This window comes from Eulemur rufifrons, chromosome 18 (assembly GCF_041146395.1).
Source record: "Eulemur rufifrons isolate Redbay chromosome 18, OSU_ERuf_1, whole genome shotgun sequence".
NCBI classification, from domain to species: Eukaryota; Metazoa; Chordata; class Mammalia; order Primates; family Lemuridae; genus Eulemur; species Eulemur rufifrons.
Window position 1 is genome coordinate 67398626 of NC_091000.1, and position 112874 is coordinate 67511499.

Sequence of the window (112874 nt, forward strand, 5' to 3'; positions counted from 1 at the left end):
TTATAATTACTGTTATCAATAAACAGCATTTGTATGAAATACAGTACCACATAGCTTGCAAAGCACTTCACTTTTTATTACATCATTTCATAGATAATTCATTACTGTTTTACTCTCCAAGCCTATCTCAATACTTAGAAGAGATGACATATTTTTCCCTAAATAATGCACTTAAAGGTATTTAAACAGAACCAGCTGGGCATAGTGGCACAAACCTGTAGTCCCAGCTACTCAGGAGGCTGAGGCAGGAGGATCTCTGGAGGCTGGGAGTTTAAGGCTGCAGTGAGCTATGATTGCAACATTGCACTCCAGCCTGGGCAATAGAGTGAGGCCCTGTCTCTAAAAACTAATGATGATTTTGAAAAAACGCTAACACCATGTTAGAATAGAGCTAAATAGTGGTTTCTTCACAATTATTAAGTAATCCATTCTCTTTATAATAGAGCAAACATACAGCTCATTTAAAATTAAGATTTTTTTTTTTAGAGATCGGATCTCACTATGTTACCCAGGCTGGATTTGAACCCCTGGGCTCAAGCAATTCTCTCACCTCAGCCTCCTAAGTAGCTGGGACTACAGTCATGCACCACCATGCCCGGTTGAGATAAGATTTTTAAAAATTGAATTTATACCTAACCTTTCAGGAACATCTTTATTAGAGAGTTCGTTGATACTCTCTAGTGACATAGGCCGATGGCCAAGTCTCCCCTCAGACCCTATGATGCACAGAAATGGAAGAGGAGGAACAAAGAGGAACCTCAGAAAAACTCAAGTATCAAAAGAGAAATGTAGCAAATATTCTGCTTCCCTCGGCACAAGGCACCCTGTGATTAGCATGGCAGCCGTGGAGGTCATGTTTGTGAGGAGCAGAGACATCATTAAATGGCTTTTGCTTTACCAGTGAATAATTTCATCTGCTTTTACTTCCCCTAAATTGGAGCTTAACTTTAAAGTTCTCTCTTCCTCAACAAAGTGTGAACCTAACACACCAACTACAAAAGCACTTCCAAAGCTTTGACTATTGCCACCCACAGCAACCAAGGAAAGAAGCTCCAGTGTGAATAGGAGATTGGGGCCACCTAACCTTCCTTTTGGGATAAGGTTAGTGTCAGAGTATAATTTTTAAAAAGTTAAAGACATGACTCTCACACAAATATAGAATGAACATGCTTCAAAAAGGTATGTTACTCATTAATGAAAGAACTCACAGAATTGGAAAGCTGATGCAAAGGGAATTGGAAAGACTGTTTACAGGCTCTGAAAGAAAGAATGCTGGAATGAGATGGTTAGCTTAGACATAAAACTGGTCACTGGCCGCAGGGCAATGAAACCATAATCTTGTGGTTATCTTTTCTAAAGGAGAGAAGTTATGTTACATCTCTACTAGAAAAAAAGTCATTTCTACCTTATAAATCTACAAGTTAACATCTAATTTCACAGAATCTGGGCCCTTACCAATAGTCAACAGTAACTGAAACAAAGGTACAACGCCCCGGCCAGTGCTCGAATGTGACAATAAAAGGACATGGTCATCCTTTTATTTTATATCCAAGTTTGGGGTATTTTTAAACACTTGGAATACAGAAAAGAGTAAATAAAATAATTGTTTAGCACATGATTATAAAGCTCTAACCTTTTTAACCTGTTAATGGCAACAATTTATACATTCCAATTTTCTCTGAGATTTATCTGTTTATTGGTGTGTTTGTTTAATTGCTATTTATTTTTGCAACAAGTAAAGAGACTCCAAGACTGTGTTGCTCTCCCAGGAGAAAACGCTCTTTGTGGAAATATCTGCTCTCCCTTCCTCCGCTATTAACTGGTGTCTTCAGGGAGGACAAGCCCTACTAGGAGTGCAAAGTTCAGAACATTCAGACCTTTCCCTAAGCTGGTCGGCCAAACTGAAGGAAGTCGATCTTTAAGAAAAATTAGGGAAATAAACCTTCAGAAAAATAGGCCAGGCCAAAAACACAAAATACCCTTGAGAGGAATAGTTAGAAGTTCGTTTGACTTCTTCAAGGAATTTGCCTATAGAGGTTTACTTCACTAGGGACGCTGCTTAAGAAAAGGCAAAGCAGACGTGGGGCAGCCCGCGTGATCGGAGCGCCCCGTGACGCAGTGATCCTGCCCCGCTGGCATCTGTAGCTGTAGAGTCAGGGGTAGTTAGGGCATGACACGGGAAGTCCCATGGTGTGACACGGCGAGGGGTCCGTCCCCTGCCCAGACTCTGCCCAGACACCAAACGCTGACGGCGCAGGGAGAAGCAAGCAGGAGCGAACACACCAGGGCCGAACGTGGCACTGAAATGAAACAGCGAGAGCCAGGTGTGCACTGTCCCGCCAGTCCCGCTCCCTAACGAGATGGCAGCTGTGACGTCTTACAGGGACACAGGTAGGGAAGCAAAGGTGACCACAGAAATCAGTAAATGAAAACTTGGTATTCTGTGACTACTTCATATCCAGGCTGGTTTGGAATCCTACATCAGAAACCACCGATATCAATCCATGCCAACATTGGCAGCCAGGTGGCCCAGATACACGTCAGAGCCCCTGTGGGGGCCGTGGAGACTGGGGATCCCCATCCCACGGACACCGGAGACCTCCGATTCCCAGGGCACTGAGGGCGGCCCTGTGGGAACAAAGGCCTGCTGTGGCCAAGTCTTCAGATGTTTTAAGCCAGAATCTCCTAGTTTAACTTTGACTCAAATTTTGTAAATGTTGGTGGTAGGCAAACAAAACGCTTTGTGACCTCTGCATTTACGGTTCCCTTTCAAACCCACGTCCAGCATCACCAGACCTCTGTAAAGATCCCTCTTCCCCGTTCCCAGATGCCTCCCCCCTAGGTTCTGCCTTGCTTCTTTGCTTGGAAGACCCTCTGCCAAACTTTTGATTCAGTCTCTCCTAAGATTTGCCTTTCAAATCATCTTTCATGGGTTGGCCCACTGCAGTGTTTAGACGCGTGACGTTCCACCTTTATGTCTGACCTTGACATCGAGAGGATATGCCCCAATTTGGGCCTGGCACACCTACGACTGCTTGTGTGAGGAGAGACTCTGAGCTAAGGGAGGGGTGTGTGTGCGATTAGTAATGAGAATGCCAGACTGAATCGAGAAAAAGGGATTTGACCCAATATGTAGGTTGGGATACGAATAGCACGGAACGTGACAAATCTAGACTATTTCCTTCGTCCCATGGCTTAATAATTACCAGCAGTTATTCTCAACCTTGGCTGCCCATTACAATTACTTAGGAATTGTAACATACAAATGCTTGGGCACCACCCCCAAAGATCCTGATGCAATTTGTCTGGATTAATTGCAATTTGGCGTCAGTACTTTTTTCCCAAGTTTTCCAGTGATTTTAATGTGCAGCAGGGTTACAAACCACTGAGTGAGGGAAAGACGGCAGACCACCTGGGTCAGAAGGTGGACTTACACCCAGAGTTACTGAGCTCCATGCCGGCTTTAGCACCCAGTGGCCCTGTGACCTTGGCCAGCATCTCGGCCTGCAGTGTCTAAGGCTGCCTCAGTCATGTAGGACGCAGAAGCAAACGCCTGTTTCTTGAGGCTGTGTGACAGTTCGGTGAGGCACTGTTTGTAAAGTGCTTGGCGACAATGGAGTAATGATGGCCATTTTTATTATCCACAGGTGTAAGGAAGAGTTTCACGACCGTTCATTATTTAACAATATTTTCAATAATCTTGTTATTTTAAAATAACATTGTAAGCTCTCATATTAAAAATCCTACTGAATTTGTCATATGTTAATATATATACACACATATATACATACATACATATAGACATATACATCTAAATTAACTTAGTAAAATGTGTATCCATTTCAAAATATTATTTCAATAAATCATTTTGATGATAACATAGAAATTACAGTAGAAGAAGGTCTTTGAGATCCCTGGGCAGAACAGTGTCATATATTTATTTAATACAGTTGCTGCCTCAGCCTGCATTTTTAGGCCTGACATCAGCTGTTTGGAACCAGCAGCACCCAGTCTCCTTAGGCCTGGTTAGAACGTCCCCTCCCCTCGTCCTCGTGGTGGTTGCCATCAGCCTGCTCCTATGAAGCCTTCCTCATCCCACTGACTCAAACCCAGCACAGCCCACAACTGCTGACCTTGACAGAACCTACCAGTAAGCCCAGAGTCCCATAAATAAGTTCCCATCCTGCACATGTTTTCTTTAGAGCAGCCAATCCATGGCGCCTGCTGGAAAGCCCACGGGGTAGCTGCTGGCGTGGAAAGCCTGGTAGGTCTCACGCAGAGATTAGGATATATAGAAGTAAGAAAGTTTATTTTATCTTCCTAGAGGAGAGAGAGAATGAGTGAGAGAGGAAAGAGAGGGGGAGCAGGGAGACGGCGAGGCATCCCATGGCATCCCAACGAAAGAAGGGGGTGCCAGCCCGGAGGCCAAGCAGATTGCTGATTTTAAGGGGGACAAAGAGAAAAAAATAGTGCTGGTGTCAGTTGATAACAAAAGTGGCAGCAGGGTGTCAAAGCCCAGGAGTGGTTTCCTGCCTTTCCGTGGAGAGGGGTTATCACAGGAGACGTGACTCTGCACTTGAGATCCGGTTGAGGCTGTAGCTCGTTCTCCTGGTACTTACTCAGGAACTCTGTAAAAGCAGAGTCTCAAAAAAAAAAAAAAAAAAAAAAACGATTTACCTCTCTCTTCCGTCTGTCCAGCTCTTTTCAGAAGTTGTGCAAAACAGAACTCTTCACGGGGTGCCTGTTAGTGAGAGAACTCATAGGATCGCAACTAGGAAATTACGGGATTAGTATTTTCCTGTTATTTTTGCAAGGCCGCCCCTTTCAATAGCCAGGCTGATATTCCTGAACGGTAACTCTGACTGTAGGGGAAGGCAAGGCTTTCTTAATATTAAAGTCACAGCAAATTCCAACAGGAACAATCACTCCAACAAGAGAAATCAGTAGAATGTTATGCGTCACGGCAACGTTTCATCAACCGGTACTTTTCCTGTTTTCCCCACCAGAAAACACAAGATAAGTGTTACCTTACTCCTGTAAGGGTGCAAGTTAACCATTGTCAGAAAAATAGGACAAGTGATCCCTGTTCTGTCAAGCACTTGGTGTTTTAATAGAAATTCAGAAGGAAAAGCACAGGTATGAAGACAATGCACGGAGAAGACAGAGACACCAGGACGGAGACAGGGAGCCTGGGAACACATCTGACACTGAAAACCAGATTCTATATTCTTGACCCTTAGCAAGGCACCCGTGGCACAGACAGCACTCACTAATACTGGCGCTGAGTCAGAACCACAGCTGGCTGGAGGAAACGTCAAGGGTCAGAGGCACATTATTGCCACCACTCAGAGGCACAGTAGAGTTGCAGGAACTTTTTCAAGTCTTCCCATACCCCACTGCAGCGGTGCCCTCCGGGCCACATCACCCTTCATTTGCATCTTAAACGGATAATTATGTGCCTATTGAATTCAAGCATTCTGAAATCTCTGTCCCACTCCATTTCTATCTAATCCATTTTCTGCAAAGCTGAAAATTACAAGAGCAGGGTGTGTGTGTGTGTGTGTGTGTGTGTGTGTTGCAGTAGCTGGGGAGAAGTACTAGGAATAGATCTTCCAGTGGTTCTAAAACACTGGAATCATTTGGGGAAATTTTTTAAATCCCCTTTCCCTGGCTCGCTGGACTCACACCAAGTAATCAGAATCTCCAGGTGGGGCAGGCACCTGTATTATTTAAAAGTCCCTTGGTGATGCGGATGTAGGTGGTAGGATGCCAGGATTGCAAACCATTGCGGTCTCTCTCCCATTCATCTAACTCTTTCTTTTGTATCACCACCAGCACTATAGAAGCATGCCTGCCTCCCATATTTTAAAGCTCCTCCTTTGACAAGAGTTGAGAAGCAGGGCCATTGATTGAGTTCCCTTAAGTTCACCATGGTACAGATTATGTTCTTCTTGCCGCTTATTTTAATATAATAGAGCAGCCAAGTGAAAAAAGTACTCTAAAAGTAAACTGGATTGGCCTAAAGTGAGTCATGCCTTCCCCCGCCCGGTTATGTAGTACTTTGATGTGCTGTGATCAGGTGCCCGCATCTCACCTCTCCCAAGAGGCTGTAAACTCCCTGAGGCAGGATCCCATCTGCCACCTGCATCCTCCCCTGCACTTTGCACCATGCCATGCGCACAGTCGTTGTTCTAGGACCTTCTGGTTTTTCTAGGGTCTCTTACTCCCATTGAATAACAACATTTAAAAACCTTTTTTAAAATTCAATATGCTTTCCCGCTGCCTCTGAGTGCATTTTTGTTCACATTTCTAATATAATCCTGAGATAACTACCTTCTCCTCGCACCCCTCTTGGGGTTTTTGCCACACCCTACTTGATAAGCTGCCTCGCCACAACGTTCCTGCTTGGTTTGGTTTCCACGGAAGCCTGTCTCGCGGGAGAGAAGTGCATCTGCTGAAGAACCCTAAAGGCCGGCTGCCTCCGCGTGTGCAGAGGTCGCCAAGGGAGGTGGAGAGGGAGCTGGGGAAGAGTTGCACCAACGCCAATGGCAAAGCACCCCATGCCCGTCCGCTCCTGTGCCTGCAGGGAGAGACGTTTGCAAAACCCAGCTCAAGGCAGAGGCAAATGAATAGGGCTGTCTTGTCGAACAAAGTGAAGCGCACCAATTTAGTACACTCCTGTCCCAGGCCACTCACTCTTCAGGAGTGAGGCGGGGGTGGGGGCGTGGACGGCGACCGTGCCAGGCCTTGGTGCAGCATGAGAGAAGGCTGCCCCAGGCGAGGCAGGTGGGGGCCTTACTCAGGAGTGCGGGCCGGGTGCAATCCCCAGCCATGCCCACCAGGGGTCACAGCGATTCCATACAAGGCTGTTCTTGCCATACGGCTACCGGTCTTCAGAGACGCAGGAGAGGTTCAGAGAATCCAGGAATTTGGGTACATTGAAAAACAAGCTACAGTGAGGGGAGCGGCCATGTGAGCAGAGCCTGCCAGCCCCGCTGGATGTGCTCACCATTCAGGAGGAGCTACACGTTAAGATGCAGGGCCACAGGGGTGCTTCACGTTACTACACGGGAACAGGGATTGGCTGCAAACTTCTCCATAAGCCACTCCCGTTACACAAAGATACTCTCCCTCTCTCCTCCGGTGCATGACTCATGGAGCTCCCACCTAGCTCTACACAGCAATGTGCAACATGCTGAGAGATCGAAGTTAAATAATGCTGGAAGTACCTGGAGTTTCTCTCCAGGAACTCAAAATCTAAGCGTGGAGGTAGTTCTACAACCAAAGATGGCAGTGGTTGTGGGACTGCTCAGCTATTGGGGTGGACTATCTATCTGAGTGAGTCTTCCTGGGCCAAAACAATGGCTTTGAGCAATACTGTCTACTCTCAAACAAGGATCCACAAGGGGTGCTCCCAATTTGGGAAAGTATCCTAAAAGGAAGAACACGTGCCTTTAGGTGATGTCAAGATTCCCAGGCTGCACCTGACACAGGGCTTGTGCTGGTCTCCCAGAGTGGCTGCTGCTCTCCCCACAGTATTCCAGGGCTCCACCCAGCAAGCCCGGACTTGGCACCAATGAGTGAAGCCTCACTGTCTAAGCCCCATGTACCCTTTAAGGCCAGAGCACCTTAGCACGTCAGGAGGCAAAAAGTTTAGAAATCAAAACTCAATTCATTATGCACCATAGTGGCCAACTAACTGGAATGGGCTTCCGATAGTTTCCAAATCTGTACCCCGCATTCCAAGCCCCGACACTAGATGTTAATGAAATTGACTAGGCTTCACTTTGACCCCACCCTATGCTTACTCATTCAGCTGCCTTTTCTGCACTCCTGTTCCGATGGTAACCGTGACCGTTTGTTGGGTTTACTATATGCCAGCTCTTTATTAATTTCATTTATCTATTACCCTCTCATTACTTATCTCACTGTTGAGGAGATGTCGCCATGGTGAGGCTTAAACACATCTGTATCAAGATTGACTACGATACACTTAGGGGTTCTCAGCAAGCCATCAAGGGCCACCTCATCTGTCCCTGAGATACAGTAAGTACAAAGAGTGGTTGGGTATCCATCCCTCTTCTTTCTCCCAAAACTGTGTGTTTTATGGGTGAAGAAAAGTTGCAACATTTGGGTTAGGGGAAGGACACCTTAAAGGTGTTTCTTTTATTGTCATGAACCTGCCTGCCCAACATACTCATGAAGGCTTCCCGTCTAGCACCGTGGGGTGGGGATGAAAGGAAAGTTTGGGGAGTGACCTTCAGTGGCGCTATTCAAATGTCCTGAAATCCAACTGCGAACACGTGTCTTGTAGGAGTCAGCTACAGGGTGGGGCTGCACACATGGGAGAATAGACTGTGTTGGAACCGTTCCTGCCCAACGTTCTGACCACCTAAGTGTCCAGGAAGAGTTGCACTTACTAATTTAGTGGAAGTCTGCCCTTCACCAAATCACCCCAGTGGTGATAACTGGAGCAAAAAAAGAACAAGAAAATAATGATAAAGATAATATCAGATGGCTTTCATTTGGCCAGTCGTACTTATCGAGGGCCTATTCTGTGTCAGGCACTGGGTAGGTACTAGCGGGGGGCAGAACTGTCACTTCTGGTGAGAGGTAAGGGTGCAGAAAGTCGAGGACGGTACAGCAGGAACATGCTGAAGACTGCCGAGGCAAAGCACGAGCAGAACCAGGGTAAAAGGAAGAAGGGGCTTGGAGAAGCTGCAACTCCACTGACAATGGTGCCTCTGTCACCCATGAGTGTGCCCCTGTGGCCCGGGGAAATGGAGACAGTGGGGTAATTACAACACGGTATGGCAAGTGCTATGCATAGAGGAACAGGGCGGTGTTGAAGGACAAAGAAGAGAAGTTTCTTCTTCATCCTCAGGGAAAAGATCGCAAGAAAGGCACTAACTTTGCATTTAACAGTGACTGCCCCCGATGGCCATGTGGGACCCCGAGAGGCAGATGAGGCTTGCTCAGACGGTTGCCTGGGCACCACGGGCAGCACCACGGGATCCATCAGTGGCGCAGAGATCCTCAGGTGAATGCAAACCTACTGCTTCAAACCCTTACTGAATTTGCTCTTGGTCTTCCAGGAAAGAAGGATTCACAGGCAACGAGCATAGTTTAAAGAGGAAAATGTGCATGCAAACATGGCCAGAAAAGTATTTAACTCCCAGGTCTCTGCCGCCACCTTTCAATGACCTGAAAAGGAATCTCCTGCTCCTTAATTACAGCACTTTGGAGACCATGGGGCTTTCTGAAATAATCAGTTCACGTGGTTGGAACCAGGACCCTTCCTCGGGATGAAAGTGTAATTTAAAGCACGGGGAACAGGAAGGGGGGGCTAGGAAAGTGACGCCCCCACCCCGCCCCACCCAGCAGCTCTGTTGCACTCACTGCTGCCACCACCAAAGAGTTCCAGTGGGGAAAGCCACCAGCTCCCTACAGAGAAAACTCAGAGGGGACTGTGATGACCAGTTTGCTATTCAGATTTAAGTAACATGTAAAACTGTACTCAAGAGCCTCAAAGGAGAAAAAATAAATGAAAATCATTTAAAAATCTGAGAACAACTGTGGGAAAACAATGAATTCGTAACTCTAGCGAAATTTACACACACACAAAAAATGGTGTCTGGAAACATATAGGTAAAATAAATAAAACCGGTGTGTCTATGCCAAGAATGTTTATTGCAGATAAGCAATAACATAGCCGCCTACATAAAACAGTCAACAGAAAAGCTTAAAGGCTGGGTGCTGTGGCTCAGGCCTGTAATCCTAGCACTCTGGGAGGCCAAGGCAGAAGGATCACTCGAGGTCAGGAGTTCAAGACCAGCCTGAACAAAAGTGAGACTCTGTCTTTCCTAAAACTAGAAAAACTTAGCTGGGCATGGTGGCGCATGCCTGTAGTCCCAGCTCCTGGGGAGGCTGAGGCAGGAGGATCACTTGAGCCCAGGAGTTTGAGGTTGCTGTGAGCTAGGCTGACGCCACGGCACTCTAGCCCGGGCAACAGAGAGACTCTGTCTATAAAGAAAAGAAAAAGAAAAGAAAAGCTTAAGACTAGTTCTGTCAGATTTCCCACACAATTTGGAGATTTGGTAGTCCCTTGGCGGTGGCAGCTTAATTCCAACCATCACATGCTGTTCTCTCCGTGTGCATGTTCGCCTCTGTCCAAATTTCTCCTTTCTATAAGGACACCAGTCATATTGGATTAGGGGCCCACCTTACTTCCCTATGACCTCATTCTAACTTCGCTAATTACATTTGCCATGACCCCATTCCCAAATAAGGTCACATTCTGAGGTCATGGGGGTTAGAACTTCACTGTGTGAATTTGGGGGAACATGATGCAACCCATGACACAGCCCAGCTTGATATGGACGTTAGGATCTGGATTCAGCCCCAGCCAGCATGCGCGGCACATCAGTGGGTCTCCCTTCAAGGCGCTGAGGAAAACAGAGGCAGGATAAAAGAGCAAAGCACACCGCTCTCCAGCGCACACGTGAGGACGGATGAAGGGACGGTGTTGCCCACTTGATTTCAGATGCAACAGTAGGGGGGTACAATATGGTGGATGGCACAAAGGAGTCATCGTTAGCATCACCGTCATGGTCATCATCAAAATCACAGCCAATGAGTGCTGAGCACCTATGTAAGTGCGCTATTTTACGTGACTTGACACAGCTATTCCTCTACTTGGACCAATGGGGTTGGTATGACTATCAGTGTCATTTCATAAATGAGGAAACTGAGGCTCAGAAAGATAGTTTTGTCTAAGCTCCCAGCAATGCATGGCGTGACCCAGAGTTCCAATCCAAGCCTGTCTGATTCTAAAGTCTTTGCTCAGCTCTCTGCTTGTGCTGACTCCCACTGAGGGAAAGGGCTGCCTGGATCTCTGGAAGAAGAGCTAAGGTTGAGTGCAGGGCACACTGGGATTGATTGAGGATGTCTTCCAAGGACAAAAGTGTGGAGAGTCGGGGTATGTGTGCTGTGTATGTGTCACCCAGTGGAAAGAGCTCCAAACAGGTACTCCAGAGAGCGGGGTTCTAGGCCCAGCTCTGCCCAGTCTATGGGCTACAGGTGCCACTCATCTTTCCGTGTATCGATGGCCTCACCCAGGAAACAAAAAAGATAAGATGATTTAAAATTTTCCTTCTTGCCCTAAAATTCTATGGTTTCTATAAAGAAAATAATTGAATTACTCCTCCTCTCTACTGAGGAACAATTTATAAATGTGTAAGTTTACATGTATGTGCATATTTATACATAAATTAAGAGATTCTTATAGAAAAAATACAGATATTTCTATCTGAACAGGATTACCTAGAGAGATTGCAGGATCTGTTTCCCAAAAGATGCTTAAGTTTGTCAGAGAAATACCTGTCTGGCTGTTAGCGAGAGCCCACTGGATGACGAGCATTCAGAATCATGAGGCTGGTGGGCGTTCTCGGGTAGGAGCCCCGGGGCTCCCATCAGTATCCCAGGAGCACATGAGAATGAGTCTGCCATGATTCATTGTTCAGCTTGGGGATGGGTGAGCTTAGGTGGGAGGCCATTTACATTCATCGGAACCACTGGACTGTGTTCTTCAAGCGCACAGGGGTGCTGGAAGGATTAATGACTGTCTGGCAATGTAACATTTGTAAAGCATTTTGTAATCCTTGAAGAAAAGACTCCGGATACACGTAAGATCACTGGCAGCCTGAAACAACATTGTCTCTCTCTCTCTCCTTCAGAACCTGCCAATAAACTCTCTCTTTATACAAATCCTGTCGTGCTACTGTGAAAGAATTTCAAAGAAAAGCCATGGGAACTTCTTCCACCCTTTCCCTCTGTGATTCACCATCATTCTCAAAACAAATGCGTTTTTATGTCTGAAGTGTTTGGAGCTTGAGGACTTTAGGCAGGATTTGATCATACTTTCCATTTGGAAGTTGGCTGCTACACTACTCGGCAAGCACCCTTTGATACAAAACTCACCAGGAGAAAAGGGCAAAGTTGCTTCCTTCTCCCTCCCACACGCTCTGCTCTGCCCTAAGAGCTGCTCCCCTAGCCCCCGCACCCACAGGGAAATCTAGGCCAGGTATAAACTGAGAGGGCGGGAGCTGGGAAATGGGGGTGGAGGCAGCTTTGCCCCTGACTCTGAGTAGTTAGGGGCACACCTTGACAGGACCTGCCCTAATAAACATCAAGGCATATTATAGCCCCTCGGTCATTAAAACAGTGTGTATTGACAAAGGAATATCATGTAGAATCATCAAAACAACTTCAGCAAGGAAGAACAGAGTTAGAGGACTCACTGTACCTGATTTCAAGACTTATTATAAATCTACAACAATGAAGACACTGTAGTTTTAGCGTAAAGATAGGCGAATTGATGAATAGAATAGATTTCAGAAATAGATTCACATATGTAAGGTTAATTGATTTTTGACAATAGTACCAGGGAAGTTCAATAGGGAAAGAATAATCTTTCCAACAAATGGTGCTAGAACCATTAGATACTCACGTGCAAAAGAATCAACCTCGACCTTTACCTGATACCATATACAAAAATTAACTAGACATGGATCATAGGCCTAAATGTAAGAATTAAAACTATAAAATTTCTAGAAGAAAATAGAAGAGAAAAATCCTATTGACCTTTGTTTTAGCAAATATTTCTTAAATACAAAACAAAAAGTATAAAGTATAAAAAAAAACAAAATTTGACCTTATCAAAGTTAAAATTTTTGCCCTTCAAAAGTAAATGAATATGAAAATTTAAAAAAGATAGAAATTGTGAGAAAACACAAAATACATATGTAACAAAGAACTTGCATCCAGCTTATATAAAGAACTTTCACAACTCAACAATAAGATGTCAAATAAACTAATAAGAAAATAGTACCCAAAAGATTTGAACAGACACATCAAAGTAGACAGAGTGATGGCAAACAAGCATATAAAAGGATGTTCACTATCCAATGTCATTAGGCAAGTGCATATTAAAACTACAATAAGATGCCACCATACTCCCACTAGAATGAATAAAACTAAGAAGACTGACAAATGTCCATGAATGTTCATAGCAACGTTATTTGTAATAATAGCTAAAACTGAAAACAAATGTTCAATAGGTGGATGGATAAACAGTGGTCCAGTATCCCTGTGATGACTGCTATTCTACACAATAAAAAGAACTACACTATTGACACATGTAAAAACATGGCTGAATCTCAGAGTCATAATGCTCAGTGAAAGAAGGCAGACAAAAGAGGGTACACGCTATATTATTCCATTTATATAAAATTTTAGAAAATGCAAACTCATTTCTCGTGACAAAGTAGATCAGCAGTTCCCTGGGGAGGGGGATTCCCAAGGGGCACGAGGAGACTTTGGGGGGTGACACCTATGTTCGTTATCCTGATTGCGGCCATGCTTTCACAGGCGTTTACATATATCAAAAATCATCAAACTGTACATTTTAAATATGTGCAGTTCGTTGTATATCCATGTAATACAGTCTTGTAAAGTGCTGTCTGGATCCAGTTTGGAGGCCCTGGCTAGAGCTGCTGATCTAGTGCACACCCAACAGCCTTCCTTATCAGGCGCTCACATTCTAGGCCACTATCCACCTGCCCTAATCTCCCCAGGGCCGAGAACGAATCAGGGATAGCGGCTATGTCCCACTGCCTGCCTGCTCCTTCCTGCAGAAACCACGATAAGGGCGTTTGACCACAGTACCCGCCTCCCTCCCTGCCTTCTTACCCAGCCCTGCACTTTCGCCTCTGGGTGGCCCTGCGCTGGCCTGTGTCCTCCCAGGGAACCCGGAGCACACCAACCTGTGACACTCTCTCCAGTTCTTTCCCCCTGATCCCCTCTGGCCTCCCCATACCTCGCCCAAGGTAATGTGGTCAAAACAGCCAATTGCATTTCCGTAAAGCTGCTTAACACATTGACTGCCACACAAAAAACCCAGAAACTTTTCCTCGGGGCCACAGTTTTTTATTATGAAAATGGAATAAAAAATAAAAACTTCGAATGTAATTTAAAGGTAAACATAAATAGAAAAATGAAATTTATTGATTTCTATTCATTTAATCCACATTTTTGGAATTAAATTGACAATATTAATTGTAACAATAAGAACACCAACAAGATTTTATCTACGGTTCACGCGCCCCAGGGTCAAAACCAGAGTGAATTGAGGTCAAAACCAGAGTGAGCTAAATACAACTCTCAAGGCAGTTAATGTGTTAAAAACAAAAGCACGGTGGCCCTCGCGATCTGCGGGTTCCACATCCGCAGCTTCCACCAACCTCGGATCAAAAATATTCGAAAAATAAAATGCAGCAATACAACAATAATAATACAAATAAAAAATACAGTATAATGACTCTTTACATAGCATTAAATTGCATTAGGTATTATGAACACTCTAAAGGTGACTTAAAGATATGTGAGGACGTGCCTGGGTTATAGGCAAATACCTGACATTTTATATTGGGCACTTGAGCATGCTCGGATTTTGCTGTCCTGGAGGTCCTGGAACTCATCCCTTCTAAATATGAAGGGATGACATAGAACAGAAAGGAAATGCAAAGATAATTTGAATCCACCCCCATGATCTTACCGAGGAGAAAGAAGAGGGGTGGAGAAAGCTCTGGTCATGCCCCGGGTCGGGGCAGGTGGCAGCGTGGAGGCACCTTCCATGTCTGGGAGAGAGCCTGGTCACCCACTCAGTCTCTGAGCTTCATGGAATGAAAGGAAGAACTGGTGAGGAAACCTGGCATCTCGGGAGCAGAAAGCGTCCCTTTGTAAGGAAGATGGCAGCAGCAAAACCCAGGGCTCACAGGATAGAATGGGTGTTCCCCTTCCAACCAGCCTAAACGGTGCTGGTGGCCAACAGCAGAATCAAAGTGGAGGCCGGCAAGGGGCCTGGGGTGCAGACAGCAACCAGGGAGCCGCCGGGACAAGCCTAGCAGGGCCCATCTGACCAGAGGAGCCTTTTCCCTTAGGGGAGATGTGGGCAGCCGGTTATCTCGGTCTTGGCAGGCAAAGGACAGCAAAGGCGTGGGTGTGAGCAGAGCTGCCAGTGACTCGCCACATACCTACCGTGGTGGGGACACAGAAGGCCCCTCTCATCCCTCCCACTCCCAACAGCAGTTCAGAACAGTCCCCTTTGTTGTTCCCAACACCCTGGCTCCGTGTGGTCGCCCACTGACCTCTGCAGCTGCCCAGCACTCCTCGGCATGGAGGATCACACGGCCCAGAGTCCCCCGGGACCTTCTGCCCAGCACTCCTCCTCGTGGAGGATCACACGGCCCAGAGTCCCCGGGGACCTTCTGTCCAGCACTCCTCGGCGTGGAGGATCACACGGCCCAGAGTCCCCGGGGATCTTCTGTCCAGCACTCCTCGGCGTGGAGGATCACACGGCCCAGAGTCCCCGGGGACCTTCTGTCCAGCACTCCTCCTCGTGGAGGATCACACGGTCTAGAGTCCCCTGGGACCTTCTGCCCAGCACTACTCCTCGTGGAGGATCAAACGGCCTAGAGTCCCCCGGGACCTTCTGCCCAGCAGGGCTTCGAAACTGCAGCTCACCCAGAGGCGGAGCAGGGCTGCTCTGTTTACACTTCCCGACCTAACTGTGCCTATCAGACTGTGACACAGGCCCTGGAGGGTCCGTACTCATTCCCCTAAAAATCAATTCTTCAAAAACCAGTGCACCAAATGACCAAATTCACTAAAGGGCTGATTCACTGAAGCTGGTTATCTGAGTCGTTAACGTTGACCGAGACTCATAAATTACTGATTTGAGGCCCTGCAAGCCAAGGCCAGTGTTCCTTGCCGGGTTCTGGCCAAAGCCGTAAAGTATTATAGTAAACAGAGATTCTGCCCTGGGCATCCACTCATTCTCCCCTACAGCTCTGCTGAAAGCAGGTGGATAGAATGGGCTACCTTACTGGGGACCTGGGTCCCCACCGTTGCTCTCTTGGCCTCTGGCGCAGGAGCTGTGGCCTCGCAAGTGACTCTGATCTCATGTGCAGCAGCCTCACAGGTGTGTGGGTTGGAGGTCCAGGCCGCTGTAACCCAGGGGTGAGTGGACAGAAAGCCTCCTTGTGCACTGTAGCCTGAGGAGATCCGGGCCACCTGCTATTCTTGACAGATAAGCCCCAGGAGGTACAGGCTTATCAGCTAAAATGAGGGCAGCTTCCCCAGCTGCCTCTGGCCTTTTATGATTCCCATGCCTCCACGCCATTACACCGTCCCAATATTGCAACTGATAAGCCTGTATATAATTTAAATGATAATTTTGAAATATGCCTTTATCTGCACTGGAAATATATTCTGCAGATTTTCTCATGGTCCGCTTGGAACACTGCCCCTTTCCCTTGGAAATTAGAAGGGATTTTTGTCACTCGGAGCCACCACATCTAGATTTGACCAATGTAAAGTTAGCTGGCTTTCTGCAGCCAGAGCTGAGACGGATTCTCTTTCAATCCAACTCAGGCTGCAGACCCTCAGTGAGGATGTGCTGGTACGGTCTATAACACCTCCTTTAAGGCTTCTGCAGAGACTTCTAGAATCCGGTTTACTGACTTCTTTCATGGCAAGTCATTTGTTATTCAGCATTTCCCCAGACTTTTCACAACCTATCCTAGTACCAGCATGTTATTAATTCAGGGATCCATTCTGCTCGAGAGTTGCCTAGGCTGTTTCTTTTCCCTCCTGTTCCCTATGGTTGCTGCCTCCCAGCCTTACCTCCACGGTGCTACTGAAAGCTGTCACCTGAGAGGAGGCCACCTGCTTTCCTGTAGCAGCCCCTGGGTTTCTGGGTTGGAGGGCAAAGCTGCTGGCAACAGAGGGGTGAGTGAGCACAAAGCCCCCATTGGCACTCTAGCCTGGGGAAAGGCTAACCCGGGCTCCTCTAGCCTCAGAAAAGGGAGAGCTGACTCTGCATTTAAAAGCTGTGTCATCAAAAATAGCTTGTCTCTGATCTCACCTACAGATTTCTTAACAGCAGGAAAAGAATGAACTTGGCAGTGTACTGGAACCAGATGAGAGTGCCCACAACTTAAAAGTGATGAGGAAAATACAGGGCCTGTTGCTGGGTCAACATCTCTGTTATTCCTCATTTTATCCATTAAGGTGCTTTTCCAGAAAACCTTTCCAAGCAGTAAGAAACCTTTTTATGTTTCTCTACGAAAGCCCACAAAGGAACAAGAGCATCCCTGGTAACCTACTTCCATCCTGGTAAATTGGACCGTTGAAAACCTGTTCAACTTGGAGATGAAAGTATCGCAAAGACCTGCCATTTGCCTAACCCTTTTATTAGTGTTCTGAGAGATCTAGAGTGGAAGAGCAGAGTTCAAGGACAAATAGAGTCGATATTGGTATTGAAAATTGGACTTCATTCATTAAGCTTCATTCCCACCTCAAGGATTGAGGTCAGTCCCTATGTTGAACTTTGTCAACAACCAGGACTCAGGGTTAAGTAAATGCTCTTTCACAGATGCCTGGGGAAAAAAATATCAAAACAAGGACCGATACGAGTCTAATTTTCCCCAGACCACCCCAGTCTTGGGATAACCAAGGACTTGGATGACAGTACCGCTAGGGTTTGTCCCCAGCAGCCATCCAGAGCTCCCAGCCTCAGATGGGGACCCCAGATGTTTCTCCTTTTAGCTACTTTTCTCTTTCACTTTTCAGGGGTTCTATTATCATCCCTTATGCCCAGGTCTTACTGGGCCTCTGCTATCCCTGAAAGTCAAGAATTCTCTTAAGTTATTCCAGATCTTCCAGCCAATGAGTGTCCGGCTGGCCTGTGAGTAGCCCCTTGGTTGAACACCCTAGTGGCTCAAGCCTCCCTTCAAGTTTTCAGCTTGGACGCAAAAAGACAAGACAAACCCCCGAGAGTGGTCTCTACACATGGGTTACACACTTACGGATTCAACCAACGGTGGATAGAAAATATTCAGGGAAAAAAAGTTTCCCAAAGTTGCAAAAAAGCACAACCCGACTTTGCTGCATGCTGAATAGTACACTGAATCCACGTGAATGAAGGGATGGGTAGATGTTGTATTAGGTGTTGTAAGTAAGCTAGAGATGATTTAAAATATACAAGAGGATTGTGTACATTATGTGCAAATACTATGTCATTTTATGCTGCAGATTTTGGCATCCATGGGGGTGGAAGGGGGGATATTGAGGGACGACTGTCATGGGAAAAGTGTAAGCAGGTCATTAAAGGCTTTACTATAGAGAAGTAGGTTGAGGTTAGGGACTGAGTCAATTGCAGACAACTCTAATCTGGAGTTTAGATTGGATGGAGCTGATATCATAGTCCAAGGCCAAGGGCAGTCTGAGCTCAGAGGGGACCGGGCTCAAGAAGAGGGAAGGAGAGAGGTTCCTACTGGGTGGCCAGCGCATGGTCTGAAAGGCACAGGTGTCCGAACCCAGCGTCTGGCATTCCCTGCTCTCATGGGCTTTAGGTACTCTAGCCTGTGTGCTCACTGCCTTCAACATTCCTAATGTTCTCAGTATGCGCTAATATTTCAAACGCCTAAATCCATCTGCTTAGAAACATCCAGCATGTTTCTTAAAACCGTTCCTCTGGAACACAGACTGGTTTTCTAAGCAAGAGGGCTTGTCCTCCAGTGCTTACTAACTCACGGCAAGTGACAGCCCCAGAGATCAGGACGCTGCATTTTTCAGAACATTTTTGGTTATGGCTGACAAGAACCCCACAGAGAATAGCTTAAGCTGTTCCTTAGGAATTTAGCTATTTGTTGTAAATTATTTATTAAATAGTTAAGAATGTATGGAAGGTACTAGAATGCATCCTGTGATCCGAGGAAGGGTCGGCCAGCAAACTGTGAGGAGAACAGGGATGTGCTTGGGTCTTAGGGACACCCAGAGTCAGCGCTGGATGCCCCCGGGGCCCCTCACCTCCATCTGCACCTTCCTTCCGAAGCCTCTGCTCTCCCCGCCTGCGGGCAGCTTTCTCCACACGGACTGTAGGGCCCGCCCCTGGGCAGGAAATTTGTTTTTGCCCAGAGTCAGTGAAACTGGACGTGCTTCTTGAGGCCAGAGATCAATAGGTCCAGACACAGCCTGTTGATGATCAATAGGTCCAGACACAGCCTGTTGAACAAACAAACTGTTCCCTATGGCAATAGCCAAGGGCCTGGGGTCTTGTACGCAAGCCAAGGCGTCTCATTGTCCTGCAGGCAGCGATGAGATCAAGAGGTTGAGATGCAAACATTCACCTCCCTTGAGCAATTGCCCAGAACAAATGGAACAGGTTACCTCAAGGCATCAAAGAAAGTCATGTACCAGGAAGTAGCTGCGGGGCAGAAAGTATAAAAATAAAACGACTGGTGCTGTCGGCACTGCAGTCTTGTACCGTCTTCGTGTGTCTGTGTGTTTCTGTGTTCATCCCCCGTTCTGTAATCGGGCCACAACACGGACACAGGGAGGCCAGCCCCGAGCCCACATTTTACTGCTCTGACCTCCAGAAAGAAACCCTGTGTTTCACTGGCAATTCAAGATACCCTCAGGAGGACTCTGGAGGCTCAGTGTGGCAGTGTGCCTGCCTGAACACTCACCCTGGCCACTGTGCCCACCTGTAACACCTGCTCACTGGGGGCAGGGGAGAGCACCCCGGAAAGCGGCAGCTCCCCAGAGAACTACGGGGCTGGAGCTGGGAGCAGCCACGGTTAGGAGGAGGGAAGAAGCCAGGTATCCCGTAATCTGGAAGTCCAGTGCAGGTTTGGAAATCCTTCCTCTTCACCTGCAATAGCCCATTTTCCCTCAAGTCTCATTTCAGGTAACACCTCCAGAAAACTTTCTTTGACCCCAGTCTGGATTAGGTGCCCACGTGCTCCTGAGCACCCAGCACATACATCCATCTCTGCACCGTGTTTCTCATCAACCCCTCCCCAGATGTGCCGTCCTGTGAATGTAACCGTGGCCACGCATGTTGGCCTTTCTAATACACATGGCAGGCTTTCAATAAATAGATCGAATAACGCATCAAAGAAACATCAAAAAATAAGAGATAATATTGTGGTGACAGGAAAGAGGCTATAGACCTCCAAAGTCTGAAGCAGCTGTCATGTCACTGGGAGCAGAAGACAAGGCTCTTGGGAAGGTCCCGAGGCCGCACCCTATGCCAGCTCAGAGAAACCAGCATATTCTCAGGGTCATCATGAAAGGGCTGCATTTGTTCAGTTTTTGCTGTTTCAAGCTGGAAATGTATATATTTTTTAAAGATTTTCATTTAAAAAGTTGAAAAAATTTATTTGATCTCTATAAATATGCATTTCCTTGATTTCTGTGAAACTATGCTTTCCTGATTCTCTTTATTTTGAATGTGAGACTGCAACGGGCATTTATCACATGCCACTTCTGAGACAGGGGTGGTGGCAGGTGCCAACACTCTAAAGGTATTCACAGCCTGCAGAGACCAGTGGTCAAATCAGAACCACACTGGACCCCTGGGAGCAGAAGAGAGAGAGAGATCTTGGTCAGGCTGGCAGGTCTGGAATCTTCCAGAAACAACATTGTTGTTTTGGGTTTTCTTGGTTGCAGCATAGAATCTGACTCTGGACAACCCAAGCAGAATGGGACCATATTCTAAAGAATCTATGACTATGGACTCAGGAAAGACAGGAGTCAGCAGAAGGAGGGATCCATCCAGCAAGGACTTACAGGTCGTCCAGCCAGAGCTTCAGAGCTGGGGGAATGAGCAACCAGCATGTCTTGTCTTTCCTTGTGTCACTTCAGTCACATTTCCAAATCCTGAGGATAGGATCCTGGGGTCCAGGCCAAGTCACACGGCTTCCCTGGGCCAGGAGTGGGCAGAGCCTGTAGCTGACACACGCACCCTCCTGCATACCATGGCAGAGAGAAAATGTCCCCTAAAGAATAAGGAGGAAGAGACACTGATAATAAAACAAGAAATGACCAGTAAGGTGGAAATTAGCTAAGTGAGGAGGAAGGGAAAAGCCTTGCAATTTTATAGAGATGTATTTCCTTGCCGGATTGGAGCAAAGGGCTAGTGTCAGAGAGTCACAAAACTGAGCAAGAACAGTAGGCAGAGGCCAGCACAAAGAACTTTCTGGGTCAAGCCACAGTCTGCACTACATCCGGACAGCCTGGAGAACCACTGGAGGCAGGGAAGGGACATGATGAGATTTGCATCTTTAAAAGATCTCTGAGAGATGGAACTGGCTGGGGGGGAGGCAGATCTGCAAGACTGACATTATCCCTTCATTCATTTATTCAGCACTCATTTAACGATCACCTGTAATGTGCAGGTGTTGGGAATACAGCACTTAATCCCTCTCTTTAAGGACTCACAGTCCAGGAGAGGTAAATTAACAGGAATCCAGGACGGTACGATTTCTGTGCTGTGATATAAAACAGAGTAAGAGAACTAAGCTAAATTTCCTCTTTTACTGTTAGACTTGGGTGGAAAAATATTAGTGATGATTTTTTAAAATATTATGGTATTCCTAAAGTCATTCTCCTGTGATCCACAAACTACATTTTCAATTCTCCTACATCTTCAGTTTTCACACTGTGAAGACATGAAATTATCAAAAAAACTCTTCCTCCACAATTTTAAATAAGTATTAATTTTTTTAAATTAATAAGTATTAATTTTTTAATTAATTTTTAATTAATTTTTTTAAATTAATAAGTACATTAAATAAGTATTAATATATTTATATTCACAGGTGCATATGTATCACACTGCCAAATGCCAAGGACCTGAGGGCAGTTTGCAAATAGCTGTAATAAACGATAAATTGATGAAACTATAAGTCGACAGAAAGGCAAGCAGAGGCACAAACCCCGATGGTTCCTATGACTGCCACATACCCTGACACCAGAGCAGCCCTGGGAGTGCATCCTATGTGGGAAATCTGGAATCTCCCCCGGGGCCCCACCCCTATGTATTCACAAACACACACACATCCCTGCAGGTTTGCAAGATATGGTGATGCCGAACTCCTCCTGGGAAATACACTGAGAAAATCCCTCTTAAACCCTGAGCTGTGTTGTGAAGAGCAGAGTGCACAGGGGAGGGGAGAGCCCTTCTCGCTGCCCCAGGATTCAGGAGGGTACGTGCTCTTGGCCAGTGGCTTGCTGCCGTCCAGCTGCAGGTCTCATTTCGATGGCAACCACTAGCGCATCTATGTTTCCCTGCTGCCTTGACAGTTAACTTTGTGTGTCAACTTGGCCAGGGCATAGTGCTAGATATGTGGTCCAATGGTATTTTGTGACTTTTTTTTTTAATGAGATTAACATTTAGATCAGTAGATATTGAATAAACAGATGACCTCCATAATGTGGGCGGGCTTCGTCAGATCAGTTGATGATCTTAATAAACAAAGACTGGCCTGCCCTGAGTTTCCAGCTTGCCTGCCCACCCTGCAGACTTTGGACTTGCCAAGCCTCCACAATTTTGCGAGCCAATTCCTCAAACCTCTCTCTCCCTCCCTCCCTCCTCTCCCTCTTTCTAGCTCCCCATCCTGTCGGTTCCGTTTCTCCAGGGAACCCTGACCACTAACGCACTTGGCTTACCTTCAGCAGTGTCGCCCAGACGTCCTGCCCCCAAGACCTGCAGTTAGCCCCGACTGCCTCGATTCCCGTGGTTTCTGGAACCTGAAGGCTAGGTTCTTGAAAGTGAGGATAAATTCCTTACAGGGCAGATTTTTTAAAAGGAAAGAGCTTACAGAGTTTCTTTTTGTTTGTTTTTGGTTTTTTGTCAAAATAGAGCAATAGGAGGGAATCTGCAGGCCTCCTTTGGAAAGAGGAGAACAGGGTTTAAAACTTTTTTCCAGTAGACTATGTAGGTGTATTCACACTGTCGTCACTAGGTGGCAGCAGAGGGACCTCCGTGACACGCAACCATTGGCTTTGGAAGGATGGCGGGAGGGGAGACAGCCGAATAACAGACTGTATTTTGGTATGGGTGAGTGTGGTGCTTTTCTTCTTGGCATCAAATATGTCAAACCACCATAGTATCTATCAGTATCAAAAATAAGTACCCCACAATGTAGAACTGGTTTTTTTTTGAGACAGTGTCTCGCTCTGTTGCCCAGGCTGGAGTGCAGTGGTGTGACCACAGCTCACTGCAGCACAGAACTCCTGGGCTCAAGCCATCCTCCTGCCTCAGCCTCCAGAGTAGCTGGGATGACGGGGACATGCCACCGTGCCCAGCTAATTTTTAATTTTTTGTAGAGAGGGGGATCTCACTATGTTGCCCAGGCTTGTCTGGAACTCCTGGGCTCAAGCAATCCTCCCCCCTCAGCCTCTCAAAGTGCTGGGCTTACAGGCATGAGCCACCTAGAATTGGTTTTAATACATTATTACCAATATGTGGACAGGCATTGGGGTACGGAGGCCCGGGAAGAACAGGGGAATTTGCTAGAACCCAAACACATTGTGTCCCTCTTTTGTAGCATTTCCTTGGTGTTCCTGAATGGCACTGATCACTCAGTTTTAAAGCTGAATGGTGAATGGGCACTTTCCTAGCTTCACTGTCTCAGGCACCCCTAGGCATGGATTAGGGCTCTGGACTAATCACTTCTCCCGACTCAGCGAAGAAGTCTTGTTCTCCAAGAAGTCTTACTAAAAGAATGGATGTGGAAACAACACGATTTGACTCTATTCCCTGTGACTGGAAGTGAATGGATCAACCCCCAGTGAGGGACACTGTTAGAGGTGTTTCTGGGATGGGGAAGGACGAATACTGAATTAGAAGACCACCAAAGTCCCTTCTAAGTCTGGACGCCATTACTCTTAAGCACATGGCAGTGGCAACACACCAGCGCTCCACGTGCCTCCCTCCCTGCGAGGGGCTACAGGCCGCAGGGCAGGTTCGGTTCAAGCAGCGGCTACAGTTTATTCGGCTCAGGCTTGGGCTACAGGAGCTGCTCCACCGGCCCCCCTGTCTCCAGTCTCCACCCCCGTGTGTGCCCTTCCTCCGCAGCATTTACCGCCACCGTCATTCTACATTAATTTGGGTGCTTACTGCATCAACGTCTACCTCCCATCCTTCGCCGGCGGCTGCAGAGGACGGGACGGGTCTGGCCGCGCTGAGCTCCGTGTCCGCAGGGCTCGCACACAGCAGGAGCTCAGTCACGGAATGAGCCACTGCCGCCTGCCTGCGCCCGGCTCGTCCCTTTTCCGGGATGGAAGTCGGTGTCCTCTGCCCACTTCTCAGTCCTGGCTTTCTGCAGCTACACTTCATGCTCACTTCTTTGCACTTATGCTGTTTGAAGTTCGCTCAGTTTGTTAAATCTTTAGGTTACATCCTTTGCCGAACTTGGGAAGTCTCAGGCATTATTTTTTCAAGTGATTTTCAGGGGCAGCCCTGGCTCACACCTGTAATCCTGGCACTTTGGGAGGCCGAGGTGGGAGAACTGCTTGAGGCCGGGAGTTTGAGACCAGCCTGGGTAACGTAGGGAGAGTCTGTCTCTACAAAATAATTTTTAAAAAAAGATTAGCCGGGCACAGGTGGTGAGTCCCAGCTACTTGGGAGGCTGAGGCGGAGGATCGCTTGAGCCCAGGAGTTCAAGGTTACAGTGAGCTATGATGACGCCACTGCACTCCAGCCTGGCTGAGAGAGCAAGACCCTGTCTCAAAAAAGGAAAATGTTTTTTAGCACTACACTCTTTCTCCTCTCCTCTATAACTCCAGTGACACAAATATTAGAACTTTTATCATTGTCACACAGATCCCTGAGGCTCTATTAGGTTTTTTTTCAAGCTAAGGAATGAACCTGGAGGCATCCAATATCACATCAGAGAGAAATCAGTGGGCTGAAAACAGGCACTGTGTGTGGAAAATACTCCAGGCATCTAACCCTGCCTCATACCACTGCTGCAAGAAACACACCTCAAAATTCCTCAGATTAATCCTCAGCAACGTCTCCTGATGCTTTGAGAGAGAACAGCTGCAACCCCACATATAATACACAACCAGGTTGTTGAACAAGTGCAAAGGCAACAGAAAGTTACTTTAACAAGAGAGATAAAAAAAACATTCCACAAAGATATGCTTACATGACTTAAATAATACCCCAGCAGACTAAGAGATAAATGAAAACCAGAACCTCAGTAAAGGTTCCAATGTCCATGTTTCCTTACTGTGTTGAAGGGGGCCCTTAAATCTCCTGGAAAGCATATATAAACTGCGGACATGAGAATACATGCATTTTCCTTAGAAAATGCACCATAACGTTGAAGATTTTATTTATTAGATTCTGATTCTATCATTCTAAATAGGTTGAGAATTACTGGCATAATATAAAAATAGTTATATTGAGCACTGAAACTAATTTAAAACATAGTATTGGCTTAAAATAATTATCATAGACATAGATACTAATTCAATTCAAAAGACAAAAACTATTTAAAATATTTAAATAATGAAAAATTAATAATAATTATTTGGTAAATTATACATATGCCTTATGTACTTTCCTACAATTATGGTATATTTCAAAACAGAAAAGATGCTTTTAAGAAAACTATATATCCAGACAGAAAGAGAAATCTGAACTTGTAACCCCTCAATAAATTAAAAGACTAGAAATTTTAGGAGGATTGGGGAAATAAAAGCATGATAAATGTGTTGTTGGATATAGGAATACATTTAAAATGTGGTTTTATTCTTGATTTTCAGGAATAAAACTCTCCTTTTCAAGAGTTTTAAAGGAGAATTTAAAATTATAGTTACTATTTATGAACTAAAAGAGGACACCACATTCAAAACATACGGAATGTGGTCAAAACTGTACTAAGAAGGGAATTTCTGTATTTAAATACTTTCATAATTATTTTTAATGCTTTTTTTTTTTTTGAGACAGAGTCTCATTCTGTCACCTGAGCAAGTGCTATGGCATCAGCCTAGCTCACAGCAGCCTCAACCTCCTGGGCTCAAGTGATCCTCCTGCCTCAGCATCCCGAGTAGCTGGGACTATAGGCGCATGCCACCACACTCCACTAATTTTTTCTGTTTTTTTAGTTTCCTGGCTAATTTTTTATTTTTTAGTAGATACAGGCTCTCATTCTTGCTCAGGCCGGTTTTGAACTCCTGAGCTCAAGCGATCCTCCTGCCTTGGCCTCCCAGAGTGCTAGGATTACAGGCATGAGCCACCATGCCTGGCCAGCTCATTAATTTTTTTTTAAAAAATCAACACAAAAGGTTAGGAAAAACAAAACAAACAAAAATCTTCAAGGAAAGCAGAAGAAGAAAAATTTAAATGGCCAAAGTAGAGGTTAATGAATTAGAAAACATAAAATTTGTATAACTGACAAAATATACCAAAAGACTAGTTATTTGCTTAGGAAGGAGGAAATGGAGGAGGGAAAAGCTAACACGGGAAAAATATAAATTGAAACTATGATGTTGAAAGGCAAGTTGATTTTTAAAATAATATGTATTCTTCTATACTAATACAGTTAGAAATACTAAGGAAAACGATTTTTTTGGGAAAATAAATAGTGAGAATGTAAAATCACCAAAAAAAAAAGAAAAAAGAATCAGAAAACCTGACAAGACTTAACTGAGAGAAAAATAAAAAGAGAGAGATGAAATGTTTATTTTATGTGTGTGTGCGTGTACACACACATATCCCACTTCATACACATTAGGATGGCTACCATCAAAAAAAAAAAGAAAAGCAGTGTTGGCAAGGATGTGGAGAAATTGGAACCTTTGTGCACTGTTGGTAGGAATTTAAGTGGTATATCCACTAAGGAAAACATTATGATGAGTATTCAAAAAATTAAAAATAGATTTGCCATATGATTCAGCAATTCCACTTTTGAGTGTATACTCCCAAAATTGAAAGCCACCAATCAAAGACTTATTTATACACCTATGCTCACAGCAGCATTTTTCACAAAGCCAAATGGTGGAGGCAACTCAAGTGTCCATCAACGGATGAATGGATAAAAAGACATAAGTAATATATACATATAATGGAATATTATTCAGCCTTAAAAAGGAAGGAAATTCTGACACGTCACAATATAAATGAACCTTGAAGACATTATGCTAAGTGAAACAAGCCAGTCACAAAAGGGTACTGTATGACTCTGATTATATGAAGTACCTAGAAAAGTCAAGTTCATGGAAACAGAAAATAGAATGTTAGTTTTATATTAAGAAATATATTAGTCTTATGCAAAGCATCAGTAAAAAATAAAATCCTTCCAGGTACAGTGTCTCATGCCTGTAGTCCCAGCTACTTGGGAGGCTGAGGCAGGAGGGTCACTTGCCCCAGGAGTTGGAGGTTGCAGTGAGCTATGATCACACCATTGCACTCCAGCCTAGGGCAAGAGAGCTAGACCCTGTCTCAAAATAAATAAATAAATAAATAATAAAATAAAATCCTTTCATTAATACCAAGAAAGTATTCAATAAAATCCATCACCCATTCTTGTTGAAAACTGTTCAAAAATTAGAACCAGAATGATAATCCATTAATATGAAGAAGATTCTCTCTCCTAAACTAAAAGCCAACATCATACTTAGAATCTTAAAGGACATCCTCTATAACAATTACTATTTTATATTTTGGAAATTGTAGCCAATATAAGAAAATATGAAAGAGAAGTAAAAGTTATATTAATACCAGGGAAAGCAAAGCATGTATCATTACTTGGGGACAACATAATTATACTTCCAATGACCTAAACATATATTCTACAGTTTACAGAGTACCTTTCTTTCTCTCCATCTTCACTGCTCCCACCTTGATTCAAGCCCATCTCTTACCTGGACATTTACCTCTCCTAATTACTCTTTCTCTCCTTGATCCTTTTTTTTTTTTTTTTTTTTTTTTTTGGTCGCCCTGGCTAGAGTGCCGTGGCATCATCATAGCTCACAGCAATCTCAAACTCCTGGGCTTAAGCAATCCTCCTTCCTCAGCCTCCCGAGTAGCTGGGACTACAGGCATGTGCCACCATGCCTGGCTAATTTTGCTCAGGCTAGTTTTGAACTCCTGACCTCAAGCGATCCTCCTGCCTCAGCCTCCCAGAGTACTGGGATTACAGGTGTGAGCCACCACCGTGCCCAGCCTCCTTGATCCATTTTTAAACGCCGCAGCCAATTTGGTCTTTTTAAGGCATCTTTCTGCAGGGAAGTTTTCCAGGTGGCCTTGAATCAACCCAGTTCTTCCCCCTTTCTCATATGTAGTTCTCAAGAACAACTGTAAAATGTGCTGGGAATACAACGTCCTGAGACGGAGAGCGGCTGGAACAGCCTGGGCTCTATTCCAGTCCCGCTTGGGATGTCCTTCAGTGCATCAGCCCAGCAATCCCCATTGCCCCGGGGTATGAGACACAGGACAGGCTGCTTTCCAGGGTCCCTCAGCCGCAGTGCAAGTGGGGCACTTTCAGACGAGGCTCCACCTGCCCCCCTCAGCTTTTCCGAGCTTTGGGAGAATGGCTCAGAATGAATTTTAGGTTTCTGCGGTCCCTCACTGCCTATCTGTAAGTAAGAAACCTGCATCATGTACCTTGTTGCCTGTGCAGGTGTTCTGTCTCGCCAGACTGAGCTGATAACCAGTGGACAGTGGACATGCTTCCTGCTGTCTGCTTTAAATTCCTAATAACGTCTCTTTATTCTTAGAATAACATCTAAACTCTGAATATAACCTACAAGGTTTTAAATGAGCTGGCCATTTTCCACATAAAATTTAAGACCTAAAGATATTTATTTGTCTACCTACTATCTTTTGCCTCCCTCCACTAGAATGTGAGCGCCATGAAAGCAAGACCTTTATGTGCCTGGTTCACCCCATCTCCTGGGGCCTGGGGCAGCCTGGTGCATGGTCACTGCTCAGTAAACACCTCCTGAAGACATAAGGGAATGAACTCCAACTCTGAGCACCTGTAATTTATCAAAGAAAGTAAGTAGTTTTCTGTGGAAAATTTCATGGAGAAAGGTTTGGTTACAGCACTCAATAGCAGAAAATGTCAACGAAAATTTTCAAAATTTCAATGAAACCAATAAAAAGGAATAAAATTATTCAGAATACAATGTAATATTTTTAAAATTGGGATTGAGATGAGTAATTAGTACTTGAGTGCAAAAAGGTGTGACAGCAGCAGCAAAGTTGATCCTGGCCTTCAAAAATTAATGAAGCTGAGTACAAAGTTTAAGAAACCGGTTGGTCCGAGTGCAGTGGTGTTTACAACTAATTGACCACAACCAGTTACAGATTCCTTTGTTCCTTCTCCACTCCCACTGCTCCACTTGACCAGCCTAAAAAAAAAAAAAAAAAAAAAAGAAAGAAACCACTGCCTAGAGATCCACAGTTAAGCAAATTAACCCCAAACACATCAAAAAGGTGTGTGACTTTAGGTGAATCCACTGTTACTCTCAGATAAGAAGGAATTTACTGCCTTTCAGTCTTCAGCATCAGTGACAGAAAAGATGAAACAACCTGTGGATCATCTCACCTTACTCTTTCTCTTTTAACGTGTGCTCTCACTCTGTGCATATTCCCTTGGGTGTCTGATATAGTGGAATTCTATAGAAGACATAGGTAACCTTAAAGCTCTCTACAGTCTATGGATTTCTGAAAGAAAATCAATAGTGCATGCTACTGATCTAAAATCTTGCTGTTTGCTGTGCGGTATGGGTTTTGGCTCATCAAAGAAAGTAGATAAGATATCTAAGATATCTTCTGAAGGTCGAGCATCTTCCGCACTCCCCACATATCCAGCATGCCTAAGGCCTTCCCTGGCCATTCCAGTCCACAGTGGCAGCTCCCAAATCCAGCTCTTTTGAGTCTGCCTGCCCAAATAGCTCCTTACTGTTTGTTGAGCCAAATACTAAGCACACTGCTTTATTAACAGAAATTTATTCAGGCTCATAATGTACCAGGCACTTGGGGCCGCAGAGTGGCACGGCGAGTGGGTTCATTGCCTAAGGGTGCCTATGCAAAGGGACAGGTGGGCGTTGAAGTACAGCAAGTCCAGTTTGCCAAGCCAGGTTCTGGCCAAGCCTTGTGCTCATGTGTCCAGCTGGGTCACCCTTCCTAACTCATATAAAAATGTGCCATGTGGATTAGTGTCACTGTGGACCCTCTTTTAGAGGACAAAAAACAAAACAATTCAACTCTCCTGAAGACCTGCAAAACAAGGAAGTGGTCTCCCCTCTCATACCAAACTTTGATTCTTTTAATTGAAAAAAGATGGAAATTGGAGGTCAAGAGACTGGCCTAAAGTGTTTTTATTTCCAATCAAATGCAATACTGAAAAAAAAAAAATCCAGATAATGCCCACATTGCTTCTGGCCGTCTGCCTGAAGTGGGCACTCTTCAAGCTGCCTGCATAATGCCTCTGCTTAAACAACACTCAGTGGTCAAGGGAGCACCGTGTTTTTCAGCTGAGTCTCTTCAGCGTGGTGAGACGTTTTCCAAAGCAAGGAGATACTCACATTCTTTTGACTTACCCTGGGACAAAAATTATGAGCCTGTGGCATAGCAGTCATAACTCTCTTAACTCAATTGATTCAATGAAGGAGAATTACTCTCTAGTATTATTTTTCTAACAGAAAATGGAAAGCTAGTTCATACAACTTGGAAACCAGGAGAGAGTTATTCCAGAAAACTTGCAGAAATTACCTATTCTTCTCACTTTTAATACAACATATATCTTATCTTCTGGAAAAGGGATGCACAGATATTTGGAGAACCTTGGTTAACACATTAAGTGCCATGAGAGTTATATTTAACTCATTCTATTTTTGACCCTGGGGCTGTGTGAAGCATATATAAAATCTTACTTGTTGATGTTCTTATTGTTACAATTAATATTGACAATTTAATTCTAAAAATGTGGATTAAATGAATAGAAGTCAATAAATTTCATTTTTCTATTTATGTTTACCTTGAAATTGTACTCAAAGTTTTTATTCTATTTTCATAATAAAACACTGTGGCCCCAAGGAAAAGTTTCTGGGGTTTTTTGTGTATGACAGTCAAAGTGTTAAAAACAATCAACAACTGGGTATATACCCAAAAGAACTGAAAGCAGAAGATATCTAGAGTAGTCAAATTCTTGGAAATAGAAAAGAGAATGATGGTTGCCAGGGGCTGGGGGGGAGACAAAATGGGAAGTTATTGTTTAATGGGGATAGAATTTTAGTTTTGCAAGATGAAAAGAATTTTGGAGACTGGACGTGCAACAATGTGAATTTGCTTAACATTACTGACTGAATACTTAAAAAATGGTTAAGATGATACATTTTATGCTATGTATTTTGTACCACAATTTTTAAAAGTAGCCAACAATAATTAAAGCCCATTAACTACATCCGTTTCCTGTAAGAAAATAAATATATCTAAATATTAATATCCTGTGATCTTAGACCTTACTATATCTTCCTGAGAGCTTTTCCATCACATCTCTCCAGTCTGTAATCTTTTTCCATTAGTATGAAACTCATTTACCTAAATTCAATTTAACATAGATTAATTTATTTGAATTAAAATAATAATATAAGCTATTTTATTTTAGACATAATATTTGCATTTTCCAAATTAAAAAAAAGTATTGCTTGCCTCAAACTTGGCATGTTTTAATACTAATCCCTGCTACTGGCTCTGTTGAAGCATGTGAATAATCAACAGAGAGAACACTGTGGTTATGAGTTTGAGCTTCCCAATCAGACAAGAGAATGAAATCGAGGGCATCCAACTGGGGGCAAAAGAGGTCAAACTATCACTCTTTGCTGATGATATTATCTTATATCTTGAAAGCCCCAAGGACTCTGCCATGAGACTACTAGAATTGATAAATTCAGCAAAGTTTCAGGTTACAAAATCAATGTACACAAATCAGTAGCATTCCTATATACCAACAATAGTCTAACTGAGAACCAAATTAAAAACTCAATACCCTCAAAACCCAATAGCAACGGAAAATAAAATACCTAGGAATATATTTAACTAAGGAGGAGAAAGTCCTATACAGGGAGAATTACAAAACACTGAGGAAGGAAACAGCACAGTATGTAAATAGGTGGAAAACCATACCATGCTCATAGGTCGGCAGAATCAACATTGTTAAAATGTCTATACTACCCAAAGTGATCTACAGATTCAATGCAATCCGTATTAAAATACCAACATTCTGCCAAGGGGAAAAATAAATATTAAAAAAAAAAAAAGAAAAGAAAAGAAAATACCAACATCATTTTTCGTAGATCTACAAAAAATAATTCTATGCTTCATATGACACCAGACAAGACCCTGTAGCACAAAAGCAACTTAAACAAAAAGAACAAATTGGGAGGCATCAATTTACTGGACTTCAAACTACACTACAAGGCTATAGTAATTAAAACAGCGTGGTACTGGCACAAGAACAGAGACATAGACCAATGGAACAGAACTGAGGACCCAGATATAAAACCATTCTCATATGGCCATCTGATCTTTGACAAAGCAGACAAAAACATACACTGGGGAAAAGAACCCTTATTCAATAAATGGTGCCAGGAAAATTGGATAGTCAGATGTAGAAGACTGAAACAGGATCCACACCTTTCACCTCTCACAAAAATCAACTCGTGGTAGATAACAGACTTAAACTTAAGGCATGAAACTATAAGAATTCTAGAAGAGAATAATGGAAAAACTCTTATAGACATTGGCCTAGGAAAAGAATTTATGAAGAAGACCCCAAAGGCAATCACAACAACAACAAAAATAAATAAATGGGACCTGAAAAAGTTAAAAAAGCTTCTGCACAGCCAGGGAAACTATGACAAGAGCAAACAGAAAACCTATAGAATGGGAGAAAATGTTCGCATGTTACACATCCGATAAAGGGCTGATAACTAGAATCTATATAGAATTCATGAAAATCAGCAAGAAAAAAATCAAACAATCCCATTAAACAGTGGGCAAAGAACATGAACAGAAACTTTTCAAAAAGAAGACTAAGGCCAGAAAACATATGAAAAAATGCTCAACATCTCTAATCATCAGGGAAATGCAAATCAAAACCACAATGAGATATCCCTTAACTGCAGCGAGAATGGCTTTTATCAAAAAGTCCCAAAACAACATATGCTGGTGTGGATGCGGAAAGATAGGCACACTCATACACTGCTGGTGGGACTGAAAACTAGTACAACCTCTGTGGAAAGTAATATGGGGATATCTCAAAGAGCTAAAAGTAGAACTACCACTTCATCCAGCAATCCTATTACTAGGCATCTACCCCAAGGAAAAAAAGACATTCTATAAAAAAGACATCTGCACTAGAATGTTTATAGCAGCATATTGCAATTCATAATTGCAAAGATGTGGAAACATCCCAAGTGCCCATCAATACATGAGTGGATTAATAAAATGTGGTGTATGTGTACCATGGAGTTCTACTCAGCCACAAAAAACAGTGGTGATCTAGCACCTCTTGTATTATCCTGGATAGAGCTGGAGCCCATACTACTAAGTGAAGCATCACAAGAATGGAAAAACAAGCACCGCTTGAACTCACCATCAAATTGGTATTAATTGATTAACATGTATGTGCACATATAGTAATAGTATTCATCTAGTGTCGGGCAGGTGAGAGGCGGTGGAAGGGATGAGTATATTCACACCTAATGGGTGTGGTGCGCACCCTCTGGGGGATGGACATGCTTGAAGCTCTTACAAGGGGCGGGCAAAGGCAATACATGTAACCTAAACATTTGTACCCCCATAATATTCTGAAATAAAAAAATTAATTAATTATTTTAAACAAAAAGAGTTTGAGCTTCCAAATCAGCCAGCCACTTGATAACTCAAACTCTGGCAAGCTATTCAGACTCTCTGTGCTTCAAGTTTTTGATTTGTAAAATAACAAAAATAATTTTACGTATCCCTGACATAATTTTGGATAATACACGTGGCACACTGTAGCTTATTGATGTTACTGAGCTTGTTACCGAATTTAAGAGTTACTGAACTTTTACTGGTGGTGGTGGTGTTACAGCAGAGACGTGGGCCCCGGTCCCTCCCTCCCTGTTGTGTGACTTCCTAGAACCAGTTCTGCTGAGACTCACTGTCCCTTCTTAGTATAGCCGCGGGCGGAAACCCGCGCTGGGCGACGGTGCTCCGGCTGCCGCAGGCTCGCAGAGTCGGGTGTTAGCGCCAGACCGCCGCCCTCCTGTGCGCCTCGGGCGCTCCAAAGGCCAGAGGAGCTGCCAGCGCCTCCAGCTCCAAGTTTGCCCCCGCGCGGCCTGGGACCAAAGCGCGCCTCAGCGTTCAGCCCCGCCCCCGCCCCCGGGTCTGCCCAACCTCGCTCCGCCCCCGCCCCCGCCCCCGGGTCTGCCCGACCTCGCTCTGGCCCCGCCCCCGCCCCGGCCGGCCCGCTCCCGGGTCTGCCCGACCTCGCTCCGCCCCCGCCCCCGGGTCTGCCCGACCTCGCTCTGGCCCCGCCCCCGACCCGACCGGCCCGCTCCCGGGTCTGCCCGACCTCGCTCCGCCCCCGTCCCCGCCCCGGCCCCCACCCCCGGGTCTGCCCGAACTCGCTCCGCCCCCGTCCCCGCCCCGGCCCCCGCCCCCGGGTCTGTCCGACCTCTCTTCGTCCCCGCCCCCGGGTCTGCCCGACCTCGCTCTGGCCCCGCCCCCGCCCCGACCGGCCCGCTCCCGGGTCTGCCCGACCTCGCTCCGCCCCCGTCCCCGCCCCGGCCCCCACCCCCGGGTCTGCCCGACCTCGCTCCGCCCCCGTCGCTGCCCCGGCCCCCGCCCCCGGGTCTGTCCGACCTCTCTTCGCCCCGCTCCCGGGTCTGCCCGACCTCGCTCCGCCCCCGTCCCCGCCCCGGCCCCGCCCCGGGCCCCGCCCCCGCCCCCGCCCCGGCCCCCGCCCCCCGCCCCCGGGTCTGTCCGACCTCGCTCCGCCCCCGCCCCCGGGTCTGCCCGACCTCGCTTCGCCCCCGCCCCGGGGTCTGCCAGACCTCGCTCCGGCCCCTTGGCCATGGCGCAATTGGTGGCCGGACTGGCTCGGCGCTGGTGTCCGAGGTAAGCTTGAAGCCCGGGCCGGCCGGCCCCAGGTCACCCGCAGGACGCCGCTATCCAGGTGAGGGTCGCCGCCCATGGGAGCTGTCTCTCGGTTGTCTTCTCTGAGTGAGAACAGGATTTGACTTTCATGCTTTTCCAGCCAGAGAGGGCTGAAGTGTGACCTCACACGCGCGCCCTCCTCGTCCGCTGGGCCTGGAGTGGTCAAGATGGCGCGTCCGGTAGGCCAGGGCCCCGGTTCTCGGTTCTCGGCCCGCGCGTCCTCCGGGCAACAGCCCGCCTCCGCGCGCGGTGCGCTGGGCCCCACGGCCAGGCTCCTGGCGCGTGAGCCGCCGCGGCGCAAGGTGCTGTCGCGGGAGCCCGGCCTGCGCGCCCCTCCCCGTGTGCTTCCGAGGGGCACAGCGTCGCTTGCTGCTGTGGGGTAGAGCGTCTGAGCACACTGCGCTTGTTTGCTGAGCGCTGTGGAAACACAAGCCGTTGTCGCCAGTGGGAGCTTAAACTGCTTTTCAGAGCATAGGCTGTAATGTTAAGTGAAATGGCAGGGTACAGTCACAACTAGGAAACGACCCAAACTGAATCTGCATAGGGAACAAAACCGGAACACGGTGGTTGCCTTGGAGTGATGGAATTATGAGTGATTTTTCTCGCCTTTATGTCTTTTCTTAAATGATCATGTTTTTGCAATTTGTATTTTAAATTCACACTTTATTTTAAAAATAATAAGTTTGCACCACATTTTGTGGAAACTAGCACATTTAGGCGTTCTGTGGACATTTAAATATTTTCTTTTCCACTAGGAATTTGTCATGTAGAATGCAGTTTTCGCCCTTTTCCAAAAAAAAAAAAAAACCCAAAACTGATATAAAACTTACTGTAGACTGATTCTATTGAAGCATGCACCAATATTCCAAGGTTTGAAGCTAAAGTTCATTGTACCACTTGCAAGTTACATAATTCCAGGGGATGTGATACATTTGTTAGATTTGGGCTTTATTTGTGGCCTCACTCTGTCGCCCAGGCTGTGTGCAGTGACACAATCATAGCTGACTGCCTGGAACTCCTGGACTCAAGCCATCCTCCTGCCTCAGCCTCACCAGTTGCTGGGGTTACAGGCCTGAGCCACCTCACTGGGCTATAGGTTTGTGTTTTATTTGTAACTGTATTATTTTAATCATCTTTGATGCCATTAACTTTATTAGGCAGGGTCATCATTGTGAACATCCATTTTTTTGCTTGTGGCCTCAATACTGTGCATTGAAGGTTATCACCCCATCCCCACTTACTGTGTGTGCTTAAAAACTTGAGTTTTGGCTGGTGAGGTGGCTCACGCCTGTAATCCTAGCACTCTGGGAGGCGGAAGCAGGAGTTTCATTGGAGCCCAGGAGTTTGAGGCTGCAGTGAACTATGCCGAAGACACTGCACTCCAGCCTGGGCAACAGAGCAAGACTCTGTCTCAAACAAAACAGAAACCTTGCTTTTCACTTGTCGGTGCTTGCTGTTTCTGCTCTGCTCCTGGCCGGCTGGTTAAACATCTTCCATGAGGGTTGGGTAATTCTAGGTGAGGATGGGGTATATAACCTGCTGAGCCCAGCTTCAGTGACTACCTTCCACCACAGGTGGATTCCCTCCCAGCTGGATAAGAAGGCTGTAGCTCTCTGGAATGCCAGCATCTGCTCATCTGTCCTTTGGAACTTTTCTTGCTGCTTCTTCCATTATCCCCTCCTTCCACCTGTGTGGATGTTGGGACACATGTTTTGTGAGCAGAGAGGCAAGAATTGACCTGACATATAACAAAGTTTATACTTTGTTAATCAATGAGTGCAGAGGCTGTTCCAGGCTCTTGGGACAACTGATGAAATTCCATGTACTTTACCTGTAGGGACCACCCCTGGGCAGGAAATTGCTTTTTGCCCAGAGTCAGTGAAACTGGACGTGCTTCTTGAGGCCAGAGATCAATAGGTCCGGACACGGCCTGTTGAACAAACAAACCGTTCTCTATGACAGATAGCCAAGGGCCTGGGGTCTTGCACGCAAGCCAAGGTGTCTCATTGTCCTGCATGTGGTGATGAGATCAAGAGGTTGAGATGCAAACATTCACCTCCTTTGAGCAATCGCCCAGAACGAATGGAACAGGTTACCTCAAGACATCAAAGAAAGTCACGTACCAGCAAGTAGCTGCGGGGCAGAAAGTATAAAAATAAAATGACTGGTGCTGTCGGCACTGCAGTCTTGTACCGTCTTTGTGTTGCTATGTGTTTCTTTATGTCTGTGTGTTCCTTTACGTGTTCATCCCCCATTCTGTAATCGGGCTGCAACATTACCCATTGGTCTCTTGCCCTCCTCTATTTTGCATGCTCTTCATTTACGTCTTGCCTGTGGCAAAATTTACTTGGCTGTTCAGTTCTGTCTGCTTTTATCTTTATTTAATTTTGCTTGCTTACAAAGACCTCACTGGATCGTACCTTTCTTTTCCTTTATTTTAAAATTACTATAGTTAGCTTCTGTATTGATTTCCTATCTAGGAATCATTACTGCCAATCATTTGCAGCCAGCTTGCTGGGAACTAGTATAGAGAAAATAATTATGGAGAAACACAGCATTTTGGCCTGCCAGGGTTGGGAACAATTAGCAATCAGGCTGCAGTGTAAAGTGTAAAGGCTGGGAGCAAGTAGAAATCAGTCCCCTCTAATTGTAGTCCTCTGCAGGTCATTAATTTCCCAGTGGTTCAGCTGCACATGAGCCTAATGGCGATGAGAGCCAGTCAGAAGGACTTTGAAAATGCGATGAATCAGGTAAAACTCTTGAACAAGGATCCAGGAAATGAAGTGAAGCTAAAACTCTACGCACTGTATAAGCAGGTAAATGCCTAAGATCTGACGTTATTTGGAGACATTTTCATTGAATGACTCCTTAAATAGATATGCTGTATGTTTACTAAAATGTAGCTTTAATATTTTGGGTTTGTATTGCTGCCTTTTCTCTAGAGAGTATATATATGGAAGTTTTTTGTGTATTAGATCTTGAAATACTATTAAGGCACAAAGTAACCCCTCAGGATCATCCCAGAGTAAAAGAGACTTATAAGATATAACATTGAATTTGTAGATCTTACTTGGCTCCTGATTAGAATAAATCAACTGAACTAGGTATTTTGGGACAATTGGGGAAATTTGAATATGGACTGAATATCAGAAGATACCTAGGAGTTACCATTAATGATGTCATGGTTATATAAGAAAATGTTGATATTTTTTAGAAATGCATTCTAAGTATGTAGGGGTGAAATAGCATATAGTAGTATTTGGAATTCACTGAAATTAAGCAAAAAAGAGAAAAGGATAGATGAAGTAAGGCAATTTGATAATTGTTGAATTTGGGTGATGCATATTGGGAATTCATTATACTATTCTACTTAGGTATGTTTGAAAAATTTTATAACAAAATTTAAAAACTAAAGCTTTTAAGTTGTGATGCCAAAGACTTCTTTGGCATGCCTGGCTCTCTGGGCTTCTGTGTTGTCAATCTATTTTTATGTTCTGTGATTGGTATGAGCCTCTTTTACTTTCATATGGGTGTGTGTGGTAAATAATTTAACCTTGCCCAAAAAGAGGTCTGGCTTTGGCCTCAGTGTCTGAGACATTAATCTCTAAGCACTTGACTGTCATGCCCAATAAGAGTGTCTTTGTTTGCCTGGATCATCTTAACGATGTGACTTAGGGTGGGGGCTTCAGGTTGTGTGATCATACACACGATAGAACCCTAATAAAAACTCTGGACACTGAGGCTGGAGTGAGCTTCTCTGGTAGGCTGGTTGTCACCCATCAATTCTGGGAAAGTCACACTTCCTGACTCCACAGGGAGAGGACAACAAAAATTCCACATTTGCTACTGCCCCAGACTCTAGCCTGTGTGCTTCCTCCCTCAGCTGCTTTTAATCTCCATCCTGTCCCTTTATTAAACCATAAGGATAACCATAACAGCTTGCAGTGAGTTCTGGGAGTCTTTCTAGCAAATTATGGAACTTGAGGGTGGCCTTGGGAACTGCCCCAACCTTGCAGTTGGTGTCAGCAGTGAGGACAGTCAGAAGATAAGGGCAATCCGTTATCTGTTTTGGACTATGTTCCCTCTGTCTTCTCAGTTGGCTAACTCCTGCAGGGTGACTCTGTGTCTATAGAAACTCCTAGCCTCCTTTACTGTTCTTATTTTTCAAAGCCTCTGTTTCCTCTTATAGCTAACTGCATTATGAAATTTAAAAATTTTTAAATGTGGTTTTAAATTTCCATTCCTGAAAAGTCACTGAGTGGGATATTTTATTCATTTTGAAACACCCACTCCACTTACCCTCAAATAAAATGTAGTTATTTCTTGCTTTTTCCTTGCCTGTCGTTCAGTTAAGTTTCTTAAGGGCCAGTGATTCTGAAATCCCCCCCCACCACCCCCACCTCAGCCACAATGCTGTTGCCCAGTTACCGGAAGTCCACACCAAATCAGTGGTGTTTTGTGTACCTTTAGATGGCCTTTCAGAATATACTGTGGGTTTCCAAATGTTTGTTCACTAGTTCCCCATGAAGATTGTTTGCTTGAATATTTTGATTGTTGCAAAAAATGTGATCATCAATATAAAACTAATGAACTATTGGAATTTTTTAGAAGGTACTTTCCCAAAACCTTTATTTTGCCTTATTTTCGTATGCAGGCAGTTATAACTTACCTTGGGGACTTATAGCCAATAGTATCTTCTGTCTGTCCAGTTTGTTTGTTGTTTGTGCATTTGCAGCCATGTCATCAAAGAGAAGGTAAGGGGCAAGTTCAGATTCAGTTTACATACCCTGTGAAAGGATCTGGGCCAGGCATTCATGCCAGCTGCGGATTTTATGGATCTTAAATATTTAGGGCTCCAATTTGCATGGACATTTGACATTAATTGCCCTCCTTTTCACAGGCCACTGAAGGACCTTGTAATACGCCCAAACCAGGTGCGTTCAACTTGATCAGTAAAGCCAAATGGGATGCATGGAGTGCCCTTGGCAGTCTGCCTAAGGTGAATTTACTTGTTACTCTGCTTTTATTTTATTTTCTGTACTTCTAAAGAAGCTTGGAGCTTCTCATCAAGCCATTAGAGATGGAATCTCTGAGCTCTTGATGTGCCAATATTGAATCAAAGTCCCTGGTCTTTCTCCATTGCAAGGTGCTATTTATTAATATAGTAAGTTTCTCAACATGCTTATTCATTGACCATGGGCTGAAGCTATTTGTTCTCTTCTCTTCAGGAAACTGCCAGGCAGAACTATGTGGATTTGGTGTCTAGTTTGAGTTCTTCATCAAAATCCTCTGACCAGGTGGAGCCTGGAGCAGACAGGAAACCACCTGGATATGAAACGCTGGTGGTGACCTCAGAAGATGGCATCACAAAGATCATGTTAAACCGGCCCACCAAAAAAAATGCCATGAACCGTCAGGTAATGTTACCTGCCCTGGAAGTTTGTCCTGCTTTTCTTTTCCTCCTCTATGTGTTTCACTGAAAACTGTAGAATTTCAGCATCATTCTTATTTTTGCGGTATTTCTTATTTGATTTGCACAGGAAGATTACAATTGTGGCCACTTCATACAACATTGGCATTCATTGTTTAGTGTTTGTGAGCTTCAGGTAGGTTCTGACATACCCAAAAGGCACTGCAACTTTCCTAATAATGGAAATACAAGTAAGTTAATGCAAATGAAACATGTTGATACAAGAGAATTCGCACAGAGGCCCCCTAAGGTTGGTATAGACTGCCCCCCAGAAGTATCTTCATATCATTTAGACTTGAGAGGGACTCTTTCTCCTCACATGGAGATTTATTTTGTATCAATAGAGGGCGAAAGAAGAGAAGGACTTCATCTTTAAATAGCATTTGTGAGCTGCTTCACAAGGGCAGCTTCATCTGTGAATCTCTCATTGAACTAAAATGATAAAAAATAACCACTTCAGCCCCTCCTTCTTGAAAAATATCATAGGGAATTAATTGGATGCTTGGTGCAAAGTGGCGGCTAAAATGTGAGAGGACTGTAACCATTAGGGTTTATAATTTCCATTGTGGTAGAAAGAATATGCTAGCTTAAAATAGTCAAGAATTTTATGAAATGGGATATGTGTCCTTCAATTAATAACGCATTTAATACTCACACTTTGTTTCCATTTGCCCCAACTCACTTCTCTATAACCGTGGCAATAATAGCTACTCTTTACGGAGTGCCTAGTAAGTGTCAGCACTTTCCACACAGAGGTTCATGTCATTCTCACAAGGTGCCTGTTGTCATCATTATTTAACGTCAAAATAATTAGGTTAAGAAGTATCTTGCTCAAGTTCACATAACTAATAAGCAGCAAAACCTAAATTGAAACCCTGATACATCCACGTCGTAATCCCGGTGTCCGCCCTGCTGTGCTGCATTGTTAGGACTGTAACAATGATGGAATTACTTCCTTATTACCTGGCTCTGTGGAGATGATCACATCTTTGCTCACATACACTCATCCCTCAGTGTCCGTGGGAACTGGTTTCAGGGCCTCTCACGGATACCCAAATCCTCAGATGTTCAAGTCCCTGATGTAAAAATGGTATAGTATTTGCATGTAACCTATGCATATCCTTTCATGTAATTTAAATCATCTCTAGTTTATGATACCTAGTCCAATGTAAATGCTACATAAATAGTTGTTACACTGTATTGTTTAAGGAGTAATGATGAGGAAAAAAAGTCTGTATGTGTTCAGTACAGATGCAGAATTTTTAAAAAATATTTTCCATCTGTGGTTGGTTGAATCCGTGGATGCTGAACGCATGGATGGAAGACCAGCTGGAAGACCAATTGTAGTATATAATATCCCTGCGTGTTTGCTTGCTTGGCGTCTTTGTATCCATAAATAATCACCCCTCTTCATTGTTCTTTCCCACACTGAAATCTCTTCTAAGGTAGATAATGTGCCTGTTTTAAACGTATTAAAAATTATAGCTACATGTCCAAGATTGCGGGGAGTTAGCTACGCTCCCCGCAAAGAGGTTTTTCTTCTGGTCTTTTCTCTCAGGCAGGGGTCGTTGCAAAGGATGAAAAAATAGTAGGAAACAGAAATAAAAAATAATAATACGCAGAGCCAAAGACATAGTTTATAAAGTAAAGATTTATGAAGATAGACAAAGGGAGAGTGTCCGGATAGTATATATCCCTTCCCACAGAGATATAACAAAGACTGAACTTTTTACATGGGTACTTATAGGGCAGATACATGCTCAGGTTGCCAGGGGCAATGGGATTTACATAATAACAGGCAGTTTGGTTTAGGGTCAAAGTCTTCTAAAAAGCTACTACAGATCCTTTAACTAACTCTATCTAGGTGAACAATGAGTTACAAAATCTTCTTAGGGCAAACTTCTAAGTTTTATGATAAGGCTATTACTTTAGCAAAAAACGGAGACATCTTGGCTCTGGTAATTGTGTTCTTGGAGACAGAGATGATCTGAGAAGTCAACATGAGCTGTGCCTTGTGCTAATTACTTTAACCACATGGTTCCGTCTGGGCCCAGCTTGGGCATTAGCATATCTATTTGATCAGCTCTCATCTCCGGTGGCCTTTGATCAGCTTCTGGCAACCTATGGCCCTAGGTGAAGCCTGTCTTGTCTTTCAAAACAGGTGAGGACCATAGGCCCAGCTTACAGCTGTCTCTTTGAAATGCAGCTGTCACTGACCAATGAGACGCCCTCCTGAGGCGAGGCAGCTTTTCAACTAACACATTTATTTTTTCTTTAAGGCAAAGCCTTATTTGACTTCTGAAATCAAATCTTGTCTCCAAAAATACAGGGGGCATTTCTATAACTCAGTATTCTTAGGCTCAACACAAGATTTTCAGAAGCGTTGCTGATTTAAAATTAGAGCGTCTCAGAAATTCCAGCCTTTTGGCATTGGTTAGTACTTCCCAGACTGCCTGGGATACTTGTTCTTCCTTGCAGTCACAACGGCAGCATTGCTTTGTGGACAGTTTTCTCTGAGCACCCCCCACCCTAACCGCCCTAGACAAGCCTCAGCCCCTCCCCCCTCTGAGTTTCTTGCTGCTTTGCACTTTCCACCCCTGGCCCTACTTAAGTATCAGAATCCTCTGTTAATTCCAAAAGCTCAAGGTCTATGTCTTTTTTGTTCCCTTTTGGAAAAAAGAGGTTTATATCCCCCTAGCATCTCCCATAGCACCTGGTGCATAATATGAACCAAGTAATTGTAAAAGGTATGAAAACGCTTTCAGGGGTACAGGTCCACCTTTTTGGTTATAAATACAACCAACGTGACTGTTTGGAACTTTGCTGGGAGCAGGCTTGCAGACTGACGTTTAGTGAGGCCATTGGGTGATGATTCCCATCTCCAGAATTCTGCTCTTTGTCTTCCCATTCGTGTAGATGTATCATGAAATTATGCTCGCGCTTGAAGCTGCAAGCAAGGATGACTCACCGATAACTGTTATAACAGGTAACACATTTTCTTGGACTTCCTAATTAAATTTCTATTTTCGGGGGGAGTCTCTTACTAGATAGGGAATTGAGTTAAAAAGCTCTAAGATCCTTTCCAGTACTGTGATATTCTAATTGATATATAATAAAGTAATAAACACAGGATATCGACTCCTTGGCAATTACCCAAGATAATTAAAGTGTATGTCCATAAAAAGACTTGTACAGGAAAAGTCATGGTAGCCTGATTCACAATAGCCAGAAAACAGTAATCAAGGCAAATATACAAACTAGATGGATGAATACACAAATTGCTGACTATTCACACAGTGGAGTACTATTTGGCAATAAAGGAATGAATAAGTGATACAAGAACATGGATGAATCTTTAAAACATAATTCATCAAAATAAGACAAGACAAGGAGTACGTATTGCATGAATCCATGCAGTTCTACGGGAGGCAGAAGTTCTCATCTGTGGTGACTGAAGTCAGAGAGTGATTGCCTTGGGACAGGTGGGGTGGTATGGCTAGAAAGGAGCCTAAGGGGACATCCTGGGGTGATGGAGATGTTCTGGATCTTGTTTTGGATGGTGATCACATGGGTATTCACAGTGATCCAAAGTCACTGAACTGAAAATTCAAGAACTTGACATTTTATTGCATGTAAATTATACTTTACTTAAACACATACACATGCACATACCTTCAGTGGCTCTTAGAACAAAGGCAGAACTTCTTAAAGGGATCCACAAAGCTCCACATGATCTATCCTGCATACACTCACCCTACACCAACTTCTCCCTGGCTTGTTCTGCGTCAGCCATGGTGGCTCTTCTTTCAACCCATCATGCATGCCTGGGATACCCTCTCCAAAGAACCTTTGCACATGCTGTTCCCTTTGCATGAACTATCCTCTCACCCCTCTCTAACTAACCTGGCCTCTCCTTAGGAGAGACCCTCCCTCAACTCCCCAATTAGACCAAAGCCCCTGTTACATACCCTCATATTATTATGCACCTTTCCTTTATTCCATAGCTGCATTATTTTCATTATTTGTGTGTTTTTACATCAATGTTCAGCTTAGGAGTTTGTAAATTAGGGCCAGAACTGTAGCTGGTTCTCCAGTAAATTTCCAGGGCATAGCATAGAGCCTGGCACGTAGTGGGTTCACAGTAATTACTGAATGAATGAATGAATGAATGATCGGTGATCCTGTTGGTTTCATTGTTGCAGGAAATGGTGACTATTACAGTAGTGGGAATGATCTGACTAACTTCACTGATATTCCCTCTGGGGGAGTAGAGGAGAAAGCTAAAAACAGTGCCATTTTACTGAGGTAAGAGTGACTGGCATTTATCTGATCCCAGAGTTCTCATTCTTATTCATCAAAGTGGTATCTCGTTGAGCAGAAGTGAGATCGCTACTTCTCCATGTGAGCGCAGTTAACTGTGACTCTGGACAAGCACATTTCTCCAAACTGCCTCCGTTCCTCCACTCTGACTTCTCTACCTCATCCTGCTGCTCTACGTGAGCTTTGACTGGAAAACATAACGTGAACTACGAATGTAAATAAAATCCTCGTTGGATCCATGCACCTGAGACTTGGCAAAATAATAATAAATAAAATTCTCTTGTATTGAGGCAGAGGAATTTAGCAGATTCTCATCCAGCCAGAGGAATGGATGACTTCCGTGATTCTGGCGATAGGAGACTTGAAGGAATCTTGACAAAAACAGGAGGTCGCGAAGGCCTTACGCTCCCTGTCCCATTTATCTGATTCCCACTGAGCTGTGCTGCGGCTGTGCTGAGCCCCCATGGCAACCTCTAAGATCACAGCCTTCACCCTGGAACGCTTACTGTAGAACTGATAAGTTAGGGTTATTCAATTGTTTGAGTGATTTTTGTTTATGCGATGGTAAAATTGGCTGATCTACAGCCTCGTAGGAAACATAGTTTTTACCACTGAAGAGATCCCTAGTTTTGGTCAGAGATATTTTTCCCACCCATAGACTAGACCACATTTTAGAGTCTTTAATTCTTTGGATCTTCTTTTGTTGGGTTCCATTGAACCAGAGTGGACATGTTGGCAGACCTAATTCTTATGAATGATTTTCCCATAAAAATAGCAAATAAGATTCTAGGTGCTAGGCTGTCTCACACTTTCTAGGCCCTGAACTCACTGCTGAGAACACAAGATTTGAACCAGGTTGACCTGTAGGTCTCACTGCATGAGCTTGGTCAAGTGCCATTCAAATGGATGTCCTGGACGAAGCCAGGGTGTGAGCCAGGGCATGGTGGGACGGGGAGCCCCGCCGCTGGTGGTCATGGAAATACCCGGCCTGACCAGAGGGTCTGTCATTTCAGACTCACACTGTCTCACCTGTGCTTCAGTCATACTGCTTTGGAATGTTTAATGATTTTATATTTCTATTTCTGTAGGAATTTTGTAGGCTGTTTTATAGATTTTCCTAAGCCTCTGGTTGCAGTGGTAAATGGTCCGGCCGTGGGCATCTCCGTTACCACTCTTGGGCTGTTTGATGCCGTGTATTCGACCGACAGGGTAAGGCAGCTCCCAGCACAGCAAGAGGTCAGGCCAATGGAGGGGAATGAGGTCTTGGGAATCCTCCTTTGTTACTGCTAGTTGTAAATGGATTACATGTGGTTTGGGGTAGAATGTACTAAATTTAGATTTTTCTCAAAAGAATTAGCCTAATTTGGCTGATGTTTTTCCTTCATTATTACTTGAATTTCCCTGAACACCAGTATTGTGAACATTGTCCCAACTCTGATGGTCGTATATTCTAATCAAATTATACCATTGTTAGTCAATTTTCAATTTTCGTTTTACTCTAAAATACTTCAAAGCTTGTTATGGGAAGGGAAATAGCATGTTTGCAGGTTATGCAAGTGGATTATTTGATCCTTTTTTTCTGAGTAAATGAATCCTGGTATGTAGAATTTTAGAATGAGAAGGGACAGTGGGCATTATCTCCTCTCACTCCCTCCTTTGCAGATAAGAAAACTGAAGCTCTGAGAAGTTCCTTGCCCAGACACATTTCAGCCTTGTGTTCATCACTGAATCATATAGATTTTGATTTTTATTCTTATAATAGTGGTAATATATACGTCATAGTGAAAATTTTGAAAAATATGGAAAAAGTAGAAAGAAAAAATTAAAAATCACTACTTGGGCAGGCACGGTGGCTTATGCCTATGGCTCTCTGGCAGGATCACTTGAAGCCAGAAGTTCGAGACCAACCTGGACAACATAACTGGACTCTATCTTTATTAAAAAAAAAAAATCACTCGTTATCTCACCACTCAGATAACTAGTGCTGACATTTGGGTTATATATTAATAATTTACCAATTTAACCAGTCCCTGATTACTGAACCCTAGGCCGTTTCCAGCTTTTGTCATTTTAAGCCAAGATGTGATAAACATTTATCTGAAAACTCCTACCATAGAACATTTTTTTTTTTTTTTTTTTTGAAACAGAGTCTCACTCTGTTGCCTGGGCTAGAGTGAGTGCCGTGGCGTCAGCCTAGCTCACAGCAACCTCAAACTCCTGAGCTCAAGTGATCCTTCTGCCTCAGCCTCCCAAGTAGCTGGGACTACAGTCATGCGCCACCATGCCTGGCTAATATTTTCTATATATATTTTTAGTTGTCCATATAATTTCTTTCTATTTTTTTAGTAGAGATGGGGTCTCACTCTTGTTCAGGCTGGTCTTGAACTCCTGACCTTGAGCCATCCTCCCGCCTCGGCCTCCCAGAATGCTAGGATTATAGGCGTGAGCCACCGCGCCTGGCCTACTCTAGAACATTTATCATAGAACCAGTAATCACCTTTAGGGTTATCAGATTGTTCAAGTGACTTTTGCTTATATGTTGGTAAAACGTGCTGATCTGCAACCTTATAGGAAACATGCTTTTTACCACTGAAGAGATTCCTAGTTTTGTTCAGAGGTATTTTTCTACCAGTAGACAGGACCACATTTTAGAGTCCTTAATACTTTGGGTCTTCTGTTGCTGGGTTCCATCAAATGCGACTGGACATGTTGACAGACCTAATTCTTAGGAATAATTTTCGCTTGAAAATAACAAATGAGATTGTAGAGGTTGCCCAACGTTTATAGGTGGGAGTTTCTGTTCAAAGGTAGAAATCAATAGTCTGTTCACATTCTGGTTAGGTAACTGGTTAATCATTGACCTGCTTTCAGTAGGAGCTGGGTCAGTAGTTCCTGCCCTGAAATTGGAGATCTCATTCTTCAGTACTTGGAGGCCAACCATTATCATATTTGAATCTTGTCCTGATTCTCCCACTGAATTCAAAATTACTTTCAATATATGTCATCCTTTTAAATATTTTGATGACTTTCATTTCATGATATAAATTGGAATAAAAATTAAAATCAGAGAACATATATGTTCTATTTATGTATATTAAAATATCCTATATATGTAGATATTAGATGGTTTAAAAATTTGGCACAAAGTAAGATTTATTTCTCAAATAATGACTTCTGATAAAAGTTGACCCAATTGAATTAAAGCAAGCATCAATTCAAAATAAAGTGGCTAAAGGAAGAATCTGTGGAGAGGAATTGTTTTTCCAGGATTTATCATTATCGGCTTCATTAATAAATGCCATATTAAATGATGGGTCAATATTTCACCCATGTAAACAAAATATTAGTATATTTATCCATTCTTTATTATGAGCAGTGGTTAAAAATGCCTGTTAGCTTGTTTGTCAGCAAATGATAATTTCTTGTATGAGTTAAAAAGGTGGACATCTTAAAAATAATAAATATTTGCATCCTCACTATTTACTAGGCACTCTGTTAATACACATCTTATACACATGATATATACACACATATATTCATGTAATGTACTCTTGATGTCATGTGTATTTTTATACACATGATATATATACACACATATGTATTCATGTAAAGGGACTCTTATTCTCCATTCTACATGAGAAAACTGTGGCACAAAGAGGGTGAGAAGCTAAGTTGCAGAGTAGTGTGATGCCAGAGCCTAGAGCATAACTACATCTATTGCTGTGTTTCTGAAAATCAGCATTTAAATGCTGCTCATTGCTGGCTTTGTATGTACCTACCTCTTTGTGGCCCCTTAGCTATGGCTGGCGTTTTTTTTTCAGTTTCTTGCTTATGTTCCTTAGGCTGTGTCTTCTGGGAACATTTTCTTGAATAAGATTTCTTTTGGGGGGAAAAAAGAAGATATGTGACTTCAAATAAAATCCTTATTTTATATTTTTATTATTTTGATTTGTATGCTGCATACATTATATATCTCCTAACAAATATACATTAAAAATAACACCATATCTAATTATAGGGAATGAAACTTAAATATTCTTTTATATATTATCAATTATAAATTAATTTTCTTTCATGAAGATTTGTTGTTTATAAAGAAACACAAAAATATTTCTTAAATCTAGAAAAAAACTAAAAATGACTGTATTCTAAATAACCAATATTGAAATTGATTCTAATAGTTAAAGCCAATCAAAAAAACCTCTGGGGCAAAATCAAGACAAATGACGTATTAAGGAAACAGTTTTTCAACTCACATGACAAAGGCTAATCTCTCTATTTTTTAAGTATGTCTATAAAGTGACGGATCAACAACCTAACATAAAAATGGGCAGTGGTGAGGAACAAATAGGCCACAAAAAGTGAAGTAATAAATGGCTCTTAAGACCATATGGGAAAGACACCATTAAGAAAATGAAAAGATAAGCTACAGACCAGGAGAAAATATTTGCTTAACACTTATCTGATAAAAGACTTGTTACCTGAATATGTAAAGAACTCTTACAACTCAATAATAAGAAGGTAAACAATCTAACTTAAAAAATAGTGGACAAAATATTTTAATGGTTACTTCACCAAAGAAGATATACATATGGTTAATAAATATATGAAAAGATCAGTAATCATTGGGGGCATGTAAATTAAAACCACAGTGAGATACCACTACCTGCCTACTAGCATGGTTAAAATGAAAAAGGCTTAATAACTAGCTTTAGCAGGGCTGAGGAGCAGTTGGAACTCTCATACGCAGCTTTGGGAATGTCAAATGTACAATCACTTTAGAAAATGGTTTGGCAGCTTCTTTTAAGTTAAACATACATTTACACACACACCCAGCTACTCCACCCCTAGGTATTTACCCATGAGAATTGAAAACATTGGTTTACACAGAGACTGGTACACAAATGTTCATAACAACCTTTTTGTGTTAGAAATATCTGAAAAATATTTTTTTCAGCTTCATTAAGGTATAATTGACAAATAGGAATTGTACAATCCTGGGCCGCAAAGCCGTATTTCAGCAATGACAGACCACATGTACGGCAGTGGTCCCATAAGATTATAATACCATTATTTTCACTGTACCCTTTCTGTGCTTGGTACGTTTAGATACACAAATACTTACCATTGTGTTATAGTTGCATGCAGTATTTAGTACAGTAACATGCTGCACAGGTTTGTAGCCCAGGAGCAAGCCAGCTGTGTCATGTGACCTAGCTATGGAGCTGGCTATACCATCTAGGTTTGTGTAAGTACACTCTATTATTCGCACAACAGTGAAATCACCTAATACCACATTTCTTAGAACATATCCTTGTCGTTAAGCAACCCATGACTGTATATATTTAAGGTATACAACTTGATGTTTTTCCTAACAGTCTTATTCATAATAGCCTAAATACTGAAAACAACATCAATGCCATTAACTGGTGAATGGAGAAACAAGTCACAACACATGCATACCCTGGAATACTACTCAGAAATAACCACTGATATATGCAACAGCATGGTCATTCTCAGAAGCCGTATGCTAAGTGACAGATGCCAGACTCAAAAGGCTACAGAATGTAGGATTCCATTTATAGAACGTCCTAGAAAAAGCAAAACTGTAGAGACAGAAAACAGATGAGTAGCTGCTTGCAGGTAGGAGGAAGGGATTGACCACAGAGGGGCATAGGGAATGTTTGGGTGATGGAGATGTTCTGCATGTTTATAATGGTGGTGACTACATAACTATGTCTATTAAACTCATCAAACTACACACCATAAAAGAGTGAATTTTGTGTGTACATTATACCACTTAATCTTAACTTAAAAAAAAGTCATCAAATATTGTGAAGTTATAAGCAAAGAGTGACTTTTTTAAATCACATATGAAAAGATTTTTTTTCTCTCCAACCGCCCGTAGGCAACATTCCATACTCCGTTCAGTCAACTGGGCCAAAGTCCGGAAGGATGCTCCTCTTATACTTTTCCCAGGATAATGAGCCCAAGCAAGGTAACTTCTGGAAAGCTTAAAAATAAAAACTTAATGAGTCATCTGTATTCTAAAGGTAATCTCATACTCCCTTCTTTCCTTTGTTAATATGGACAGAAGAGATAGAAGCTAATTATTTGCTCCTCAACTCTTAGGAGTCTTACGTATGGAGAAACCGGGCTATGGAAAGTGTCTGGTATGAAGGAAATTAGAAATTCTCTGCAGCTCCTAGAACTGGGATCCTCCACTTTCAGCTGGTTGCCTAGTGCCACTGCTTGCCTAGTGCCACTGCTTGCCTAGTGCCACTGCTTGCAAGCTGCACAAGACCTCGTCCTCCACAGCTGTGTGGCTTTGGTCAGTTGAAAGACCGGGGCTATGCCAGCTCCCCTGGTCTGCTGAGCTCAGGGGCCACTTAGTTCCTTTATAGATGACCATTGTCCCCTGTGAGAGACAATGTCGTCTTCACTTTCAGTTGTATTAAGTACCAGCAGGTGTGAGGCTTCATGAGCGTTTACCCCTTCCACAGCCACACCACAATGGCCTTGCCATCAGCCTGTTTTGCCAGTGCAGTTAAGACTCCCAGGGTGGTTATGTGGCTGCTCAGGTCTGTCGCTGTGTTTATGGGAACCTAGTTGCCCATGCTTCTGTGGCATGACTCCAAGGGGACTGTGACAAGACCAGAGAGCCAGGGCACAGGGAAAGGCTTTGCAAACATTCTTTCGTATCTCAAAGTGTGTGTGTGGAGCCTATTTTCATACACTGCTGGGTTTTTGCTGTAAAAATGTATATATATTCTTTTAAATCTCATTATGTTGTCCTATAGCCTGAATTGTTATACAGGTTTGAACTTTGGAAGGTTGGGCAGAACCAACTTGAAGTCTTAGAGCATTTGTTTATGAAATAGTCTTTACTTTTCTGGAAGAGGAATTGTAAATGCAGAGAGGATAGCCACTTAGCGCCTCAGATTTTTTAGAAACTAAATATAAGTCTTCACTTTCCTTCAGGCAGATAGAATTGATTTGAGTACCTGTGCAGGTAAAGGAAATTCTCAGAGCCAGACACTGGGTAGAATTTCCAGGAATGGAATTTTGAAAGTTTCTGAAGGTTAACCCTGTGACCATAATTTTTCTTTCTTTTTTTTCCTTCTTTCTTCTGTGATGGTTTATAGTATATTAAAAAAAAATAATCATAGCTGCTGTGGGTCATAGACTTAGCATCTGCTTCAGATCATTTCTGCCCCAGTCTTGCTTCTCCAACAAAGATACACATGGGAGGAGCAGCCCTCCCAGACCTTCTGGAGAGCCTGTGATGTCTTAGCACCTGGTTTGCAAACCATTGCTCATTGAGATCATCAGCTTCTCCCTTACTGAGAAATGCCAGCAACCTCAAAAGACCCTGCGTAAATCTCTCTGTGCCTCCTGAAAGCAGCCACTGCTGAAGCCTCATTTTATTGAGTTAGTATCTTACCCTTGCTTTTTATTTCAGGCAACTGAGATGCTTATTTTTGGAAAGAAGTTAACAGCAAGAGAGGCTTGTGCTCAAGGACTTGTTACTGAAGTTTTTCCTGACAGCACTTTTCAGAAAGAAGTTTGGACCAGGCTGAAAACATATGCAAAGCTCCCCCCAAATGTTGGTATTCATCTTTTACTTATAAAAACCACGGAAATAATTTCCTAAGGGACAAATTTGCTTGCCTTCAGAGAATGAGTCACAAAAAAGACAAGAGACATCTTTAGTTAGCTTTAAGCATGTCTGAATTTGGGATTAAAAATAATCGTCATAATGTTGGAAATACAGTTGACCTTGATCAGTGTGGGTGCTGACAGCCTGCACAGTTGAAAACCCACGTATAACTTGACTCCGCGAAAACTTAACTGCTGATAGCCCACTGTTGACCAGAAGCCTTACCAATAACTTAAACCGTTGATTAACACATACTTTCTATGTTACATGTATTATATACTCCGTTCTTATAATAAAGTAAGCTAGAGAAAAAAATGTTAAGAAAATCATAAAAAAGAGGAAATATATTTACTATGCATTAAGTAGAAGTGGATCTCATAAAGGTCTTCATCCCTGTCATCTTCATGTTGAGTAGGAGGAGGAAGAGGAGGGGAGGGTCTTACTGTCTCAGGGGTGACAGAGGTGGAAGAGGTGGAGGAGGTTGAAGGGAGGCAGGAGAGACAGGCACACTCAGTGTAACTTTTATTGAAAAAAATCCACATGTAAGTGGACCCACATAGTTCAAACAGGTGTTGTTAAAGGCTTAACTGTACTGATTCTTACAAAACTTATGAAATAGACATTTCATTTCTATGATAAGAGGTCAGCAGGGTAATTCTTTATGGGGATAACTTGAACAGGATGATAGGTGGTATTTTCATATATTTTTATATATATAATCCAGGTGAGAAGCCAGACAGGTTGACTTAACTTTCTCTTACTGTGTAGCACTTTCATTTTTATAAATGACTGATTGCTCTTATGTTCTTGCTATTTCAAGTGTGGTTCTGTAGCCAGAAGCTTTAGCATCTATCTGGGGCTTTTAGGAAATGTGTATCTCAGGCCTGCCCACATCTACCGAGGTGATTCATATGCACATTAAAGTTTGAAAAGCACTGTCTTATATTACACATATATCTTAAGACTTAACAGGATTAGTTAAATGAACACTGAAGAAACAAGAATCAGAAACACAGAATAGTCCCACCCCTGTTAGAATAACCCTTAACCTTGTTGTTGGTTTTGTTTTTCCAGGCCCTGAGAATTTCAAAAGAAGTAATCAGAAATAAGGAGAAAGAAAAGCTACACGCTATTAATGCTGAAGAATGCAGTGTCCTCCAGGAAAGGTGGCTGTCAGATGAATGCATGAATGCGGTCATGGACTTCTTATCCAGAAAAGCAAAACTGTGACGACCACTACAACAGAGCCAAGCACGTCCAAGGAAGGGACGTGCTAGTGCTTCTGATTTCCAGTACTTGAACTAAATAAACATCATTATGCCTTTTTTCAGTGCTGGTATATCCATTATGATGACTATATTTCACCCCAGCCCTGATGAATAAAAAATTTTGTAAAACAAGCTTTAAGAATTCCCATAGGTTTTTGGTGATAGAGAATCTTACATCTTTTGACATGAATCGTTGTTGCCAAGAACACTGGAACATGGTGCCTGGGATCCGGCTTTGAAAAGCACTCACAGCGTTACAAGCTGAAGTCATGTCTTTGAACACCACTATAGCACTTTGACGTCCGCACACAGTGACTGACTGAATCGGGCCAAACGCTGACAGCCGGCAGATGACAGACTTGAGATCCTCGGTGGGTTGCATGTTCTTTTTCAGCCACCTAGCAAGGGAACAAACGGGAGGAATAGTATTACTGGAAACCAAATAAAAAATCTTAGTTCCTTTTTGTGCCCCACAATCTAATAAAGAGGCATAGAGGGAAAATTGGGTCAAACTGATAGAAAGTAATGCTCTGCATCGGTATTTATTTCCTTGTCTGTCGTAGGGTCCCATTCTTGTTTAATGTGGTATTTTATGAAAGGCGTACCTGCAAGCTGCCTTAACTGTCCTTGCAACTTCATGTTTTGATTAGTGCTGTATGTGTCACTTGACAAGGGCTGAGGGTGTAATTCCAAGGATCACAAAAGTGGCATGGGATATTTTGCTTTACTAAATACTGTTTTTCCTGTTTGGCCTTTCCTTCAGCCATCAGTTTCCAGGTAGCTAACCCCACCAAACCTCTAACTCTGTAGTTCTTAATGTTTTTATTCCAGTAATCTGAATCCAAAATGTTCAGTCTTATAGAAAATATGTGAATAGAAATAACTGTTAATTTTTATTGGGCACTTACTATGACAGATGGTTAAGGCCCATTATCATACATTATACCCCCCCAAAAACAAGATGCCAAAAATTTAAAATGAGGTAAGTCCTGTTGCTACTACCCTTTACAAGTAGGCATCTTGAGACACAGAGATTGAAGGAGCTTTTCCAGAGTCAAATTCCCAGTAAATTTCAAAATAGAGATTAAAAACACAGGCAGAATTTTCCAGTTCTGTCATGGCAGCATAAGCCACCTATTGCCCATTCCTCCGACTAATTACGACTAAAACCTCTAGACAAAGTATGAAAAAAGGACTACAGAGGATGCTGAAATTAAACAAGAGCAGGCACATTGTGAAACGATATCAGAATAGAAGCAACTGTACAGGAAGGAGTTTCCCAGATTGTGGGAAATAAAATAATTGCTGGGATCTCTCTCCTGAGCACGGTACTTTTTCCTGAAAAGCACACCCCCATTCTGGGGTGGTTGCTATGGTGGCCATGGCATAGCCAACCAAATAAATGCCAAGGAAAACAAAAACATCTTTCTGGCTAGGAAAAGGATCCCCTGGGGGCTAAAGAGTGAGAGTAAGAAGAGAATCCCAGAGCAGAGAGAGAAGTTCCCCTAATTCTGTGTATGAACCCATGGAAGTCTCAAGTTCATGAGGGAGACAGACTCAAACCAACATAGCAAAGGCTTTGAGAACTGAACTGGGATTTTAACTACCACCCACAGAAGATCAAGACAGAGTTTGTAGCTTGAACCTAATCATGTTGATTACTTGTTAAAATAAAAACATCAACATTCTCCAGATGACTGCAGTTTGATCCCTAAGAACACCAACATCCTCCAGATGGTTGTAACAGGACCCAGGATCCATTTGATATAGTAATAGTCAAAATGTCCAGAATACAATCCAAAATTATTTGACGTACAAAAAAATCATAAAAATCTGAAAACTCAATTGAAACAGATACTCAACAGGTGTCAATCCTGAGATGACTCAGATGTCAGAATTGTCACAAAGTCTTTAAGGCAGTTCTTGTAACTATGTTCCATGAGGTCAAGCTAAACCCTAGAAATGATTTAAAATATATTAATTTTTCAGCAGAGGAACACAAATGATAAAACCAAATAGAAATTTTCGAACTAAAAATTTAGAAAACAATTCACTGGAGGGATTCACTAGCAGACTCCAAGTGATGAAGGAGTCAATGAATGCTGAAAATAGATTAATAGAAATTAGTATGAAGAACAAATAGAAGAAAATATTGGGGGAAAATGAATAAATAAAGTGCCATCAGCAAGACGGCAAAAAAGTTGTAGGCACTCATTCCCTCATGGAAACAGCAAATAAGCAACTATGGATTGACTAAAATAACTTTGAGGCCGGGCGTGGTGGCTCACGCCTGTAATCCTAGCACTCTGGGAGGCCGAGGTGGGCGGATCGTTTGAGCTCAGGAGTTCGAGACCAGCCTGAGCAAGAGCGAGACCCCATCTCTACTAAAAATAGAAAGAAATTATATGGACAGCTAAAAATATATATAGAAAAAATTAGCCGGGCATGGTGGTGCATGCCTGTAGTCCCAGCTACTCGGGAGGCTGAGACAGGAGGATCGCTTGAGCTCAGGAGTTTGAGGTTGCTGTGAGCTAGGCTGACGCCACGGTACTCACTCTAGCCTGGGCAACAAAGTGAGACTCTGTCTCAAAAAAAAAAATAAAATAAAATAAAATAAAATAAAATAACTTTGTAAGAGATATGGAAAACAGTCAAACATCTACAAATAAGTGAATACCCAATTCAGAAAAAGTCACATTGAAAATGTTTGGAAATGTTAACGGCCTTTTTCGTCACCCTTGCCTCCTCCACCCTCCTGTGGTTGCAGTCAGAAGAAATTGACCTAGTCTCCATTCCCTCCTCCAGGATAGAAGGAGCAGAATGGAACTTGATTGCAACGTCCTGGCCTGCCTATGGGCTGCAAAAGGGAGTGGTTTCTGTATTTCCTGACTCAGATCTCAGGAAGCAGAAGCATAGTTTTGGTTTCAGGTTGAAAGCCACAGAAGGCAGTGGCAGGCAATGCAGAAGATGAAAACCACACAAGGGCTACAGACCTGTAGACTCCTGAGGGCAAGAGATTATAGACTGAGGAATACAACAGAACACCTGAGGCCCTGAAAATACACTGATATGAGACTCTTTGGGAAATTAAGACATTTAAAAGCAGCTGAGGGGAAGGTTGGGGAAGCACATATAGACTCACTGAAAGGAAGAATGCCTAGAAAAGACCTGAGCTACTCTCAAGACTCATGAATTCACAAAACAGTGAAGGTCTCACAAAACAGTCTGCAAAGACTGAAAGAGTGGCTATTTCTTTTAATGCCTGGTTTTCAACCAAGATGAAAAGGCACACAAAGAAGTGGAAAGATGGCTCATTCAAAGGAACAAAATAAGTCTCCAGAAACAGCCCCCAAAGAAACATAGGCATCAGGCCTACTAGATAAAGACTTCAAAACAACTTTCTTAAATAGGCTCAAAGAGCTAAAGACAAACATGGACAAAAACTAAAGAAAATCAAGAAGACAATATACGAACAAAATGAGAATATCAATAAAGAGATAGATATTATAAAAAATGAACCAAAAAGAAATTCTTGCACTGAAAAAAACAATAACTGATTTAAAATTTTCACTAGAAGAATTCAACAGCAAACTTAAATGAGCAGAACAAAGAATTAGCAAACATGAAAACAGGTCTTTTGAAATTATTGAGTTTGAGGAGAACAAAGAAGAAAGAATAAAGAAAAGTGAACAGAGGCCAAGGGATTTATGGGACACCATCAAGCCACCTAATATATGTATAATGGGAGTCCCAGAAGAAGGACAGAGAAGGGAGAAGAGAGACTATTTGAAGAAATAATGGCTAAAAACTTACCAAATTTGAGGAAAGACATAGATATACAAATCCATGAACTTCAAGTAGGATAAACCCAAAGAGATCCACAACAAGACACATTATAATCAAACCTGGCTAAAGCCCAAGACAAAGAGAACCTTGAAAACAGCAAGAGAAAAGTAACTCATTATGTACAAGGGATCCACAATAAAGCTATCAGTGGGTCTTTCAGCAGAAACCTTGGAGACTAGATGCAATGAGATGATACATTTAAAACGCTAAAAGGGAAAATAAACTGTCAACTTAGAATTCTATATCTGGCAAAACTTTTCTTCAACAATGAAGGAGAAATTAAGACATTCCCAGACAAATAAAAGCTGAGGGAGTTTATCATCACCACGTTACAAGAAATGTTAAAGGGAGTCCTTCAGTTTGAAATGAAGTAATGCTAGATAGTAAATGGAAGACATAAGAAAATATAAAGTTCCCCAGTTAAGGTAAATACCTGAACAAATATAAAGAGTATTATTGTAATTTTGGTTTATAACTCCACTTTTTATTTTCTATAGGATTTAAAAGACAGTTGCATAAAAAATAACTATGAAACTATGTTAATGAATATATAAAGATGTAATCTGTGACATCAATAACATAAGGGGAAAAGAGATATAAAGGAGTAGAGTTTATGAAGTTAGTATCAATTTAAGATAGATCATCATAACTTTAGGATGTTATATGTAATGCCTATGGTAACCACAAAGAAAATATTCATAGGATATACACAAGAGGAAGTGATAAGGAAATCCAAAATGTGTCACTACAAAAAAGTCAACTAAACATAAAGGAAGGAAAACAGTAATAGAGGAAACGAGCCATGAAAAAGCTATAAGACAAAGAGGAAACAACAAAATGGCCCAAGTAAGTGCTTCCCTAGCAGCAATTACTTTAACTGTAAATGGATTAAAAACATATCAAAAACATAAATTGGCAGAGAGGGTATAAAACCAGGATCTAACTAAATGCTGCCTAAAAGTTTCACTTTAGATCTAATGACATGAATAGGGTAAAATTGGAAGAATGGAAAAAGATATTCCATGCAAATAGTAAGCAAAAGAGAGCAGAGTTGGCCATACTAATTGATAAAATAGACTGTAAGTCAAAAACTGTTAAAGAGACAAGGACATAATATAATGATAAAAGAATCAATTCACCAAGAGGATATGTTAATTATTAATATAAACATATACAAACCAAATATTAGAGCTCTGAAATACATAAAGCAAACATTGACAAAACTGAAGGGAAAAATAGCAGGTAACTTTAATGCCCAATTTCTACAGTGGATAGAAAACCAAGTAGATAAGTAAGGAAAGGGAGGACTCGGACAACACCGTAGACAAATTGTACCTAACGGACAAATATAATACACTCCACCCAACAACAACCAAATGCATATTTTTTAAGTGCACCTGGAACATTCTCCAAGAGAGACCATGGTAGGCCAAAGAACAAGTCTTAATAAATTTAGAGATTGAAATCATAAAAATATCTTTTTTGATCATAATGGCATGAAACTAGAAATTAGCAGCAGAAGGAAAACTGGAAAATTCACAAATATGTGGAAATTAAACAACACATTCATAAACAATCAATGGATCAAGGAAGAAATCATGAGGGAAATTTAAAAATATCTCGACACAAATGAAAACACAACAACCCAAACTTATGGGATGAAGTAAAAGCAGTGCTAATATGAAAATTTACAGCTACAAACACAGTAAAAAAGAAGAAAGATCTCAATAACCTAGCTTTACATCTCAAGAAACTAGAAAAGGAAGAATGAACTAAATCCAATAGTAGAAGAATAAAAATATAAAGATTAAAGATAAATAGTAGAAAAACAGTCAAGAAAATAAATACAACCAAGAGCTGGTTCATTGAAAAAATCAACAAAATTTACAAAACCTCAGCTAGATTGATTAAGAAAAAAACAAGAGAGCACTCAACTAAAATCAGAAATGAAAGAAGGGATATTACCACTGATTTTACAGAAATACAAAGAATTGCTATAAATAACTGTATGCTAATAAGTTGGATAACCTAGGTGAAATGGATAAATTCCTAGACACAAACTGCCAAGACTCAATCATGAAGAAATAGAAAATTTGAATAAACCTATAATTAGTAAGGATATTTTATTAGTAATTAAAAACCTTTTAAAAATGATAAATCCAGTACCACATGGCTTCACTAGTGAATTCTACCAAACATTCAGAAAGAATTAACACCAAATCCTCAAACTCTTCCAAAAAATTGAAGAAGAGAGAGCAATTCCTAACCCATTCTACAAGGCCAGCATTTCCCTAATAACCAAACCCAAAGACACTACAAGAAAAGAAAACTACAGACCATTATCCCTTATGAACATAGATGCAAAAATCCTCAACAAAATACTAGCAAAGCAAAATACAACCACATTTTAAAAGTATTATATACTATAACCATGTGGGATTTATTCCTGGAATATAAGAATGGTCCAAAATATGAAAATCAATCAATGTGATATACCATATTAACAGATGGGGGAAAAATCATCTCTCAATTGATGTGGAAAAAGCATTTGACAAAATTCAACATATTGTCAGTATAAAAACACTCAACACACTATGAGTAGAAGGAAAATATCTCAACATAATACAGGTCATAAATGAAAAACCCACAGCTAACATTATCCTCAATGATGAAAGAAGAGCAGAAACATGACAAGGATGTCTGCTTTTACCACTTCTATTCAACAAAGTACTGGAAGTCCTAGCCAGAGCAATCAGGCAAGAAAAAGAAATAAAAGCATCCAAATTGAAAAATAAGTAAAATTATCTCTATTTAAAGATGACATGATATTGTATATAGAAAACACTAAAGATTGTATACATACACACACTCAAAAAAAAAAAAAACTAATAGAACTGGTAAACAAATTTGTCGAAGTTTTAGGACACAAAATCTACACACAAAAACCAGTTCCATTTCTATATACTAGCAATGAACAGTCCAAAAAGATAATTGAGAAAAACCATTCCATTTATAATGACATCAAAAATAATAAAATACTTAGGAATAAATTTAACCAAGGAGGAAAAGCATTTGTACAATGCAAACTACAAAATATCAGGGAAAGAAATGACAGAAGACATAAATAAACGGGAAGACATTGTGTGTTCATGGATTAAAAGACTTAACATTATTGAGATACTAATACTACCCTAGGTGATCTGCAGATACAATGTAATTCCTATCAAGCTCCCAACAGTGTGTTTTGTAGAAATATAAAATTTATCCTAAAATGTATATGGAATCTTAAGGGACCCCAAATAGCCAGAAAAATCTTTTAATAGACCCACTTCCTGATTTCAAAACTTACTACAAAGCTACAATAATCAAAACAGTGTAGTACTGGAATAAAGACATAGATACCAATTAAATTGAACAAAGAATTCAGAAATAAATCCTTGCATGTATGTTCAAATAAATTTTGATAAAGACACCAAGACCAGCCGGGCACGGTGGCTCACGCCTGTAATCTTAGCACTCTGGGAGGCCTAGGCGGGAGGATCACTCAAGGTCAGGAGTTTGAGACCAGCCTGAGCAAGAGCAAGACCCCGTCTCTACTAAAAATAGAAAGAAATGATCTGGACAGCCAAAAATATATAGAAAAAAATTAGCCAGGCATGGTGGCACATGCCTGTAGTCCCAGCTACTTGGGAGGCTGAGGCAGGAGAATCACTTGAGCCCAGGAGTCTGAGGTTGCTGTGAGCTAGGCTGACACCACGGCACTCTAGCCCGGGCAACGGAGCGAGACTCTGTCAAAAAAAAAAAAAAAAAAAAGACACCAAGACCACTCAATGGGGAAAAGATAGTATTTCAATAAATAGTACTGGGAAAACTGAATATCCACATAGGAAGGAATGAAGTTGTACCCCTACCTTATACCATATACATAATTAATTCAAAATGGATCAGAGATAGGCACACTTATACACTGCTGGTGGAACTGCAAACTAGTACAACCTGTGTGGAAAGTAATATGGAGATACATCAAAGAGCTACAAGTAGAACTACCATTTTATCCAGCAATCCCATTACTGGGCATCGACCCAAAGAAAAAAAAAGACATTCTATAAAAAAGACATCTGCAATAGAATGTTTATAGCAGCACAATTCATAATTGCAAAGATGTGGAAACAACACAAGTGCCCATCAATACATGACTGTATTAGTAAAATGTGGTATATGTATACCATGGAATTCTACTCAGCCACAAAAAACCAATGGTGATCTAGCACCTCTTGTATTATCCTGAATAGAGCTGGAGCCCATTCTAAATGAAGCATCCCAGGAATGGAAAAACAAGCACCACATGTACTCACCATCAAATTTGTATGAACTGATCAACATTTATGTGCACATACAGTAGTAACATCGGGTGTCAGGCAGGTGGGAGAGGGGAGGAGGAGATGGGTACATTCACACCTAATGGGTGTGGTGCACACCGTCTGGGAGATGGACACACTTGTAGCTCTGACTTGGGTGGGGCAAAGGTAATATAAGTAACCTAAACATTTGTACCCCCATAATATGCTGAAATAAAAAAAACATAGTTAAAATATAAAATTCTTAGAGGAAAACATAAGGGGGAAATACATGACAATGAATTTGACAATGATTTCTTGGCTATGACACCAATACCACAAGCAGACAAAAAAAAAAAAAAAAAACAGATACAACTGGACTTCATCAAATCTTAAAAATTTTGTGCATCAAAAGACACTATCAACAAAGTGAAATGGCAACCATTGGAATCGGAGAAAATATTTGCAAATTATATATCTGATAAGGAATTAATACCCAGAATATATAAAGAACTCCTATAGCTCCATAACAAAAACAAAAAACCAACTCAATTTAAAAAATGGGCAAAGGATTTGAAGACATTTCTCCAAAGAAGATACACAAACAGCCAATAAACATGTGAAAAGATAATCAACATCACTAATCAATAGGGAAACACAAATAAAAACCACAAAACCACAATAAGATACTATTTCACAGCCATTAGGATAGTATTGTATTAAAAAATAAACCATCTCCCCCCCAAGAAAAATGCCAGAAAATAAGTATTGGCAAAGATATGGAAAAACTGGAATCCCGATTGGGCATGGTTGATTTTTTTTTTTTTTTTTTTTGATGTGCTGTTGAATTCAGTTTGGTGGTATTTTGTTGAGTATTTTTGTATCTATATTCATAAGGGATATTGGTCTATAGTTTTCTTTTTTGTTGTGCCCTGTCCTGGCTTTGGGATCAAGGTGATACTGGTTTGGTAGAATGAGTTGGGGAGGATTCCCTCCTTCTCGATGTTATGGAATAATTTCTGTAATATGGGTACCAGGTCTTCTTGGCAGGTCTCGTAGAATTCTTCTGTGAATCCATATGTCTGGAGCTTTTTTATGTTGGGCTATTTTTTTTTTTTTTTCTGCTTCAATCTTGCTGCTCATTATTGGTCTGTTCAGGAGATCTATTTCTTCCTGATTGAGGCTTGGGAGGTTGTGTGTTTCCAGGAATGTGTCCATTTCCTCTATATTTTCTAGTGTATGTGTGTAGAGATTTTCATAGTATTCATGAATGATATTTTGTATTTCTGTGGCATCAGTTGTAATATTTCCTTTCTCATTTCTGATTGAGCTTATTTGGGTCTTTTCTATTCTACTCCTAGTTAATCTGGTGATGTTACTGAAAACTTAGCACTTGTCCTTGAGGCCACATCAGAAGAATGAGAACAAGTGGTTTGAGGAGAAGGAAAGAGAAGTTTATTACTTGCTGGCAAAGGAGGTAAAATGGTAGACCGTGTCATATCAAAATCTAAATTTCCTGAACATAAGCAGAAATACAGAGCTTTTAAAGGTAGAGCCCCTCAGTTCTAGGCTATTGTGGTTAACTATTCTAATCATCCCATCTCTGCCAAAGACAAAGCCTGTGACCTCTGCCAGCCACCCACCTGGAGGGCTGGCACCATCTGGGATGACTGAGTTATCTCTTTTAACAAAGGACTTAATCTGCCTCAGGTATGCAGGCCAGGCTGCAGTTCCCAAAAAGAGTGGGGGAAGTTTTAAAGAGACAGAAAAACTATATTTTTCTTCAGTCCCTTACCTCTGTTACATATCCCTCAACTTTCTGTTTCTTTGATCCTTTGTATGTTTCTTTTGTTTTGTATTCCATTTCACTTACTTCTGCTCTGAGCTTTCTTATTTCTGTTTTTCTGCTGGCTTTGGGTTTGATTTGCTCTTCCTTTTCTAGTTCCTTGAGATGTGACATTAGGTTGTTAATTTTTGAACTTTCTGTCTTTTTGATGCTCTTTGATGTGGACATTTAAGGCTATGAATTTTCCCCTTAGAACTGCATTTGCTGAATGCTATAGATTTTGATAGCTTGCATCCCATTTCTCATTCAGTTTGAGGAATCTTTTGATTTCCATCTTACTTTCATTCTTGACCCAATAATCATTCAGCAGCAAGTTGTTCAATTCCCATGACTTTGTGTAGTTTTGAGTGTTTCTCCTGGTATTGCTTTTATCCCAGGGATGTAAGGATGGTTCAACATATGTAAATCAATAAATGTGATTCACCACATAAACAGAAGCAAAAATGTAGATTATATGATCATCTCAATAGATGCAGAAAAGGCATTTGACAAAATCCAGCACCCTTTCATGATAAAAAGCTTCAATAAACTAGGCATAGAAGGAATATATCTCAAAATTTAAAAAGGTATATATGGCCAGGCATGGTGGCTCACGCCTGTAATCCTAGCACTCTGGGAGGCCGAGGCGGGTGAATCATTTCAGCTCAGGAGTTCGAGACCAACCTGAGCGAGAGCGAGACCTTGTCTCTACTAAAAAAAAATAGAAAGAAATTATATGGACAACTAAAAATGTATATATAAAAAATTAGCTGGCCATGGTGGCACATGCCTGTAGTCCCAGCTACTCGGGAGGCTGAGGCAGGAGGACTGCTTGAGCCCAGGAGTTTGAGGTTGCTATGAGCTAGGCTGGTGCCATGGCACTCTAGCCCCGGCAACAGAGTGAGACTCTGTCTCAAAAAAAAAAAAAAGCTATATGTGACAAACCCACAGCCAACAACATACTGAAGGGAGAACAGTTGAAAACATTCTCCCTCAGAACTAGAACAAGACAAGGATTCTGGCTGGGCAAGTGGCTCACATCTGTAATCCTAGCACTTGGGGAGGCTGAGGTGGGAGGATCACTTGAGTTCAGGTATTCAAGACCAGGCTGAGCAAGAGCAAGACCCCGTCTCTACGAAAAATAGAAAAATTAGCCGGGTGCGATAACATGAGTCTGTAGTCCCTGCTACTTGGGAGACTAAGGCAGGAGGATTGCTTGAGCCCAGGAGTTTGAGGTTGCTGTGAGCTAAGATGGTGCCACTTCACTCTAGCCAGGGTGACAGAGCAAGACTCTGTCTCAAAAAAAAAAAGACAAGGATGCCCACTGTTACCACTTCTATCCAACATACTACTAGAAGTCCTAGCCAGAGTGATCAGGCAAGAAAAAGAAATAAGCGGAATCCAAATTGGGAAAGAAGAGGTCAAACTATCACTTTTGCTGACTATATGATCTGGTATCTAGAGAATCCCAACGACTCTACCAAAAGACTCCTGGAATTGACAGATAAATTCAACAAAGTCTCAGGTTACAAAATCAATGTACACAAATCAGTAGCATTTCTGTATATCAATAACAGTCAAGCTGAGAGTCAAATCGAAGACTCAATACAATTCACAATTGCTACAAAGAAAATAAAATACTTAGGCATACACTTAACCAAGGAAGTGAAAGACCTGTATAAGGAGAACTATGAAACACTGAGGAAAGAAATTTCAGAGGACACAAACAAATGGAAAAACATCTCATGCTCATGGATTAGTAGAATCAACACTGTTAAAATGTCCATACTACCCAAAGTGATTTACAGATTCGATGCAATCTCCATCAAAATACCAACAACATATTTCACAGGCCTAGAAAGAATAATTCTACACTTTGCTTAGAACCAGAAAAGAGCCTGAATAAAAATTTTAGTTAAAACAAAGTGTTCTTGAGATACTAATTTGCTCTTAATGAAATTACATACTGTACTCATTTGGATCCTATAACCTGTTTCCTTTTTAAATTAAAAAGAAAAACATACTACAGAAGGTTCTTCTTTATGTTTTTGGTAACTGGCCTAAAAGCAGCAAAGATTTTATGCTTTATCAAGATAATCCCTGTGTTATCCTTATCAGATTTGGCTAATTAAAAACTAAACTTTAAAAGGGTTAAGATTTACACCCATATAATTTCCTGTATCACCTTTAGAATCTTTTGATAACTATCACTCTTGGTTAAATAAATGACCCTTATTTTATAACAGCTTGTGATTCTATCTGAACAAACGTTTCAAGCCTTCAGTATTTGACAAACTTTCCAAAACCCAAATTCTAAATCCAGCCTTTTGGCCTCAAACTAGCTTTTAATATATCAAGGCCACTGAAAGTCTAAGGGAGACATTTTAATTAGGCTTATCTGGCATGATAAAACCATATAGGAAATATTGTCAAACATGAAATGGTATTTAACTTTCTTTGGATTATATTTGTATAAACATGTTATTAATGTATGTTCCACTGTTGTAAAATATAGATATGTCTTGGTGTATGTTAGCAGTAATAATTATGGTTACCATGTTAAATTGCTGTATGCCACAAAAATAACCAACTTTATCTGTCAATTGTTTCTTTAACTTTGACTAGTCTAAGACTTTTGTCATCCATAGGCAATTATTATTTTACTTTGATTCATCTCAGAAAGTGGTTCTTTAAACTGGCTAAGTCCAAAGTTTGCTTCTTCAAGGAAAGTCATGGAAAAGACTGACAAGTTCTCTTCAATACAGGTTTCTGGTAACTTTGGAGATTATATACCATCAAACTAAAATAAAACAAACTTCCAGGACTTTAATCAGAAAGCCAGTATGTCCATCACTTACTCAACCTCAAACAGAACAGGAATTAATTACATGAGGCTGAACTAAATTTTTTTATGAATTTTAATTTGAAACATTGCTGATTCTTTTTGTATTTTGTTTTCCAGAAGTCAAGAAAACATTTTTCCTTCTTTTGAGCTATTTGTAGCTTACAACAAAGTATCTATTTGTAAGCAAAATTTGAAGCATTTATTTTTCTCTCTATTTGATTTCTCCAGAATTCGAAAATTATTTGTAAGTATTCTTAATTTATGGCAATATCATTATTTGCATAAGTTCAATACGAATCTGTTTTCTTCTGTAACAGAAAGACTCTGGTTATTTCACCACGGCTCCTCCTGGAATGGCACATCCTCAGAGGTGCTCAGACTGTGTTAAGGAATTAAGGCTGGCTTTGTAAGGCTGATAAAAAGCCCTTTGGAAAAACTTGCCAGGTACCTCATCAATAACATTTCCTGACCTGTGGTGAATAAAGAATGTCACTTTCTGACAGGTCTACGAACCCCAGGTTACTTTGGGACCTCAGGAAAAGAGGAATCTACCCAAGTCATACAGGTACTTAATGGCTTGGATAAATCCTTGGCTTGGCTGGAGAGGCTTTCAAGTCCAACCTGGGATTCCTCATGAAAAAGTTCCAGCAAAGCCAATTTTAAAAATAAAAAAAGCCTATATGGTTAATAATTATTCTTGCTGCACTTTATGCGAATAATCAGGCCAAGTATAGTGAGAGTAAAGTTTATCCTGGCAAGTAAATGGATCCTACTGTAATTCATTTTTACTGAAAAATGGGAAACTGGAGAGAGAAAAATATGGTTCAGGAAAAAAAAACAGAAACAAAAAACCATAGTCCACCTGTTATTAGATTCTAGTCTTGTCCACTGTTTTTGCATTTTTAATATTTGCCTACAATTTGGATTAAATCCTGAGTTCTCTCCTGGCTACAAGTCTCCAGATAGAGTTCCTCATGGGCCTCTTAAGAGAGAGTTGCCAGGAAGATGCCAAGACACCTGGGAGCAAAATGTGCTAGAAATACCAGTTCCTATTTACAGAGTATCTGCGAACAGACACATGGTTAGAAATCTGTCTATGCCTGTAGTACTGGTCACAGAAGAAACCACAAAAAGCCTTAGAGCTCAAGAAAGTTCCCTCGACTGGCAACCCCGGCAGTCTTAGATCATCGGGCAGTGCTAGATTTCCTGTTGGCTAAACAAGGAGGAGTCTGTGTCGTGTCAAACACTATCTGCTGTACCGCAGGAAATGTTGAAACCTGAATAGAAAAAGAATTCCCAACAAGCTGTGTGGCTACAGAGTGGCTCTGCTAGTGACTCCACACCAGATTGGTTTTGGGGATTATTCACTTGGATTCCTCAAAACTTTGGATCAGCTCCACAGGGGCTCATGAAGCCAGGTATTATCTATCTTATAGTCCACTGTTCACTTACGTGCTGGGCTAAGGCTGTAAATAAGGGTCCTAATGTTCTCGCCATGCAAAGCTTAGGGCTGAAGCCCAGCATCCATAGATATTTGTAAATGACTGCAAAAGCGCTTCACTCTCCTTATCCTGGGCTGAACCCCAAAACTCCATCGCTTCTCAGCTGGAATAAGCCAGAACGGCCACCGGCCCTTTCCTTTCTCATTTGTCCACACCTCACACATGAGGTTGGGTAAAATCCAGGGGGAAACTGAAACCGCCCTTCAATAACAGGGTTCAAGGTGAGAGCTAACAATAATGATAATAATTAGTCGCCGTCCCCCATTTTCTTCTCTGTAATTGCCACTCTGGAGCTACGCAGCTGGTGGTCATAAAGATTCTTAACTTCTCCCCATAGCTGGTTCATTTTCTCTTGGGGACACAGAGCCTTGTCCAGGACAGGGCGGTCTTTATGTCTTCCTAAGGGAAGAGTACTATTTCTACACCAATAAATCAGGATTAGTTAGAGAAGCAGCTACCAAATTATGAGAACAAACTCAAAATCTTTGGACCCAAACAAATACCCCTGGACTAATTCTCTTTTGATGGGGAGGGTTCCCTGGCTCTTACCCATCTTAGGACCATTAATCATCATAACCGTTATACTAATCTTTAGTCCCTGTATCCTCCAGTGTTTCTCTAAATTCCTTCAAAATCAAATTCAGACCTTTACTAATCAGTGTGTGGGAGAAATGATGTTGTTACAGGCCTCAACACCATACCGGATGCTAATCCAGTCCACAGAAGATCTGTGGCTACCTGCCCCCTCCCGTCAGTGCCCCCTGTCCAACAGGAAGCAATTACAGAGGAAGAGACCTTGGCCCCTATTCCATGAAAACAAAAGACTGGAATGTTAGGGTGAAGTCAGAGGCCAGTGGAAGATGCAACTGGGGCTTGACCTTGGGACCCTCAATCCTCCCCCTCCCTATAGGGCCTTTGCCTGTAAATAGCCAAAACTAGGATACCTGCTCTTGCAAGGTATTTCCTGCTTATGCAAGATAGTCCCACACTCCCTTTGGGGGGGGGGGGGGGAGGCTGCCCAAATCTGCCCATAAAACCCCTGAACACTCGCCATTTCGGGGCTGACTCCTTCTTGGGCTCAGCCATCTGTATGCAGATGTTAAAATAAACTTCCTTTCACCTATCCCAGCCTCGTGCATTCCTCCCTCTGCATTTCAAACACTAATCATCTTTTAAAGTTTCCACCTCTTAATACTGTCACACTGGCAATTCAATTTCAACACGAGTTTTGAAGGGGACATTCAAATCACAGCCGGGTATATACCCAAAAGAATTGACTAGAAGGGCTTGAACAGACACTTGGATACCCTTGCGTAAGGTCCAAGACCAGAGTCCACGGGAGGGGCGGCACAGCCGAAAGTCCAGGCCTGGCCGGCGCAACCAAAGCACCCTCCCGGGTTTCGGCACCAAATGTAAGGTTTTTTGGATTTGTCGGTGCCAGAGAAAGAAAGATGAACAGAGTCGAAAGGGATAAGTAAAGAGGCTTTATTGGAGTGTTTCTGAGTGAGGATAACGGGTCCTGAGAGTGCGGCCCAGGCAAGATTTTCAGGTCCCGGGAGAGGGAGAGAGAGACCCGAAAAGTCACCCCGCCCAGAAGTCTGAGTGGGTTTATATATGTTTTGGGGCCTGGGTGATGGGGATTTCTTCAGCTCAAAGAGTGAGGAATTTCTTTGTTTCAGCTTTAGGGCGGGTATTGAGGAATAGGAGGGGCTTCTTCTTTTTCATTAGGGAAGGGAGGGGTGCCTGCCACCAGCCTTACACCGTGATCGTAGCAGCATTATTCATAAGAGCAAAAAGTAGAAAGAACTCAAATGTCCATTGACAGGTGAATGGAGAGACAAAATGTGGTCTGCCACAGAGTGGAATATTATCAGCCTTAAAAAGGGGTGAAATTCTGATACTTCCTACAACTTGGATGAAACCTGAAGACATTATGCTAAGTGAAATGAGCCAGACACAAAAGGACAAATATTGTATGATTCCGTTCAGTTGAAGTACCTAAAATAGGCAAATTCATAGAGTCAGAAAGTAGAACGGTGGTTACCAGGTGCTGGGGGCACAAGAGAATAGGGAATTATCGCTAAAAGGAGAAAGAGTTTCATTATGAGATGATGAAAAAGTTCTGGCGATGGAATGTTGGTTGCATAACAATGTGAATATATTTAATGCCACTGATTTAATTACACTTGAATGCTTAAAATGGCAAATTTTATGCTATGCATATTTTACCATAATAAATATTTTTTAAAACAATGCAATTCACCATATTAACAGAATAAAAGATAAATATGATTAATTCAATAGATACACAGAAAACATTTGACAAATTTCAACAACCACTTGTGATAAAAGCAAACCCGCAACAGCAGGGACCCTTCTCAAACTTATAAAGGGAATCTACAGAAACCTAGAATAAACAGAATAGTGAAGTGTTTTTTCTCTGAGATTGAGAGCAAATCCAGGATGCCTGCTTTTAGCACTTCCGTTCAACATTGTCCTGGAAATCTTAGTCACTGTAATGAGACAAGGAGAGGAAATAAAGGAATGAAGATTGGAAAGGAAGATGTAAAAATGTTCCTATTTGCAGACATCTGACTACGTACATAGAAAAATCCCCAGGGAATTATATGCTCCAGCAATCTCACTTCTGAGTATTTACCCAACAGGATTAAAATCAGGATCTTGAAGAGATACTAACACTCCTATGTTTACTGCAGCTCTAGTCACAATAGCCAAGATGTGGAAAAAATGTGAATGCCTACTGAGACATGAGTGGCTAAAGGAAATATGACATATACATACAATGGAATAGTATTCAGCATTTAAAAAGACAGAAACTCTGCAGTATGTGACAATGTAGATGAACCTTGAGGATATCATGCCAGGTGAAATAATCCAGTCACAGAGAGACCGTGCGATCCACTTGCATGAGGCATCTAAAATAGTCAGATTCATAGAATCAGTGAGTAGAATGGTGGTTACAGGAGCTTGGGGGAGGGGAAATGGCAGTTACTAATCAACTGGCGTAAAGTTTTAGTAAACATAAAGATAAATGAGCTCTAGAGATCCGCTTACAATGGTCAACAATAATGTATTGTACACTTAAAACTTGTTAAGATCTCATGTAAAGTGTTACTACAATAAAAGAAAAATCCCGGATTGTTTGAGCTCAGGAGTTCGAGACCAGCCTGAGCAAGAGCGAGACCCCGTCTCTGTGAAAAATAGAAAGAAATTATATGGACAGCTAAAAATATATATAGAAAAATTAGCCGGGCATGGTGGCACATGCCTGTAGTCCCAGCTACTCGGGAGGCTGAGGCAGTAGGATCGCTTAAGCCCAGGAGTTTGAGGTTTCTGTGAGCTAGGCTGACGCCACGGCACTCACTCTAGCCTGGGCAACAGAGTGAGACTCTGTCTCAAAAAAAAAAAAAAAAAGAAAAGAAAAGAAAAGAAAAGAAAAATCCCAGGTAATCTAAAAAATAGCTACTAGAACTAATAAATTAATTACAAATTTGCAGTATACCACATTAATAAAAAATGTATCCTTATGTTTTTAAAAAATACATAAATTATATCCTTATGTTTTTAAAATTTTTCCATTTATTGCATTTTAAAATAAAATTTAAAATGTTTTACAGCATTTGTAATAGTGCTATAAAACATAAAATACCTAGTGTTGGGGCTCAGAAAATGATACCCCAGAGTACGGCACTTTGGAACGCTGAGCACTTTGAATCACAGGAAAGTGGAGGCCTTAGAAGCTGCCCAGGATCAATGTCTCTCTGACCTTCCCTTTCTCCCCACAAAGCACAGGGAGGGGCTCTCTCTGAAGTTCCCTTATCTGACTTAGGGAAGTTCTTCCAAAAGAAATGCAATTGCCTTTAACCCCATCCACAATCTCATTAACCAGGAAAGGTTAATCACTGAAGAAGAAACTAAAGGTCCTCACTGTGCCTGCCTGGACAGGCGTTTCATGTGTTCTCTGAGGGATGTCCTTGAGAGACTCCATCTATGTAAAAGACAACCTTTGTGTACAGTGCAGTTCTGCCACTCACCTGCCCATAACTTGTTGGCACCTCTCCCAAAGCTCAAACTTTTTCCCAGGCTGTTGTCTGTTTTGGAGGGCCCAGTGATCTCCCCCAAAATCAGTTACCTCTCCCCCTAAAATTCCTTACATCTTCCACTTTCTTGTCCCCTAAGAAGAGGGTATAAGCTTCAACCAGTGGGCCTTTCTTTGAATTTTCATACCATGCATGGCTCCCATGCACTTGCTCATTAATAAATTTGTATGCCTTTTCTCCTAGTAATTTACTGTCAAATTTAGCAGACTCCTTTCATCGAAACTTCAGAGGGCAAAAGGGAAGCTCCTTTCACCCCCTACACTGGTAATAAATATAACAAAAGATGACCAAGACTTCTTTACTAAAAACTGCAACACATGGCTAAGAGAAATTAAAGAAGACCTAAACAAATGGACATATATACCCTGTCCATGAATTGGAAGATTCAGTATTATTAATACTCCCCTATTGATCTATAGATTCAACTCAATCTCAACCAAATTCTAGTAGACTCATAGAAATTGACAAACTGATTCTAAATATTTAAGGAAATTCAAAGAACTTGGAATAATCAAAGAAAATTTTAAACAGAAGATCAAAATTAGATGAATTACTCCGCCTTATTTCAGGACTTACTACAAAATACAAAGCTACAATAAGACAGTTTTCTTTTGGCAAAGACACATAGATAAATGGAGCAAAATAGCATCCAGAAATACACCTACACTACATATGTGTGGTCAATTCATTTTTTTTTTCTTGAGACAAGGTCTCACTTGTCTTAAGGAGTGTAGTGGTGTCATCATAGCTCCCTGTAACTTCAAACTCCTGGGCTCAAGCAATGCTCCTGCCTCAGCCTCCCAAGTAGCTGAGACTATAGGCATGTGCTACCACTCATGGCTCATTTTTTAATTTTTTGTAGAGACAGGGGTCTCACTATGTTGCCCAGGCTGGTCTCAAACTCCTGGCCTCAAGCTCTCCTCCTGCCCTAGCCTCCCAAAATGCTAGGATTACAAGTGTGAGCCACTGTGCACAGCCTGGTCAATTCATTTTTTATTAAGGTGCCAAAGTAATTTAGTAGGGAAAGAAAAACCTTTTCAACAAATGGCGGTGGATCAAGTGGATAGCCAAACAGAAAAAAAAAAAAAAAAAAATGAACATCAAACTAATGAACAAATGAACATTAAACCATATATAAAATAAATTCAAAATGGTCTACCGACCTAAATCTAAAACTTAAAACTATAAAACTTCTATAAGGAAATATAAAAGGAAAATCTTTGCAACTTTGGGCTGGACAAAAAATTCTCAGACCACAAAATGCACAAACTGTAAAAGAAAAAAAAAATTGGTGAATTGGACTTCATCAAAATTTAAAACTTTTGTTCTTCAAGGTACCATGAAATAATGAAAGGCAAGCAGTCTGGGAGAAAATATTTGCAATGCTTATATCAAAGAATTTGTATTGTAATGTATAAAGAACTCTTACAAGACAAAGAAAAGTTAAAATAAGCAGAAGATTTGACTCAGTTGTTTCACAGGAAAAGATATTTCAGCATCTAGTAGGGACACGAGTGACGCTTGACAACATCAGGAGATACAGGCATCTCTTCCATTTGACTCAGCCGGGATTTGTGAAGGTCAGTGGGTGTGGGGAGTGTCAGCGGCATCACCTGCCTCTGACTTCCCAGGGATGCACACCCTGGCTAGGGCGCACGTCCCTAGAAGGGGCACCATGCACGGTCAGTCTTCCTACCCAAACCTGCCTTGGTTGCCTCGCACCTGGGCACTCAGGGTCATGTTCCCGTCTTTCCACATGGATCGGCTTCCGGATTTCTGGCCCCACTTCTGGGGGAGAGCATTCTTTTTATCAGGATCTAGTCTTTCAGAGACTCCTTTTTTTCTCTCATATATTTTCTTTTCTCAACTTCTGATGCTAAGTTTGATCTCCCAGTACCTCCAGACTGTGTTTCCAGGTTTCTTTCCTGGATTATTTTCCTAGTTTGTGGGACCCTTTTATTCACGTTCATGGCCTCAAGGGCAGAAAGTATTTTTCAAGGCTTACTTTCCCTGCGAGCAGTCAGGCCAGCTGTGACTGTCCCTGGAATGCTGAAAACGGTCATCCCTACACATCACAGGGAAATTATTTCCGTTTCTGTAGCTCCTACTTGGAAGGTTTCAGTGGTTCTCGCCCTTGGCTGTGCATTGTCATCCCCTGTGGGCATTGTAAAAGCAGCACGGCCTGGCCCTGCCCCTGAGAGGACGACTCAGTTGGTCTGGGTGAGCACGGCAGGCGCGGGCAACTGCATGGGCAGCCGGGGCTCAGAGCCCCCGGAACGTCAGCAATGAGTGACTTCCCCTGCCTGGCCACCCTTCAGTCAGGCCTCTGAAGCTTCTCCTAGGCACCTAGGCTTCCGTGTAAAATCCAGCTTTAGCAAGTAACACTGCCAAGGCAGTTTAGCAAGAACCTCCCACACTCAATACCTGATCACCCTCAGTATCGGATCAAAATTCTTCACTCCCCACCCTTTGACTCTGATCATCCCTGCGTTCCTGTTAGGCTGGTTCCGCCAGAATTCCCCCCAGTCTTGTGTCTCCTCTTAGCAATTTTCCATCCACAGACCCCCTGCTCCTTGGCTATAAATCCCCACTTGTCCCCGGTGTATTCGGACTGGAGTGCCATTCTACACTGGAGTCTCTCTTCCCTGTTGCAATCGTCCTGAACAAAATTTGTTTTCACAACTTTAACTTCTGTCCAGCTCTGGTTTTCTCTGACACCTCCTAGATCTTTCTGCACATTTCCCAAGTCGAGTCAGTGATATCTCATCACAAAGCATTTATCCTCAGGCTCCCAGTTAGTCTTCCTTTCAGCCTCGTGCCCAGCAGACGGTTGCTGCTTCCAGGCAGACGATACTGGTGGTGCAAGGGAGAGGTGTGATAACAGAGTCTCCCCGTTCTGCCTTCAGAAATGCACAGTCCTCAATCTCCAGCCTTCCCCAGACTAGTATTCCCATATTTTTCTTAGACTGCGCAAAAAAAAAAAACTTTATTTAAGCCCCTTTGGAACCACACAAATGCCAGATTCATGGACTGTGTTAGGGTTTTCCAGAGAAACAGAGCCAGTAGAATATAGAAAACAAGGGCATGAGTCAGCAGTGTTAGCAGTGGATCCATACCTATCCCTATATCTATATCTAATCTATATGGAGAGAGAGCAATTTTAAGGAATTGGCTCATGCACTTGTTGATGCTGACTGGTCTTGATGCGGGCAGGGCTGGCTGAGGGGCTGGAAATTCCAGCAGGAGTCTTGAGTCCAAAGGCCAAATGGAGGCAGAATTCCTTCCCCTGCAGGGACCCTAGGCTTTTCTTACAGCCTTCAGCTGATTGGACGAGGCCCATGCATGTTACGGACGGTAGTCTGCTTCACTCAGTCTGCTGATGTAAATGTTAATCTCATCTGAAAAACACCATAGTAACATCTTTACTGGTGTTTGACCAAACAACAGGATACTGGGGCCTAGCCAAGATGACACACAAAATCAATGGTCATGTGGAATGTCCATCAGTGAGGGTCACTCTAGCCTGCAGACACACCAGGGACCTTGATGAATATATCAGTGTTGATGAATCAGAATAGACAAGAAACTTAACACGTTCAAGGGTGGCTCTGGGCCTTGCTCCGCCACTGTTAGCTGTATGCCCTTGGGGACGCATCTGCCTCCCTGGTCTCAGTTTCCTGTCATCTCACAAGCACCAGAGGGCTGTGCCCAGAGCTGTTATAGCTCTCAGGGCCAATGAGTCCTGTATAGGCTGGAGGAACAAGTAACAAAAGGGAGGAGAAAAGAGACACGGGAGCCTTTCATTTGGCTACATTTAATCAGTTGTGTTTTTCATTTATCTTGTGGTCTTAGTTTGCAGTAGAAAATACTAAATGTTTTCCATGAAACCTACCCAGCGTCTCCGTGGAGATCTTGGACTGGGGTAGCAAACCAACACGCACATACACTACAGCAGGGTGGGTACAATAACAGATGAATGGTAGCATAGAGAAGGGGTGGCTGCCTCTTGGGGGTTGCCCCCAAGTCAGGCTTAATTGCAAATGTCTATGGCACAAAAGAGGGCAGAATAAAACCTACTGACCACTAGACCCTGTCTTCAGTTGCTACCATGTTGGTGCGATAAAAACATTTTGGAATCTGAACCAAAGTTCTTGCATGGCATAGACAGCCCTCCCCTGTGAAGTCCTGCTCTTGTCACAGTTTTCACAGGAAAAAAAAAAGTTAAGCCCTAGAGCCCATATGAATATGACATATTGAGCCAGTAAGTACAGTTTACAAGTAATTATAATTTACATGCAGTATCCAGCAGGGATTTCCAGTATTATAAAACTGGGGGTTGGAATCCTGCCAAGTTCTCCAACAGGGATAAGACACCACCATCTGCAGCTCTAGACTCAGAAAATCTGTTCACCAGCGTGGGCCCAGGACTCCTGGGTTTTATGCCTGCTGATTTATTTACATAGCACAGCACTGAAGCAACTTATTCAAAGCCAGCAGGCATCAGGTATGAGCTGCCTGTTTTGTGGACCTGAAACGGTGATTGCCATGCGTGAGAGAGACCTCCCCCTCTCTGTGCTAGTGGGGACACACAGCATAAGCTGGGCAGATGTTTGCCAGTGCAAGTCCAAGGTCAGTACCTATAGTTGGCTCAATGCCATATGTGAAAATACTGTACGATGCATTTGAATACGCTTTATACTTGTCAAAACTCAATGTCACAGTCATCTTTTCATCAGTGTCACGAGTCTACCTGACACAACCTGAGTATTAGCAGTACCGTTTGACAGGTACCCAACGGCACGATTTGGCAGTGTTGTCAGTACATCTTAGAGACAAAGACAACGCTATTCTTTTTAAAAATTGACACATAATTAGTGTACATATTTATGGGGTACAGTGTGATTTTTCTATATGTGTACAATGTAATGATCAAAACAAGGCAATTAGCATATCCATTGCCTCAAACAGTTGTCATTCCTTTGTGATGGGAACATTCAAAACTCATAGTTATTTGAAAATATGCAATAAATTATTGTCGACTGTAGTCACCCTACAGTGCTGTTGAACACTAGAACTTATTCCTCCTGTCTAGCTGTACTTTTTGTACCTGTCAAGTTAACCAACCTCTGGCTATCCACCCCTACCCTCTGCCCTTCCCAGCCCATAGTAACCACTAGTCTACTCTCTAGTTCCATGAGATCAACTTTTTTAACATCCACAAAAGAGTATCTTTTCGTGTGTGGCTTATTTCACTGAACATAATTCCTCCAGGCTGATCCATGTTGCCTCAAATGACAGGATTTCATTCTTTTTTATGGCTGAAGAGTATTCCATTGTGTCTGTATGCCACATTCGCTTTATTCAGTCATCTGTTGATGGACTAGGTTGATTTCATCTTTTGGCTATTGTGAATAGTGCTGCCATGAACATGGCGGTACGTGTTCGACATGCTGATTCCCTTTGGGTACATACCCGTAGTGACATTGCTGGGTCATATGGTAATCCTGATTGTAAGGACAAAGCTATTATTGATAATATTCCTCTATGATAACCAGGCTTGCCTTGGCTAAAGAATGGATTTTTTCAAGGGTGCCAGTTAAGTCTCAAAGGATGAAGAATGACACAGTTATCAAGTGACTATATTCACCATGTTACAAAGTGATAGGACAAGAATCATTGATGCCAGGAGGCATCATCAGGACTAGACCAGTTAATTCAGCAGCTCCTTCTGGAATCTGGAATCACAGCAACCAAGAAAGGTTCCTGATTCATTGAAAAATGGCCCCAATCCTCCAACCTTCCATGTCCACGCCCTCTGCAATGTGACTTTGCTGCTCCCACTGAGGTGGAGCCTGCTTTCCCACCTCTTGACTTCCTGCCCAGCAGGGCTTCCTCTGCGCCCCCTGCGTGCTACAGCGCCCCCAGGGAACCTTTGACACTTTTATCTCTGTCTCAGCACTTGCTTCCCAAGACCCCCAACTGCAACACTTGGAATACAAAAATAAATAAGACAGTCCCTGCTTTTAAGGAAAGCAAATGAATGCTCATAGAAAGAAATGTTTAAAGAACAGTGTAATTTCTTATGTTCTGATGATCTAACTGTATATTTTCAAAAACCAAACTGGGATGTAAAGACATGTGAAGACATCATGACCTGAAATTGAGGTATATAAACCTATGGTTGTGAAACCTGAATTTCTTTTAATAGGCTTGCTTTAAAGCATGGTCAAATAGGAATTATCACTTAATATAACTTTTACCCTTCTCTGGACAAAAATTTAGTGCCTTTGCATTGTCTAGAAAACATCATGGTTCTAGTGACCACCTTGTTTTATAACATATCTTTACCTTCTTGGGCTATGGATTTTTAATTCAAATTGACAAGTTATGCCACTGAGGACACTGAAAAGCAAAAGTAGACAAAAGTAGACATTGCCCTATCTCACTAGGGCAATGATCTCAGTGGAAGCTTCCGGGACAGGCAAATTCATGAGCTGGAGCTCTCTCCCTGTACCTGTTAATCTTCAAATCAGAAAGATCTTTGTCTTTATAGTAAGGTATACTTTTCTCCTGCCTGCCTGGCAATGACAGCTTTTGAATACCTACTGAAAGGGGCGGCCTTGCAAAAATCACAGGAAAATACCTAATCCTGCAATTTCCTAGTAGCAGTTAGAGATCAATCCTACGAATTCTCCTGCTAACAGGTACCCTGTGGGAGTTCTGTTTTGTACAACTTCTGAAAAGAGCTGAACAGATGGAAAAGAGATGTAAATATTTCTCTTTAAAATTGTTTTTTTTTTTTTTTTTGAGACTCTGCTTTTACAGAGTTCCTGAGTGAACAGCAGGAGAAGGAGCTACAGCCTCAACCACACATATCTGGAGGGCAGAGTCACGTCTGTGAGTCTGTGATAGTCCCTTCTCCAGGGAAATGCGGGGAAAGCAGCCCTTGGACTTTGACATCCTGCGGCCGCTTTTGTTATCAACTGACACCGTCACTAGTTTTTTCTCTTTGTCCCCCTTAAAATCAGCGATCCACTTGACCTCAGGGCTGGCACCCCCTTCTTCCCTTGGGATGCCACTGGATGCCACGTGTCTCCCTGCTCTCCCTCTCTTTCCTCTCTCACTCCCTCCCTCTCTCTTTCCTTCTAAAAGGATAAAATAAACTTTTTTACGTTTATATATCCTAATCTCTTCGTAAGAAATCTTTCTCCACCAGCGATGTGAGCACCTCCTAAGTTTTCCATCCTAACACCTACTATGTGCAAAGCGTAGGCATCATTGCATTGTACAGCAATACGTGCAGCAATACTAAAGACACAAATACAGACCTATCTGGCATAAGCAGGGAAGGAAGTGCACCAGAAAAGGTAACATGCCAAGTAAGCAGAGCTTAGACTTTGAGCACCAGAATCCAACCAATTCCACAATCCCACTGTTACCACCTGGTCTGAGGCCGCCACCCCTCACCTGCATAACTGTAACAGCTCCCAGCAGCTCTGCTTCCACCCAGCTCGTGTCGCCCCTCTTGTTAAAAGCCTGCAATGGCTTCCCATATCACTCAGTGTACAATCTGGCAGACTTAGGACAAAGCCAAGGTTCTACCGTGCCATTGTATTGTACCTTAGCCCCCGGTCATGCTAATGCTGGCGCTGGGCTTCCCAACTCATGCAACCAAAAAGTCCCACAGCTCAGTGGTCGGGTCCCTGTCAAAGAATCGTACTCCAGCCCTGCTAGATTTCTGCTCACCAGTCTAGACTGCAATGGACCACGGGGCCTCACACACCTGCTCCCATCCCGGTGAGCTTATTCTCATGAGACTCCTCCAGCAGCTCTGGGATGTGTGAAAATGGGACCCATGTGCTTTTACACAGTGTTTGTTTCCAAGCTCACTGTGTATCTTAAAGATCACATTAAATTATTTTTTAGCTAAGTCATAAAGAGATTTTATGATCACCCTGTGTATCTCTAAATGTGTCCGGCTAGGGCAGAAATTAGAGAGAGCCTACCTGACAACTATGGTGGACATTGGAGGGTCCTTTGTGTTTCTCTTCCACAAGTAGCATTTCTTCCACCCGTCACTTACATTGTTGATGGCTTTTCTTCTCCATGAGGGCACTCTGCTTGGCTTTGGGGTCAGGCTAATCTCTTTTGGAAACTGATGTCTTGCTAAAATCCTTTCTAAGCCGGAGAGCTCGGGATTCTCACCTGATAATAAGATAAGCATGAATACAATTCAATGTTCCTTTCCATTTTTGTATAGCAAGAGTAACATGGCATTGATTTGATAAGGAATATGCATGCCACTTACTGATTCCTACTTAGTTTTGTCATTCTTTCATGCCAACAATATTACTGAGCAACATTTAGATCTTAGCCTGATCCTAGGCATCTAACAGGTGGCCTATAAATAAATAAATCAATGAACAAACAAGGCATGCTGGTCCTACGCAAACACTGCTGGTTATTTGTGCATGATTCTCAAACTAATGGCAAGTTACTGTGCAGTTATTCTTACAGTGATTCTCATTTCCACTTTCATTACATACTTAATCAGAGATGTGCATCTGAAGCTTCCCAGAAGAAATGGGGTGAATGTTGGCATTACTGTCAGGCCCCATAACTTGGGGCTACAACATTCCACTTAAAATAGCAGCATGCTTTATCAGTAATCATCTGGGAGTATAACTTACTGATCCTTTCTGATTCCACAAAATGTTTTTCCAGCCAAAAATGCAGTGTTTTTTCTTATTCTGTTATAAACATATCTATCTTTCACCTACACTAGTGGGTAATGTCTTCCTGCTTTGGGGGGCTACAATAATTAAGACTTCGAGTTTGGACCTTTGCAGCCTACTTCTGGCACCCTCTGGATGGCCAGTGGCACACCCACAGCAACAGCATGGCGGAACTACTTTGAGAAGTTGAGGTCAACACCAAGGGGCTTACGTTCTCATCAGAAAGGCAATAGCATCCCTCCCTGGTCAGCCAGTAGCTCCCTGACAGGTCGGTGCTGCAGGACGTTTCTCCAGGTGGTCTTGGACTGACCCCGCTTCCCCTTTGTTCTCACTTTTAGTTCTCAAGAATAACTGCAGAGTATGCTGGGGATGCAAAATCTTGAGACAAGAGGGAGCTGCCTGGCCCAGCCCGGCTCTGTGACGTGCCCTGTCTAGACACAGGATGTTTCTTCAGTGCTCAGCCAAGTGAGTCACATCATCCGCAGGTATTAAGCATGGGGCAGGCTGCTTTCTGGGGTCCCTCAGCTGTGGCACAAGTGGGTCACATGCAGACAAGACTCCAGCCACCTCAAGCAGAGCTTCTGAGACTTGCAGGACGGGCTCAGAATGGAGCCTAAGCTTCTGTTGTCCCTTGCTGCCTGTCTGTAAATAATGAACTCACTTCGTGTAACTTGTGTGTAGGAGGGTCTGTCTCACCAGCTCAGCCCGTTTGTGACCGCTGCGCAGTGAGCATGCTCCACGGGTGCTGCTGCTCACTGTGAAGGGGGGCGGGGTGGGAAGTCAGGTTGGCACAGAGCCCCGGCTCCGTGGAGGAATCTGAGCAGCACAGGCTAGCGTCCCATCTCTATGGATGTGGGATGGACAGACTGAAATCCAAGAGGGGGGAAAAGAGTAATGTTTTGTGTCTGGGGCAGGGGACACTTGGTGATGTGGGATTCCATATTCCCAATCTCACTCCTATCAAGCCAGATATAATTAAGTTTTGTACAATTACTTTTTATCTGCAGACATATTAACCACACGTCACGTTTATACCACAGTCATTGGTTCACATTGACCTCGACTGGCCCTGAGCCAAATTGCCTATCTGCAATGAGACAAGATGCTCACACCAGAGTGTAATTCAACATACTGCTTCCTTCGCAATAGTCTTGCAGTAAGGGAAAAAGAGAAATGAAAAGAAAAGAGTCAGCTAAACTACATCGTGTTTTTAGTCACACAGTTGACCTGCAAACTTCTAATCTCTTCTCCAGTTGGTAACAATTAGAGAGCGGATAGCAGTTTGCAGATCACGCCTTGAGTAGCTCTGCAGTCCATGTGAGTGCACCAGGAAATCAGACAGTGGTCATAACCCTCATGACAGGATGCGAAGCTGAACCTCAGAGAGACCTGGACTGATCCCGCACAGGAAGTAGACTGAACTCCTTTTATCTCAGGCTGAATCACCGATAGACCCTTCTATAGCACAGTAGTGGACAGAGACCATAAAGGACTGAGATTTGGCTCAAGGGACCATACAGCCTGGCAATCTGACTGGTGTAACGACTTGCTGGACAGAGTGCTCCTGAGGGGCCTCAAAACCACTCCGAGTGGATCAAGAATAGGACTGCAACTGCCCTTAGCAGAACTTCAGTTAGCTCAGCGCCCACACAGCTGGGCTACAGAGGAAGTTCTCACGAGCACACGCTAACGATAGGAATGGCGTGCATGCGGCTTGCGCCCAGTGTCAGAATGTCAAAGCTGAATGTGATATTCAACTGAATTAGTTAATTCGATTCGGGTTATTTGGTAACATCCAGTAAAAAGATTTTTTTTTTTGCTTCAGCTGAATTGTTTTTGATAGTTTTGGAACATATACATATTTTAATATTGTAAATTGTCTCAAATCCTTTGTAAGCAGCTAGGGATAAATTAGAAAGAGAGACTGAAAAACCAATATTTAACAAAAATTACAAATTTGCATATTCTCCAGTATGATTAATTATATTTTGATGCTGCACACCAAAATGAGATAAAAACTCAGAACTCACTTTGAATATTTAATTGTGCCTTAGTGCCAACCTTATTTGACATTATAAGCAAGTGTTCTGGTTTTTGAAAGAAAACAGAATAAGCAAGGGATACCTCAACAAATTATTTGAAGTAAAATAATATTGATTATAAATTTATAGATGAAATTTTGGTGATACTGGACTTATTTTACTTTGTTTTCCTTTTTTCTTTTTTTTTAAGGGGGGGGGAGTTCAGGAGGGGCGTTCAGTTGCTTTGTTTGTTTTTTTTTGTTGTTGAGACAGTCTCACTCTGTTGCCCTGGGTAGAGTGCAGTGGCATCATTGTAGCTCACTGCAACCTCCAACTCCTGGGCTCTAAGTGATACTTCTGCCTCAGCCTCCCCAGTAGCTGGGACTGCAGGCGTGTGCAGCAACATCCGGCTGGGTTTTTTTTTTTTTTTTTTTTTCCCCTTTCATTTTGGTAGAGATGGGGCTCTCGCTCAGGCTGGTCTTGAACTCCTGAGCTCAAGCGATCCTCCCACCTCCACCTCCTAGAGTGCTGGGATTACAGGCGTGAGCCACTGCATCCATCCAATTTCTTATTTTAATGTGTGGAATGAAATGCATGTTGGATGGATGAATGAATGGGAGTAATCACACTTAATACAAACCAACACAGACAAGATACATAAACAGGTACACCAAGCAACAGGACACGTGTGTGTACATGTGTGTTACCAGAGACAGTAAAAATAGGTAACTTAACACTTCTGGCTCTAAGACGATGTGCCGATGTGCTACTTGTGCACTTCATAATTGCATTCTCCCATGTTCCTGCTGAAGTCATGGGTTTGCAGCCCATCAGTGAGACTGCAGCGCATGAATGGCTCATGCTGCTCCTGGGAGTTGCCCTCTGGGTGTCCTCCCCAAGCCCACCTACTCTGCGGAAACCGCGCTGCCTACTGGCCATGCTTCTCCTTGCATGCCCACCATCTAGTTAGGCAGCCTCCCAAAATATTCTGGGGAAAAAAAGCATTGGATTAACTAAGAGAAGTATCTTCTTCAGCATTAAAAACGATAAACAAAAGCTTTAACCTTCCTCCTACTTCCTACTTTTTGTTTGGTGCAAGTAAGTAATTTAGGGAATTGGTAAGTGGAATGCATTAAACATCATAAAACGGTAACAAGGAGATCTCAGAGCACCCCTTACACTGCACTGTGGCATGGGTGGGCGAGAAAGCACACCTCTTCTAGGGGTTTTTGATGTACACAGAGGCTTTTTTTGTTTTTGAGACAATTATCTGAACATCAGTACACCTAAATCCATATAGTATAACGGATCTTCATTTTTTATTTTTTGATTTTTTATGTTATGATTTAACTTCATATTTAAAATATAGACAAAAAACCTAGGATTTTAGTTATAGATGTTCTTTTTCTTTCTTTGTGTGATCATTTCTGGGGAACCAATATAGTCTAATACAGGCGAAGCATCTCTGCAGATGAAGAGGTGGTTGGCAGGGAAAGGGACAAAGCCTATTTTTAAGGTCAAAAGAAATTTCTTCTATGAATAGAAGGATGGCTTTAGACACAGTAGTAGCAAGATCAAATTCATGATCTGATGGGTGAGAGTCAGAGAAATAGGGTCATCTCTTCTGGACGCACTTGCAAGGCGATCACTGAAAATGATTTGAAAATGGCATTTTGGAAATGAAGCAGTCTTTTAGTGAAGAATCCAGGGCCTCAAAGGCCAATGCACCCCCAGTGACCAGACTCAGCCTCAGGCCAGGTCACTGAAGGCACAGACTCCGCACTCAGAGGAGACATTTCTTCCCCCTTAATGCCATTCACCTCAGCTGCGTCATGCACCTCTTTAAACTGGCTTCCAGTAACAGCGAAGAATCACTGCACCCAAACACCTCTGGGACAAAGGCACCTAACTGCTGTGTAGCAGTTTAACATGGCAGGAACTACCATCTCCTGAAGGTGTATCAGCATCTATCAGTGTTTACATTGGGAGGCTAAGGGGACAAAATCCAAATCAACATAAAATGGGAAAGTCACTAGAAAATCAAAACCCGTTTCTCCAACTTCACTTACTCATTGCATTTTCAATCTTAAAATTACACTTTAATTACAAAAATAATATATGGAAAGATTTCTGTTGGAATACATAAAATTAAACAACTCAGAAGAACATTTTCCTTTATCTTCCTTCTCCAAGAGGTAGCTACTATCTTGAACTTGCTGAGTCTCCTTCCAGAACTCTTTTCTATGCATTTACATGATATTTGTATGAACAAATAAAACATATAATTTTCTCTTGGTATAAATGGATTCATACTGTGTTTCTTCTTTTGCAACTTATTAAAACTCTAAGTATGTATTGTGGGTATTTTAATGTCAACCTTCTTTTTAACAGCATTCCACAGTATGGATATGCTCATTCATTTAATCATTCTGCTATTGAATGACATTAGGCTGTTTAAAATTTTTTTCACCATTTTAAACATGGCTTCAATGCACATCTATGTTAATGCATCTGTGTGCATAGGTATGAGTATTTCTGTAGGATAATAATTAGAAGCGGAATTGCTGAGTTGAAGGACGTGCATATGTGACAGGATGTGAAAATGTGAATTTTTCTGTTGTCTCAGTTTTGTCCAAAGGCCATAAAGTCTGAGAAAAATTCAGTAGGTGCCAGATACTCATCTCTGCACAACATACTTATCTATCTAATGTTACGTCTATCTCGATGCTCCCTGGTCCGCAGTTCCCAGGGTCAAGAGTGAGTCCTGGTACCGCGTTGAGCCAATGACAGAGTGATCACAAATACAAAGCCATCCCACACAGTTTATTACAGAAAAGGAAGAAACTATACAAAGTGAAAGTAAAAAAGGAAGCTACCCAAAGTGAAAATACATTCCAGAGAGAGGAACAGGTCAGTCTCCACGAGTGGAGAAGGACGTTGAGGACTCCCAGGCGGTTTCCTTATATTGGGCTGGTCTGGGGGTGGGCTCACGGGAGGTGTGGGATAGTACCGAATGATTGACAGGTGTTCTTATCCACTTATGCTCCACAGATGTGTAAACTTCAAAACCTCTGATTCCTGGGTTTTCGTTAACTATGTTTTTTTCTGCAGTCCCTTCTCCTGATTGGTCCCAGCTTCTCCACCCCTAGGAACCACCCTCCTGGCCTACACCCACCACCTGCAGATTTGAAACCTACCTAACACTAAGAAAAAGCTAAGCATTGTTTAAGGCACTTGAGGATTTCTCTAGGCACAGAGTTGTGGTAGTGCTAAGTACCATAGCAACGGTCCCCAACCTTTTTGGCACCAGGGACCGGTTTCATGGAAGACAATTTTTCCACAGACTGGGGTGGGGTGGATGGTTTTGGACAAATTCTCATAAGGAGCATGCAACCTAGATCCTTCACATGTGCAGTTTACAGTAGGGTTCACACTCCTGTGAGAATCTAATGCCACTGCTGATCTGACAGGAGGCGGAGCTCAGGCACTGATGCGAGCGATGGGGAGCGGCTGTAAACACAGAGGAAGCTTCGCTCACTCACCGCCACACACCTCCTGCTGTGCGGCCGGGTTCCTAACAGGCCATGGACCAGGACCAGTCTGCGGCCTGGGGGTTGGGGACCATAGTACTATAGCATCTCCTCCCCCCCGCCCCCACCTGCTAGCTTTAAGAGGTATTTTAAGAGAACTACCTGGAGAATCAGACCATGTCCCGTACACCTGGTGTATCCGTTTCCTAGGGCTGTCATAACAGTACCACAAACTGGGTGGCTTAAAACAACAAATTTATCGTCTCACATTCAGGAGGTTGGAAATTGGAAATCAAGGTGTCAGCAGAGCCATGCGCTCTCTGAAACCTCTAGGGGAGCATCTTCCCTTGCCTCTTCCTAGTTTCTGGTGTTTGCTGGCAATCCTTGGTATTCCTTAGTTATGGCTACATCACTCCTACCTTTGTCATCACATGGCCATCTTCTCTTGTGTGTCTCTGTCTTCTTATAAGGACATCAATCATATTGGATTAAGACCCCACCCTGCTCTGGTATGACCTGATCCGAACTTAATTAACTACGTCTGCACCCTATGAAGACCCTATTTCCAAATCTGGTCACATTCTGGACTACTGGAGGTTAGGACCTCAATATATCTTTTGGGGGGATAGAATTCAGCCCAGAATACTTGGAAACATCACATGGTGAGTGGTTGGGACCACAGCTGCCTGGGGCCACAAAGAAATGAGAGCAGAGTTGGAGTCATTGTGCTTTGACCACCTGGGTGAAGGTATGGGGAGCAAGGGCTTAGCTTTCCCGCGGGCTGAATGTAACCCCCTGGAAAGCACAGTTAGCTCCTGAACAACACACGGGTTACTGGCACTGACCCCCACACAGTCAAAAATCTGCATATAACCCTTTTTTTGAGACAGGGTCTCACTATGTTGCGTAGGCTGGTCTTGAACTCCTAGGCTCAAGGATCCTCCTCTCTCAGCTTCCCAAGTGTCTGGGGTTATAGGCACATGCCACCTTGCCTGGCTACTTTTCACTTCTCCAAAACTTAACTACGAATAGCCCACTGTTGACCAGAAGGCTTACCAATAACATACAAGGTTGATTTATACATATTTTAAGTGTTATATGTATTATTTACTATATCCTTATAATAAAGTAAGCTAGAAAAAAGAAAATGTTATTAAGAAAACCATAAGGATGAGGAAATATATTTTTCACAGGATCCTCCTGGCTCAGCTTCCCTAGTAGCTGGGACTACAGGTGCACTCCACCACACCAGCTAATTTTGTGTAGAAATTCGGTCCAGCTATGTTGCCCAGGCTGGTCTCAAACCCCTGCCCTCAAGTCATCCTCCTGCCTTGGCCTCCCAGAGTGCTGGGACTATAGGCATGAGCCACAAGGCCCAGCCTACAGTATTTTGTTATAGCAGTTTAAACGGACTAAGACAGGTGTGAATGAGGGGGGGAGGGACATGTCAGCAGGGGACTGTGCAAATGAGAGCCCCCCAGTGTGGGAAACAGCAAAGAACCCACACAAATGCCCCAGGAAAGAGCCAGTCAGCTTCTGACAGCTGCCACTCCCAGACGGCACAAATCTGAGATCACAGGCTGAGATCCGACTAGTCAAGAAAAAAGCTGTTCAGCTTCTTGCCCTTCCTCCCTCCCACCCTCACCTCATCCGCCTGGCCAGAGCCTGAGAGGGAGGAGGTGGCGCAAGGCCGAGGAAAGAGCCGCCACACGGCTGGGCCTTCCCTGGGCTTCTGTGGCTCAGTCGGGCTGGAACAGTGGCAAACAGAGGTTTCAAACTGGGTGAGAGCTGAGAGCTTGGATCTTAAAGTAAACTTTTTATTATCTGAATATGACCTGGAAAGCTACGAGATCTGCCTGAAATGTCACCCAAGGGTGGAAAAAGTAGACAGAATGAGTCAAAAGGAGGAACTGTGAGAAAGAAGAAAATTATTTTCTGCTTACTCTCGACTAAGTTCGGGTTCAATAAGCCAGTAACACACATATGAAGTTTTGACAAAGACTTTCAAATCATCCTTCAAAAAGCCTGAATCAACTAACGCACCATCACAGTGTGTGAGGGCACTGATTTTCCCCACATGTTCTTCATTATTGATCATTTTAAATTTGACCAGTATGGTGGCCTCAAAATATCTCCTTGTTTATCTTTTACTTCCTTAATGGCCAGACTGTTTGAACATCTTTCGTGCTTATTGATAACTTGTAGTTAAATCTTGTGAATCACCTGTCCACACATTTATCCATTTTATTAGGTTGCTTATATTTTTCTTGATGATTTATAAGTACTCTTCAGGTAATCTGTAATGTAATCTCGACATTAGGATTGATTCACACTATTCTGGATTCAGGGGTTAGAGATTCAGCAGAACACAAATAGCCAAATTTGCCATAGAGATTTAAAATCATTACGCCAATACTTACCTTCGTCCCCACGACTGTGTCTTGGTCACCATGGCAGCTGCTGTTTTGTTTTTTAAGCTCATGGGCACAGGCGGCCACCATGTAAGCGTGAACAACTCAGGAGGCAGGCTCCACCCAATTATCAACTACCCTGATGGAATTGCAGGAGTGGCAGGCCACTCCAAACGACAAAAAGTACAGGTCGCTTATAATCCTCAGGGGGAAATAAAATCTCCACCTTCTTCCTGGGGTTGTATAGTCATGGTGATAGGAGGAAGGAATAGAAGGAAATAAGGCAAAGGAATAAAGTTCAAAGCCTGGACTTCACGTTGAAGGTTCTCTTCCTGATCTTAAATCAAATCTAAAGCTTAAATTGTAAATGTAGTGGCATTTTCCACGCAGTACCCTTTCTGTCTTCCCACAGGTACGCTTTGCCTAAAGAAAAGGGACAGACCTATCTTGGCTCATAGAAGGCTCGTTAAATAAAAGGAACATGAAGAAGTGATGGTTAAGTCAGCGCATGGGTGAGTTCCAGAGTAAGCCCTAAGCGCACGATGCGGCACAGGTCTCAAGGACGGCTCACACTGACTGTGTTAAGAGTAAGTCCTTAGTCATGGCTAAAAGAAGAGGCAGCTTGTGTCAAGATAAAGCGTGTGCTTAGTAAAAAGTGCACACCCACCCTCTGCCCACATACATTTTTTTTGGTCCTCTTCACTCTTGTAGGAATGAAGCAGCTCCATCAGATGGTTCGGAAGCAGCTTGTGAAGGTTAGACAGAGTCTCAAAGGTGTGACACAGGACCTCAGAATGGGCATAGTTTTTCGGCTTCTGGCATTTGTCAAGGGGTGGCAATTTCGGCACCCTAGAATGGTTGCTGGCTGTCCCCATGATGCCTGCTAAGTTACAGAGAAGAACAAACCGGGAACATGAAGAGTGGAGTGCCTCGCGACTGTGCTTCCTCCAAGCTTTCCCCCATTGCCAAGAAGATAACGTGGACCAGCCCAGCCTCTGCTTGCTTAGCATTCTGAGAGTCACAATGGCCCAGACGGTGGCCCAGAACCCTGAGTGCTCATCCTGCACCCCCCCTAGGCAGAGGAATCCAGCCTATCACAAACATCCTGCCAAGTCTTTCAGGGATTTTTGGCAGAAACTCCAGTTTCCTCTTTGTCTGGACATGGACAATTTGTGAGGAAAACAGAGCTTTCCTGAAGGGAAGAGGGAAAACCGGGTGTACGCAGATCCAGGGTTATTCTCCCATCTGGCACTGAGTAGGGCCTTTGCACCCTGTGCGCGTAATTAAGGTTCCACAGACCTGCCAGGCCCCTAGAGAGAGTGGTTACATCAGCACAGTCCTGGGGAGAACCGAGCAAAGAGTTTCATCGCCCCAAACTGAGCAAATGTCCAGATTGACACAGGTGAGAAACCAAACTGCCTGGTATTCTCTTATCCAAACTAACACTGAGGAAACAAAGTAAACAAGCAAACATCCTGAGCTCTAGCTTTACTGGTAAGAAGCCATTCTGCACTATAGACCAAAGACCAGAGGACAACAGAAGTACTAACTAATCTTAAACCACCACACTTGATAGCACGGCCCTGAGCACGATAGAAGCTGCCAAGAACTACTTCCAGATTTGGGACAAAAATGCAAATAATAGGGTTTGTTATAGCTACTCCTTAATTTCAGCATTCTCTACCAGTGGAGCCAGGCTCCTCATAATTATTCTTCAAGAGCCAGCTGGGGAACCACACTGCAGAATGGTGAGAAACAGAGAAGGCAGGTGAGCCACGCACGCCACAGCCAAAGCTGCTAGTGTTGGCCAGATTTTTACCAAATGTCAAAAACCTTTGGCCAAGACCATAAAAACATCACCATTATACCATGTGATACATTAGTGTCCAGAGCAGGAGAAGTCAAATTCCACCTCTTATTTTTCAACTTGCAAATTTAAAAAGTAAAACTTCAAAAAAAATAAACAAAAAGGTATACTTTAAATGCAAAAATATTTAAAATATGTTATAGAACTAATAAGAACTACTTGAATGCAATGTGATTCTCACAATTTTATGGGTGAGACAAGGGAATTAGTCTTGGGGTTAGAATGGGGTTAGAATATTCGAATATTCTGGCAGCCAGGAGACACATCCCCTGGCTTCCTTCTTCCAAGCAAGGTTGAGTGACTCCTCTAAACTCTCATTTATATAAATAGGAAAGATACTCAACATGCCAAGGAAATGGTTTATTAAAATATGGTTCTTTACACTCCTTGTAAGTTGACCCAAATGTTCTTAATCATTGCTCTAAATAGCAATGGAGGGAACATTTATAGTTATCTGAAGCTTGTTGGCCTTGGTTGAAATCAGAAGTCACAATTACTAAATTTTATGTTTAAGTAAACTATCAGATGAATACTTTTTTTTTTTTTTTTATTACAATGAGTAAGGCTTCTTCGAGGAATCGATCTCATTCCTTCTCTCTAATTATGGTGCAGTGGAAAGAACACAGCTTAGGACGGGTGCTAACAGCTATGGGAGCAGCTGACAAGTGCTCTGCCGCTAGCTGGCCGTGTCACCAGCCAGGTCTCGGCCCACAGTACTCATATTCTTGGTGAAACAAATGTTTCCATTTGTGTGTCTTGTTTTGTATTCCTCTTATTTCCAATTCTATTCTTCAATGACCAATATATTGACCTCTTCAAAACTGTGTTTTTAATATGTTATGATTTCCTCCCAAGAAACGATTGGAAGGAGTCCCCCTAAGCCAGCACTCCCTTCCTTGATGGGATGAAAGTTGCCACAGTGGGCCAGCGGCCGCTTAGATGCTGGTAGTGCGTTACTAACTAAATCCATCCCGCAGCGCAGCAGCTGCAAGACTCGGGTTGTTTTTCTGGTTAGGCTGATCTTTTACTCATGACTTTTAGGTAAATTGCAATTCCTTTTTTTGTTCCAAAGAGGGCTATTGTGTCTCCTGAACACCTTCCCCTTCCGCCCTGCCACAGTGGATGTGACAAGATCAGCTGGTTTCCAGAAGGCAAAGTGTTCAGTAATGTTCAGAGAGAGAAGATCATCTCCAAGTTCCTTAAAGAAAGCCTCCTGAAGAGAGTGTTCCGTTCACAGCAGAGGAGGGGGGCGGGGCCTGACTACCAGAAAGAGAATTCAAGCTACACCTTTCCTGACACCAGAAAGTAAGTTCTGATACTGAAACCTAAACTAAAGTAAATTTGTGATATGAGGCTAAGGAAAACATTAACATGGAGTATAGGCATCTAAAAGATAGGAAGACTTATGAAGTCATTCAAACTACAGAAATCAAGTCTTAAATCAAAATAAAGGAGGAAATATATGATGGAGAATTTATTCAAATGTACTAGCTGCAACATATGCAGATGTAGAATGGACTGATAGAGGTGTTTATCTTCCTTTTGGAAATATGATCATATATATCACTATCGCATTCATTCTAGGAAGAGATTTTAAACACGATTTCTTATATTTCTGCAACCAAACAGTGGCTTCCCTAAAAAGACATTGCTAAAGGAGCAATGTGTTAAAGGTTAATTTTTAAAACTTGAAATTAGAAATATTTTTTCATATATTTCTTAAAAAGGAATTATATGAATACAAGAAAGTTAGGATATTTAAGATGAATAGGCCAGGCATGGTGGCTCCTGCCTGTAATCTCAGCACTTTGGGAGGTCAAGGGGATAGAGTCCCTTGAGCCCAGGAGTTGGAGGTTACAATGAGCTATGACTGCACCCGTCACTGCACTCTAGCCTGGGCGACAGAGTGAGACTCTGTCTCTTAAAACAAAACAAAACTGAATGCTTATAGACAAAGACTCCTAAATCAGGATAAAAAGGACTAGTTCGCAAAGCCATATGCTAAATACAAATTGCCCATAATTGAATTGAAATGTTTCCCACTGATTTAGCATCTTATTTGAAAACCAAAATGCACATTATTTTTTTTTTTTCTTTTTTTTTTTTTTTTTTTAATTTTTTTTTTTTGAGACAGAGTCTCACTCTGTTGCCCAGGCTAGAGTGAGTGCCGTGGCGTTAGCCTAGCTCACAGCAACCTCAAACTCCTGAGCTCAGGCGATCCTCCTGTCTCAGCCTCCTGAGTAGCTGGGACTACAGGCATGCACCACCATGCCCGGCTAATTTTTTCTATATATATATTTTTAGCTGTCCATATAATTTCTTTCTATTTTTAGTAGAGATGGGGTCTCGCTCTTGCTCAGGCTGGTCTCGAACTCCTGAGCTCAAACGATCCGCCCACCTCGGCCTCCCAGAGTGCTAGGATTACAGGCGTGAGCCACCGCGCCCGGCCTAAAATGCACATTATTAATTAGAAAATATTGTCCTGACTTTCTAAAAATGTTTACATAATTACATTGAACAAGAAACTGCTGTAGTACGTGACCAGTCATGATCTTGGCGACACTGAAGGGAAAAATAAAGGGAGGTGGGGGCAGGTGCTCGGGCGACATCAAAGCACGAAAGGTACTGAAAGAGGTAGACTCAATCAGAAGCCTTTTCCCTCCAGAATCATTAGAAACTAAGAAAAGTTGCTACTGACATTTTGTTGCATAACCCAGGATAATGAAAAGAATGTATGTCAAGGTGCTTTCCAAAATAGTCATGTGGTCACTAGTGCCACCTGTATCACAGGAGGAGAAACTGAGGTGGGCAGCAAGGCATGCTTACTGGACCTACTCAATGACTGTCTAAGGCTTGCCTTCTTTTCCTCTTGTTAGACCATCTCCATTGTAATTAACATAAGAGCTTGCTAAATGCCATGAGCTAGAGAGCATCTACCTTATCCTACTTCATTTATAAAAGTAATGACTTCACTTGGGATTAGTTAGTGAGGTGCAGGTTTAAAGTACGGCAAGCTTGAGGCTACCCCTCAACATGGACCCTGGGCACGGCTGTGAGGTGGCTAGAAGGAAGGTACGTTCGTTGGGCCAAGGACTGCTGTGAAAGCTGAACCCAAGCTACTGTGGAAAATGGCCCACTCTCCACCTGCCGTGGCTGGGCCACAGCCAGACCAGAACCCAGTGTTTGGAGAAGGCACCATTCTCCTCGTCGTTTCCCTTACATTTCACACCCCCACAGCCTTTCACAGTGAGTGACAAGAGGAGGGCCAGCCATGATGTCAGTGCCAAAGCGTCCAAACGTCTCCAGAGAAAGGAAGAACAGTCAAATGTGGATGATCACAGGAAAGGAAGATTTTGGGGAATAAGTTCTGTCAAGGAAAAAAAGAGAATCTTAGAAGATGTATTCATGGAGGACAAATCTGAGAGGGACTCCAAGGGATCAGGAATCAGTGCAAGTTCTGACACAAAAGGAAAAAGCAGAAACAGAAACAAAGCAAGGAAGATGGGAGCTGTGTCAGCCAGATGCATGGAACTCACGCACACGTGTGCACACATGATTTCTGCCTCAAAAGGGAGGACATATTTCCTAGCTAGACACATCTGTAGAAAGTGTTAGTTGGGAATACATGGATCCCAGTACTTATCTCCCAAGTCACTATTTTTCAAATAATTGTAGGTTAGGAAAAGTTACTTAACATATTAAAGGCTCAGGTTACTCATTTATAAAACAGGAATAACTAACATTAATAGTACCTGCTTCACTGGATTGTCAGGTGTATTAAGTTGGTTAATCCATATAAAATGTTCAGCAGTGTGCCTGGCACATACTAACCACACCATACATTCTAGCAAATACTATCTTTGAGGTAATCAAATTAATTCAAACATTTATTGATCGCCCACTACAGTCCATGCCAGGCACTCTCCTGGGTAGCAGAAGGGCGGATCTCACCTTTGAGGTGTTGAAAAGATAGTGACTGTGATATCGTAAATGAATAATCATAATGTGACTGAGTAAGGGGTTATAAATAAATTGTTATAACTAGAAATAGGGATCTTGGAGGAGGTAGAAATTTATTCTTCCTGAGTAGTCAGGAAAGATGAGTTGTGAGCTAGAACTATGTGACTAGCATTTCACCAGGCAGGTAAAAAAAAGGGGATAAAAAGGAGGCACTATGATAGGAAAAATAAAAATGGTGTATGTCCTAGAGGAGAAAGGTTGTTCAGGCAAATTGTAAAATGTCTGATGTGTTTGACACAGAGTAGGGGCTGGAAAGGCAATGAGCAGACATTTAAAAGGCCGGCTGCAGAATTCAGGTTTTTTTCTTCGGACACTGGGAGGGCATTTGAGCAGGTCTGTATTTGAGAGCAGCCACATGGAAAATAGCTGAAGGAGGAGAGGGCCCAGAAAGGAAACCTCCAAGGAGGCGGCAGGGAACGAGGCCTGCCCAAATCTTATTCATTCACCTATATTGATCATAATTCTACCATGTGCCTAGCACAGTTTTCTTTTTAATTTTTTTTTTTTACTTTTAACTTTTATGGATACATAATAGTTGTATATATTTATGGAGCACATGTGACACTGTTACTGGCCTCCAAGTGGAGGTTTTTCCCCATTCTTGGTGATTGTAGGGAAAAGAATTTCAGGAGGCACCATGTAAGCCAAGCAAGTGACACATTTTTTTTTTTTTTTTTAATTGAAAGTGAAAGTACATCCTCAGGAGAGAGCACAGGCAGGGTTGAAAAAGAGCAACTGCACTGGGAGGAAGTGGTTCTAGATCTTTTGTAGTTTTACTAATTGAGGGAATATGTAAAACTAAGGGGTTGGCTTTTACAAAGAATTTCGGTAGTAATTCCTAGAATTGGGTTCCCTTCCATTTTCATACTTTATATGGTTGTCTCAGAAGTGTCATGGTGATTTCAAGGGCAGAGAAATTTAAAAACTGCAATGAAAATAATATTGTAATTAGCCAAAGTTCATGTGAGGTGACAGAGCTGACAGGCCGGCTGAAGCTGGTTCTTGCCTGTGGTTATCAGCCCGTCCTAGTTAGCTTCTGCTGGAGGGCTGCTTACCACCCGCACCCGCTCTGAAAGCCCCTGCATCTGGCCTCAGCCCTGTCTCCTAGTCTCCTACTCTAACAACAGCTTGATACAAGTATACAATGATCGAACCAGGGTAACTGGGATATCCATCACCTCAAACATTTATCATTTGTTTGTTTTAGGAACATTCCAATTCTAGTCTTCTAGTTATTTTGAAACACTTAATAAATTATTAACTGTAATTGCTCTATTGTGCTAGTGAACACTAGATATTATTCCTTCTATCTATCTGTATGTTTGTACCCATTGATCATCTCCTCTTTATCACCCCCTCTCCCCTACCTTTCCCAGCCTCTGGTAACCATCATTCTACTCTCTGTCTCCATGAGATCAATTTTTTTAGCTCCCACATATGAGTGAGAACATTCAGTGTTTGTCTTTCTGTTTCTGTCTTATTTCACTTAACATAATGTTCTCCAGTGCCATCCACGTTGTTTCAAATGACAGGATTCCATTCTTTTTTTAGGAGAATAATATTCCATTGTGTGCATATACCACATATTCTTTATGCATTCATCCATTGATGGACACTTAGGTTGATTCCATATCTTGGCTATTAGGAATAGGGCTGCAAGGAACATGGGTGTGCAGGTATCTCTTCCATATACTCATTTCCTTTTGGATAAATACCTAGTAGAGGATTCCCGGATCATATGGTAGTTCCATTTTTAGTTTCCTTCATACTGTTTTCCATAGTGGCTGTACTAATTCACATTCCCGCCAGCGGTATGTAAGCATTCCCCTTTCTCCACTTCCTCACCAGCATTTGTTATTAATATTTCCTGTATTTTTGATAATAGCCATTTTAACTGGAGTGACCAGCACAATTTTAAAGTGATGGGGATACAGTAACAAATTGGACAGGCAAGGCCCCAGTCCCATGGAGTTTTACATTCTACTGGGGAGAGACAGACAAGGAAAAAGCAGACAAGTAAGCAGGATTAACAAACAAGATTAGCCGGGCGCGGTGGCTCACGCCTGTAATCCTAGCACTCTGGGAGGCCGAGGCGGGTGGATTGCTCAAGGTCAGGAGTTCGAGACCAGCCTGAGCGAGACCCCGTCTCTACTAAAAATAGAAAGACATTATATGGACACCTAAAAATCTATATAGAAAAAATTAGCCGGGCATAGTGGCGCATGCCTGTAGTCCCAGCTACTCAGGAGGCTGAGGCAGTAGGATCGCTTAAGCCCAGGAGTTTGAGGTTGCTGTGAGCTAAGCTGACGCCACGGCACTCACTCTAGCCTGGGCAACAAAGTGAGACTCTGTCTCAACAAAAAAAAAACAAAAAAAAAACAAAAAAAAACAAACAAGATTGTGAAGAGTGAAAAGAAGAACACAGACAGGGTGTCATGAACTAGAGTAGGGTGTGTGGGAAAGACTTCTGTAAAGGGAAGGCCTCTCTGAGGCAAAAGGAAAGTGCAGAGGAAGGAGACAGGAGCAGGGTGTCAGGTATCTGAGAACCCGTTGAAATTGTGTTCGACAGTTGGTAGACATGCGGGAAGATTCTCAAAGGGACATGGGATCCCCTCCCCCAGATGTTAAGAACCTGTGTATTTAGATGCTTATTGAAATGTTGTGGGGTTTGAATCTAGAGATCTAGAGCTGGGTGTTCAACCTGACAGAACATAAGAGCATCGTCAGCAAATGATTGCAAAAATTTCTTCCTTAATGTCAATGCTTTATTAGAAAAAACATAACTGGCAATTTCAGTATTCATATACCGTACTTACATATATAATTAGTTTTGATTTATTTTAAGTTTTCCTCTACATCAAACTGATGTGGAAGGGGGAGCTATATAGAGAGGCATAGAGATACTCTTCCCCTTCCCCTCCACTTACTTCATGGAGCGGCAATAAGAGATATCCATTTGGAGGTACAGAATGGGGCTCCTCTGATACAAACGTATTCCAGACAGAAAAAAATTTTTTGTTCTTCCCATTGTAAGACCAATGACTGACCTGAAACTGATCAGAGATAGGGATTGCTTTCAGCAGGGATATCTTTCTTCTTCCATTTTCATTATTTAATACATTATAAGTATAGTTATACCTTTGCGTATACCCACGCGTATATCTACGTGGTTACTTTAGTCTGGAGAAGGACGGGCAAACCTCCCGGCTGGATTTGAACAGGCAACGGAGAGGAGGCCCATGGGCCAGGCCCTAAGTGCCAAGGCCTACTGGCCGCCTCGCGGAGCCCGCAGCCCGGCGAGGCCCAGGGAAGGGGCGGGAAGGCCCTGAAAGGTCCAAGAAAGTCGGGGAGGCCTCAGAGAAGGCCCCGGAAGGCCAAGGAAGCCCGAGGAGGCCCGGGAAGACTCCGGAAGGCCCGGGAGGCTCAGGCCTTTGCGCGGGCGGCTGGCGGCGCCGCTCCAGCCCAGCCGCGATGGCCGAGTGGCTGGGGCAGCCCCTGAGGGGGCCCTACGGGGCGCAGGGGCAGGACCCGAGGTTGGGCGCCCTTCCTCCGCAGCGTCGTGCGCCCTGTGGGCCCGGCGGCCGGGTGCCCCCCGAGCGGCTCCCAGTCTGGGCGGCCGCCGACGGCCCCTCGGCCCCCGAATACCGGTGGACCTGGTGGAACGCGGGGCCGCCGCGGGCGCCCCCTCCCGCTGCTGGTTGCCCGGCGACCCGGCCGCTCGGGAGGCCCGTGGAGCGGCAGCCCCGGCCTAGGCTGGCCTCGCTGGGCCCGGCCTGGGCCCCGGGCCGGATCCCGGCTCCGGCGCCCGCCCGTGGGCCTCGCAGGCCCTTCACGGCCGAGGGCGCGGCGCTCGTGGCCGGCCGCCGCTCGCTGCCCTCTTTGTCCTCCCGCTGCAGGAAGGCCGAGTCGGAGGGGGCGCCCGCCAAGCCGTTCGCCCGGCGCGCGGAGGGGCCCCGGCCTCGGGGCGGCAGCGCCCTCGGAGAGGACGCCGGGGAGGACACGTGGGCCTGCGGCGCCGTGGGGTAAGAGCCCGACCCCGGCATGCGCGAGCCCCACCTGCAGCCCTGGGCCTGGGCTGCCACCGCCCCCACCCGAGGCCGCACATTCCACTAGGGAAAGGGGCCCACTCTCATGGGGGCCCGCGCCACCCTCCACACGGCCGCCCCCACCTCTCCAGCCCCTGAACCGCCTTTCCCTGGACTCGCACGCACCAAGGCCTCCTTGTTTCCAGACCCCTGTTCCAGGCTCCGGGTGCCCTCCTCCGTGGCACACACCTGGGTGGCCCCAGGCAGCGCCACCTAACCGGCAACCTCCTTCCTCCTACATTCACACCCAGTGCCCTGCATACACGCAGCAGGTGGATCAATACCTGAACTATATGTATTTCCTCTTTCTTCAGAGTACATCTTTCTCTCCAGGACACAATAAATTGTAAATGATTAGCGAATACACTGATTACTGCGGTGGCTTTAATTTGTGATTCTTTCCAGATAGCCATGCCTCAATCCCGTGATTGCTTTACTACTACCATCCTGTAATTCTCTAACACTTTTACCTTAAATGGTAGTGGGTGTTATAGGCACCATGATAGTTTGGTGTGGAAAACACAGTTCGGTCCTGTGGGCCTCTTGGCGTCTCTGTAACGTGCCTGTGGTGCCGGCTGTGCCAGTATGTAAGGTTAACCCTGCTTTCACACGGACCACTTGTTTTGAATGATTAAAACGATTCATGGCCCTGTTTTGTAAGTTCTAGATAATTCACCATATTTTTTCCTACTGTGAATTTCATTCTCTTATCTGTTACCTCCTTTCTCACCTCTGACCTTAATTTCCTAATCTCCTGTCAGTTACATCTTCCAGCTTGCTTTTGTCCCTGTCCTTTTTTGGTCTGGCTCACTGCTTGCTTCTGGTTGATTTCTTGTCGTCACCCACCCTGCCCTCACAGTTGCTCTTCAGTTTTCTAAGCATTGTCTTAACCTCCCTTAGCTGGGGAGTCAAAGCTCAGGCTTTCTTTTTCGTAAATGTTGACCCTTACCCATAAATGTGCCTGTCCCGCAACCTGTATAGGATTTTAAGGAAACAGAGAACCAGCTACAACAAAATGGGGAGAAGACGTGGTGAGAACTGTGGCACCAACCTGCGTGTGTCAAACATCCCTCATGAGGTACGGCTGATGCGGTTGAACTTGAACATTCGGGTGGCAGCTCCCGTTGCTGGGACATAACTCCCGTCGAGTCTTACTGTAGTGATACCCTTCCTGCTTTTGCTTTGTGAGCAGTTTGTCCTGAGTTTTCCTCTTGGCACATTTGGAATAGCAAATAGAAAATTTTTATTTCTTTTAATAAGGGGAAAGTTAGCCAGCTTTTCTGAAAATCTCAAAACATTTCTAGTTGCAAATGGATTTTGTTAGAGATGCTACCTTGTTATCGATCGGGCAGTGCTTTTTTATTTTCTCACACATACTTTATGACAAATATTGGTAAGGTGGGATATCAGAAAGTATAATCAAGTCCCAACTGTTAAGAAATTTGCTAACTAGCGGACCAAACTTCCTTACCAGGTGACAAATTTGGTTCTTTTAATTTTATTGCATGACCTTGACAGGACAGTTTTCATCAACTTTCCTTTACCATTTTAATATAAGGATGTTTCTTTCACATGTGCATTTAGCACATTAATGTAACAGGCTTACATAGCTGAAAGAAGCTTGAGAATCCACTGGGGAGGTTTAAAAAATAAAAATCACTGGGACTTATCCTCATCCTACTGAATCAGAATCTTTAGTATTTTTTTTGCAACTATTATTTTTAAAAAGTTCCCCAGGTGATTCTTATGTAGAAGCTAGACCTCATATATATTATCCCAAAGAGTAGAGAATCAATTTTATTAATTTTATTTTTCAAAAGCCTCCAAAAAGGATGATCTGCAGCCTCTCTTCTGATGTTCAGCTACCCTTACTATCAGGAGATACCTCTTTGTGGGTAAATTAAATCCTCATGCAGTATGAGTGCAGAGATGATACCTAGTAATACCTAGCGTTTCATTTGCTTAGAGTTTAATTTACAAAGGCTTGAGTTCACACTATGTGGGTGAAAAGATAACAATTTACAAAAGCTTTTCTTATTTGAGATAGAAAACTGAGTTCATTCTTAAAAAATTACTTTCATATAAACTAATCACCTCTTCACTTTCCATTTTCCAGAAAAAATCATTATAATCCTCCCCTATATACACCCTATATTTTCCTCCCATAGCATTCTGCACAATGTCTGGAACATAAATACTCAGTAGAAATTAGTACCTTTCCCTTTTCATTAATTTTTTGGCTTTCTTTTGAATACTTCCTGAGTGTTTCTCATCGTCTGGAATCCAGAATGAGTAGTGGGCTGGTTAGTGTGGAATATAATGTGGAGGTTAGAGGTTTTGTATGGGTGATGGAATGATTTTGTAGGCTATCAGATCTGGTGCTCAGATACAGAAAATTAGGTGAATGTGCCATTGTGTACCAGGGACACACTGAATAGGACATTTTAGTACATTTTTAAAATCAATTTTAAAAATGTCATTATTTTTGACAAAATGAGAATGAAATCACAAATTATTATAAAAACCTTTCTATTTTTTGAATAATAGATGTTATCAAGTTGATAATGGTTTGATAAGAAAAAATTATATTCCCCTTAAAGATGCTGATTGTATCCTTATAATGAGGGAGCCGGGGGGCCATGAAGCTTTGTGCCTTTTATTGTATTTTACCCAAAGAACATGTAAAATTATGTACTTGAGCTTTTTAAATTTTCTTAATGTTAAGTTTATCTAAAACAAATATTGTTTTAGAACTTATCTCACTGGAATTTGGATTCAGAAGTACCTGTTCCTGAAAATAAAAATCTCCCACCTGGATGGAATAGTGGAGCAGGTGGTAAGAAACCCTAGATGTGTATGTTTGTGCTGGAATAATCACTCATATTAAAGGGGGCTTGTTTTGAAATAACCAGCTCTATGTAACTATTAATTGTCATTTTTTTCATACATGTTCTTTCAGGCAAAATTAACAAGGTAAGGATAAATGTTTGGTTTTAAATTATTCACAAAACATATTGTTTTAAAAGTATATGTATGTACTTTTAAAAAGTTTTCTTCCTCAAAGTTAAACTTTCTTTTCTTTTCTTTTTTCTTTTTTTTTTCTTTTTTATTAAAATAGAGACGAGGTCTTGCTCTTGCTCAGGCTGGTCTCGAACTTCTGAGCTCAAGAGACCCTCCCGCCTCAGCCTCCCAGAGTGCTAGGATTACAGGCGTGAGCCACCACATCCGGCCTAAAGTTAAACTTTAAATTTCATTTCTGTAGAGTTTTCAAACAAATCAAAGCCTTTACTATTTTACAGGGCTACAAATTGGTCATTGAATTAATATTTTGTTATATTAAGTTTTTTCAATATAACAATACTATAAATGGAAATTAACACTGTAGTGAATATAGTGTTTTTTAGTCATGGCCAAAGGGGAAGTAGTCTCAACCCTCAGGATGTCTTGAAGCAGTTGAAATGGTCAATATCTTGCTCTGAAGTAGTGGAAAATTAATCTTCTTCCTTATCCTTTTTGATCAAAATATAAAACACTTACCTGTAAAATAAAAACAATCTTAATGATATTCAAGGCTCATTAATACACTGTTTCGTTAGTATTTATCATAGATTATATTAGAGTATACTAATTTCTGCTGAAATCAGTAAAAACAAATGATTTCTATATGTATGAAGGGAATATCATTGGACTTTGTATTCTTTAGTTAGAACAAAAACTATACATTCTTTGAGAATAGGGAACAGAAATATATTGTGTTTAAAAAGGAAAAAAAAATATGTTTAAAAGTCTTCTGCTGCTTTATAGAACCATTTGGAAATTCCAGTAGAGCAGCTGATGCTAGAACTTAATCTGTCAGAGCATGCTCACGAAAGAACACAGGTAGGATTTTATTCATCATACTCATGAAATATTATTTTTAAAATATTTATGCAGCTACTAAAATATCCATGATTTTTCTATTCTCAGAATAGTAAACAAGGGATATTTCAGTTATGGAGTTATCCTCTTAATGAAGGAAGTACTATGGAGAACAAGTAAGAGAATATTTATTCTTATAAAGCCCTAGATTACTGAAATAAATTTAAATACAGATAAGTTAACTATTCAAAACACAAGGATACAAAAAAGCAGAAGAAAAAAATATTGTGTGAGAATAATGGGATACTATAGAAATTCACCCTAAAATAGGGAGTGGCTGCAGACGCAAGATAATCAGAATGCGTAAGAGATGGGAGTTTCCGGTGCCCTCACAGTGAAGGTTTAGGTGGTAGAGTTTGGAGTCACTGAAGGGAAAAGGAACCGTAACAGGCAAGTACTCTTCCATATGCCAGGAACTGTTTAAATTCCTTATGTGTATGAATTCACTTAACTCTCACACCATCTTATAAAGTAGGTGCTGTTATCATCATCCTGTTTTACAGATGAGGACATTGAAGCATGGCGGCAAGTCAAGTAACTTTCCCAAAGTCACAACACTAACAAATGGTAGAACCGAGATTCGAAAGCTTGGTCCATGCCCATAGCCACTACAGGCCTTTCCTGGGTTTGAATTCTTATTTTTGGGTTCTTAAACTTCAATGTACATTAGAACCAGCTAGAATGCTTCTTAACAATGCAGTTTGCTAGTATTTAGAAATTGACATTTATTAAACACTGCTTTGTGTTACTTTTACATAGTGTCTTAGTTCATAGATCCTGAGTTCCATGCCTCTTTTTTATCCGGTTTTAGCAATAGAGTTCACTTGATAGCAGCTATCTCCTAGCCAGAGGATTTTTCCTCCGTGAGGCCCAGGGTAAACCTCACCTTATGTTAAAATTCAAGGGAGAAATCAAAAAATGCTAAAGGAAATTGTGGTAACTAATGTCCTAAGGGAATGTTGGTGCTGATAGGGACAGGAAAGGCTATTTCTTTGCGACGGAACTCAGATGGGAACAAGGATTTCAAGGTAGGAGCTTAAATGAAGTGAATTAAATTTCATCATAGTAGCAGAGGAACAAATATAAATTGATGCAGCAGAATGCAGTGGTTAGGATCACAGGCATGGGATTCCACCACTTGGGTTCAAATCCCAGCTTCACCACTTGATAGATGTGTGAACTTCACCACTGTATACCTCAGTTTCCTTATCTGTAAAAGGTGAAACATAAAAGTGCCTATCTCATGAGGGTGTTGTGAGGACTAAACAGAACAATGTGTGTGAGAGGTATTTGCAATTAACATTGGGTAGGCTTAATAATGTTGCAGAGATGGAAGTTTGGAATCAATGAAATATTTTATTAAGATTTTTCTCAGCTGGGTGCAGTGGTGCACACTTGTAATCGCAGCAATTCAGGAAGCTAAGGAGGGAAGATCACTTGAGGCCAGGAGTTCAAGACCAGCCTGGGAAACATAGTGAGTCCCCATCTCTAAAAAAATGAAAAAAAAGTAGCCAGGCATGGTGGCATGTGCCTGTAGGCCCAGTTACTTGGGAGGCTGAGATGGGAGGATTTCTTGAGCCCAGGGTTTTGAGGTTTCAGTGAGCTATGATCATGCCACTGTACTCCAGCCTGGGTGACAGAGGGAGATCCCATCGTCTCTTAAAAAATTTTTTTTTCTCCTCAATATATAATCAACAAATAAAAAGAATAAAAATAACTTTCATTTAATGTTTAACATTTTGCAAAGTACATGCATATAAATTGTCTTGCTTCTCAGACCACCTCTTTTTCTATAGAAATGAACGTATTTTGCAAAACCCTTCTAGATTACTTTATCTTTAATGTCAAGTGGCTTCTTAAAAGAAACAAGAAGATATGGAGACTATATGTCAAGTAATGCATGAATTTTTTCAATGTCAGTATTTCAAGTAATCTTAAAAAAATACAGAAACTCGGTATTTTGTGGCCTGATATTTTTGCAGTTTCATTTTAATATAATATCTAGAAGTATAACTCCTAAAATAGAAGAGGACCATTAGATGAACATTACTAGGGACTATGTGATAATTTTTGTTTGGTAGATGTTGTTTGCTTCCTTTTTGTGTTAGTTAAAAATCACAATGGCTAACACAGAAGGCTGTGATAAGTAACTTAAGTACATTCTTTAAAAGTTCCATTTTATCTAATTCTTGGTTAATAAACATTTCACTATAACTTGAGTTTGAGTTAGATATCCTCATTTTCAGACTTCATAATTGCATGTATGGTATGGGCAAATGGATAACAGCCATTTTAACCCAGTGTCTGTTGATAGCCACAGTTAGCCAGTTTAGGTATCATAATCTAGTCACCTGTGCTTGCACAAAGGGATGCCCAGTTAATATTTGAATCTCTACTTTACAAAATTTATATAGTTGTGTATAATTAGAGCATATTTGGAAATTAACATTTCTGTTAGATAGCTATACATATGCCATTGGGAAGTAAACATGAACTGATCTTTGATAAAGGTTAATCATATCATTTTAATAGCATTTAAATTCTAGTCAATAAACCATTCATTAATTAAATTATTTTTTAAAGGGAATTCAAAAAATCTTCAGTGGAAACTGGCTTTAATGTAACCAGCAATCCTATAAGGCTCTTCACTCTGAACCACTCACTGACAAGTGCTTCAGCTGATAAGCAAGTTTGTCTTGACCCTGGACTGCCAATGCCATTAGGTCTCTGCTGGCCCTATGCTGATGGAGACTTCTTTAAGGACAGAAATGAGCTTCGGATTAATTCATGTTCAACTATAGAAAACAACAGTGGTGAAACTTTATCTGCTTCAAATTGGAATTTGAAATATGGAAACAGTAGTGTGGAAGAAAATTTAACAGATGAAAGTGATTTATCAGAAAATGAGAAAGCAAATGATAGTTTACTTAGCTATTTTAAAGGGATGGACCTGAACTTAAAGCCAGAAAAAATAGAAAACGTTGAAGAACCTTTCACTGAGGAACCAAATGAAGTATTTCCATATCCTGATTTTCTCCCTCCTCCTTTCGATGCTCTGGACTTGCACAAATTAGCCCTCTCAAAATCTGAAAATTGGAAAGCGACAGTGGACCCTCCAGAAAGCTCTATTGAACACTTGATAACTCGTTTACTGGAACTGGAAAGATTACAACATACGACTATACAAAAAGAAAGGCCAAGACTACAAACTGCTTTCTGCACTCCAGCAGTTACTGAACGACCCTCTTCCTCCAAAGCTATACCAAAAGTGAGACAGCCAAAACTTGCTGACTCTTTGAGTCTTCAGATGTCTTGTGTAGATAAAAGTCGAGAAAAAAGAAAAAGCAATTCTGGTTCTTGCAAGCTTGAACAAAATGCTTCAAAATGGAATTGGAGCAATGCTGGCAAATGTAAATGGAATTCTAGACCACCATCTCTAAAAAGTTCATCCTCAACAAAACAATTGATTACAACTTATGATTTTAAGAATCCCAAAAGTTCCATTTTAAATCCATGCCAAGAACTCTCATCCAAGCCTACTACTGCCCAAACAACTCAATCACTGGTTAAAATGGTCTCAACAAGGTGTCTGCCACCAAGGTCTCCAATACCGGTTTCACCGATACCTCTATCTTTTCCCGACAATCAGAAAGAAGAAATTAAGGCACCAAGGAGCAAAAAGAAACTCTACCGAAAAAATATAGTGTTGAATAGACCATTCTATATTCAGAAGCTAAACTGTTTGTCACCTTCGTTTATTGCTAAGGATAAATGCTCACCCATTGACCAAAAATAACTTCTTTCATACATTTCAATGTGAGCAAATCTATTTGAAGAAGCCCAGCTAAGATATGGTTCATTATTCCAAGATACAGGTATTAAAGAAATCCCCCCAAAAATCACACAAAACAATTGCTTGGTGTGATATGGAGTGGAACTTGTGAAAATCACTGCTGAGATGTCCGTCTATAAATCCAAGGACTTCTATACTGACATATTTGACAATCTTTTGCATGTCGTTTCAAAGAAATGTTTTACTTAGTAAACTGTTCAAAAGATTGTTCTTTTATAGTGATTATTTCCAGTATAATTCCATCAATAAATGGTATAATGGATTTATTGCTGCTGTAGTTATTCTTTTACTGTGCTCTATTATATAGTCTTAAGAGTTGCAGTTATCTATATCATGATTTTTAAGTCCTTCCCTCTCTGACACCTTTTTTCCTCTCCCTCCCTATCTCCACAAATCTATCATTTTGACCTATCCTTGGGCCATTAGCTTAGCACTTAAAAGCTAAAGAAGTTGTTCTGTTAAATTAACATATGAGATCCTCTCCTCCCAAATCCTTAGAAACTTTCCATTTCCCAGGCCTTTCTTTGTCATATATATGAAAGAAAGATCAGTTCTCTTTGGGGCCCAACTATAGGTATGGGCTTGAAATAATCCTCATCCTCTTCCACTCAGACCCAATAGTTGTAAAGTATTAAAGGAAAAATCACATGAGGTCATTGTCCACAGAGCAGCCAAAATCTCATGTTACTGGAACTTTTTTCTAAGGCTCTGCATTGCTTAAAGTCTTAACCCTGGTTAGTTGAAACTCTAATAGCTAAAGCTTAACTTGTTAACAGGTGAAAAAGGGAAACTACCTGTTGACAAACTTTACTGCACCTAAAAATCAGAGAAATAAACAAGAGTCCTGGCTGCAGGCCTACTGAAACAGGATCTTTGGGAGGGGCACACACAGACACACATTATAAACAAACATGCCAGGTGATTTTAATGCAGAGTGGTTTTTGGATCCCAATTCAAAAAGTGTAAAGGAAAGACTTGATGTAACATGCATAAATCAGAGGTTTGGATATTTTGGGGTATATTGTGCTTTGGTTTTAATGGATGGTTGGTAAATTCAAATTAATTTTTCTTAAACATTAAAAAATAGCACACAATTGAAACTTCAAATATTATCCAAAGGTACCAAATGACCACTCTCCATCCCCTAACCCCAAACACAGACAGCCACTATTAAGTGTTTGTGTATCATCCCCCGAAATCAGTTGGAATACTTATGTTAGGGATGGGTGAGATGAATTAAAGGTTAATTTAAACGTATGTTGAAGAGAGCAACTGTAGCTTTTCTTTTTTGCCTTTAGTAAAAGGTTAAATAGTTTTTCTACCTTGAGTAAAAAGCTCATAGTTTTTTTAGAAGCAGGGGTCACAGAGAACATGCTTAATTTTTAAGTTAACTTATTTCAAAGAATTTTCTACAACCATATCAACACAGCCATAGAAAATAAACTTAAAACATTTTCACTCAATTCCAACTCAGTGACCTTGCTTCCCATTAACCATCTTTACTCTCATTCTTGCAATTCCCTGAGTTCTGACCCTTACTTTTTACGAGCCCTTTGTATCCACTCAGTTCTACCTTCTTTCCTATCTGGCTTTTCCTCCTCTCCTCTAGGGTTATGACGTAACTTTTATTTGTAAAACCTTCAGAAAGGGGCATGCCTGTTTTGTACACTACTGTATCCTGGCAGGTAGTAGATAGTCTTTAAAGTATGCCTGACGAAGGGATTTTTTCATCAGCGAGGATTATTAGGCATGACATAGTGGTTACAAATGCTAGCGCTCCATTGCCAGACTGTCTAAATTTGAACCCAGGCTCTGCCACTCAACAGCTCTAACACCTTTGGCAGTCTCCTTAACCCCTCTGTGCTTCACTTTTCTGATTTGTAAAGTGGGTAGAATATCTTTTATCTCATATAATCACTTGAGGATTAAGTGGCCTAGAAGTAATAGTGCCTGGCATATAGCAAATACTCAAAAAAATACACCAGGGGAACAAGAATGACGTAGGAGGGCAGACTGGTTCAAGAATGAGCTGCCTTAACATTTAATTAATTCTAAGTGCAGAAATAACAATTCCTAACAAATTAACATCCTGCTTCTTGCCGGGCATGTGCCAGGCCCAAGGACATGGTGTAAGCGATGAAGACACAAACCCTGACTTTCAGTGAGGCCAGGAGTGGCAGTGGACAAAGGAGATGGGAATGAGACCGGAAGTGGCAGGTCTGTACAGACTAGAGATGTACCATCTCAGCTTTACCCTGTAGATGAATGGGGGAAAGACTTGGTTCAAATGGGCAACACCTACTAATTCGATGAAAAGTAAAGGTCACCACTGTGGGAAAAATTGGAGAAATGAACTAATACAGGCCAACTTCTACCATTATCTTTGAAAAACGAAACATTTGGCAATTCATAACACACCAATTCTGTTCAGGAAAACTTGGTTTGCCCATAACTCCCATGTTTAGCTCTCCAGTAATTAATACTTTCTCAGCTCCCTGTTGGGTCTTTGTGAAGTTGAATCTTTCTAATCAGAGAAAGCAAATATGAAAGGTCCTCAACCAATACACTCTGCATACTATTTTCCCTAAAATGGACCAGTTGTAACGACCTCATGGCCACCTGAGATAGATGCCCAAGAAATTACTACCAGAGCCTTAACAAGGCTGTTCAGAGGTAGTGTCATTTGACCCATTTCTTATAAAGCCAGGACTCAACCAAACTAGCCCCTACCTGCTGGGGTGAGTGTATTCTACAAAGCCGGACACTTAACCCCCATCCTCCAATCCTGCTTTGATTGCACTAGAGATTCACACAAGGTCCCTGTTGCTCTTATTTTATTCACTGTTTTTAGAAGCAGAAAACATTTTCTTAAAAGAGAAAATAGTAGGCATACTGAGGATAAAAGCCCAAGATTTGGCAGGCTTCCATATGGAGAACAAATCAATTTATACTATTATAAAAAAGGGGCTAGGTCATCATTTATTATGTTTCCATTACTAGAAAAATCAAAGCAGAACCATATAGAATAGGAATATGAATATAACACACCCTTTGGTGTTCTGCACTTAATGCTTTGAAGATGTTTTCATGTTTGTGAGGAAAATCCAAACTCAAGTGAAGATAAAACCAGGAGACAATACGGTAAGAGGAGGTATATTTTATTAAGTTTCCCAATAAGTCTACTGGGAACATGCACTGCTAAAATGCAATTTACAATTCAACTATACCATGAACAATTAGGACACACATTTGAGCACTTTCAGAGACCAGCTTCCATATATCTTGATCACTAAATGGAAAGGTTCCTCAGAAGAACAGTCCCTTACCCTATATACAGAAGGAGAAGAAAAATTAAGGATGCCATAATATCATCTATCAAAATAACTGGAAAACATTTTAAAGTCAATTTAGTGTGCATTACTGACATGTAAAAAACAAATGAATTTGCTGTGAACATTTCTATAAGGAAGACATTCCATCTAGAAGGAGAATGATAAAATTCATGTTGCATATAAGCTGGGAACTAGGACACTATTGAGAAAGAAACACATGTATGAAGCCAAATTGGTAATGATGTCATTGTAACTAAAGGAGGGAAATTACACATTTGAATATATGGCTTCTTTCCTATCTCCAGCATTTAAAAAGGCATTCCTAAACCACTTGGCCTAAATCTTAATATATGTTGATTCCTTTGTTTTCATTTCAGAGATTTTATTACTACTCACACACAGCTAGAGTTCTGCTTACAAATGATGATAAAATACAGGTAAAACATAGGAAGAATGTAAATATGGAACAAAACTGAGAATATTACATTTCACTACCTCTACCCACATACCATAAAACATTATACAAATGTTTAATATTGTAAAAATGTCCTGAGTACTTATTTTTGTTAGGAAAAAAGTGATAATTATAGTGGTAAGATAAAAATTGTATTTTAAAACAAAATTATTTTGAGAGAAAGAGAGAAATGAGATAGCCACTGGGGAATGAAGAAACAGGATATTATTAATAAGGATTTAAAGGACGAATATAAATACCAAGAGGGTCTTACTTAAGACAAGATGCTCCCCTTGCTCAAAACTTTGAAATTCTAACCTCATTTCTTATGACCTTCAAGAAGTACCAGAGTATCTAAAATGTATATGCTTTCTAGATCTCAACTGTAGAACTATGACATCTTTGAGAGCTACACCTAAGACCCTTATGAACCCTCAAGTCTGATCACTTGCTATCATTTTTTCCATGAAGTATAAGAAAAAACTTCATGACAGATAATTGTACTTGGAAACTATACAGTTACTCTGAAACATGAATGCAGTTTGTTAAGAAGGACCTCAACCTAACAGAGGTCTTGCAGAGTTCCAAATTTCTGCCTCAGCAAAATTACAAATTCTAATAAAATCATGAATATAAGAACATTTATAGGGTTCCTTTAAATACATAAGTCTAGAAATGCTAAATCTGGGAATATAAAAAATCTGCAGTATCACCTTTCCCATTTCTCTTAAGAACAAAAACTGACAATGGCTAAGAATATTTTGTCTACTTTAAGACTGGAGCACTTGTTAAAAACAAGGTCACTAAAGGGTAAGTTGGAGAAATAGATATTAAAGGAGTTAAACAGTGTTCCTAAAATTTCAGTTTCTTTTGCATCTGCCTACAACTGAAGACTACATTAGATACAAGCTATTCTGACGGTTGCTGTTTTTCTGATAATCCTTAGGATCCAATTTTGACAACCATGTGTTATATGGAATCTCACCATCTAAGCCCTTTATATCACTAAATTTGACCACTATTTTTGTTCTAGGGAAGGAGGAATTAGGGGAGAGGCAGGAAGTATGATAAAACAAGCACTTTACAGATGAACACCACAATAGCACTATTATCTAAATACCAAACACTAATGAAATCCAAATCATAATGCTGAAAATTAAAAAATTAGACAAAAATTAAATGGAGGATTCTTTTTTTTTTTTTAATCTTTTATAGGACAGAAACCTTAGCTCATGTCTTCTGGTTGTCATCATCTTCCACTGAGCTGCACCTAAAACACAAAGAACAAGTAACAAGCAACTTTGTTTTTTAAAGAATAGGTAATAGTTTTGAAGGCTTAAGATGAACTGTTTCTAGTGGAAGTTAACTTACTTAAATTACATAAAATAAAGCCATACATATCACCAGCAGCATCAAAATATTAACTATTTCAAGTGAAAGTAACTACAAAACGTTTGAATATGCAGCATATTATCACCAAAATAAATAATGGTGGGAAAATCACTACCCATTTCATTAAGGTGGAAAAGCTGCACCTGTGATGCCTTATGTAAAAGGCTTCACTCTACCTGAAGATGAAAATCACCTTGTATTTATTTTAGTAAGTCTAAACCATGAAGAGACGGGTGTAGGCTCAGAGTTGGCTTATTAAATCATCTATCACCTTCCTGGCTGTAGTTCATTTCATGTCTTTAAATGGAGCAAAACCCACCAGAAGAATGCTGCTATTCTGATTTTCCATTCTTGAATGCACCAAAATGTGCATGCTTGTTGTAATTAGGTGCCTGGGTGAATAAAAAAATCCCATTTACAATTTAAAAATATAATTTAAGCCCCTAAAATTTGATTCTTTTCCATAGTCTTCAGGGAGACAAGCATTAATTTTAACCCCAAACAGAAAAGATTACATATACTTCTGAAAATTCTCTTCTATCATGTTAAAAATACGAATTCCTTTGTGTTGCAAAACCAAGCTGATTTACATGATTTTGTTTTAAATTGTTGCTAAATGTTTATCTACACATGCTGTCAGAAATAACCTTGTTAAGAAGGTGAAGCTGGTGTCTCAGCAAATCAGACCCCTTGGAGAAGGCGTGGAATGGCCTGTGCCCCGTTTTCCTTTTTCTCTTTCCGCACCATCAAAAGGAAAAGTGAGAAAATAGCAGAAACATTAGTTAAATCCTGAATTATACCCCATAACCTACAGGAATAACCTCACTACACTGAAAACTGACAATATTTGTAGGAATTTTTTGATGAAATAATTAGGATTCTAATTATTAAAAAAATGATAAACTTTTGGCTAGATTTACATCTTTAACAAACAATACTTTCAATTAAAGACTTTCAGGAAAAAACAAAAGGTAGCTTTTAACTATTATTT

The 112874-nt window shown here is 42.0% G+C and overlaps 3 protein-coding genes across 8 annotated transcripts; 2 read left to right on the forward strand and 1 right to left on the reverse strand.

Moving 5' to 3' along the window:
* The first annotated feature begins 19281 nt into the window (after positions 1 to 19281).
* ECI2 (enoyl-CoA delta isomerase 2) lies at positions 19282 to 53846 on the forward strand. 6 transcript variants are annotated; one of them, XM_069493507.1, is made up of 11 exons: positions 34984 to 35032; positions 37735 to 37887; positions 39972 to 40070; positions 40300 to 40488; positions 40612 to 40677; positions 43458 to 43527; positions 44744 to 44846; positions 45950 to 46070; positions 50770 to 50859; positions 52324 to 52467; positions 53596 to 53846. In XM_069493507.1, the coding sequence occupies exons 2-11, from the start codon at positions 37765 to 37767 to the stop codon at positions 53749 to 53751; spliced, it is 1161 nt and encodes a 386-aa protein (XP_069349608.1). In that variant the 5' UTR covers positions 34984 to 35032; positions 37735 to 37764; the 3' UTR covers positions 53752 to 53846. The 6 variants fall into 6 exon arrangements, with proteins under 6 accessions (XP_069349609.1, XP_069349612.1, XP_069349607.1 ...); XM_069493508.1 differs by lacking the exons at positions 34984 to 35032; positions 40612 to 40677 and adding an exon at positions 19282 to 19313 and having other exon boundaries at positions 37725 to 37887; XM_069493511.1 differs by lacking the exon at positions 40612 to 40677 and having other exon boundaries at positions 34935 to 35090; positions 37725 to 37887.
* On the reverse strand, positions 48435 to 89837 carry LOC138399043 (testis expressed protein 56-like). The gene is made up of 4 exons (XM_069493512.1): positions 89645 to 89837; positions 80272 to 80470; positions 53965 to 54187; positions 48435 to 48740 (listed from the first exon to the last, which is right to left on the reverse strand). The coding sequence occupies exons 1-4, from the start codon at positions 89835 to 89837 to the stop codon at positions 48615 to 48617; spliced, it is 741 nt and encodes a 246-aa protein (XP_069349613.1). The 3' UTR covers positions 48435 to 48614.
* Positions 89838 to 98569: 8732 nt separating this feature from the next.
* FAM217A (family with sequence similarity 217 member A) lies at positions 98570 to 106967 on the forward strand. The gene is made up of 7 exons (XM_069493513.1): positions 98570 to 98866; positions 99916 to 100012; positions 101686 to 101770; positions 101894 to 101907; positions 102739 to 102813; positions 102901 to 102968; positions 105436 to 106967. The coding sequence occupies exons 2-7, from the start codon at positions 99950 to 99952 to the stop codon at positions 106646 to 106648; spliced, it is 1518 nt and encodes a 505-aa protein (XP_069349614.1). The 5' UTR covers positions 98570 to 98866; positions 99916 to 99949; the 3' UTR covers positions 106649 to 106967.
* The last annotated feature ends 5907 nt before the right edge of the window (positions 106968 to 112874 follow it).

Excerpts from the sequence above, each read along its gene's own strand:
- LOC138399043 (XM_069493512.1), bottom strand. The coding sequence starts at position 89,837 with ATGGGGACAGCCAGCAACCATTCTAGGGTGCCGAAATTGCCACCCCTT. Across the intron at positions 54,188-80,271 it reads ATGTCCACCATAGTTGTCAG|GTGGCTGAAAAAGAACATGC; the intron begins GTAGGCTCTCTC and ends TTCCCTTGCTAG. Across the intron at positions 48,741-53,964 it reads AACGATTCATGTCAAAAGAT|AAATCTTATTCAAGAAAATG; the intron begins GTAAGATTCTCT and ends TCCCCCCAAAAG.
- ECI2 (XM_069493506.1), top strand. The coding sequence starts at position 34,989 with ATGGCGCAATTGGTGGCCGGACTGGCTCGGCGCTGGTGTCCGAG. Across the intron at positions 43,528-44,743 it reads ACCGATAACTGTTATAACAG|GAAATGGTGACTATTACAGT; the intron begins GTAACACATTTT and ends TCATTGTTGCAG. Across the intron at positions 46,071-50,769 it reads CCGTGTATTCGACCGACAGG|GCAACATTCCATACTCCGTT; the intron begins GTAAGGCAGCTC and ends AACCGCCCGTAG.
- FAM217A (XM_069493513.1), top strand. The coding sequence starts at position 99,950 with ATGGGGAGAAGACGTGGTGAGAACTGTGGCACCAACCTGCGTGTGTCA. Across the intron at positions 102,814-102,900 it reads ATGCTCACGAAAGAACACAG|AATAGTAAACAAGGGATATT; the intron begins GTAGGATTTTAT and ends TTCTATTCTCAG. Across the intron at positions 102,969-105,435 it reads GGAAGTACTATGGAGAACAA|GGAATTCAAAAAATCTTCAG; the intron begins GTAAGAGAATAT and ends TATTTTTTAAAG.